At 35.1% G+C, this 102,500-nt stretch overlaps 1 protein-coding gene across 3 annotated transcripts; it reads right to left on the reverse strand.

Moving 5' to 3' along the window:
- Positions 1–47,110: 47,110 nt before the first annotated feature.
- Positions 47,111–97,415, reverse strand: LOC145283823 (protein phosphatase 1 regulatory subunit 3C-B-like). Of its 3 annotated transcripts, none has more exons than XM_080132917.1 (3): positions 97,148–97,415; positions 58,329–58,389; positions 47,111–49,785 (listed from the first exon to the last, which is right to left on the reverse strand). In XM_080132917.1, the coding sequence occupies exon 3, from the start codon at positions 49,764–49,766 to the stop codon at positions 48,819–48,821; it is 948 nt and encodes a 315-aa protein (XP_079989043.1). In that variant the 5' UTR covers positions 49,767–49,785; positions 58,329–58,389; positions 97,148–97,415; the 3' UTR covers positions 47,111–48,818. The 3 variants fall into 3 exon arrangements, with proteins under 3 accessions (XP_079989043.1, XP_079989042.1, XP_079989044.1); XM_080132916.1 differs by lacking the exon at positions 97,148–97,415 and adding an exon at positions 69,147–69,243; XM_080132918.1 differs by lacking the exon at positions 97,148–97,415 and adding an exon at positions 61,121–61,277.
- Positions 97,416–102,500: the final 5,085 nt, after the last annotated feature.

Here is a 102,500-nt window from a genome sequence, read left to right on the forward strand (position 1 = left end):
CGGACTTAATGACCCACATTTGCCTTCGCTCAAATTATCCTCCCTCTCTTTATCGTGAAGAAAATCTCTAAAAATAGCTGCGATTTCCCACAACAAACGTTACTTGATATACTTACTGTTGGCATTGACACACTTTTTCTGTTTATTTCATACCCAGATTGTTAGTGTCGCAAGGAAAGTTGTTGCTTATTCGAAAGGGTAAATCGCTTTGAGAATCGACTTGCATGTTAGTAACACGTTTTATGTTTGAGGAGTTTTCCTTTTATCTATATCGCTGTGAGAAAACCTTCGAAACTTTGATTCGTCTCATAGAATCTAACACTTAATAGATTTTTTTTAATTTAAAAATTTCCTTTTGGGAATTTTTAAAGTTATAATCATTTTAGAGGCATGATGCCAATTGGTCATTCTAAAAATGATAAAAACAAACCGTTTAAAATGATTAAAAAAATGACATGCCATAATAAATGATTGAAAGAAGAAAAATAAAATTAAAGAATTTAAATGTTTTTTTAGTTTGGATTTTTAGCCCATTTATACATCTTTTTTAGCGGCATCTTAAAAAGTGCACTGTGAATGTATTAAGTTGTCCGTTAGTCCTCGCATTCTGTGGACGATATTTCTAATAAAAGGGAGAGGGGGCAGATTAGGGGTTTCTCTGGTCAGTTATTGTTTAACATTAATGGTGTATAGACATGCTTTGAATGTTTCTTTTTCTTTAGCCACAACTCTAATGAGGATGTTGAGAGCAATAGTTTCACATGGGTTGACTTTACCGCAATTCAATGACCCCCCCTTTTTTTTCATTCAACTTTCACCTCAAACACAACACGGTGCCACTTTGAAGTAGGGGACTATTATCGGGGACATAAGTTGCAGGGACATTATGAAGGGCGATGAGCAGCAAGATGTCTGTTCACATTACACTTGAACTTCTGCATGTCAGTACAGTTGTGAAAGCAGAATCCCAGAAGGGAGTTCCAAAGTCTAGCAGTTCTGGGGAAGAAACTATTGGAGTAGAAGGCTTTCTTACACCTAGGGATCTCTACTGTGTAGGGGTGGGATTTAGCTGCTTGTCGGATTTGACGGAAGTATTTACATCGAGGGGGTACCAGTGCGTGTAGTTCGTCAGCGCATTCACCATTAAAATACTTGTAGAACAGGCAGAGGGATGCAACATTTCGTCGATGGGACAGAGGTTAATGATTAGATGACAGTTCAGGACCTATCAGGTTGGCGATTATCTTTTGAGTAGCAGATGAACCAGCCCAAATGTGACAACAATACTCCATACATGAATGAATGGGGGCCTTATAGAGGTACAGGGTACTTTCAAGCGTAAGTAGCTTTCTAGCACGGTAGAGAGAGCCCACCTTCTTTGCAGCGTCCTTAGTAATGCTCTCAATGTATCTGTTCCAACTCATGTTCCCTATGGCCGAGGAGTTTAAAAGAAGTACATTCAGGTAATGTGTTTTTAGTCATTGCTATTGGTGGTAGAGACGGTTTCTTGTAATTATAAAAAAAAGAAGTAAAATTAACATATACACGCATGTGCGTTGAATTCGAAAGATGAATTTATCTTCTATAAATAGTTACAATCATGTATAATATCCGGTCAAAGAAATCACTCTAACCCTCCACCAAATATGGTTATCCGTGGTGCTGCAATTGCCGTGGTGCTCGTAGCAATAAATGTTATCCTAATCCATCCTCATCCTAAAAAATGCTAACTTTGTTATTTCTTCTTTTTTAAATTTCTTATTTCATTTTGTAATTTGTAATTATTTGTATTTTAATAATTTATATATGTATTTATTGTTTTTATTTTTGTTCCCTTGGCTTTTTAAATTCTCCCACCTCCTAAAAACCTAGCAAAACACCAACCACGTTCTCTCCCAGCTTAAATAAATGATTAATTCCACGCTCTGAACTAAGGAAGGATAGATATAAAAATAGCTTAGGCAGGATAAATTTTCCGAAATTAGCACAAACATGGATTTATTTTTTCTACCGTAGAAGTCAGAAGAACTTTATTTAAGTAATATACTTAATATCTACAATTACCATATGCTTGCTTGTATTAATAAAGATACCTCGTTAATATCTATACTAAACCACTGGATATAGCTTATAATTAACTTTTACTATATTTGTAACTGAAATGTATCTTAGCTGCGTCACTAGGACTATTTTCTGAATAGATACAATGTTTTGTCCCTGACCTTAATGACTGCCTATAAATACGAATTCCGAATTACCATGTAATAATTGTTTCTGTTTACATCCAAGACAGCTGCCTTTGTCTAACCTGCATGCTAAATAGGGAAAAAGAAGGAAAAAGAAAATTTTTTTTGTTCTGTTTCCCAAGCTAAAACATTACTTGAAACTCTAAATCCTAATTAAACTCTACTGTATTCTGTAAGTTAATAACCCCGTCCCTTGAAAGCTAACAATCTGCTCCTCCAAGCTTCCACTAAAACTCTACATTACACACGCCTTAGTAGTGGAATCCTTAGCTTCCAGCTCCTAACCTTCACATGCTAACCGCCTAACAGTCATCACTAAACATCTATAGATTTCTACCTCTAAGATATTCATTAGAGTTCATTCTTATCCAGTTTGGTACTTACCAGCCAAAGTATGTACTCAGATGCAAAGCAATCTTCATTACATAACAATGCCTCTTCCTACATAGTTTTGCAACGATTAATACAAAACTAAATCCGATACTCTTTGTTATACAAAACGCTCCATGACTCTTAAATGAAAACTGAAATTATCTTCCTTCAATAATAGAAACACACTTAACACCTACAACTTCTATCTATTCGCATCTACTGAAAACTTGCCCAAATATCTATTTACTTAATTATACAGAATACGCCATGACTTAAAATTTATCTCTAGTTATACTCGTACTGTACTGCACTTACATCTTAACCCTCCTGTAATCTAAAATATACAGTGACTGGGCAAAATTCTTAGCTCAATTCCTAATACCTACTCATACTGTAACGTTATCCTGTACCTAAGCTAACATATAAATAAAATAAAAAAATTAAAAATCTAAAAGTAAAAGTCTTAATCCACACTAACGCCTTTCTAACAAGCCTGCTCACATAGTTGCTTCCACTGCATGAGCTTTTTTTTCTTTTTTTTAGTAACAATGAAATAGCAATGCTCCTAAATCACTTTGAGAAGTGTAACTATTCAGTAGCTATATAACCTCTACAAACTAACGCTGTAACATTAACTAACCATGCGGGGTCGCAGAAATACCTGGATTAGGACCCAGGCGCGGAGCAAACCCTCTCGGGGCTGATGGACCCAGTAGATCTTCCCAGGTCATCCGTCTAGGAGAAGGAAAATTCTGAACTAAACCTAAGGGGAGGGAGGCCTCTTCAGTATTGGATGACAACCTTCCTAGAGCTGGTGACTCAAACAAATTACCGGTCTGCAAACCTAAACTGCTTAAGGAGTAGATAGGCTCTGTCTATCGCCCGGCTTCCATACTCCTCCTTTGCCTATTTAGTCAGGCGCAGAGACGCTATCATAGAGTTTTGGCGAAACACTCAGTGGTAGATCTTGTTTCTTGTCTAGGGCAATGAACGCCGTTTTCCCACCCCGACACATCTCACCCTTCAAAACTGGTCACTTGGGAGTGCTTGAGCACCACATATGCAATTAGATTGGGTTGACCCTCTTCTGATGGGTTGAGGGTACCGGATTAACCGTTCCTGGCTGCTGTTTCCGACTGATAGTACAGGGGGCCATAACTCTTTGGTAGGGCTTAGAGCGGCTGTTCCATCAACAGTTGCTGTTATACAGTTGTATAATATCGGGATGTTTGTAGTGCCATGTCGCGCATGGGAAGGGACCCTGCACTCATCCCCGATGGGCTTTCCTGAGGCCACAGTCCTAGTTGAAGAAAGGTCAACTGATGGTCTACTTTTGTTGCATGTTTGATACTCTGCATAACCACTTGTTCAGCACCCCTTACCTAACTGAAACTCTTTAAAAACATGATGACAGTACAATAAAAAATAAGCTTAAACCAGGCTTAGGGTCAAACAAATCCAACTTGCCTCCTCTCTTGAGGCTCGCATTCACGAACATCCGTGGGCTTAGAACTAATTTAGCTGATGTTGAAGCATTTCTCCTAAAAAATACACCGCATATCTTAGCACTAAGTGAGACTAACCTACACTGCTCCATCCCCTCTAACTACTTTAACATGCCTGGCTATCTTCCACTCTGCCGTAAGGACTCTGACAGACATATGCACGGACTTGGAGTCTACATTCGTAACACCCTCCCCCTTGACTAGAGAAACAACCCTAGAATCGGACGATCAAGCCTTTATGTGCTTTAGACTAAACATGCAACATAACATTAGCTACTTTTATTTTCTCTACCGCTCTCCCTCAACACAGAACTGCACCATAATAAACAAAGTCTCTGGCAGCATAGACATAGCACTCTCCCAAGACATTAGCGCACAAGTACATGTATTTGGTGACTTTAATGCCCACCACAGCAACTGGCTGGGACACTCTACTTACACAGATGCAGTGGGCAGCACAACACATAGCTTCTCTATATCTCATTCCCTATCACAAATGGTTACGTTTCCAATCCGTTTCCCTGACCAGCAAGAACAACACGCATCGCTTCTAGATCTGTTTCTGACCACAGTTCCCGATGATTGTATAACAAATGTTGACAGCCCACTCGGGAACGCTGATCACGCAGTGATAATGGTAGAAATCGCCCTAAACTCTAGACCCAAAACTGAAGAGTCAGTGTTCAAAACAACGAAATATTATAAAAAGGCTGATTGGGAAGCCATCAGAGATCTTATCAGAGATGCCCATGCGGAAATATTTTTTCTCTTCCTGCCGAACAGTGCGCAAATGAGACCACTGAATGATTCAAAACGGCAATTGAAGCACATGTTCCCATGCGGAAATTTTATAGCAAGCCCCACTCTCCCCAGTAGTTTACTTCTACTTGCGCAACTGCCATTGCTCAAAGGCAGCATGCATACCGCAGATTTAACCGACATAAGTCCAGTTGAAACAGACAGAAGTATATATATATATATAGAAGCTAGAAGTAACGTTAAGAAAGAAATAGCGACAGCTAAGAGAGAATTTACTGAAACCACTAAAAAACGCATCGAAGCACAAAAATTAGGAACTCGAGAACTGGAAAATCTACAGCAGTGTAATAAATAATGGGCAATCAACAATTCCCCCACTAGCCAACAATCACGAGGTTGTTTGCTCAGCAACCGATAAGGCATTTATTGTAAAGTTTGGAGAGAACCTCAGTGGAGCATTTTTTTAATAGTACAGTCGGGATTAGATCGGGTCCACATGCTTTCAGTGTGTCTATGTTTATTATGATACCCTACACCTGAGAAGGGGTGACTTTCAGATCATCTAGCGTGGCGTCTGTCCTCAAAGGAAAGTCAAGGAGGAGGTGATTTTCTGGGTCCAATGTGGAGTTTGAGGCAAAGCGACTGGCAAGCACGTTAGCCTTCTCGGTTGCCGTGCCAACAACCTCATGATTGTTTGATAGGGGGGAATCGTAGATTGCCCATTGTTTACTACACTGTTTTAGATTTTCCAAAAATCACGAGTTCCTAATTTCTGTGCATCGATGCGTTTACCAGTGGCTTAAGTATATTCTCTCTTAGCTGTAGATATTTCTCTCTTACAATTACTTCTAGCTTCTATAAACTTCTGTGTGTTTGAACTGGAGTTATGTCGGTTAAATCTGCGGTACGCATGCTGCCTTTGAACAATGGCAGCTGCACAAGTAGAAGTAAAATATTGCGGAGAGTTGGGGTGGCTATAGAATTTCCCCGTGGGAGCATGTGCTTCAATTACCGTTTTGAACCATTCAGTGATCTCATTTGTACACGGTTTAGCGGGAAGAGAAAAGATATTTCCACATGGGGCATCTCTGATGAGCTCCCTGGTGGGGGGCAGTCAAGCTTTTTATAGTACCTCGTTGTTTTGAGCACTGACTCTTTAGTTTTGGGCCGAGAATTTAGGGGGATTTCTACCATTATCACAGCGTGATCAGCATTACTGAGTGGGCTGTGGAGATTCGTTACACAATCGTCGAGAACCGTGGTCAGAAATAGATCTAGAAGTGAGGCAAGTTGATCTTGCTGGTCTGGGAAACGTGTCAGAAATGTAACCGTTTGTGATAGGGAATGAGATACAAATGTGTTGTGCCCGTGTGAATAGAGAATCTAAACCAGTTACTATAAAGTCACGAAATAGACTACTTGTACTTGTGCGCTAGTATCGAGTGAAAGTGCTGTATCTATGCTGTCAGAGACTTTGTTTATTATTGTACAGTCCTGGGTCGAGGGAGAGCGGTAGAGAAAGTATAAGTAGCTAATGTTATGTTGCATGTTAAGTCTGAAGCAATTTGGACTAACAACCCAAATAAACTGTTGTATTACCACTTCAATACCTCCGTTCAGTCTCGGAAGACAAGGGATACCCCCTGTAGGGGTAACTGCGTATGTAATTGTGTGGCAAGGGTTGCGTAAGCCCAACCGCTCATCTGAATCGGAACTGCTTGAGTCCAGTGGAAGTAGAAGTCCAGGACGACTAGAAACAATGCCGAGATAAGCAGAGATCACATACAGCACCTGGAAGTCCCAAATGGTCACCCATCTGGTACTGATCAGGCTCATTGATGGGAACCAGTGTGCCAAACGTGATTATAGCGGATAACTATTACTACTTAGAGTCTGGATAATGCAGAAGTTTCCGATGAGAGGCATCTTGATGGGAGTTTAAAACAACAGCTACGGGTTTTCCTTCTTCGATGCTTTATACAAGGAATCTATTTACTAATTCGGTGTTCTGCTTCCAATTTTTATACTGACTTCTACATATTTTCCATTTTCCACCGTGAAATGATCTCCCCCCTAATAAATGTAAATACAGTAACAAAATCCCATAATATGTATCCCTACGACCGGGTTCCCTTTTTCAACATTACAAGAGTTCGTTCTAACCTTTCGGAGTTTGAAATCCATCTGCGGGAAACCAATCGGGCATGTTGCTTGTGTATGAAACTGGTATTCAATCTTCAAACACTATATTAATATATTCTAAGCGGCAGGATACCAAGTTATTACAACATGACTACTAAATATTAGTGTTGGGACGCTTAATTGGGATCGAAAAAATCGGAGATTTTTGGGGTATCGGAATCAGGAAAATTTGAGCTTATTTTCCGATGCCAAAACCGATTCATTTAATTATCTATTTTATTTGATTTTGTTTTTATAACACATCTTTCACTGCTTGTAGTAATAATAAAATAATAAATATTTATTGATTTAAACTACCAGTAAGACTAAAATCTCTAGATCACTTCCTCAAAAGTGTGTTTTTACGTTTGAGAAAATACATGCACATTTAAGATGTGTTTTTACAGTATAATCGGGACAAAATAATTTTGTAGTAAAATATTTAGAGATTTATATAGAATCAGAATCGGAATCAGTAATTGTATCGAAATCGGGAAAAATATTGGAATTGTCCTATCACTACTAAACATGGCATTCAAAATCGCAATGAATATAAATTTAGTGCTTACATATGAACCGGTTCTCCGTGTGACATGAACATCTACAATTAAAACCCTGACTTGCTGTTTATGCGTTTCTGTGTTCCTCTTGCTCGCAGTAGCGCTTCCATCTTTGCCTTTTATCGTCCACACAATGACTTAGCGAATCTATTAAGAATGACCTTGTCTATGTACATCCTTCTTTTTAATTTTAATATTCACAATGCAGAATAGCTAATAAGGGAAGGTTGCCTTGCATATAAGCTGACAGACTCACCCGCGTACCTAATTCTATCGGTAATTTTGTAAGCATTCTTGATCTTTTGCTGACAACTTTCCTTGAGACGTGCATATCTACTCTTCTATCTCCTCTGATATTCTCTTATCGCCCTTTGCCTCCATTATGATCAAATATTTATACTTTATAGTAATCTATACTCCTATGAATTTGTTGGTTTTTATGTATTGATATTCATATTAAAAACCCTTTTTCTATTTAGTTATTTATTTGCTTCCCCATTAAGTAAATTAGGCACAAGGCCGTTTTTTAATGTGGAGAGTGAGGGGAGGGGGACTAGTTCCCCCGAGAGGCAATTGGTATGAATTGGCAATTGCTATATCGACCAAAACTGATTGCCCAAGAGCAATCGTCTGATATGTGAGGTTGTCCCCCACATATTACTTTCATTGCAGCATCTACCGGAACAGATACTACACTTTGATAACAGAAAAAAATCTTGGCTCGCAGGCTAAGAAGAAAAAAGACGAACATTTTTTCTGTTTATTTAAAAAGAAAATACAACTTTGTTATATACTAGCATGTCTGCCCGGTGTTACCCGGGTGTTTGGAGGTGTATGCTAAACAAAAAATAAAAAAAAGGTCAATTTTTAAAATTTGACCCCTACTATAACCCCTTAACATTTATTGTTTGGGGCTCTAATCAAGTTATTAAGTTAGATCCATGCCCGAGGAATTGTCGGAGGAGTTTGGTAGAGTTCTCAAAGGTCAAATTATTGAATTTTACTCCTTAACAGCCAAATTTCCGTCCGAAAACCGATCACATAGATTTTCCCAAATCTCAGTACCCTCTATATCAAATTTCGAGTCTGTAGACTAAAAATTGACAGAGTTATTGCGTAGGGAAATGTACACACACAGATAGACAGACAGACACCAGACACACAGACACGTTCACTTTCATAGATATATAGACTAGTATTTCAGCCCGGCGTTGCCCGGGTGTTTGGATGTGTATGTTGAGCAAAAAAAAAAGTGGTAGTAGGGAGGCAGGCTCGAACCCGTACCGAGAAGGAAGAAAAAAACGGGGGGAGGGGGAAACTGACATCTTTGCGGTTACGACCACCGCCAAACCTGAAGGAAGTTGCGTTTAAATTAAGGCTAGACAATCTAAAGTATCGGCGAAAAAGCGACCCCTCCTTGTAAAAAAGTGCCTAGTTGAAGGTGAGGATATTATTGTCCGAGTAATTTGGTAGAGACCGCAGAGGTCATTTTTTTAACTTTGACCCCTATTATGACCGCTTAAAATGTATTATCTTGGGCTCAAATTAAGTTATTAAGTTAGAGCGATGTCCAAGGAACCTATATCTAAAGTTCTAAGTGTTTAGACCGAAAACTGTCGGAAGAATTTAGTAGAGTTCTCAAAAGTCAAACCGCTGAACTTTTTCCCCTTAACATCCAAACTTCTGGCCGAAAACGGATCACAAAAATCTTCCCAAATCTCAGTACACTGTATATCAAATTTCGAGTCTGTAGACTTAAAATTGACAAAGTTATTGCATAGGGAAATGTACACACACACACACACACACACACACACACACACACACACACACACACAGATACAGAGACACGTTCACTTTTATAGATATACTTGCATGGGTGCCCGGCGTTACCCGAGTGTTTGGAGGTATATGCTGGGCAAAAAAAAAAAAGGTCAATTTTTTTAATTTGACCACAATTATGACTCCTTAAAATTTATTGTTTTGTGGCTCAAATAAAGTTATTCAGTTAGATCCATGTCCAATGAAACTATATCTAAAATTTCAAGTGTTTAGACCCAAAACTTTCGGAGGAGTTTTGTAGAGTTCTCAAAGGTCAAATCGTTGAAATTTTACCCCTTACCAGCTAAATTTCTGGCCGAAAACCGATCACATAGATTTTCCCAAATCTCAGTACCCTCTATATCAAATTTCGAGTCTGTAGGCAAAAAATTGACAGAGTTATTGCGTAGGGAAATGTACACACACAGATAGACACACAGACACGTTCACTTTCGTAGATATATAGACTAGCATTTCAGCCCGGCGTTGCCCGGATGTTTGGATGTGTATGTTGAGCAAAAAAAAAAGTGGTACTAGGGAGGCAGGCTCGAACCCGTACCGAGAAGGAGGAAAAAACGGGGGTGGGGAAACTGACATCTTTGCGGTTACGACCACCACTCAGTACACTGTATATCAAATTTCGAGTCTGTAGACTTAAAATTGACAAAGTTATTGCATAGGGAAATGCAGACACACACACACAGATACACAGACACGTTCACTTGTATAGATATACTTGCATGGGTGCCCGGCGTTGCCCAGGTGTTTGGAGGTATATGCTGGACAAAAAACAAAAAACAAACAAAAGAAACGGTCAATTTTTAAACTTTGACTCCTTAACATTTATTGTTTTGTGGCTCAAATAAAGTTATTCAGTTAGATCCATGTCCAATGAACCTATATCTAAAATTTCAAGTGTTTAGTCCCCGAAATTTTCGGAGGAGTTTGGTAGAGTTCTCAAAGATCAAATCGTTGAACTCGAACTCTTAACAGCTAAATTTCTGGCCGAAAACCGATCACCCGGGTATTTGGATGTGTCTGTTAAGCAAAAAAAAAAAAAAAAGTGGTTGTAGGAAGGCAGGCTCGAACCCGTATCGCGAAGGAGGAAAAGAACGGGGAATCAACCTGGTGTCTATGCTGTTATGACCACCGCCAAACCGGAAGTGACATCTTTTAAAATTAAGGCTAGACAATCGAAAGTAGAGGATGACTTTTAAAAATATCGGCGAAAAAACGACCCCTCCTTTAGAAAAGTTCCCAGTTGAAGGTGAGGATATTAATGTCTTTAGCCAATTTTTCGATATTTGTCGTCTGAAAAGTCGCACTTTTAAACGATACTGATCTTGGAAAAATCTGTCGCTTCTGTCAAAAGTTTTAGGCAGACATGCAAACATACATACATACATACATGCATTTATATATTGGTAACATAAAATTTCCGACCCAAACCGATTAAAAAACTTGCCCTATCTCTGAATACCCTTTATATAAAATTTCAAATGTTTAGACCAGAAATTGTCTGAGTAATTTGGTAGAGACCGCAGAAGTCATATTTTTAAACTTTGACCCCTATTATGACCCCTTAACATTATGACCCCTATTGTTTTGGGCTCAAAGCAAGTTATGAACTTAGAGACATGTCCAAGGAACCTACATCTAAAATTTACACTGTTTAGACCCGAAATTGTCAGAAGAGTTTAGTAAAGTTCTTAAAAGTCAAATCGTTGTGACCCCTTAACAGCCAAATTTTTGGCCGAAAACGGATGACAAAGATTTTCCCAAAACCTCAGTACCCTATGTATCAAATTTCGAGTCTGTAGACTAAAAATTGTTTAGAGTTATTGCGGAGGGAATGTAGACAGACAGGCACACAGACAGACACACAGACACGTTCACTTTTATAGATATATAGATAGATAGGGCGTTGAATTGCATTCATCTGCAAAAGATCTAGCTAATTTGCATATTCTTTAATATCCATTTTAATTATTTCCCTATTAGTTTTTTCGGGTTTCTTATGCGTGTATATATTTGTTAAAAATATTGCCTACCAAACTCCTCTGTCAGTTTTTGTCTACATACATGAATCTTAATAAATAGGGTATCCGAATCCATCTAGAATTAGGATTTTAGCAGGAGTCGATTATATTAAACGTTAATATTTTAAATCATTATTATATATTGGATCCAATCTAATCTATCTATCTATCTATCTGTCTATCTATCTATCTGTCTATCTATACTCCTATGAATTCGATTTTCTTTTGTGTGCATTGATATTCATATTAAAACCCCGCTTTTCTATTTATTTAAAAAGAAAATATAATTTTCTTTTATATGGTTTCTGGAATAGCATCCACTAGCAAACGATCTAGCTAATTTGTATATTCTTTTAAACATTCATTTTAATTAATTCCCTATAAGTTTTTTCAGTTTTCTTATGGGATGATCATCTTTAGTTAAGTATTACGTGTAGTTATATTTATGCAGATATTCTACATGATTTATACTTGCATAATATTTGCGTTGAAAGTTTACAGTAAACAAAAAATTGTTTCCATATATGTTAATGTATACGTATATATTTTTGTTTAATCTATATATCAATCTATCTATATATTTATCTATTATATCTATAGGCATTTTCACATTTATAAGTGAAAATGCCTTTCTGTCAGTGTGTGTATCTGTGTATCTGTTTGTCTCTGTGTGTACATTTTCCTACGCAATGATTCTGTCAATTTTTAGTCTACATACTCGAAATTTGATATACAGGGTACTGAGATTTGGGAAAATCGATGTGATCGGTTTTCGGCCAGAAATTTGGCGATTAAAAGCTCAAAGTTCAACGATTTGACCTTTGAGAACTCTACACAACTCCTCCGACAATTTTCGGTCCAAACACTTGAAATTTAAGATATAGGTTCATTGGACATGGATCTAACTTAATAACTTAATTCAAGCCCAAAACAATAAATTTTAAGGGGTCATAATAATGGTCAAAGTTAAAAAAATTGAACACTTTTTTTTTTGCTCAATATACATCTTTAAATACCGGGCACCCATGTTAGTATATCTGTAAAAATGAACGTGTCTGTGTGTCTGTCTGTGTACATTTCCCTACGCAATAACTCTGTCAATTTCAAGTCTACAGATTTTTCTTTTTGCTCAGTATATACCTCCAGACACCCGGGCCAAGCCGGGCACCCATACTAGTATATTTATAAAAGTGAACGTGCCTGTGTATCTGTGTGTGTGTGTGTGTGTGTATATATATATATATATAGTCTTATTTTTTGAAAAAAAAATAAAGAATTCTAGCAGAGTGCTCTATTATGAGAAAAATCCGGAAATAAGAGCGTGTTATTTATGTTTTATTTACAGAAAGTTTAGATGAGATAAGTCATCAGTACCGTCGGTTTCGAATCTGATAAATGGGGGACCGTTTTAGATACCCATATCAAGCTCTCTTCAGCCGATACTCATCTGATCTTCATATATATATATATATATGATGGAATATGAGATCTGACACACACAGACACACACACAGAAACACACACTCATACATACATATATATATATGTATATATGTATGTATATATATATATATATATATATATATATATATATATATATATGTATATAACAGCTATTATGGATAAGCAGATCTAATTTTATACATGGAGTTGCAGCAGCGGAAGATATTTTAAAAGAAAAGACGTAGATGGAATGAGATTCTTTACAGAATTCCAGGACGTTGCCAGCACCATTTCAGTTTGAAATAGACGATTCTCCGTTTAATTCCTGCATTTAGCAGTAGTTAACCTTTTTTATTATTTGTTTTTATCTCTGTGTCTAAATATCTACAGTTTATATTTATAGACCAATAATACAAATTTGCATAGTTCTTGCCGGAGCATTGTTTGAACGCGTTTTATTTAAGTCAATGTAAAAGCTTCAATCTGATTATTTTATAGAATTAGCATCTTTTATTTATCTATTTGCATAGATTACTATTAATGTTATTTAAACAGAAATAAGTATTACTTTTAGTATATTTGAATATGGTAAAAGGTTAACGTGTGTTGCTTATAAGTGCACTACTCAGAACGGCGTTTATTAAATTGTCGGCAAATGTGTCTTTTTTCTAGTTCGGGTCGCCATTAAAAGCTAGTTTTAAAGAGTTGACATTTTACGAAAAGTTCTACCAGTTCGAGCAATGGTTGTAGCTCACAGAGGAATGTCGAACGGACAGAATATAGCAGCGCTTCGGTCGAGTCGATATGGTGTAGAGAGTAGCGTGTCATGAATGCGAGTAATTAGTTTGAAGTTGGCTCAGACAGTAACTGCGTGGTTCTTGCTTGCTTGCGCGAACTTCCTGGTTTTCGAGAACGGATTGATCTGATAATGCAGAGGAATTACCATTCTTTGTTCCGAAGATATTTATTCAGTTTTGCATGGATTTTGAAGAATTGTAGTTTCAATATTTACACTGCTTTTCTACGAACTATTAGCATCATCAGTATCGATGCATATATTTCTACTACATTTCAGCCGATGCACACTTCGGCCTTCTTCACGTGTAAGGTTCATGTGCGGTGATGGTTTTCTCCTATTTAGATATGTTTGTTGTTAATTGTCTTTATACGTTGATACTTCTAACGCGCTTAATTTCGATGAAATAAAGATTTTGATGTTTATTTTATAATTAATACTATCGTATGAGCACACATTTTCCTCTTAAAATACGAAGAAATTACAATTTTTTACGCAAAATAATAATTAATAAATATTATATCATGAAAATATTCATTAATATAATTTAATATTATGATAGTATAATAATACTTGAAATATATAAATGCCCACAGCCCACTCGGGAATGCTGATCACGCTGTGATAATGGTAGAAATCAGCCTAAATTCTCGCCCTAAAACTGAAGACCCACTACTCAAAACAACGAGGCATTACAAAAAGGCTGATTGGGAAGCCACCGGGGAGCTCATCAGAGATGCCCCATGGCAAAATATCTTTACTCTTCCAGCGGAACAGTGTGCAAATGAGACAACTGAATGGTTCAAAACTGCTATTGAAGCACATGTTCCCGCACGGAAATTCTATAGCAAGCCCCACTCTCCCCAATGGTTTACTGCTGCTTGTGCAGCTGCCATTTGTCAAAGGCAGCATGCGTTCCGCAGATTCAACCGACATAAGTTCAGCTCAAATAAACAGAAGTTTATAGAAGCTAGAAATAATTGTAAGAGAGTGATAGAGACAGCTAAGACAGATTACTCTGAAACCACCAGAAAACGCATCGAAGCACAGAAATTAGGAACCCGGGATTTTTGGAAAATCTACAACAGCGTAGTAAATAATGGACAGTCAACTATTCCCCCACTATCAAACAATCATGAGGTTGCTTGCACGGCAACTGACAAGCCTAATCTGCTTGCCAGTCGGTTTGCCTCAAACTCCACACTGAACTCGGTACACCACTCACTCCCTGATTTTCCTCTGCGAACAGACGCCACACTAGACGATTTGAAAATCACCCCTTCTCAGGTACATGCTATTATAAAAAACCTAGACACCTCAAAAGCATGTGGACCAGATCTCATCCAGGCTGTGCTATTAAAAAAAAATTCTCTGCCGAGGTTGCTCCAGTTCTGTCCAAACTTTACAATAAATGCCTTAACGAATCTTGTTTTCCCGACTGCTGGAAAACCGCCTCTGTGGTACCAGTCTTCAAGAATTCTGGTGAAAGAACTGACCCACTAAATTATCGCCCCATTGCCTCCTCCTGCTTTTCGCCAAAATATTTGAGTCCTTAGTTAATCAAGCCCTAGTCCAGCACCCAGCAGCTGCTAAACTCCTGACTGACAAACAATATGGATTCAGGCAAGCCCGTTCAACAGCAGATATCTTAACTGTAGTTTCTGAACGTATATACCGTTCATTGGACAAAACAGGGGAGGGTAGAGCGGTGGCCCTTGATATATCTAAGGCTTTTGACAGGGTATGGCACGATGGTCTTCTAAGGAAAATTAGATCATATGGAATCACTGGAAGAATTCATAATGTAATTAAATCCTTCTTACGTAATAGAAAAATCAAAGTTGTCCTCGACGGTCGTACATCCAAACAATATGACATAAATGCGGGAGTACCTCAGGGGTCTATCCTTGGACCTCTATTATTCCTGATATTCATAAATGACCTCCCTGATAAAATTGTTTCGGAGATGGGTATATTTGCCGATGACACCACTCTCTATAAGAGATATGAGGGGAAAACAAATGAACACATATCCAAGGAAATGGCAGAAACACTAGAGGATGTGATATTGACTAAAGAAAAAAAAATATTTTTAAATGTTTTATAAGTACTTTTATCTTATGGTATACTGATAGAACAAAAACCTTTATTGTCTTCCTTAGATCATTCTGTTTACTGAAAAATTTTTTTTTTACTTTTTATTTTGTTTACAATAAATTTATTTTCTTTTAATTCCATTCTCTGTTTTCTTTTTACTCTTTTTTGTATTTATAATATATGGGTTGCAGTGAATATCTCTAGACATCACAATAACGTACGCAGTGTGACATAGTCCATGTGAAATAAAACATCACTAATTAATAGAGACACACTGAAGAATACAACTTTTGAAACAGTCCGTCCATATTCTGGGTTGTTCAAACATTATTGGTCAAACAAAAATACATCTTTTGTTGAGGTGTTTCAGTACTGGGTATCACTGGATTCTTTTCTTAGACTTCATCCGAAAATGGTTAGAGTGTAAATAGATATTTACCTCACTGCATGCATCCAACAAACATTCAACAGAATTAAGATTATCTGAGTTTTAAAAATATTCGTAACTTGATAGTAAAGTAGAGAACTGGCACCGTTCGTGTGTAGAAACGATTATCTTGAATGTTTTGTATGGTATTACGCTTATTTTGTAACATTCATTTGATTTTATTTCCACCTATTATTCGTTCTGATTATAGATATGCTTGCATCTTTAATGCAGAATAACCCTATATCGATATATATGAACTCGATATTGGAAGCTTGCTTAATAATCTAAATGCAACGCATTATAACATATACACAGTCCGTTTTACGCGATCGAATATGTCGAGAAGCACAGAATTATTAATTCCTGCAAAATGAGCACAATCATTATTTCACCATATTTCTTGATTCCCTGCCGATATAGCGATGTTTAGAGAAATCGATTGAACACATTTACTTATGGTTATATTAAAAATGAAAATATTCCCCACAAAAAGTAATGGGATACACACATTAAAGCCTCAATAAATCCAATGTCATGAGCTTTGTGAACCAATGAAAAGATAAAAGATGAATCAAAATCAAAGAGAGTGACTAGATGAAAAAAAATCTGAATTAAGATAGATGAAAACACTAATGATAACGCCTATCGCTAGATGCACTATGTTAATAAGGAGTGCCCACTTTCCATAAAAATGAATGAAAATACTCCCCGCCAGTGTTCGCACTAATATAAAATATATATAAATATAATATATATATATATATATATATATATATATAAATATAAAATATATATAAATATAAAATACTGTCTGAATTGGTGAAGCTAAGAAAAGGAAACAAGAAGAAAAAAAAGCGGAAAGTTGAAATAAAAGTAAACTTATCGATATTTATAGAAAAAAAGAAAGAGAAAACTAGAAAAAATATTATCGAAATAGGATTAAGTATTTTTTCAAATTCATTCTAACCTACTAGTTGGTTTCCCCATTTCTACTAAATACTTAGCATGGTTTTGTAAAGCAGTTTTTACTCGCAAAATTTTGCGTGACAAAATGAGTATTTATATTGGAAATAAATACACATTAGTCTTTATTACAGAGTTGGAGATGAGAAACAGAAAAAAATGGAATTGTAAAATTCACCCAAACCATCTCTAAAAGAAGAAAATATAAAAAAACAAATAATAAAACAAGAGAATACTGTACATTATTTATTGTGGACGATTATTCTCATCTTTGTTAGTTGTTGTTTCACAGAAATATGGAACGTTTCACGAATTTGCGGATGACACGCAAATTTGTGAAGCGTTCCATATTTTTGCGAAACAAAAACTAAGAAAGATGAGAATAACAGTCCGCAATAAGTAAATTAATAAATTATACTCATCTCAATAATGAATTCCAATTAAATAATATATAATACAATACATATTCTTAAGCTGTATCAGCGTCAACCAGTACTGAAGTGCATAAAAAATATAAAACTCCTGCCTTAGTCAATTACAGACAAGAAATTTATACCAAGCGTCTTGTTACATACTACTGCACAGAATTTATATAAAAAAACACAACTTCATCGCACAAAGAGGACAAAAAGAACACATACATTTCCTATTGAAGAACACGTAAAACAACAACCAACCTTTTAATAAAGGATTTTAAAAAACCCTGTTCAAAACTTAAACACGTAAAACAACAACCAACCTTTTAATAAAGGATTTAAAAAAACCCTGTTCAAAACTTAAACACGTAAAACAACAACCAACCTTTTAATAAAGGATTTAAAAAAACCCTGTTCAAAACTTAAAACACTCGAAAAATCGTATCGTCTGAAAACAATTCACTAAAGTTATCTCTTAAATTTGTCCTAGAAATATACAATAATATAAAGCTCAGCGGTAATACATGGAAGATTCAGAGATTCTGAAAAGACATACAATACGTCAAAAAGATAATACTTTAGAGGTTTAAAATCCCTTGAACATAAAAAAATGATTAAAAACAATTATTAAAAAAAATATTAGCCATTAGCACACATACTTGATTAAGTTTGGAAGACAATAGAGAAAACAAAAAGCAAAAGGCTAACGTGGTATTTCGAATCAGATGGAATTATCAGTTCCAGAAGTAAAAATCTTGATATTGTGAAAGAAGCTTTAGCTGTAGCTATCCGATGTTCCCATGGAGTTGTTTTGCGCCCATTTTTATTTCGCTTATTTCTTTTAGAATCGTATAAATACTTTTTACTTTTTCATCTCTTAAATTTATAAATAGCAAAGGTAACCGGAAGTAGTGGTATTAGTAATAATACAACCATAACCATAGTGTCACTGGTGATAGCAGTAGACGGTGATGCTTTGTTTGTGTACGAATGACAAGAAATAATACGTAATTGTTGTTTAGCGTTGAACGAAATCTAAAGTGAAGAAAATGTAGGTTTTTATCCTTACGGGGCTCCGTAGCTATAAAAGACCTAATGAGGAAGGGGGATAATTGTATTAATATAGAAAAAGATTTAACATCTGTATTTTTCGATTAGAAAAAATACGAAATTATAAACGATATAAGTCACCGTCCAACTTTACCCAAGATTTCTGAAATAAAATCGAAATGTCAAAGTACGAGTGGGAACAATACTTTCGCAGGTAAAAGACAAGAAAATAGAGTGGCCAAAGAATGTATGTTAAAGATATCAAAATTAAAATGTATGACAGAAATATAAACCGAGTTCAAAATCAAGTAGAAGGTGACCAGTTTAACACAAAAGACGTTAGAAATGAAGATATATTACTTTTTAATTCTTATATTTAGAATGAATAGCAGAGGTAGTCGCTGTGGTCATACGTTCTATTAGGTTGATGCAAAAATAATGTCGTTTTTTATATATAGTTGAACGTCAAAAAACATTATTTTTGCACAAACCTAAAATTGCCTCTTCTAAGGAGGTTATATTTTCGAACAAGTTTTTCTTTTTTTAGTGTATAGCCTAGCGTCTATATAGCTTAGCCAATCGTCTACAAACTCGGTCAAAATATTGCTTATGGTCTAACTCAGGATTAATTTAATTCTTGGACAAGGTCACGGAAAGTGAAATCTACATTTTTCGTGATAACGTCCATTCTGTGCATCGTAGAGCCAGATTACTTGACCCATTTTCTAGAAATAGAAATCCTTCATCTTGACCTTCAAAAAATAGTTATGGTCAATAATTTTACAGAATTTAAACTGCTAATATTTTCAAATTTGGTGCTCTTTGATTAATAGTAAACACCATGCAAAACTTCAGTTTGATAAATTTAATATTTTTTGAGTTATCAACGTTTCCATGGCATGAATTCGAGAATATTTCATACAACATGGAAAAATAGGCCACAAGTAAGACTTTAGTCGATACTTAGGTTGTTAGACGGAGGTATACAGTCTTACGAATGGCTTGTGTTCTTGCTTTTTTATATAGCAAAATCTTTTTATCTATAAAAGTGAAATTGTCTGTCTGTGTGCATGTCTGTGTGTGCATTTCCCTACCAAACTACTCTGTCAATTTTCAGTCTACAGACTCGAGATTGCACATAAGTGGTATTGAGATTGGGGAACATCTTTTTGATCGGTTTTTGGTCAGAAGTTTGGCTATCAAGGAGTCAAAGTTCCACGATTTGACCTTTGAAAACTCCTCCGACAATTTTGGGTCTAAACACTTAAAATTTTAGACATAGATCAAACTTTTTAATTGGATTTGAGTCCCAAAAAATAAATGTTAAGGAGTCAGAATTGGAGTCAAAGTTAAAAAGAATTACCTCTACGGTTTCTACCAAATTACTCAGCCAATTTCTGGTCGAAACATTTTACATAAAGGGTATTCAGAGATAGTGCAAGCTTTTTAATCGGATTGGGGCAAATTTTGAGCTGCCAAGGGGTCAAAGTTCAAAAAATTTTACCTTTATGATATCTGGCAAACTACTTAGCCAATTTCGGGTATAAACACTTGAAATTTTAAATGTAGATTACCTGGACACGAGTAAAACTTTCTAATATATATATATATATATATATATATATATATATATATATATATATATATATATATATGATGATTGCAACGTCTTGTCAGACGAGTAACACTCCCTCAGACATTTAAAATCCATGAGCCCAAATACCTGAGGGAATATCTATACAAATATGATGTTACAGAGTCTTAGCTTTGTACGACAGCTAAGTCTCTCTTATATATATATATATATATATATATATATATATATATATATATATATATGTATATACATAAATTATGAACAGTACATAGGGCCCGAGCAAAGTTGGGCTGAACTGCTAGTCTATCTATATATCTAAAAAAGTGAAAATGTCTGTGTGTTTGTGTTTCTGTCTGTGTATATTTCCTTACACCATAACTCTGTCAATTATCAGTCTACAGACTTGAAATTTGACAGAAGGAGTATTGAGATTTGGGGAAATCTTTTTGATCGGTTTTTAACCAGAAATTTGTCTGTCAAGGGGTCAAAGTTCCACGATTTGACATTTGAAAACTATCAAACACCTCCGACAATTTTGTGTCTAAACACTTGGAATTTTAGATGTATGTTACTTCTAGGAGAGCTGGGGGCTTCTACATTAATGGACCTTGTGCCTAACTTTATCTGTACTTATGCAGTGCAAGTGTGTTAAACAGGTGTTTGTGATTTTGAAAATGTTGTGCTATAACTCAAGCCAAGAATGACAGTTTGTTTATAATATTTAACCAAAGCAAAATGATATAAGACCTTAAAAATTGAAAGTTCAAAGCCGGATATACGCTTCATCGAGGCATTCGAAAACAAAACAATGTTTAACCTGTATGAATATATATTCTCTCTCTCGTTCTCCTTTCTCTCTCGTTCAATGAAGAAAGAGAGAATTGAAATATGATTGTATTGTAAAAACAGTTGATGCTCGCACCGCATACGCGGAGGACATAGTAGTTGGTGGGCACAAAATGTGTCGACTAAATATGCTTCCTACTTGTTAACTCTTAAATAAATTATATTTTTTTTATAAAAATGCATTTGTTCGCTATTTTTGTACAAGTGTTCGATTTCGGCCGCGGTTCCTCCCATGAATGCGACGACAGCTGCCTGTAACGACGGAATGACCACACAAGATGCGACCCATGCCAGACAATTATAGCCGACGACATATCGACCCGTTTTTGTTGATGTTTATAACATGTATCTATCGTTAGATATCGTTGGATATCGTTTATTCCCCGGGGAGCTGGTTGCGTCCCCAATATGTTGCTCAACCAAGTAACCCTCCAAGGGAAGCAATAGTACCATAACTTGGACATTGATCAAACTTTTTAATTGGAATTGAGCCCAAAACAATAACTGTTTAGGGCCCAAAATTGGAATCAAAGTTTAAAAAAATTACCTTTGCGAATTCTACCAAATTATTTAGTCAATTACTGGTCTAAACATTTCACATTTTACATAAAGGGCATTCAGAGATAGGGCAAGCTTTTTAATCAGTTTGGTCGAAAATTTGAGCAACCAAGGGCTCAAAGTTTAAAAGATTTTACCTTTGCGATGTCTAACAAACTACTCAGCCAATTTTGGGTCTAAACATTTGAATTTTGACAGAAATGGTATTCAGACATGCAGAAAGCTTTTTAATCAGTTTTTGGGCAGATGTTTCGCTGTCAGGAGATCAAAGTTGAGAGAGTTGACTATTGCAGATTCTACAAAAATCCTGCGTCAATTTTGGGTCTAAAAACTTGAAATTTTAGATATATGTTCTTTGGACATGGATCCAACGTTTTAACTTGATTTGAGCCCAAAACAATAAATGTTAAGGGGTCAAAATTGGGGTCAAAATTAAAAAAAAAATTCGACCTCTGTGGTCATTACCAACTTTTCTCTATGGTAGTTCATGAAGCCTATTATATAGAATGGCATTACCGTACATATTCGCACCTTTTAATATATACATATGCACATAAAGTTATAAACAGGACATAGAACCCGAGCAAAGCCGGGATAGAACTGCTATGAAAGTGAAAATGTCTGTCTGAGTACATTTCCCTACACAATAACTCTGTCGATTTTCGGCCTAGAGATTCGAGATTTGGCATAATGAGTATTGAGATTTGGGAAAATCTTTTTGATCGGGCTTCGGCCAGAAATTTGGCTGTCAAGGGGTGAAAGTTCCACGATTTGACCTTTGAAAACTCTACCAAACTCCTCCGTCAATTTTGTGTCTAAACACTTAAAATTTTAGATGTAGGTTACTTGGACATGGATCAAACTTTATAATTCAATTTGATCCCAAAACAATAAATGTTAAGGGCTCAAAATTGGAGTCAAAGTTTTTTAAAAAATTACCTCTGCGTTTTCTACCAAATTATTCAGCCAATTTCTAGTCTGAACATTTGACATTTTACATAAAGGGTATTCAATGATAGTGCAAGCTTTTTAATCGGTTTGGTCGAAAATTTGAGTTTCCAAGGGGTTAATGTTCAAAAGATGTTATCTTTGCGATGTCTAACAAACTACTCAGCCAATTTTGGGTCTAAACATTTAAAATTTATACATAACGGATATTAAAACTGGCGGCAAGCATTTTAATCAGTTTTGGGGCGAAAATTTGACTGCCAAAAGGTCAAAGTTGGAAGAGTTTATCTTTGCAGATTCTACCAAATTCCTCTACCAATTTTGGGTCTAAAGACTTGAAATTTTAGATGTAGGTAACTTGGACATGGGTAAAACTTTGTATTTTGATTTGAGACCATATTAATAAATATTAAAAGGCCACAACTGGGGTCAAAGTTAAAAAAAAATTGACCTCTGCGATCTCTATGAAATTACTCAGACAATATTTGGTCTAAACATTTGAAATCTTAAATAAAGTGTATTCATACGTAGGGCAAGTTATAAACCGTACATAATGCACGAGCAAAGCCGGACTGAACTGCTCGTATATCTGTAAAAGTTAAATTGTGCGTGTGTGTGTGTGTGTGTACATTTCCCTACCAAACTACTCTGTCAATTTTCTACCAACTCGAGATTTCACATAAAGGGTATTGAGATTTGGGAAAATCGTTTTAATTGGGTTTCAGCCAGAAATTTGGTTGTCAAGGGGTCAATCTTCAACGATTTTACCTTTGAAAACTCTATCAGACTATTCCGCCAATTTAGGGTTTAAACACTTTAAATTTTAGATGTAGGTTACCTGGACATGAGTCAAACTTTTTAATATATATATTTACATATGCACATAAAGTTATGAACAGTACATAGGGCCCGACCAAAGCCGGGCTGAACTGCTGGTAAATAATACAGTCGAATTGCTAACTCCTGTTGAGATAGCTTACCGTGTGAATGCTTTTCAAAATTGTTATTGGTCTGAATAAATGCTATTAACGTAAATCCCAGTTATGCATAAATAAAACGTGGACAAAAGAAACTGGTTTTCTGTTTTCTAAACCTAAAACCAAATGCGTTTTTCCCATAACATTTGCATAATGCATAATGAACTAAAAAGCAAATGAGATAATAACGAAAATAGCAATATTGGAACAAAACACAAGTTGTTGCGCATCATTTTAGACAAAGACTGTGCTTCATCATAACATAACGCTCTAGAAATGCAACGACAACAAAGTAATCCGTCTACTTAGCGTAATTGCGCATTCAGTTTGAAAAATAGATACACTGTATCGATCACAAGGACCAAATAGCTAGAAAATCGTATCTGAAAAACCGAAATGTGAAACCATCAATTTTTATGTTTCAGATTCGCTCTCGAAAGCTATTGGCTTGAAATTGTTTGTACTAAATGGAACCCGGATGACTTTAAGAAGGCAACTGACACTACAATACCACATCAAATTATACTTACACCTATGAAATTGTACAAATAATCAGGTATTCAACATTTATATATATAAAAGCGAAAATGTGTGTGTTAGTTTTTTGTGTATGTCCGAGAAAGGCTTTTTTCCGAGAAGCGATCGGTCGACTCACTTCTTCTTAAAACTTTTAATATCACGTCTTAATGATAATACCTACGAGTTAACAACGGGGGTCACCTGTCTATTCAATTTGCTCGACTTTGAAAAGATAAATATTCAACATTTTTCGATCGCCGCATGTGCATTAAGCTTTTTCGTATAATAAAAGTGAAACTAATTCTGGCGGCATTTTTCCGCCGGAAACGCCCGAAAGCAATCAGCTTTTATCAATGTGGAGTTTCTCCTTATATAAGACAATTGTTATTCAATTTGGACAATCCCCTTTTTATGGGGAGCTGGTTTTCCCCACAACAATAAAATAAAATACTGCCCCGTAGTCAAAGTTGATCTCATTAAGTACGGGCACCTGCCAAGTTTTAATAGTAAAATAAATTCAAACATGCTTCCGTTACTATTTCGCGGTGGCCCGGTGGTTAACGTCGTACGTTTTTTTTCACACTTTAATTTTCAACTTCGACTCAAGGGTTCGGGTTCGATCCATTATGCTTACCTACCAAAACTTTTTTATTTTACCCCCCCCCCGACACAAACACCCGGGTGTTTTGATTTACCTAAAACCACACACACCTGCAAACTCCTGAGCAACGTCGGGTACCCCCCCCCCGCCAGTTAAATATAAAGATCAAATGTGTCCAAAGATGAAATTCTGCTGCTAAATCTTCAACCCGTACAGCCGCACTCTTTCCTGCCGAAATCTAATATACTTTAGATATTTACCTGGCATTGCTCGGGCGTGAAGATATATTGCCTGTTGAAAGGTTTCGTAGGAGAAACATTTGCCTTATTTCCAATATTAACTAATAATAATGATATAAAAAACTGCAATCGCGATGATGATATAAGAGATATTTTAAATCTAAAATATACAAATTAATAAAATGTTGTAACTTAAAAAGTTTACCGAAATATTATTTGTGTACTTTATTTATTGTCATTATATGAAATGAAGAAAATATATTTCAAAATGAATTTTGGTTTCTTGCAATATATTTCAATTATTTTATGAACTTAACTGATGATGACCGCATATGAAACCGAAAGAAAATTCCAATAATGTCTTTCAATTCATTGAGATATTGAATCATTAATTTATTTAAATGTCATGTTAAGATATCGATTTATACAAGACATTAATTTAATCATTTTTAATTTTCTATTATTACTTTCGTTTTTTTTTCGCAGAACACACTTCCCTAACCAATGATTAAAAAAAAATAAATAAATAAAAAATAAAAAAGCAAAAAAAAAACAACAAAAACCCCCCAATTAATTAATAAAACTAATGAAACAACCGTCCACACAATAAATTGTAAACTATCCAACCAATTATTAGTGAATGTCTGCCAGATTATCGAAAGATATCTGAATGATGATGTGACATTAAGGAAACTTCGTATAGCCATCAGTATTCTTTCTAAAAAAATCTCTAACACGAACCCTAACCTCTCAATGTGTATAGCCTGTCTAGAACGATAAAAAAATTAAAAAAAGATTCAGCAAATAATCTGAAGGTGCCATTTGAAAATAAAGAAAATAATAAAAAACAAACAAATATTTTTTAAAATTTATTATAGAGATTATCCACCTCTCCCTTTTTTCTCTCTCTCACATATATACACGCATTCTTTCTCTTTCACTCATCTCTCTCCCTCTCTACACACACACACACACACACACACACACACACACACACACACACACACACACACACACACACACACACACACACACATATATATATATCAATATAAAATTGTCTGTGTGTGTGTCTGCGTGTTTATTTCCCTACCAAAGTATTCTGTCAATTTTCAGTGAATTTACAGACTTGATAGAGAGAGAGAGAGAGAGAAAGAGAGAGAGAGAGAGAGAGAGAGAGAGGGAGAGAGAGAGATTGATAGATATATGGATAACATTTTACTATAAATTGATACTTTTCAATAAATCAATAAATAGTTATAATATTAAAACTTTCGTTATATATTGCCCATCTATAATTATAGCAAAGCTCGATATATCAAAAGATTATTTCCTATACATTTTACGCTCAAAGAACAAAAGTTAAATTATTCTTCAGTTTTAGAAGTGAGTTACGTTTGTAAAAACTTTATAATTGTTCAAATTTGCCGTCATTTTCACCTTAGCATGGCACCATCTCTTACTAGATTTTTATATATCACTTTAAGAGTAGTTTCATTGTATGTTGTTTCGTTGTATGTTGTTTCGTTGTGTGTTGTTTTGTTGTGTGTTGTTTCGTTGTATGTTGTTTCGTTGTGTGTTGTTTTGTTGTGTGTTTTGTTGTGTGTTGTTTCGTTGTATGTTGTTTCGTAGCATATTGTTCCGTTGTATATTGTTTCGTTGTGTGTTTTGTAGTGTGTTGTTTTGTTGTGTGTTGCTTTATTGTATGTTGCTTTACTGTATTTTATTTCATTGTATGTTGTTTTATTGTATGGTGGTTTTTTTTTACACAGTGATCACCACTTATCAAGGCCCGGAAGCCACTCAGGGATAAGGGTTATTGCAAGTACATTACGTTAGTGTGGAGATTTGATGAAGTGTTTAATTAAGGGGGCGGTTCATTAGGAATTTGTTAACATTGGACTTGAAGACATCCAAGTTGTAGTCCGGAGGGAAGCAGGCAGACGGAACAGTTCCACAGGCGTGCAGTTCTAAGAAAGAAGCTTTGTTCATGGAATCCGCGTTTTGATTTAGGCACAGATATAGAGTGGGGGAAATTTTTCACAGTGGATTCAGCTAGACGGGTGTTTTTCGCGAAAGATTGGGAGGTTTCGTTAACTTTGGTTTCTTTGTATGTTGTTTTTTGCATGTTGTTTTATTGCATGTTTTCTGTTGTTTGTTGTTTCGTTGTATGTTGTTTATTGCATGTTACTTGTATGTTCTTTCGTTGTATGTTTATTCGTTGTATGCTATTATTTTATGCGCCCCCTGTATTCCTTTGTTTTTTGTTTATTAACAATTGAAGTAATAAAAAAAGAAAAGAATCAGATGGAAACAAAAAAGTATTATTATTGAAACCGTAGTCGTAGAAGTGAGATATATAGAGAGAGATAGAGAGAGAGAGAGAGAGGGGGGGTAGAAACAGAAAGAAAGAGAAAGAGAGAGCGAGAAAGATAGAGAAATAGAGAGAGAGGGAGGGAGAGGGAGAGCGAGATTAAGGGAGAGAAAGATAGGATAGAAATAGACTAATTTTTGTTGTTTCTCATTTTATATGTTTTATATGCTTTGCAAACTTATTTGCTTATTCAAACCATTTAACCTAATTTCAATGAGCGACCCATTTTAGTTTAGTATATTTTAAAATGTTAAATTATTTAAAAACTAAATAATGTCTGATTTAATCGATTAAGGTTGATATGCTGTAAAATCCACCTTTTAGTGTTCATTAATTGACAACTATTTTTAGATTCCCGGAAAAGTTTATAAAAACGCAACCGTTATAAAACACCCGTTTCTTTTAACAAAGTTTGTTTAACCGAATATTTGCTATTAGATTCCTTAGTTATAATTACAGTAACGGTTTATCATCGACCAGGATCTAAGACGTATTTCCAGAATGAAAACTCAGCATTCATTTCGTTGTTGTAATTACTGTTCAGAGGTTGTCACCTTGAATCGTGTGTTTATTGTATTCTGTCTCTGACGTAATACCAATGATGAATTGCATTCCATCGTATTTGCTGTTAAAAGAATGATTACAGGAGAATATTTAAAATTGTGTAAATCAACTCGCGTCAATCGTAATGGCCGATTTGACTCTTGCAAGCAATTTACGAATCGACTCCATGTAATAAATTCTGGCACAATTACCAAAGTTTTAACTATGCTGACAGTTTAATTTACTTTAGTAATATTAATATGCATATAATTTCCTAAAGAAAAGCGATTTAATAACGTTATGTGCTTTATTAAAAAAAAACTAGCCCGAGTGCCCGGCGTTGCCTGAGTATTTGGAGGTGTGTGTTGAGAAAAAAAAGTGGTAGTAGGCAGGCTCGAACTCGTACCGCGAAGAAGAAAAAGAACGTGACCCCCCCCCCCAAAAAAAAACGTGATATTTGCCGTAGCGTCCATTGATAAACCGAAAGTGGCGAAGGTTTCAATTAAGGCTAGTCAACCTAAAGGAGGATTACTTTTGAAAATATCGGCGCGAAAAAAGCGAACACTCCTTGTAGAAAAGTGTCCAGTTGAGGGTGAAGGAATTACTGTTTTTAGCCAATTTTTCGATATTTGTCGTCCGAAGTGTCGAGCTTCAAAACGATACCAATCTTGTGAAAATCCGTCGCGTCTGTCGGAATTTTTAGGCAGACATACATACATTTAAACAGAAACGTGAGATTTATATAATAGACTAGCCTGGGTGCCCGGCGTTGCCCGAGTAGGTGTGCGTTGAGCAAAAAAAAAAAAAAAGGTGGTAATAAACAGGCAGGCTTGAACCCGTACCGCGAAGGAGGGAAAGAAAGTTGAAAAAAAAAAAAAGAAAACGTTATGCGTTGCAAAACCGGAATGGACGCAGGTTTAAATTAAGGCTAGTCAATCGAAAAGAGGGGATGACTTTCAAAACAATCGGCGAAAAAAGCGACCCCTTCCTGTAGAAAAGTGCCCAGTTGAGGATGAGGATGAAGGAATTAATGTGTTTAGCCAATTTTTTGATATTTGTCGTCCGAAGGGTCGAGCTTAAAAAAGATACCGATCTCGTGAAAATCCGTCACCTCTGTCGAAAGTTTAAGGCATACACACATATATACATATATACATACATACATACATACATACATTTTTAAGGCTTCCTTCAGTCTTGGCAGACAATGGATACCCACTATAAGGGTGCCTGCGAGTGAAATTTTTGTGGCAAGAGTTGCGTTATACCCAACCACACCTCCCCTAAGTCGACATTGTTGGATACCAGTGGCAAGTGGGGGGTTAAGACGACTGATAACAATGCTGAGATAAGCGGAAAGCACATACAGCGCCTAGAATTCCCAAATGGTCACTCATCTGATACTAGCCATACTCAACGTTGCTTAACTTCGGTGATCTGACGAGAACCGGTGTGTGAACTCGATTATGCCATACATACATACATACATACATACATACATGTGAGATTTATATTATAGATGAAAATTATTGTACTGTGCCAAATATATTATTTTCTGTAATTTTTTGTCTAATTTTTGTGAGAAAATGGTTTTCATGGCCTTTTCTATACTTGAACGAAATGGTCTTTAATGATGTGTAAATTGTCACATTTTCGTAATTTGGAAGAAAAGTAAAATTATATGGTCGTTTCAGATATTTAAAATACAAAAGTGAATACGAAAAAAAAAACTTCAATTTTATATGAAATGATAAAAATGTTAATTGCTTGCATCAAAATTGTACTGAAGTGGAAGAGAAAAAAGATCTATTAACTGCTTATCACTTTTATAATCAATGTAAACCATTGCTGATATAGATCAAAACAAAGAAAAAGAAAAAAAAGTGAGTAAAATATTCATAACATTGCACGATGATTTTTTTCATGGCAGTTTGTTTGATTTAAGCCAGGGTTTTATTTTTCACTTTTCAGACTTTGAAAAGTCGTAGCAAAATAGCAGCACCTTCTTTTGAGCAATAAAAAGAGGCCAGCCTTTAAAGTCTCTTATTTTTCTGTTTTGTTGTTGTTCCTATTTACTTTGCCTCCCCACGAGAGCAGAGTTAGACACCAGGGTCATTTATTAATGTGGGGAAGGAACAAAAATAAAAATTGTATCAGTCGCGTAGAATTTCTCCTCCATTAACCGAGAAAAAATTAAAGTGAAGGATCAGAACAGATACTACACCTTGATCAAATCTTTTATTCACATGAAAACTATATAAAATACAACAACAAATGAACAAAAAATTTAGGCACAAGGCCAACTCAAAAAAGGGGGCTGGTGAGGTTGGTTGGTCAATCTCGTCTCGTTGGAACTTAAAAAATATTTCTTTTAGCATCTTTTAACGTGTTTACTCTTTCGTAATGCGGAGGAAGGTCGTTCCTACTTAAACCTAATTTTTAAAACATTTTTTTATTTACATGAAAATAACAAAAAAGGTAACAATAATAATAAAATTTCATTTGTGTCGCGGGTGTGGGGAAGAAAAAAAAATAAAGGTGTGGTTTGTAAGACTCTTCCTACTCCATCTAAATTGATAGACCGCCCGTTTAACTCTTGTTTGCAAAGGAACCAGGGTGTCGCAGGCAACCTCTAAGTGGGGGGGGGTCCTCTACATGGGAAGGAAATGGCAGTGGAGAAAAGAAAAAATTGTTGGGTGAGTGGGTGGGGAATGTTAGTGTTTAATTTCTCCACCAAGATGGGTGGAATTTCAAGGTGGGAAAAAGAAAAGATTGTGGTTGGGGGGGGGGGTATCGGAGGCTTTCTAATCGGGGGGGGGGGAGATTTACTCGGCTAGCTAAAAGTCTAGAAAAAGGTAGACTTGAAGATGGACCCCGGAGTCACGTGCTCCACACCTAGGCGGCAACACGTATTCAAATTTGGCTCCTCTTCGTACACACAGACTTGCTACATGTATACATCTTTTAAAAACCGCGCAATGCAGCCTATTTCTATCACATCTTATCTTAACTCGTAGTTGGTCTTTAAAGGAAGCGATCAGATTCTGACCAGAAAAAAGACAGCACCCCCCGGCCATCTTGCAGTCGCAACGTCCAAATCACCATTCTTGCCACGACCAGGACCATTGTAGACCAGCCTCGCGTTGTCCACGACGTTGGATACGGTAATCAGGCAAGGATGCTCGAGGTCGCGGTCTCACGTTGTTCACGAACCTGGGTACGGTAATCAGGCGAGGATGCTCGGGGTCGATGTGAGCGTCACCTCGCAGACATACGACCAGTACCGGCGGAGTTCGCGGCAATCGAAGAAACCGTGATCAGTCGTTTCTATGGCCATTGTTCTGCAACGGGGACAAGCAGACGACTCCAAAAAACAAAAAACAAAACAAAACAAAAAAAAACTGAACTGCATAGTATGTTGTTGAGGGAAAGTGCATTTCCGGCCAGTCGCCAGGTCAGAAAGAACTCTGAATTATTCAGATGACTTGAACCTAGCGCCCAACTCTATGCGAAGTGGATCCCACTCTGCTGCCAACCCAAATGCGTGCATAGCAGTTGTCGGTGGCCCACCTCACTAGATCCTTGTGGAGTTCCCAACGGTTAGAACTCACATGGTCGCTGGACCTTGGTAGTCGTTTTAGCGCGGTTCAGCACTCTTTTAGGAAGACAGATTCTGCGATGAATCTTGACACAGGGGTCGAGGATGAGGTCGGGAAAGGCGGCAGTAATCGCAAGGTGCCATGGTTGATCTTGATGTAGTGGCTTAGGAAAGCCAGCCTCTCGGCGTCTCAATTACACTTCGTCTGGCATTCCCTCACACGGACGTTGAATACAGACCTGTCTGCTCACCCAGTGTTTTCCTTTGACCCAAAGAAGCGAGAACAAGAGCTGTTAGGTGTTGTGTAGGCAGGGGAAGTATGGTCAGTCAGTAAAGGATGAGAGAAAGAGTGTGGTTCATGCCTCGGCTCTACCCTTTAAGGAAAGTTTCCTAGGAAGCCACGAGTTGACCGCAGCCTCCACGTTTGACTGTACCTCCGACCAATTTTTGTTGAGCTTGAGACCCGGTCCAAACTACATGCTGAGGATTCGAACCGGGTCATCCGTCCAGCGGAAGGGCGCCGGGAGGTTTGCGTTGCCACTCCAGGCGCCAACTGCTGTCTGACTGAGTTGCTATGGTTTATCTTCGTGATTCTTTCGTACCACGCGAGCACCTCTGACACGATTTCGATGTCTCTGAAGCTCGACACAAAGACCGTGACATCATCACTAAACACGGGTATCTTGGCGACCAAGACACTCCGTGCAGAGCCTAATTTGCCTCCTTACGTCTCATCTTGCGGAGCAGCGGCTCCAAAGCCAAGGTATAAAGCAGGAGCGACAGCGGACAACCCTGACGAACCGACCAAGAGATAATAAAGGGTTTGAGCGCTTTTCATTGACTTGCACAACAGCCGTGGGCTGTCGATACATCACAGAGATCAAGATGCAGAAGTCTGGTTTAAAACTGGATGGTCGACCCTATCAAATGATTTAGACTGATCTAAATTAATCAACGCAGCTTTCGTGTCGTCTTCTATCTCTCCCTCTAGGATTGTGCGGATCAGGTGTAAGTTGTTCTGAATCCATGTCCCCTTAACAGCGTCGTTTTATTCCGGTTAAACCAATTCGCCAATAATAACCTGCAGCCGATTGGACAGGATCTTGGCCAAAATTTTCAACTCTGAGTTTAGCAGAGTTATGAACCTTTAGTCATCTAATTCTTCCCTGCCATGCCCGTCACCTTACCTCAGAAATGTGATCACTCCCTTGGTGATTTGACTCGGGATGGATCCCTGAACAAAGCAATTGATGAACACAACCATCAGAAGAGGCAGAAACATGGGCGACATACTCAAATACAATTCGTATGGCAGACCATCGAGTCCCAGCGATCTGTCACAGCTGACCTGTTTCAGCGTAGTAAAGACCTCCCGCTCCGTCACCCGGCCCTCGCAACTAGCCACTCTAGCTGCGTCAAGGTGGGGAGAGTCGGCCAAATAGTCGCTAAACTCGTGAACCAGAAAACGGGCTGCTGTGTAAAACGCTCCTCGAAATGTTCCCGAAATCTCTCGCAGATCTCCCGAGTCAATTCCAGGGTGCATCCATCTGGATGTCTAACTTTCGCAATGAATTTGTCCGAACTACGCCTTGAAATCTCGCGACGCGCGTCAGTGTCAGAGTTGACTGCTTTGTTGCCCATCTTTCCCAGCCTCGCTCTGACTACTTGACCTTCGTAACGCTCGCTACTCCTACACGGAAGGTCCTGCTTAGCTAGTTCTTAACGAACCCTATAGCCCTCTCTGATACCCCGGGCTAGTTTCTGCTCTGCTGCTTCTCCGTCTTGCCCTTATCTAATGCGACACGCTGGGTATACTTGATGGAGAACCTTCTAATCTTAGCTTTAAGACCTAACCACTACTTACTCCAGGAAACCGCCCCCACTAGTGCCTTTTTTTAATTAATTCTATTAACATCTCGGAAGTCTTCTAGGTGTTTAACTCCCAGTACCCACTACCTTGGGCCTATTTCTTAGCTTCAGCCGGGTCATAACTAGTTTATGGTCCGTCTGGTCTAACCAAGTGAATGTGGGACAAGAATTCTACTTCGCCTCTTCTAACTAGCATACTGTCCAAATAGGTATTCGGAATGGAGGAAACGCTATTGGTACACGTCCACATTTCCCGCCCCGGATGCTCGACCCGAAACCTGTCAACCAGACCGTATCTAGCCATCATATCAGCCAAACTGAGCTCGCACCTCTCCGACACTTTAGCTTCGCCTCCTACCTTATCTATCTCGAGGTCTAAGATGGTGTTCCAATCCCCCATTAGCACTACCCGCTTCCGACAATCTACAAATGCGTCAAGCTGACCGAAGAAGGAGACCCTCTCACGAGCGGTGCTTGGCGCATGAACCGCGACCACCAGAAATACAGAATCTTTTATGGCAGCATCGGCCACAACCAGCATGTCCATCACCTCCTTATGAATAATGTCGACCGTCGTGGACAGGATACAGCACCCGACAGCCCACAGGAGATATGAAATGCGTCTCCTAGATCGCAACAACATCCACACCCAGGGACAAGAGGTCGTGCCGGAGGCGAGCCACCCGGTCCGATAATCTCAAGCCCGTCACATTCAAACTGGCCACATTTAAAGATATAGTACTTGAAGGTGTGTCTCACTCGGCCCCAAAGTCGGTCAACGTAAGGATGCCGACATTGTATGCAATGTGCAAGGAGGTCAGGTTTTTCAAGTCCTGGCCTTCTCTCACAATGCCGTCGACGTCCAAGGGAAAAGTCAATTTCAGCGGCCTATAAAGAGACGGATGGACCAAACACTGGAACTCTTTCCTAACACTGTTTTGAAAGTTCTTCTAAAGAAGGATTATTTCTCTTTACAAGTTCCATTCCCGGAACGGTCCCTTCAACAGCCTCCAGAACTGTCCACAAGTTACTCTTGCAGTCCCCTGGGGTTCTTACAAAAGCTATTAGCAGTGAGGCGCCCAGGAAATTAAAAAGGACATTAACATCTTTTCCCTCTATCTGTTGGAAAACCAGCAGAGGTTTTTTTTCTCTGCCGGTGTGATAGATCTGTTGCCAGAGATTGCGGGTGTACACAACACAGTTCCTCAGGGGAGGGGGGAGGGTTTTTATGTTGATCAGCCCGCGAGAGGCAAAGGGATCTCTCCTATCGGGTTCATTCAATTCTTTTTCTTTTTCTTTTTGGGGTAGTGGTTCGATTTGCATTGGTGTGGGAGTGGGTGCTGGTGCGATGTCAGGTGTTGATGTGGTGTCAGATGTTAGTGCAGTGTTTCATGTAGGTGCGGTGTTTAGTGTTGGTGCGGTGGTTGATGTGGTATTTGGTGTCGGTGCAGTGTCTGGTTTGGGGGTGGGGATGGGATTCGTTGTTGTTGTTGGGGATGATGTATGCTTACATGGGGTGGGGTCACTTTTTCTTCCCCTTCCATCTTTTTAATTTTTTTCTCGAATGAACCGGGAAGCAAGAGGATTGGGGGTTCCCTCCCTCTCGCTGGTAGATCCATCTTCAGAGGAGCAGTCCTTCCTTTTCTTGGTTCCCGACTCAGTTCGTGCGGAGACCATTGGTTGTTTTTGTTGTTGTTATTTTGCCTGCTTCTCTTTTGTTGTTGCTTTGTGAGGCTGCGGCTGCGGTGGCTGTTGTTGCTACTGCGGCGCTTCTTTCCCGTCGGTTGGCTGGCCGGAATTGGGGGTCTTTGCTTTTCCCTTTCGAGTTACTGTACCCATCCAATGTTGGGGGATGGGTCCACTGGCTTGGCTGTTTCCTCTGTGTCGCAAGGCTTGTCGGTAGCTGCAACGGCTTTGGTCGGGTTTCTTTTGATGTAATCCTTGGTCATGTGCCCCTGCTACTGACAGTGCCAGCAGTGCGGTCTCCGTCCTTCGAACTATGACCGGAGCGTCCCCTTTTCGTACCTCAACGTTGCCAGTATTTGGTTGAAACCAACTCTGTTAAGGCGCGTCTGGAGTCTGTACTCCCCGGTCAAGACGTCCTTCGTTTTGCACACTGGTGCCACCGACACCTAGTCCCCGTACTGACTGGAGACCGCTCCTAGTTTTCTAGCTCCCAGAAGACAGGGGACGTTCAGAACGGAGACATTGGTTATTTTTTGGCTCAGATATTCTGGCTGGAGTTTGATATTCCTCCAGCGCAAATTAGTTTTCTTTGCTACTTACTTCTTCCGCCTCTTTCTGGTTGGGGAGCAGGACGTCCCACATGGCGTAGCTCCTCCTGCAAATGTATTTAGCGGAGATCTTCAGATCCAGGAGGAGGTCTAACATGCCGTCCTTGTCAATTCCAGTGAGGCCTCTTTTCTTAGTCCGAAGTGACGAAGGACACTATCCACTTTTTGAGGTCCTCCACGGCGCTTGGGAGGAGTTTTATTACGTTCCCCTCCGTGAGGTCCTTATACGTTGACGCGAACAGGTCCTGGTACTACTGTGGGGACAATTGGGTTTGTGGTCCCCATACTGTGTCTTCCTCACTGGTATTGGGAGTCTAGGACACTGTCATCTGGCTTGGCTATGTTGCTGGTAACCGGGGGTTAATGGTCTGCCCAGGGGCGCGAGGGCTGGCCAATCAGTGTGAGGTGTTGCCAATTTGCCGGTCCCTTCTCCTGGGTCATTCCCTTCTTCTTCTTCTTCTTCTTCTTCTTCTTCTTCTTCTTCTTCTTCCTGGGAGAGGAATTTAAGATTCCTGGGTGCCACCTTTTTTGGACCCCTCCTGAACCGTCCGTGCCTCCCCTTTTGGGGAGGTTGTGTTGCTGTTGGTTGGGAATGCGTCCTTTGTTTAAGTGTTCTCTTGGGGAGTGCGCGCTGTTTGATATTTTTCGACTCAAAGAATACCTTGATGGACTCGACAGTGGCACTAATAAGTTATTTGATTCTCTTGGAGGCGCCGCCATCTTCTTCCTTTTCCTCTGTTTGGGAACTGTCCTCCTAGGAGCCAATGAGGAATTCTTCGTGGGCAGGGAGAGTGCTACGATCTGCAGCTCGCCTTCTCCATTCGGGGCTTTCACCTCCCTTTTTGGTCTTACTCCCTCTTTTGGGGAGCTCTCCTTGTTGGGCCCAGGGGTGTCACGGGCTGTGATACACCTCCACCGTTCGCAGGCTTTCCGTTCTTTCTGTGCGTCTCCTCTTGTTTGGTGGGTATAGCTTCCCTTTTGGGGAGTATCCTTACAGGGGAACGGGTGTTGGTGCGCTCATTTTTGCCGGCGTGCTTGTTCTGGTATGCTGTATAAAGCGTGCCACTGACCTGGCGACGTCGATAAAAGTATAGCGGGGGTGGGGAGAAAAAGAAAAGTAGAGTAGAAGGAGGGGGGCAATAAAGTGTGACCGATCTTCCCTTATGGGAAAGCCGAGGTTAGCAGCTCGGATCCCTCGTGAGGGTGAGAGCAGAGAAAGAAGACGCAGTGGGTGATAGTTGGTCAGAGAGCTTCTGAGCAATTAAGTTAAGGGATTAGACATTTCTGTCCCGAGAGTGGAGCGGAAATGCAAGTTAATAATAAAAGTCCCCCTAAACCCCAAAAATGAAGAGAGAAAGATTCCCGTGTTATCAGCTCGATCCCTTGCGAGGGAGAGAGCAGCAAAGGAAGACTTAGTGTGTGCTAGCAGATCAGAGTGCTACTAGGCCAATTAAGTGGGGGGGGGGAGATTAGATGATCTCTGCTTCTAGAGGGGGGGGAGCAGAGACGGAGAAAAAACATGCAAAACTAAAAGGTCCTGACTTCCAAGAAGTAGTGTCGGTCCTTTAAGCCCAGACTCTCAAAGAATCGGGTCGGTCTTTAGGTCCTGACTCCTACAGAATTGGGTCGGTCCTGAGGCCCTGACTCCCCAAGAAGGGGTTTGGTCCGAGGTAATAAAAGTTAGTAAACGTAAAAAGGCCTTAAACTTGGTACGGGACCAAATGGCTAATCACTTGGAAAATCAAAGATATGTATACTGAGGGAACAGATACTACACTTTGAGGTATTCAATCTTTTATTCACATGAAAAATAAAATACCAAAAACAAATGGAGAAAAAATTTTGGCACAAGGCCAACACTTTAATCTTGGCCCGAAAGCTAAGAAGAAACCTTTGTTGCTATAAATGATAAAGATAGGAGCTAGCACCTTTTAGATACAGGTCTGATGGCTAATCCTGGAGTACCACTTCCAAGAAGAGGAAAGCTTATACAAGGGTTTATCTCTTCACACCTACTGTATAAACCGGTTGAGGGTTCCTTTTTATACTGAGCGTCAGCATTTCAGTATGTATTTTTGTTTTTATCCACATTTTGTTATGAATTCCTCATTGTCTACGGTTTTTATTAAAATTTCAAATGTTTATGCAAACAACACTTACCGTATTGATTTTATGATTAGTATCAAATATTGAACTCCAAGAAAAGATCATCGAAGTATATTGTGGAAATATAAAAAGATATTCGAATTTATTAAGGACAACAAAATGCGCATTTTGGATTTTAATGTTTTCTCCAAAATTATCTGGAATCTGTGTTTGGTAGAATGGATACAATCGCAGACAACGGGATTGGATAAGTTGAATTTGATCTCAGTCTGATCTATTATCATTAAATTACACATTGATATTGCTTGGAAAGGCATGAATCTACATTTCCTCCCTTTTTATGTATAAAATAGAAACACGATTTCAATTAATCGTATACAATAAAATGTCTAAAAGATGTGCTGTATAACAGAATTAAATTTATTGGTTTATCGTAAAATGAAACGAATAACATTTTCTAAAAATAAAATCCTTCAATGACGTAATTGAGTCAACAATTTCCACAATCTTGCTGCCTTTTGTTTTAGGTTTAGTTAACTTTCTTAGAGACAGCTTTGCTTCCATAGATGTTTTTAGAAAAGGCACCAGTTGATTTGCTAAAAATCGTCAGTAATTTGTAGACAAGGAAAAAACGCAAAGCTCCAATCCTCCTTATATCGATTTCATCATGGTTGTAAACACACACAATGGGTCGCATAGTCGCAATGCACGGGAATAGCAGACTTGCTGCAATACTTATCAGAGAAGAGAAAACACTCAGGATATTGGAAATATGTCTAATCTTAAAGTTTGGGCTATCCGGAATTTCGTTTGTCTACATGAGAGAATGATGTTTCTCAGATAATAAGTTCCCTGCTATAGTGATGAACCAGTTGTGTTTTTGCCAGGAAAAATGGCCTCGGCCGCTTGGACTTTGGGTCATTGATGTTCATAGATTGATAGTAGATTAGCCTGTTTCAGAACAGATTGCTGGCTGACCAGTGTTTCAAGTGGTTCATTTCCGGGTTATCGAATTGGAATGATTGAGATTTCCGTTCGAATGTACATATATCCTAGATGGCAGCGAGAGCTGACCCTTTTGAGGTAACTGAGTCAGGTTGGTTTTCTGAGGTCTGACGACAGTTGGATCTATGCATCTTTCAGAGTGGAATGAGCTTTAAACCAGGATGCTATGTAATCGCCGGGCAACGCCGGCTAGAAAGCACCATTCAGCTATCTATCGTATATACATACATATATATATGTTCCCTATCTTGAGTTGAGCATATTTGGAAGTGATATACAAACTGCCATTAGCATATTAAGCGATGTTCTTTGTGTAAATAAATCGAGCTTAGGCATTTGGACGATGTCAAAACGTCGTTAATTCACTATCCGCACAGCAGCAACCGTATAGCGTAATGATTATAAGCTTTGATTGTCGTTCAGGTTTCGATCCTGGCTTGAAGTAGTTGCTTGTCTAGCCGCACCGATGAGCTGTGATACAGCGAAACAGCACTGTATGTGGATGACTATATATATATATATATATATATATATATATATATAGCGGAATAACAAAGTTGAATCGAGCGAGCATTGCAGTGTTAAAGGATCATGCTGTGCAAACTTTGTGACCGATCAAGTTGCACCGAGGGGAGTGTGAATGGGGACCGGATCTGACGTGTGAGGGATTCTGGTTTTGAGTAACTTAGTTAATTTTAGTTGAGTTGGAAAAGACAAGATGTGTTAAACCAAATCTCCCCACTGGCCAAAGATCGCCGTGTGACGAAAAACCTGGGAGTGAATGAAAATAAACATATACACAACAATCATCGTCTTTGATTATAACAGAACCAGCTCCCTTAGATGGTCGGTGAATCTTACCAGAAGAAGGTACCAGCAGAAGACAGGTATGTCGTCATGTATATTCGTATTATATGATTCTGACACACCCACCCACAGACTACTGACACACCCAGAGACTAGACGAGCACGCCGTTAAAATAGACATTAACTATATATCAATAGACATTAAGTATATATGTATTCCTCTCGATCGCTCTGTGTATATTGATTCAACAACCCTGTAATATTTTAATGTCTTTGTAGTTCTAGCATTGATTCTCAGTTACTTAATTTTGCTGCCTGATTTATATAGTGTGTTTGTACAAAACCATAAGTACGTATTGAACTTAAAGATCCAAATATTAAGTCACACATACACATAGAAAATAAAATAAAATTGTATTATTCTAATTAATATTATGCAACTTAAATGCTGATAGTTTTCACGAATACCACATGTAAATTAGAGGATAAAATTAATTATACTTTTCTTTGTATAGAGGAAATGATATTGATTTTATCTATGATAGAAGAATGTTATAACAAATATGTCAGATTTTATGTATTTTGAAGAAAATGAAATTGTAATAAATACTATCAGTAGTTATCATCACAGGTAATTTGATAGCAAATTATTTCCCGACGATTTATTAATATTCTTTATATAAAGAACTTCTGATAATTCATGGGAGTAAGTCATGATGTTGTTTGTTCTCCGTAAAATATTAGAGAAGAAGTATTTAAATAAGTGAGAAAAAAAACAAAACAAAAAACAAAACAAAACAAAACAAGCAGTTTTTATGTAGGAATTGCTGTAAAAACTCTGAAGCTAATAAATGTTTATAATATGAAGTAAAAATATTTAAAAATGTGACACTAATGTTAATGTTCTTAATAGGAAAAACTCTCACTGAATATATAATTTGAGTATTCTGCAATTACATAAGTATTTATTTTGAAAGATATAGGTAATGTCATTCAGTGCATTAGAGTAACCTTGTGCGGTAGTGACAAAAATGAGATCCATCTATAATTGATTCAAGCTGTAGAAATTATGTATGAACAGAAGTAAAATTTGCAAGGGAAGTTTAATAAGAAAACGCAAAATATGACAATACAATCAATTTCAATACTTGGTCTAGCTTTGCATTAAATCACACACACAGGTACCAATAGATACAAGTTCTTGGATATCATTTGTATGCTAATCTACATGTGCAACCAAAATATAGATAACTTATTCTACACTTCACTTTTTTTTGTTTTAATTGCCAAAGACTGCTTTTAGATTATCGATTAAAAATAATATTAGATTGATACAAAAAAAAAAACGATATCATTTTCTCACATATGTTAATTTTATATATGATTTCTGAATTAATTCATTAATATATATAGCCATGTTAGAAATAATTTTGAAGCGCGTTTTTCGCTCTATCGAGTCTTGTTTTTGGTTATCGTTTTTAATCTTTTCATTCATTTTTTGCAGGCTTTTCGACAGCATGGACAAAATTCAAATCCGTACGATTTTCTTGTTCCAGTTGAAACTTTACCAAAATACTGTCGAGACAGCTCATGATATCAATGATGCGTTTGGCCCAGGAACCACCAATGAACGTGTGGCACAACGGTGGTTCAAGAAATTTCGCAATGGTGATGAGAGCATCGAATATGAAAGCAGTTGCGGCTGGCCAACTGCGGTAGATAACAAACATTTGAAAGCGTAACTGAAGCCGATCCTGGCAAGACCAGACGAGAAGTTGCTGTTTAACTCGAGGTCGACCATTCAGCAGTCGTTCACCATTTAAAGCAAATAAGTAACAGTTTTTTCTAAATTGACGATTTAATATTTTCAATTTTCTTTCAGTTTCGTAACAATTATTTGCTTAAGTGTTTCTAACTACAAATATAAAACCACAAAATGTATTTGTGGATTTTACTGACAAGAAGGATTTTGAAATTTAGGTGACTTTCTGTCTAAAAAATATGCAAATAAAATTTAAAATCCTCAATAATTATGCATTTATTAATAATTAACAACTCTTTTTTTCTCTACTTTAACAGAAATAATAGTGTCAATACTATACAATCAACAAAGTACTCTCGTTACTACTCCTGCACATAGTACATATATAATCAGTCCTCATGATATGAAGAAAAAAAGATAACTAATAATAAGACAAATAAAAAGAACATGTATATAAAACCAAGCTTCTATCTTTACATCCTGAATGCTCTGATCCCCGTCCGGCATCAATTGAAATGGATGGCGCTCGTCTTGGAGAGGCTCCATGTTTTGACAAGCTTCTGGGCTTGATCTTTACTCCTGATCTGAAATAGAACACGTACATCAAATCTGTTGCCAAGGTCGCTGGAAAAATGGTGAAAAAACACTTCCCGAAGCTGAAATTGCACCACCCCAAAAGGTATGACTGTTTGGTGGTTTGCGGCCGGCCTCATCTATCACAGCTTCTTGAATCTGGGCGAAACGATTACGGCGGAGAAGTACTGCTTACAAATTAACGAAATGCACCAGAAACCCTAACGCATGTGTTCGAGATTGGTCAATATGAAGGGACCAATTCTCCACGACAACGCTCGCTCGCATGTTGCTCAACTGACTCTGCAGAAGCTGAACGAATTAGGCTACGAGACTGCCTCATCCACCATATTCACTGAGCATCTCGCCCACCGATTATCACTTTTTCAAGTATCTCGCCAACTTCCTGCGCGAAAAATGTTTCAAAAGCAGAGATGATGTCGAATGAGCATTCAATGACTTCATCGCTTCCAGAACTCCGGATTTGTATGCTAATGGGATAAATAAACTGGTTTCTCGTTGGCAAAAATGTGTCAATTCTAATGTTTCTTATTTTGATTTATAAAGTTTATTATATAAGGAGTTATGATCTTTTGAAGTTGAATGTCAAAAAAACTTTTGTACCAACCTAATAGCAGATCCGCAGAATGGTCTGATAAATTGTTTCAGTGATTTTCCTTATTCTTATTTTCTTTTTCATATTTATTTTATTTTGATATATTTTGGATTTATGTTTTTCAAACCATAAGGTCTTTGTTAAAAATAGTCCCGGATCACGCCGGATTTATTAAATGATAAAATTAACTTTCATTTTTCATGTTACAGTAGCAATCTTCAAAGACTCAAAAATACCTTGGTTAAAAGGTGGTACTTTCCAAACGAATAACTTCCATTCTGTGAATAAACCAAACAGTAAGAAACAATCGCAGTCAAACACTTATTTAGAAAATATTAGCTTGCATTTTTTTTCATAAATAAAACTGTAATTATTTTTTATTTATTTTAATTCTAATAAATAATTCCGCAAAATATAAATGGCAAAGGACACATTCTCAAAATAGGCTAAACACATTGAATGTACCATGCATTTTTTAAAAATAATGTACTTAAAAATAGCGGCATTAATCATAAGAAACCTATCCAGGCATTAATATTTAATTTTGGATTAAGAGTAGACAAGTTTATTTTTCGCCTGACTAGTGTCCATAGTTCTGAGAGACATTTTCGGCCAAAATCAAGTTACCGGTTATCAAGACTATAAAATGACTACACGATTTTGTTACGCCCACTGCGCATGAGATATTTGTTTGTTTTATTTTTGTTCATACTGTCAACTGGACAAGGGGTAAGGATACAAGCAAACAACACATGTGTGATTTTGAATTCATCACAATGTTCAAAGGTAACGGACTCCCTCCTGCGAGAGGGACTCTTTCTAATTTGTGGCACTCATCCAGGAGACTGTGCCGTCGAGGTCGATCAAGAATATTTTAGGCGAAATCGACTTTTATTTTCCTTATAAACTATAAATTGAATTTAAACGGATGCTCTTTCATGGTTATGAATACAGACGTTTAAAGTGTTCATAATTATTTGTATAGTCAATACTTACAGATTACAAATTAAAAAATGAAATCGAACAAAAATACTTATACTCTAACCTCTGAATTTCTGGGAGGGGTATATTAATTTGTCTAGGTCAACGTATGTGCACGGTCCAGCTAGTATAATTATTTCTCTCGTGTAATACATAGCACAAAGAATTTGATGTAAACTTTGTCATTTAGAAGATGCATCCACTAAATTCTCAACGCCTAAAAGCCAACTTCTATAATATAAATCTCACCTGTCTGTTTAAATGCATGTATGTATGTTTGTATGTCTGCCTAAAACTTTCGACAGACGCGACGGATTTTCACGAAATTGATATCGTTTTAAAGCTCGACCCTTCGGACGACAAATATCGAAAAACTGGCTAAAAACATTAGTTCCTTCACCCTCAACTGGGCACTTTCCTACGAGGAGGGCCGCTTTTTTCGCCGAAATTTTTGAAAGTCATCCCTGTTTTTCGATTGACTAGCCTTAATTTAAACCTTCGCCACTTTCGGTTTGATGATGGGCGTAACAACAAAGACGTCACCTTTTTTTCCTCCTTCGCGATACGGGTTCGAGCCTACCTGCTTACTAACATTTTTTTTTTTTGCTCAACACCACCTTCAAACACCCGGGCAACGCCGAGCACCCAGGCTAGTTTGAAATAAGTTAGATACATAAAATAATAAGTAATAATCGCTCTATATTGCAAATCTTGAGCTCTATCTAGTAGTACATATTTAAAAGGACCAGTGCACACACGTGAGTATCAATAATATATTCTTGATAACGTCTTAATCTATTGAACTTTTTGTGAATGATGGAATATGTATTCTAGGCAACAAGATGAGCAATGTGTGCACATTATTTTATATATATAAACTTTACCATAAAGGGAGATACGACCGAAATCATACCAAAACACCTAAAGAAGAAAAAGAGCAATAAAAATAAAAACTTTCTATATTTAATTCTTATAGCCGCTATAGTACATTAGTCTACTAGTTATATATGTAATGTTTACTCATTAAATGCTGCTGAAACATTATAGCACTGGGGGGAGAGTTGAGGTACATAATTCGTTTTCAAAATTATTTTTTCGAACTACTTACCATCATTTTTTTTTTTTTTTTTACTAGCAGTTCAGCCCGGCTTTGTTCGGGACCTATGTACTGTTACTAACTTTATGTGCATATGTATATAATAAAAAGTGTGCATATGTATATATTAAAAAGTGTGCATGTGTATGGTAATACCTTTCTATATAACAGCTTCCTTAACTACCATAGAGAAAAGTTGGGGAGGACCGCAGAGGTCAAATTTTACGTTAAAATGCTTGACCCATGTCCAAGTAACCTACAATTAAAATTTCAAGTGCTTAGACCGAAAATTGTCGGAGAAGTTTGGTAGAGTTCTCAAAGGTCAAATTGTTGAACTTTGACCCCTTAACAGCCAAATTTCTGGCCGAAAACCGATCCAAAAGAGTTTATCAAATCTCAATACCCCTTATGCCATATTTCAAGTTATTGTATAGGGAAATGTACACAGAGACAGACAGACACACACACTTTTATAGATAGATAGATAAATTTGCTTGCAGATCTCAATTCGCCATTTACGGTTGCCATCAGATGATTTATGGAAACTTTTTCCAAGCGTTCAAACATGGCGATGAACAGTTGTATGTTTTGAGAAAATGTTTATTACCAATTATTCAACTGCTAACTTGGAGGTTTTGTTGAATAGTTCGTTGCGGCATAACTTAGTCAAACTCAGCTCCACATCCGAATTGGTCTTCATCTTCAAGAAAATTTCGATCTTCTGTAACTTTCTTTCATTCAGAATTTTCTCCACAAGTTGAGCATTCTAGAATCACTTCGGCTGGATGAATATTTTATTTGATTTTTTTTTTTAAACTCCTGAAACATTGTAAGCCTGAAATGCTTTTTGTATGTTAGTGTGCTTTAAAAGCATTGCACAGTGGATTTCATTTATTTTTTCCGTAAAATAGAATTTGTCCAAATGCACGTCAAACAAAGTTACCTAGTCAGATTTTCAAAGTCCGGCTCAAATAGCATTTAAGCTGACAAATCAGACTTCGCTGCAGACTAACTGATTTTTATTTGTTATTGTTGTATTGTGTTATTGGCAATATAATAATGTAAATAAAAATTTACAATTTTATTTGTAGCTTTAACCAATACAGATGACTAATGCAAAACATAAAAAGGAGGACGACTCAGTTGAAATTAAAGAATATAATAGACGTTGTTTATCTTAAGTTTAAAAAGGTGCAAGTAGACATTAAAAACAAAAAATTTGTCATGCATAGGGGGCAACCACAAGTGGGTGCAGTTAGCCCGACATATTTAGTGGCATTAGGCATTCTTACATACCATTCAATTATAGAGAAATAAAATCTGAACAACTTACGGGATCACCTAATACTTTTGGAAGTCAATTAAGCTACCATAGACTGTAAAGTACTATCAAGTTGTATAAACGCAGGGTTCCTCTTAACCTTTGTAAAGCAGGAATCGTAAATGGTATATAGTTGAGGTAGAAACGTCAGTTCACAGGAAAAGAAAAAAAAACATTAGAGGACGTCAAACTGACGTGGAATAACATTATAGAACATTTTCATAGCTGATTATTCGTTTGTGTAACATGAGAACTTTTGTGGTTGATACAATTAGTATCAGGGATTAGTTAGACGTTATGTAAAGGTCCTTCCTCTCGTTTGAAGATCAGGTAATCTGAAGATATTGGCTTCCCAACTTAAATGCAAACATTGATGTTATTGTAGAGTTTCCTATTGCAAAACGCAATCATGTTCTACAAAAAAATAACAATTTTCTTCTACAAAAACCAAATTCCATGAATAAATATTTGATGATATAAGGAACGTTAAGTATAAACTTTTCAAAATAACCTGAAAAGGGTTAATCTATAATATGAATGTCACCCGTCTGTTAAAATTTATGTATGACTTTCAACAGAGGCGACGGATTTTCACGAGATCGATATCGTTTTGAAACTCGATCCTTCGGACGACAAATATCGAAAAATTGGCTTATATTTTTTTTCACCCTTAACTGGGCACTTTTCTACAAGGAGGGGGCCGCTTTTTTCGCCGATATTTTCGAAAGTCATCCCCTCTTTTCGATCGACTAGCCTTAATTTAAACCTTCGCCACGCCAGATTTGGCGATGGACGTATCGGCAAAGACGTCACATTTTTTTTTACGTTCTTTTCTTCCTTCGCGGTACGGGTTAGAGCCTGTGTGCCTACTACTTTTCTTTTGCTCAATACACCCCCCCCAAACACCCGAGCAACGCCGGGTACCCAGGTTAGTATGACATAAAACTAAACAACCAAACCAAATCCCACTTGAAAGAAGCAACTTGATTAGATAAGTAAATATTTTAAATGAAAATCATCTCTTGAATATATCAACTGTCAGAGGCAAAAAAACAAACAAAAAAAAAACTCGCGCTGACGCACGAAAAATGCAATATGAATCAGACTGAAATGACATACACCGGGTATAAACTTACATTGTTCATCAAGATAGTAATTAAGAAAAGCAATAACACTTATGCGAAATTTAGAATACAATATCATTTAAAAATGCATACATTTTTATTCAAAATTCTCTACATAACAAAACGTGGTCTGTTGGATGTACAAGTGGATCTTCTTTTTCATCAAAAATTGGTTCCTACTGGATCATGTAGAGCTTTGAGTACTGACTGCGCTGAAATCAGATTAGCTGTTTGAAGCGTCAGTACACCTGGAGCCAAAGATTTGAAATTATCTTCGACAACCGTGGCAGAAAGTCTCTGTAGTTTTTTTTTTTTTACCTTTAACGAGTCCTTGAGTTCTTTAGGTAGTGAAATCTCGAAAAAAATATAAGAATAAGTTTGAAAGGGATAGCTGTGGGCATAGGCTGGTGGAGGGTGTTTTATTTTTGAGGATTTATCCAGTTAAGACAGATCAGACATTCACTTTAAGTATAATTTACAGTCACGATTGTGAAATCTATCCAACTGAATTGTCATGGGTTTAATTCGAGTAAATCACTTACTTTCTCGTGCCAGGTAAGAGGTATTTGACACTTGAGGATTAAAATTGTCGCTTTTGCCTTCCATAGAGTCTCCGTTTGTTTGTTTTTTTTTTATACATGTTTGACATTATCGAAATGACATGAAGAATACACACAGGTGAACATATTCATCATAGACGTCTTCATCAGGTTATTTGATTACTGAACACTTGAATAAATTTTCTTCCCTTCTCAAATAAAAAAAAAAAAAATTAACAAATGATTGCGAGAAGGGTCCGAAAGAATTGAGTGTATCGTTCATATAGAGCTTTCATTTTTTCTGTTGTAAAAAAATAATTCCAATTGGAGGAGCTTTGGTTTAGATGCAGACGTCAATACATTGCATTTAAAATTGTCTTTAGCAAGAGACCAGTGGTTAGCGATTTTAAATGTTCGTCCACTTTAACGGAAAATAAAATCTCTGTCATGGTATTCGAATCTTAAGTTCGATCCATTATAGTTCATCCTCGTGAATAACTGTATACTTTTGTGTGATGAAAGATTAAAACAAAAGAAAACCCGTTGCGTTTGTGGTAAAGTGTAAAAAGCAAGGGAGATAACTCATTTTATTTATCGTCTCTTCCGGCGTTTAGGTATTACGTATATTTTTATTCACCAAATCTGCTTAAATTATGTAAACTTTAGAATATAAAGTATTTGTCTAAAAATACTTAAGGAAAAAAGGCATTTTCATTTAATGCTTTCTTTTTTATGGTTAATGAAAAAGAAAACCACGTGAAGGACGATAAATATACTTATGTTTGATGAGATATCGAACAGTTCAGAAAGACTTTGGTAAAATGCTATTTTTAATTGGTGATATTAAATTTTTCCAATATTAAAATTATATATAGCCGTCATTCAAAAGTTATTTTAGTATATTTATTAAGCAGTCCAGGATTAAAAAATGTAAATTATTTGTCAAGACAGTTTAAAATAAAATTATTTTATATCACAAATATGCTATGTTTAACCATCTACTTGCCATGTAAGGATAGCGACTCATTTTCAACTTCCAACATTTTGCATTTTTTTTTGTCCATAGCAGAGACAACTTGAGGAGAAGCACCGTAAATGTTCAGATGCTGTCTCGGTTTAACATCCACGATCGGTTACAAATTCTATTTCTCCATTTCTCTGTTAGACTAATCGGAAATGTATTTCCTAACTCACAGAAGAAAACTCCTATAGAAAAAACTCCAATTGCTATAAGTAGAAAAAGGCATTCACCAGTACGGAACAGAACTATCAATATGTCTCCAGCAGGCGAATGCCGAATCTACCTCTAAGTTACTGAATTTATCCGTTAAAACAGATATTTCCTTATCGCTTTGTTTGGACGAAATAATGGTGTAGTTTTTCTGATAATTATTGTCCCAGTACTCCGACATTCCACTGGGTCGATAACACACTGCAAACTGTATTTGTTTGTTCTCATTAAAGTCTGTCGGAACGTTCAAAACAAACATGAATGTGTCGTAATTACTGCAACGGTTGTGACTCTGCGAATATGTAGCTTCTATCTCATTTGTCGTCTGCCATGAATCGGAGGTGTATCGAACGATAACCTGTTTTTCAAAAGCAAGATTCTTCACTTTTATTGTCCCCTTCACTTCATAGTCCTTTAGAATGACATTTTCCAGAGAGACACAGTTTTTCTCTAGTCGGTCTCTGAAAGCAATATAATCAGCAGCCGGTTGCGTGAACCCAAGACTCAGTGGGGGAACACTTGTCACAGATGCTGAAGCCCCTTTGGTGAGGTTTGACAGAATCTCTGGTCGCACCATGGGTGGGATCTCTGATGGTTCCGTCATAAACCGTACAGTAGCCAGTTCATAGCCATAGGAATCCGCGAATGAAACTCTTTTTTTTAGTTTCGACGTTGATGTTGGGCTGCAAGGTGATTCACACACAGGGCTCGTTGGTTCAGACGAGCTGCGTGAACTGACGGGCGAAATGATAATAGGCCTTGGAAGGTCCGTCGCTAGTTTTGCTTTGCGTTGTTCTATGTAGGCGGGTGCATGTGAAACAAAGCTTCGCTCAGCGCTGGTTAAATGCTCAAAGATGCTGCTACTTAGAAACTCGAGCCCCGTTCCTGGTGGGCTGGAGGAAAGAAGGTATGTGGTGTAATCGACAGGCATGACTGTGGGCCGGATTAGAGCAGTTTTAATCATTGGAGAGAGGTAATAAGATCTGAAAAAGAGAGAAAAGACGTTACAAACTTATTCATTATTTGGGGATATGTTAAGTCAATGGCAATTATTTTAAGCCTCATTTTCGTATCTGTTCGAGCAATAGTTAATTAACCTTAATTATGTATAGTCCTTATTGAATATGAGGTTTATTTTATTAGATATATATGTGTGTGTGTATATGTTTGTTCAGGATTCACCCTTAAACTAATTAAGAGGTTATAAATTTTGGAATAAAGCTACTAGGCGTATGGGTGGTTAATGTGGGTTATATTTACTTTAATATATTTTATGCAAAAGGGAACAAGAGGGATTGAAATCCTTTGTGAAAATTCAGATTTTTGTGAAATTTTAATAAATATATTAGACGTTAATAATCCCCAAATTTCAGTTTCGTTGAAGTAATTTAAAAGACTTTAAAGACATTATGGGCACAACCTACCATTTTTAAATCTAAACATTCCAGATTGCCATTGAATTTAACCCATAATAATTAAACAATTAAGTACGATTCGTTGAATTTCATTTTTTATGAAAGAGTATTCTTCTAGTGTGTGCATGCGCGTGTTATATCATTACTATTTGGTCAGTTAAAATATCAAAATGATGGAATTGGAGATTATTATAAATAATTTCTGTGACTGAAATAAGATGTTCTCAAAATAAACTTTATTAGAATATCGATAATCATAGAAATAAAACTTCTATTGTATTAAGTATCGGACATCTTTAAAATATAGGAATTAATACAATTATTATCTTCCATAGCCCTGGGAAACACCTGTGTTTATCAGTAAGTTTCTCTTGAGGAGAGTTTGGCTGGATATATTATAGAATCAATGCAATCTATTTTCATTATGGAAATGACAAATTGAAACATTCCTAACTTCATTAGACAGGCAGAATCCAATATCCACCTGAAAGATTTGATTCTATTTAGGTCTGTTAGAAAGAAGGTCACAAGATAACCTTCTGGTCTTGAGTACGTGGTACAAGGGGCGTGCAATAAGTAATACCCCTGGCCCACTTCCAGTTGTCTGATCTAGCTGAAATTTTGCATGTGCAATTATTTATATCTCTACGGGTTATGTGGCAATTACAGCTCTGAACTAATTGTGGTTTCTGTTTTACAGGTGTTTGAACTGAGTCAGGTGTGAAATGGAGCCTGTTGAATGTTGAGCAGTGATCCAATTTTTGTATTTGAAAGGACGCACACCACAGGAGACTTTTGATGAAATGAAAGAAACTTATGGTGATAATGCCCCATCATATGACCTTGTAAAACGCTGGCATCGGGAATTCAAACATGGCCGGAAGTCTGTGGAAACAGCTCCCAGACCTGGTAACCCCCTTTCTGCCATTAATGAGGCATCTGTCCGTCAAGTTGAGGCTACCATTTTGGAAGATTGGCGCATTACTATTCGCCAAATAGTCCAAGATGTCAAGATTAGTACAAGGTCTGTGGAAACTATCATTCATGGCCATTTGCATATGCATAAGGTGTCTGCCAGATGGATTCCCAGGTTGCTCACACCATTCCAGAAGCGAGAACGCGTCGAGTGCTCGAGGATGAATTTGGAGATGTGCCAAGAAGATGAGTCAAAGTTTTTCAAAAGATTGATTACACAGGATGAAACCTGGGTCCATCACTATGATCCAGAGATCAAAGCCCAGTCAATGCAGTGGAAGCACTTGGACTCACCACCTCCAAAGAAGGCAAGGGTGCAGCCCTCCGCTAGCAAGGTCATGCTCACAGTCTTCTGGAACCAGGACGGAGTAGTGATAACAGATTTCCTGGCAAAGGGTACCACAATTACAGGAGCCTATTATGCTTCACTTTTGAGGAAATTAAGGGAAGCTATCAAAATCAAGAGGCGGAGCAAGATCAGCAAAGATACCCTCCTCTTGCAGGACAACGCTCCAGTCCACAACTCGCATGTCGCCAGATCAGAAGCACGAGCGTGTGGTTATGAAATCCTTCTCCATCCTCCCTACTCTCTTGACCTTGCACCCTCTGACTTTCACCTCTTTCCAGCCATGAAGTTGTTTTTGAAAGGAAAGCGTTTCCCAGATGATGCAGCCTTGATTTCTGAAGTCACATCGTGGTTGAAGGACCAACCTGGGGTGTTCTACAAAAACGGTCTCCAGAGCTGCATCAACGATGGGAGAAATGCATAACTCTTGGTGGTTCCTATGTAGAGAAAGACTAATAACTGTGCCAAGTTTTGTTGCTCTACTGCTATGGGAAGTGGGTCGGGGCATTAATTATTGCACGTCCCTCGTACAACGGGGAAAAGGGTAGCTGGTTACTTTTAATGCATCTAAAACCAAGCTTCTATCTTTACATCATCAACGTTCTGCTCCCCATCTGGCATCAATTAAAATAAATGGCTCTCATCTTGGGCAGGCGTCATGTTTTTACAAGCTTCTGGCCTTGACCTTTACTCCTAATCTTAAATGGAACACGTACATCGAATCTGTTGCCAAGGCCACTGGAAAAATGGTGGGATCCTTCTATCGATACAGTAGATATCTCACTGCTGATGAAATTCTCTATCTATATAAGAGCCAGGTACGTCCAAAGATGGAGTACTGTTGCCACATCTGGGCAGGAGCTGCTAGAAAGGACTTGTCCTGCCTTGATAGGGTTCGAAATAGACTTCGTAGCCTCGTAGGAGATGTCCTTTTCTTTTTCCTGCAACCTCTATCTCACAGAAGAGATGTTGTAAGTTTGCTTTATCGTTATTTTTATGGCAAGTGCTCGACTGAGCTTCAATCTATGCTCCACTCGCCAAACTTTCACAATAAACACTCGTCTAGCTAAAAACACTATCAATAATTCCCCCACTCTTTATCTGTGCCTAAATCTAAACGTAGATTCCATGAACAAAGCTCCTTTCTTAGAACTGCACGCCTGTGAAATTGTCTTCAGTTTTCCTGCTTTCCAGCTGATTACAATATGGTTGTCTTCAAGTCCAACGTAAACAAGTTCTTGAACCGTTCCACTTAAGTTAACAAATTTACCGAATTTCCATTACTAACAATTGTCCAATTGACTACTGTACACTTTTAACCCTTATCATCGAGTGGTCTCTAGCCTTGATAAGTGGTTATGGCTATGTAATTATATATATATATATATATATATATATATATATATATATAAGAGATGACCGTATAAAGTAACATTTCTTACTTGGATAAAAATATTGTAAGTAAACGGTTAACTCACATCCATAAAAGCCGTTGACATAAAGCACATTAATCATCCGATACTACTACACTGATTATAAAGATTCGGCATCTCCACTACGTCTAAACATCTTAAAACAAACACCGAAAGTTTTAACAAGAAATTCAGTCGTTTAGTACTATGTACAGGATGGTTGGGAAGTCTTACTCTCGCCAAAATGTAACAACTACAGAGGAACAATGATCTTAACAACTCCATTGGCGACACGAAAACGGTGTTCAGATAGACTTTGATACGAGACAGTGTCATAAACAAACTGAATTCATTACATGTTATTTTCTACTAGCGGCTGCGCCTCGTCGCCACACACAACGCCGAGTCAAACAAAATCGAGTACACTCAACACCAAGTACACTAAACATCGTCTTACCATCAACGCTTACCTTGTGAACTCGGAGTATGGGAAATTCCCATATGCATAAAATAAAATGACTGAAAAAAAAAACAAAAATACCCTAAGGGTAAGGATAACGAGTAGACGTTGGATAAAATAATGGTTAAAATTATTACGAACTTGCCAGGATTTGAACCTGAAATCTTCTGATCCGTAGTCATACGCGTTATCCATTGCGCCACAAGTCCTGTCCGTATGCAGAAAGATATAACCGCGACTGTATACAGACAGTGCTAAATTCCGTTTACATGGGCAGATAACTTTTTCGACTTGCACGAAGCAACCAAAAAAAAAAAAAAACCCTTATTTCAGGCTTTTTGTGTGACTCGTTTCGAACTATATATAGTAAGGACAATCTAGGGTTTCACACCTTTCAGAGAAAGAAAAAGAATTTTTCAATTTGGTGCACCCGTTCGAAAGTTTTATTGGTATACATACACAAATAAATATTTAGAATTCTATTAAGAGTATAGATGACTGTGTCTTAAGGTTATACTAGAATAAACTACGTTTTCTAAACAAAATGTTATTTATGACATTTTAGATGAAGATTGATGATCTTCTATATATTAATACAATAGCGCGTGCGTTATTTATTTTCTGCGTCACGCTTACATCCGGGTCGTTTAATTGCTATATACTTCCATTTCTTGTCATAAATAATTTTACCAAGAATTCTTCATAAGTTTCGGTTTCGGTTATAGCTGAAGGAACTCAAGTTATATATATATAATATATATAACAAAATATACATATTTTTCCATAAGTTTTTATTTTGATTCATATTCAAGCTAATGCACCCAAGTCATATTAATAATATTTTTTTTTATTTTTGAAATCACAATTTTATAATATATGGATAGAACATTAACTCTGTAATAATATATACAAAATCTGCAAGAATTAAAATATCATATTTAAGCGTACTTTACAACCGGGCTTTGCCAGGCGTTCGTACTAGCTTAGATAAATACTTTTGCAGTTTTAACAAAAACGCTACAATAAAATGAGAGCATCTCCATTTACACTGAACATCTACAGAATGCCAACATCAATATATTACATATGAATGAGTTTACTGTGGAATTTCCACAGGCCCTGCTAGTATGCATTATTTACATTGTTCGGATTATTGCTCTTATTTTAGTTGTAACCTCCGACCTTCGTCAAGCATATCTTGACAATAGCTCTTTCCACCATCCACAAAAAAAAAAAAAAATAATTGTAAAGATATACCAAAAGGACATAGGTTATATCAGCTTAAACGTTCTATGCATGATCAAACTGAGAACTGTAATCCGAACGATAGAAAATATAAAATACACATCATAAATATTAAAAAAAAAAAAAACACATAAAAATTTCGGAAACAATTTGTTTAGAAAACGTAGTTTCCTGTAGTGTAACATTAAGCAAAAAAAAAAAACAAAAACAAACAAAAAAAAAACTTAATTTTCTTTTTACATAAAACACTATCTGGGAAGTTGTCATAACTGCAACAAAACGTACTACACTAACCTCCCGAAGGATAAAGAAGACAGGGTGATCTCATAGCAAAGCACACTTTGCTATCATCGTACCCTGAATTGGGCATTAAAAGATTTTACAATTCATAGAAGTGGTAAAAGCTTCAGACACGGATATCAAATTTTCAGGAGTAATTGATTATAAAAAGAATTTTTCAATTGAGATTTTTTTTATGCAACTGTTGTCCCGATTTAATACCCGTGGAACTCATTTTTTAAAAAGAAAATGCTGCTAAATAAGACTATATTTGCAGTTAATATTTTATTAGGAAGAAAAGGAGGAAAAAGTGCGTTGCCGAAACTTTTCTAGGACAACCGGAAGACAAATATTCATGAATATCCAATCGGTAGTTATTTGGGGTTTCTAACACTAATTTTTCGCTTTAATAATTTCTTTTAATAGTTTTTATCACTAATACACACAATGTGGAATGAACTCTTATCATAAAAATCGATTGTAAATTATTCAAATTTTTACTTTTAAAGAAAAACATTTTATTTATTAAGGTAATTAATCTTCCGATTAAAACAAATCCTCAAAATTGTGGCTGTCCTAAGAAAAGAGCGAATTCATGGGAAACCTGGTGAAATTATTAAATGCCATTGCGCAAAACTAAAATCTAAATATTGGCTGCTTTGCTCGAAGATGAAAGCTTATGAGGAGTAATTATCACGCCATAGAAAGGCGTAGAAGATTAAATAGATCCAGTGACGCAACGAAGATCGACATAGGATTTACTTTGAAGTCAACTGATTGTCACTTTGCGTTAAACAATCTTTAAAATCAATCCTATTCAGATTCTTCAGTTCTTTTGCTGCAGCAGCTGACAGAGCTGCTAGCATTTCAGGATTACTGCGCAGATAATTTCACGGCTTTAACTGTTACAAGTATGTCGGTTTGAAGGGAGGACGCGAAGAGATTCTTTTGGTAGCAAAGCTATTGTTGAGTAACCAATAGCAAGTGAAATACGAGCTACATTGGAAAGAAAAGAAAAATGTACTGCTTTCCCAATGTCATCATCAGCTATGTCTAAAAGAGGAAAAGGAGGAGGACGAAGGGTGTCGGAGTAAAACACTTTTTGCTCAATCGCAAAACCATGGAAAAAAGTTGAAATGCAACTTCTGAAAGTTTAACTTTGTTTTCTACCCTGATAAGACGGAAGGCGTTCAAGATTTCAATCATAGACCTGGAGGTGTTTGCTGGGGTAGATTAGGTCTGGTAGAAAAAAGTATTCTCAATACTTAATACAATATGGGCATTGCAGAGGAAATAGCTTTATCACGGGAAGGAGTTTTCAATTTTATCTGTTATTTCAACCTTTTCACTCAAACGTAAATGACAAACCTTGAAAGAAAAGGAATAAAACAAAAACACATACAAAATAAAAAGCCGTGGAGATAAAATAAACAACCTTACATAGGATGCATTATTACAAAACCCAATATACCACTAGTGTATAACACCCACCTTCATATATCCCCACCATATATAAATAAGAGTAGAAGAGATTGTGAGCTAGCATAACGAAGACGACAGTTTAGAATTTCTAAAAATGGTAGAAATAAATAAAAATAAATTTTCTTAACACATCAGCCATCTCTCTCTCAACTATCTATGTATTCATATCTCTTTATGTCGAGTCAACCACTTTAATATTTCTGAGAGTATTTAAAGTGTTCGTGCACATGTAAATAGAGTGAAATATATCAGATAAAATAGGAAAACATTAATATACACTTATTTGTGATGACAAAGAGTTAGGCAGATAAATAATTTTAGAAGTAAGACTATATATATAAAGATTCAATATGTGAATCTGTATTGGATAGACACCATTGTTATTCTCTATTTTAAAAGAGTTACCAGGAGGAGACAACCATTATCATTACATAATACAAGGTGTCCAAAAAATCACTGAAGGATTGTAAACTTAAATAGATTCTTTATTTTTGAGAATTTCTTTCTGTATAATTTTCACACAACCCGACTAAGAAATTTGGGAATCGAAAAATAATGCAAAATTCAAACAATATTTTCGAAAAATAATGTCTTTTAAATGTTGCCCATTTTCAGCTTTGCGTATTTGTGCTCTTTCCAAAACTTTATTCATGACAGATTGCAGAATCTCTGGATTGCGATTAAACTCCCTTATTTCGTTCCCGATATTTTCCTTCACTTCTTGCAGGGTTTGGGGGGGGGTTGTTAACAGACTCTTTCTTTAAGTTATCCCCACAATGTTTCGAATTGTATTGTGACTTGGGTTATCTCTTACCTGAAAATGCCGGTGATAGCTCGTTGTGTCAAAACAATTGATCCCTGATTTTGGTAAAACAATTTCACAAATTGTGTACGTTGTTCGATGCAATACTTATCCATAATTAATCAAAAATATTAAAATGTAAATTTTTTTTATATATAGAAAAAATATTATTAATAGTAAAATGACAAAGCACTTCAGTGACTTTTTGGACAGTGTGCTTTTAAAGAGATGGTTTTCTCTTTTCCTCCGAAAATGTACAGTAATGATTTAAATTGAGGATTTTTTTTCTTTTTAGAGATATGAACATCATTTCGAAAATGACTAAATTCAGTTTTTATTGAAAGAAGTACCTCTTTATTAAACATAATTTAAACAAAATCCTAAATCCATTAATACGAAATGAGTTTATCAACGTTTGCTCTCCTAAAACTTTTCATTTACGCTAACAAAATATATACTGAAATATACTTTAGTCTGGGATGAAGTTATGTTTGATATTATACACGACAATACAAAAAAGGCATCTTATAGTTTAAGGGTGTAAAATTATTAAAAAGGTAGGATTTTTTAAACAATTTGAAACATTCTACGACGTTAAACTAGTAATGCCTTATTTTATTCTGACGAAACAGAAACGCTAGACATGATTACATTTGAAATATTGATCAAAGTATAGATTTGAGATATTATAGAAACTGACGTAAAATGCAGAACAGTTCAGTGGAAAACTCTGTAGCATACACGACTTAAACGCTTTAGAAATAAAATCTATCAATTCCGCCTAATTTTAATGTGCGAAAACGATTTGTAAGATCTTTTTAAAACGGTAAAAGTACAAAAACTAAATAAAAATAAAATAAGTTTAGTCATTTATTTTATTTTCGTTCTTGAGAGTTAACTATTATGTACTTGTATCGTTTACAAAGCATTTTATAAATCATTTACACGAGTTTAAACTGATCGGGTCGGTAGAGAATTTCATTCGAATACGTTTTTATATAAATTACATAATTTCTTAGTTAACACTCGAACACGTAAACTATTGTAATTTTATTGGAATTTAAATTTGATGTAACACCGTTAAACGATAGAAATGAAAAATGTACTTACCCACCGACTGAAAGCGATGGATATGCTGGTAGCAACCTAGGAAACGCAAACCAGTAATAACCTGCGAATAGAAAACAATATTAAAAGAAAATGTTTTATTTTTTTCAGAAACGTCAATAACTTTTTCCCCACGCAAAATAAGCGGATGTTGTTAAAAAGCTTAATTGTCATGTCGTTCACAACGTGTTACAAGTGAGAATGACGTCGTTCACGTTAATCCATTCGCTACACAATCATTTTGCTTATTACAATAAACACATTAAGTTGACTTAAAACAATATATAATCGCACTTACAATGATCGCATAGTTGACTTTCGCATTCAGTCAAATACTGAATGCTTTTTTCTTCTTTTTTTACAAAAAGTTTTTACAAATAGTTTACGTTAAGTAGTTGTTTTTACACAACGGAAATTAATAGACACGCTTAAAAATTGTCAAAGGTGAACTGTCTCTCCAGCTACGGATGAAACAGACCATTGTTCAAATACAATTAATGGTATTGTTGGGTTAATGAGGTGCATTATGGATGCACGCCCGATACTTTTGGTGATGCAAAAGTGTTTTTAAAATAAATATGCAATTTTATTTAAAAAAAAAGGAAAGAAATTAAACATGTTTTCGTTTAATTATTTTATTAATGCTTGAATTAATAAATTAAGATAACAAAGTAGAATTATTCTGAAACAAAAATATTGCGGCGCACTTTTCCTTTTAAAATTAAATCTATGCTTTTAACAGTATCAGCTCCAAATGAACTCTTAATGCCTAACATTATTTCGAAGTCAAATATATGAAGTGCTCGATAGTCACGTTATACTCAAACACTTAGCTTAATCATGCTTACAAAACGACAGCTTAAGTCTAGTTTAGATTTATACTAAAATAATTTAAGCGGATCTTTTCTTTTATAGAGATGAAAGCCATTAAAATTTGAATTCTGGATTTCAGCGATAAATTTTAATGTTAAAAAACAATTCACGGTAACATTCGACGAGACTGTTTCACTACAAACAACAAGGTCCTATCAAATCCAATATAAACAAATACTTGTCATAAATCTTCCATGAGAGTTCAAATTTTATTCACTCAATCCTCTTAATATAACTAACAGTCCAACTATCCCATTAACCCTTATTATCGAATGGCTTTTAGCCTTGATGAATGATCATTTGTAAAACTAAAATTGAATATTATTAACGGGACGGGTTACCCGGCTTTGCCCGGTCGTAAAACACGTTTAAATATATTCTAATTTGTCCAGATTTCGTATATATATTACTATAGAGTCGTGATTTCGAAAAAAAAAAAACAACAAAACACCAAAAAATGACAGTGTTTGGATGCCATCAGCTAGAATCGAAACCGGAAGCAAAACTGTAGCATTCAAAGCTGGTGATGTTGCAATTGTACAAATGTAACACGCATATGAGCTGATTAAAAATAAACTGGTGAATGTACAAAATGTGTAACGATTTTTTTCAATTTTGAACCCTTCTCATAATAAGAACGGTCCATAAAAAATCCAATCATGAAACCCCTAGAGTCGCTTTGACTTTTAATTTCGGTAGAGACAGACAGACAAAGTAGGTTTTATAAATTAGATTTCGGTATTTCTTATTTGTATACTGTTCTGGATAGTTTTAATCATCTTGCTTCTTTTCACGGTCACACCATTTCGGCCGTTGTACTTTTCAGTCTACTCCAGATCCATTTTACACCTCTGGTAATTTCAAATTTAACTATTTCACCCACTGCTCTCATTTCACCTCTCATGCCATCTTAAGACATGTAGTCTCAGTAAAGTTTTAGCATAAGGGATTAAACTGACAACTTTTAGGCAGAATTAACAAGAGTATATCTGAACCAACGCATATGTCCACATGGCCATGTACCCAATAGTGCATCCAGAAGAAGGTCGAAGAGTACACAACGACCTAAAAATTGTAAAAATGTCAAAATAAGAAAAACAGCTCGATACATGTAAATAATGAAAAATCACAATTTCTATAATTGTGTGACCAGTTTTCGGGTGTACGTGTTTCTCGTGACTACGAGACTTACATCTTTTGCGTACTATTAATTGCTTATTTATTGAAATAAAAAATGCAATTGTGTAAAATACTAAAAATCATTTCTTGTAAACCAGATAAATTCATAGCCAGATACCCCTCGCACACGCTCTGCATCCGTCACTTAATCAGCATCACTCTCAGGAAATCTGTTGATTTTGGACTTATCGCTCGGTTTATTTCATGTCTGTATGTTTCTAACCTCTACCTGACTTACATTTTCTAATTTAGATTTATTAGAATCAGAATCGCAATAGTGTAAAGTATTAAAACAAACTTTAAAAATCCCATTAAAATGCAAAGTTTATTTTAAAATCCATATGCATTTCATTGTAAGCAACTCTGATCTTTCAATGAATTACTCCATGACCATTCGAAAGCAATTTGGAAAGATTTGTTTCTGGCGCAAATTTTTATGTATTTAAAAAAAAAAAAAAAGAACATGTTGGTATCTATTTACAGAAACTAAACCAATATTAATTTAAAATTTATAGTTTTATAAGAATTTGGTGCAATCAATAATAATTTGCAAATCGAATGATTAGCTAATAATATAAATTTCAAATATTAATATATTTACTTAAGAGAAAACGCAAAATAAAATGAAAAAAAAAAAAAAAAGAAAACTCATACAACGCTAGGTAAATAGAAAAATAATATTTGGAATAGTCGAGAAAAAAATAAATTACTGTAAACTTTTCTAATCGAAATCTTGAACTTACCCGAAATCGATATCCTAACCACATTTTGATTGAACAGATTGTTGGATTCGTATCGCAGTTACTACTGCTGCTGCTGCGCTTGCAACAGGTGACCTTTAAGCAAGTGGCAATCAAACAAGCCCGCATTGGTTTTCTCTATCGGCCAAGCCTTTTCTACGCAGCGATATGAAACGATGTATCGATTCCACTTGTCTTCTTTCGATGCGAAAAGAATGCAGTCATAAAAAAGCAGTTTTAAAAAACAGCTGAACTACATCCGTTTTTAGATTCACACGTCCGCTAACACATCTGACGTCATACAACAGTATGGAGGTGTCCAGTAGTTTAAATGCCTATTAAAATATTTAACAAGACTATGGAGAATGATTGTACTAATAAACCCTCAGTTAGTGGCGCCACGCGTTTATGAAATCACCACGCAGACTTTTTGGAAAAATTAAAACAGTTCTCGTTAGTATTGTTTAATGTAGAGTGAATTTAAAAAAAAAATCTGGAAATCTACCCCTGAGATTTCTACAATCTGGCAAATAAAACAAAACTAAGTGAAATAATATTAAGTTCGTTTTAGGAAGAACTTACTGTACCTACATGTTATTGATAGTTTTTTTTTTAACAAATATATTTTAAGTTTTATTACTATAGTATCGTTTCGCCATTACTAACACTTTATGCCAACCGGTAAAAAAACCCATAAAAAAAAAACGACAAATTTATCTAGTGACAACCACTATAAATAAATTTACTGCCTCTCTACTTACTAAACGGGACTTTCGCGAGCAAGAGGACTTAAAAAGTATATGGAACGCAATAAAACAGGACTACTTCCTAGCGGACTACAATATCCTAGTCAGCAAGTCCAATGTAAACAAGTTCTTATTGGGCAGTCCTATTAAATAATTCTACTCAGTCTCGACCATCGTTACCAATCCCCAGCATTCTTTCTCACGGTCCACCTGATAAACTCATTAGTGCTTATCCTCGCGTAATCTTTAGGTCTTTATAAGCGGTACTGCATTAGTACATTAAAATTATTGGACCAGATTGTTAGTATAAGTTTTATAATTTTATCCTTATTCATAAAATGAATGCAAATAGTTTTCCAAACTTTCTTTTAATACATAAATAGTTTACAGAGAATAAAGTAAAATGGGTCTTTCTATTCGACAGTTTAAATGCTTCTAAGCTATTTTTCAATTTCGAAGTGTCACGAGGTATTCGTTCTTTTTTTTAAATATTTTAATTATATGAATATATATATATATATATATATATATATATATATATATATATATATAATAATAATTTTAATTATTTAATTATTAAATAATTTTAGATGTTCAACTTGTTTACGAATAAACCGAAACGTATTTCGTAATATTTTAAAAAATTTTTTAAAAATAAAATTTTGAAGTCCAGGATTATTTCACAATTATATAATTGATTTCAAGTCCATGTGCAATTATGAAAGTTACATCGATGCGAAAATACGCACACATGAAGAAGTCTTAATTTCATTAATATAGAAACCATTATAGTCAAATTGGAAATGATTATTTCCTTAATTTTACAGTTATTTTTTTATGGAAAATAGTATTCAACCGTTAAATAGAGCTAAACTTCTAACCTATTGATCCCACATTAGATATAGGCAAAAGTGGTCAGAAAACAAAAACACGCTCATGCTTCTTAAGAGACTTATAATTATTTTACGTTTAAATTTTGATTTTTAGAAAAACTAAAGTTATTCTCTAAAAAAACAAAAACATCTTTACATGTTAAAAGATTGAGACGTATCGAGAAAAAAAATCATTCGAAGTTCATGTTCGAATTATCAGCTTTCTGAAACTATTTCAATAATTAGTAAATCAAAATCTTAAGATACAGAATTAAAGAGTGTATATACATCTTAAACTAATATGGCTTAATTATAATAAAAAAGCGGGTTCAAATAGCGCAAAGGAGTCTTAAATTCGAGCCTCGTTTTTAATTTGGGAAAAGTTTAATCACATAGTACTCATGCGACGGTGCCACAGCGAACAGCCTCATCTCTTGATCCATGCTGGCTTTCAGTCCCCCCCCCCTAAAAGTTTAATATTCTCCACCTAATTTCGTCCCGTCTTTTTTTTAAATTTTTTATTTACGACTTTCTAAGCGATTCTTAGGACTCTAAAGAGAACAGTATGACGCAATTTTTGTACCCCCCCTCCATAAAGATAAATAAATGCCACCAAAGGCAAAATAAGTTAATCTTCTCCATATCTGGATAAGTTTTTAGAGTGCTTATGTTACAGGGAAATTTTTTAAATGGTATTTTCAAGTTAAATTCAATTTTTACGATATATTTGTTTATTAAATTGTTAGATGAAAGTACAGAATAGTTACAAAACACTCACCATATTTTAAGAATGGGTTTCTAAATAACATTATTTTAGTGCAGTAACAGATGCACAAGTACCGTGTTTAGTGTTTTTACTTGTTTTAAGGATTTAAAAAAAAATTTGAAACAACTAGTGCCGAGTTGTTAACTTAGAACAAGATGGCGGAAATTCTTTGGAATTTCGGGTGCATAGAATTTCGACAAAGTAACTTATGTTGGCTATACTAATAAATGGTCAAAAAAAGAGGGGGGCCATGGTGTAATATCCATGTTTATTGTTATACCGTCGACTGAGTACTGCGTAACCTAACTTTTCCCAAACTGATAACGAGGTTTGAATTTCAGACCCCTCTGCGCTATTTCCACCAAAGAGCGATTTACGTTAAAAAATATCTTCAAGTAATGTAAACACAAACCACTGTTGATTTTCATAAACATACGATCATGAAAATTGCAATTTTGTAATAAGAAAATGCTTACTCAATTGGAACATTTTTTGAATGTACATAATTTATTTTTCTTTTCCAGATTTAACTTGGTATAAGTTTGTTTTTTATTCAGAAATACTCTAAAATTATTGATGTCTGTATACCAATGTTTTTTCCGTAGAATTTGAAATAAAACTTTTGTAAAATGTTGTACAAAGTTAATTTTAGCAATCGCATTACTCTATTCTTAAATTTTGTTATTCATTAAAAAGTAAAAATAATTTATTAATAATTAAATTAATTCAAGTTTGAGAGAAAATGATTTACAAATGAGATTTATAAATTTACATTTTATTGTTTTCGATATTCTGCCCACCCATATTTCGAATTAATCATTAGAAATTACCCCATGTTTTAAGTTTTTTTTAACTTTCGGGACCTCAATTTGTTCAATTTTCAAGTTATAAAAAATTCTTACCGTGATGTTTACACGTTTATGCGAACAAAGGAATTATTACATTTTAAATATTACATCTCTCCACAATATATAGTAAAATGATTGCAGAAATTCCCCTCTGGATCAAAGTATCGTAGGTTTGCAACAACAGATATCACATACAAATTAAATAAAGCTAAGCTAATAGCCACTATCTTATGTAACTTTCGAACACCTTTGCAGACACATTCAATCGTGATAATAAAATACTACATTACATCCTAGGAGCAACACCATCACAATATCTTCTGAGGCACGGGAACCCTCTAAATATTCAGTTTTACCACCGCCACCAGAGAAAATCTACGTTCCTCATATTCTAGGCTTACACCGCCCATAACTGGCTCATACGAACAGAGATACCATTAACTTTCCTGTATAAGAATAAAAAAATAATTATAAAGTCTCCCTCGGGGGAAATCCACTGCCTCTGTTTGGCTAACCGCTAATTCTTATTCCAGAATTAAATCATTCTAAACTAACACTTCAAAACATTACATTACGGCGTCGCTAAGACAAATATTGAATCGCACGGCATCAATAACAGTTAATAGACAATTATTTTCCAATATAACAGCGACTGATTGTTCCATCACCTTTACGTAACTAATGACTGTTTACCTTCTCTGCTAAAACTAAAACATACGTATCGTATTTATAAATTTTTTTTGTTTCTTTGAGTTAGCGACCACATATCTGGTTTTGTTTGTGTATGAACAGTTAGTTTGCTTTTTACGCCGTAATCCAGCATCGTTTAACCCCCTAACAACAAATGATACTTTTTTTTTTTTTTACCTAACACGTCTAAACAGCCATTGCAAAGTATTTTTATGGCATAACCCAGCGTAGAATAAACACCCCCAATCTCCCCATGTTAAGAACGGCTTTCGGAATGAACACTCAACATCCATATGTTAATAACAGCTTCCAAGGTTGGTTGTGTTTATTCCGAAAGCCAGGGAGGTTGGGGTGTTGATATTGCGCTGGGTTAAGTCGTAACAAAATACCCTCTTTACTTTTTTTTCTTCCAATTTTTGCTCGTCTGCTCGCTCGCATCTTTTTTTATTTTTGCTTACTCGGCGGTTTTCGTCGTTCGCCGGGCGTTGCTGAACGAGACTCAAGGAAAAAACAGGATTTAAATTGTAGAAGTACCCATTAAATAATTAATTAGGATATAAAACTTTCTTTTTTCATTTTGTTCATCTACAAGCGGAGGCCTATGTTTGCACAAAATATGCCGCGGTTTGATGAATAATGTTCGCTTATTTTTTATTTATATATATTCATACTTTTCCTCTTTGGACATTATATTTTTGGACTTATGCAGTTACTGAAGCGCAATGAATTAATCATGTGATGATTTAGAAACCCATTACAAACATGAGGGGATAGTGCTTTGCAACTATTGCATACTTCCGCCTAACAAATTAATGACAGATGCTGTAAAAAATTCAAAAAGCAAACAAACAAAAAACACTTCTCTACAGGACACAAAAGTACAAATAAATAAACGAATAAAATAAATAAATAAATGAATAAAATAAATAAATAAATGTACATAACATCTTGAATACACTCGATAACCGCACAAACATAGATTACATCAACTTCTACACATGATGTAATTCTGCTAAAAACATATACAGCCTCTTAAAGTCTTGATAATCGCTCACAATTTAAACGTTACATACTGGAATTCTATAATTTTGCTACGGCGAGCTCTAACAAAAGGTTTCAGATTTATTGGCATTATAATACGCATTGCTATCTCTTTCCTTGCGCACACGGGACTAACAAAATGTAATCAAACACATATTGCCATTTTCTTGCTCGGACGGAACACTTTCAAAATGTAAACACAGCATTGGTTTGAGGATGTAAATAAGCACAAAATACCGACACGCCACTACCCATACCCTAAAACGGCGCTAAAAGAGTTTTTTTTACGGGTACCAATATTTAATTTTAAAGTATTGAGTGATTATCAAGATTTTAATGATGCTATATTTTTTTTTTTTTTTTTTTGACATTCTTTATTCTTATAGACGATTAAATTTAATTTTATATTCTTGACCGATTACCTAGGTTACAAAGCTGCGACTTATGTCGACACTTTCCTTTTTAGAACTGATTAAACACTTTCAAATAAGTCAGAACACAAAAATATGATGCAAGTAGGTTTGGTACTCATGCACTTATTGATCCGTGCTAAAATAACGTTATTATTCAAAAAGCCATTCTTAACATGGGGAGGGGAGGGTGTTTTATACCTATTCTGTACTTTAACTTTACAATTGAAAAAAAAAACATCATAAAACTTTAATTAAACTTGGAAATACGATTTCAAAAATAGTGCGGATCAGTAAGTGCATTAGCGCCATAGGTTTTAACGCATATTTTATTGGCTACGGAAACACTTAGTTATATAAGTGTTTTCTTACTACTATTACTTCCTGTGGAGTATTTTATTGATTAGAAAATGTGCTAGAGCTACTTATAGAAACAATGCGTGCATCATACCGAAGAAAACAACGCTGGCTAACTTGAAATATACTATCATCAGTAGAAGGTAGTTATCTACCTGTTTTCGCTCAATCTAAAGAGTTAATAAGTGCTTTCTTTATAATCAGCTAATACCTACAGGTTATCGCCCCAAACCAACACTAATCGTCAGTAACCAACTGTGCAGAAAATCACAGACAGTGGTCTCCACTATCTGCCACTGGAAAAAATGTCCGAAAGTGGAAGTCAGATTACTTCATGTGGGCCACGGCTGCCAGTGTCCACTATTTTCCAGGGACGACAGTAGCCACTAACAACAACAACAACAACAACAACAACCGTAGTATAATTTGTTTTCGAGGTGGAGGGGTCCTTTAATAATTCTGTTCTGGATCTGTTATGCTTCCACCGGGAAACGTCAGTTAACGGGTCCTGCTAGTTTAAAATATTATAATATTACATTTAAAATAAGAAAACCTTCCTCTACTCAAACAAGTTTTAAAAACAAAAAGAGTAAACATTAACATCGCTAGGTGTGTAGTGTTAATGTGATGTCTGCCATTTTAATTGAAAACGAAGAATTTCCCTAATAAATTTGTAACAGAAGCGTGACGAATAAGGCGCGGAAACGCACTGAGTGACGCCATCAATTATGAAACTAACATTTTTGACACAGTTTCAGTTGCAAGTGTCAAATTTTGTTGCCGCTGCTACAACAAAATTTAAAAGTTTCATTGCATTTTATTTATCATAGAAACAAAACTAGTTGCGTAGTTATCATGATTCATATTGTATTTTTTTTTTAATGTAAAAACGATCTTTCAAGAGAGCCACCTGGAAGTGCAGGCCTAATTTGAAAATTGTTAATTCTACAAAAGCTGAAAATCGATACGCAATGTTTTGTGCAGTATACTCTCCCCAGACAAACTGGTTAAGGATCCCAGGCTTCACATTAGCTAAAATCAAATTAAGTTCATGTGAAAGTGAATAATTTCACTGCCTCTTACAAAGTATAAGTATGAATATTTAATTTCCATCTTTATATTTAGATTGTTATGTCTTGGGAAGAACGAGTCAACCAATATCTTTCCTGTATCGATAAATGCAACATCCGTATCAGAAAGAATGAGAATAAGGAAGCAGTTGCTTAACATTTAGGTTTATTTACAGTTTATCGATGAACGAACATTAACAAAGATTAAAACATACCGTGTGAAGATACAAAGTAATTAACAAAGAGAAAGAAATCTGAAATATTTATATCGTACAAAATAATGCACGAGTGAGAGGTAATAAAAGACTTCGAATGCACGGAAATGCAAAGGTACAGGCCCTCAACAGCGTCAACGTGCCACTCAGAGACAAGTATATAAAATTGTCAGGTTCCTTGACAATTATTTGTCGAGTCGGTTGAAAGATAACAGGAAAACCCATTGAGGTTTTAAAATCATGGTCAAAAGCAGAGCAGCAGGTAGACGTCCGTGAGGTTTGAAAGTCTCGCCATTATGACTGGTTTTTAAATTGATATTTCACATAAATTTAGATCAACGTTAAACCATTTTGGAGTAGTTCTAAAATTATTTAATTTCAAATGCTATTCTTATATCAACATTTTAACATCTATACTATGTGACATATTAGAAGATGCAATTGAAAACAAAGCCCTACACCAAGATTAAACAAGTTTTGAGTAAAATTTTACGAAGAACAAAACGGTGGTATTCATTTTGTGTATCGTTTTACAATAAGTTGCATACGTTCAAACCATACATCCATAAAGAGAAAAACAAACCAAAGGACGTTTTACTTCATAATAAAACAATGTTAATATAATGCACAGAGTCGAGAACAAGATTACAATGAGGTTTTCATGTTAGCTAATAAAGTGGGGTCATTTTTATTTTAGTAAATTGTCTCGCATCTTTTAAAAACTATTAATTAGAATGTAAACGCAAAAACACGAACACAGACGATATTGATTACCCCTCCCCCCTAAAAAAAAACTTAAACTCATACGTCCATTGTCGAGAAACCATCACCGTACATGTCATTAACTAGTTTCAACCCGGCGTTTTACTTCATAATAAAACAATGTTAATATAATCTAATAATAATATAATCGAGAACAAGATTGCAATGGTGGTAGCCAAACTGTGCAACATCTAAAGCGATAGTCTACCATTTCACATGTTAAAAACACGACTAAGAATAATAAAAGATTACCTTTCATTCGCCCACCTGACCAATTCACCATACAATTCTTTTCTTTTATCGTGACGAAATGTAATGATGTCAGAAGACTCATTCGATTAGCGAACAAAGAAATAACGCATTTAGACGATTGTTTAACGTCATATCGACCAGCTTTAGATGATTTCACGTCAAATCACACAATGCAACCATAAGATGAACACTATTAGTCGAAAGTATTTTTACCCATAGCTGGTGTGAGGAGGAGGAGAGAGAAAACTGACTTCACCCTTTCCCAACGGGATATCATGTATTTGAACGCAATAGATTCACACAGAAGAGTCAATTGTAAAGTTCGTAACGGTATCCACGAGGCGAATCACGCACGCTCAGATAGAAAATAATGATAAACTATAATTACATTAGAATTTTACCTGTTTTAATCTATTGTGTCTCGCTGTACTATGAATAATTTGCTTTGAACATTTAGAAAATAATAGTACTGCATAATTACTTTGAATGTATCTTCAACTTATCTTATAGTTTTTGGAATCCGCTAAAAAATTTGTGAAATTTGTTAAAATTTCATATTTGTTTGATGATGTATGAACTTATACATCTTGCGATAGTAAACCACCAAGTTATTGCCAAAAGGGTACTTCTTTGTGTGAACTGCTTTTCACAATTACCATAATGTGTAACATGTATCTTGAATGCATCTAGCCTCTTGATTTCTAAAATGCATCACATATACCCAGTGTTCTATTTATAGGGAAGTCAATATTTAGCTTTCTAAATAAAATAGTATCTCCCATTCAATTTTTGTATTTTAACATTTTAACCTATTTTCATTCATCACAGTTTAAATTCTAGTTTATACTAAATAAAAAAATAGATATCATAGGACTGAAAAGTCCGAAACTTAATATGAAAAGTCCGAAACTTAATATGAAGTCCGAAACTGTAAAAACAAGTTTATGCGTATTAAATAAATTAATCTACAAAAAAGTCTTGATTCTTATGTAGCTCCTGTTACGTTTCGTTGATACACCGGTTCGCGTAAGATGAAATTTAAGTGATGCTGAGCCTGGCTAGTGAGTGACTATAAATGAAGACCAGACGTTGTATGTAACGAAAATAGGTTCCAATTCAAATTCTGAAAAATGTTCTCCTTTGGTTGCTTTTTCTTGCTAGTACATATAACGATATGGATTATACTGCCTCTCAAAGGAATGAGTAATGTATTGGAAGATGATCTAATGACAACAAACCAAATACTACACTAACCCTCCGCACGAGTTGAGCATTGAAATACAGTAAAGATATAACTTTGGTTTAAGTCATATCAATCTCCATTTTTTTTTTATAAATACGTATAATTTACAGTCTTTATCTTAAGAGAACTCATGCGTTTCTCAATGGTCTATGAATTCAACTTTGTAATGAAAATGAATCTAAATTCAATCAAAAAATGGCTATAGAGTTAAATCCAAGGCTCAACTTAGATTCTTAAGGTAGCCATTCGCCATCCCTTGATGCAATGAATTTGTTCAGACTCCAAAAAACCAGCTCCACCTAGTGGCCAAATACATTTTATGACGTGTTATTAAAGTTTTTTCTCGAGATGACAGTGCTGGCCAGAATTCAATTTTAATAAAATGATTAGTTCAACTAAACGTAGCATTTAATGGGGAAGGATTTTATGCAATGGTTAATCGATAACAGCAAGGCTAGAGAACAACGGTCAAAATGTGATCGAAAACAAAATCGATATTAGAAAAGGAGAGAACAAATACCATAATTGTTTGCAGTCGTCTATCATTTTTATAAGTACTCGACTGAGCTTCAATTCATGCCCCCTTCAAAACATTCATACAAACACCCGTCTAGCTACCGTCAATAATTTCTATTACGCTATATGTGCCTAAAAGTAAGCACAAATTCCATGAACAAAGTTTCTTTTCCAGAACTGACCGCCTGATAACTCTACACCTTTTCCAACTAGTCCTTGGACATCCAGTATAGGGCATTAAAACTAATAAATGAAGAATAGATCAGTGACGAACTGAACAATGTCGGAATACGTAACTAAAATGCGACGTGACTGCTTTCCAGCTGACAACATCCAATGTAAACAAGTTCTTGTTGGGTCGTACTCTTAAATCATCAAATTCCACCCAATTTTAACCACTACCCATCATCATGGTATTGTCTTACAGACATCCTGACACTCGTCTTGAGTGGCCTTTGGGTTGGATAAGCAGTGACTCCTTTGGAAAAAAAAGAAAATACATGTTTTGTCAATTGAGATTTTAGGTTTATCTCTCCATCATATCTAAAAAATTTGGTGGCAGTAAGTAGCTTTAATTAAAAAAACAAAATCTGAAATATGATATCGTCAGTGATAAATGATCGTTTGGGTAGATGTTTACATGGTTTGAAGCAAACCAGACTTGCTGTTGGTTGCGCCCAATCAAAAGCAGGCATTTTATTTGTGTTTAGTTAATCGATAAGGAAACTTGCCAACCATTACGTAGTAAGATATTTCCGAATACTGATTTTTTCATCGGGAAATTTCTTACCAATTATTATAAATAGGATTTAATATATTCATTTTGTATGTACGATTAAATCATGCAACTAAATTACCCACAGGATAAGACATATTTTAAACTTCAAAAAAAAATTTAAGGTGAAAAAGAAATGTTTATAAAAACTAAAATATTTTGGAAAATAACAATGGATGGATTCTGACAAAACTGTGCCTCAAATCTTTGTGGCTAAATTCCAGTTTTTATGGCAATCAAAACAGACTTTCGAATCAATACAAATTAAGGTTTACACCGACTAAAACTACATCGCATATCTCTCAATCAGCCAGGACAGTTGAGAGACACATCCAAGCTCCAGGGCATACCACCCTCAATCTCAGGGGGCGTTAGAACGATTTCATGCTAAGGGTACATTGTATAGAACACAGCAATGAATGGGATCGAAGGATTCCTTTCTTGCTTTGCGCAGCTCGCGAAGCAGTTCAAGAATAATTAGGATTCAACCCTTTCGAACTAGTCTTTGGACATCCAGTATAAGAACATTAAAACTGATAAAGGAGCAATAGGTCAGTGACGAACTGAACAAGGTCGGAATACGTAGCTAAAATGCGACGAACCTTATCTGGAGCGCAGGAGTCAGCCAGAATCCATTTAGAAAATAGCTAGAGAACTATAGATAACCGTATATATAAGAAAGCTGTAGAAAGAGAATTTATGGAAGGAACGGAAGTTTTGATACCCCCACCCTTTGAACAGACGTTCATAGCAAAATATCAGGTTGCGAAAATACCTAGTCCTCTTAATTACCTTATAAATATCCCTAAGCGTAGAAAGGCGCAGATATGTCACATCAATTATAAAAATACTTTAGACGGACGAAGGAGAAATTAGTGCTAGCAGCACCGTACCAAAGTTAAAAAACAAAAGCAAGTAATAAAAACTGATGTAAAAAAAATTTATGATGCCCAAACCAATCTTTAAATCAGCATTTAAAGTGTTACAAACTTGTAAAATAATAGATTACCAGAAAGTTGGAGAGAAAAAAAAATCTTATATGGAAATTAAAATTGTTTTATATTTACTGAAATCAAAGAATTTTGTAATTACAAACTTAGAAATGTAAACAAGTGTGATGACGTCACCATTAATCTGTCAAAATTGAAATTTGCTTAAATGTGAACTTTATTGGTTCTAGCAGTTTCTCATTTCACGAGTAATATGAAAGACTTGGATTAGAAACGTTTCATAATAGTTGCACACTAAACCGGCAGTCTCCCTTTCTGGAAGAGTTGCATTGCTCGCAATTATCTGTGCCTTAAATTGCCTTTGTGTGAGGCAGGTAAATATAAACTACCACACCCATTATAAAGACCAGTGTCGCATTAAAACGAATGCATTAACTTAACTCAGCAGTGGCGTGACGTTAACACGTAATAGTCACATTCCTTGTTCACCCAACAGTGTTTATATATAAACGATGATTAAAAAAAAAAAAAAAAAAATTAACAGATGGAAATTAATTTCGTACGAAGTAAGTTATGGTATCACGTTGTTTTCAACTTGGGAATATGATTTCCGTCAGCATTCAATAGTTATGGTTTGGCAAATGTTTAATATGTCAGGCTTCTGCCTAAATATGTATGCTCATATGTAGGCAGCAACGTTTGTATGGATACATTTTTTTTATAACGTTTTCTCTACAAATCTATGATTATCATTTATAAACCCACCTTTGTTTCGTTATATAAACTTTCCGTGCTACTGAGATTGCTCTTTCTTCAATTATTGAATATCGTATAATTGTAAAAATATTAAATCCATCGCTTTTTGCGAGTCACATTTTATTAATTACAATAATACATTTTGTAAGAAATATAAGCGATCAACAAAAAGTACTCCCACCGCCATTACTAGAATACATTCTGGCTCGGAACATTTTGTCATCAAATGCAACTATCGCTTCCTACGTAGTTTTAGCAGCAATAATACAATGCTGTTCATGAACATCAATCTAGTTTTAAACAATAAAATATTCAATTATTTAATTTTTACAAACAAATGTCGTTTTTTTTTGTTTTTTTTAAAATAAAATTACCTTTACAGTTTACTGACAATTTGGTTCAGTTAATAGCTTAATGACCAGACCATACACTAATGTTTAAATTTCCAAATTCTATTAAAAAGAAAATTGGTTAAAACACATAAAATGCCATATTTAAAAAATGAACAAAAATAAAATTAAAGCTCATTCCCGGACAACACCGAGTATGTTCGGCTGGTAGACATAATTAATAAACTTTCAATTGTTTTAAATTCAATCGATATTATTTTATATTTTTAACACTAGAGACTATATAAATAAATAAGTTAGATCCCAATTAATGATATTTTAAAACATTCAAAGGCTTGACGAGCCGTTTTGTTTACACATGAAATCGTAAAATCGTGTCAAGAAACACTAGAAAAGAAAACAAAGCCAATAACATTCACATCGTAAGAGGACACACACACACACACACACACATATATATACTATTCTTTCTCGTACGCGTATTTCTGGTTTATGTATAACTGCGACATGACACTAAAAAATTACTAATAATCAAATATTTGGCATAAAAATAAGGAAAAATCGAAATAATTAAAAAAAAAAAAATATTTAAAAAAACAAATATAAAGAGTCTCATATTATGCAGTATTTAATACACACAGTTATTTAATTGCTGCCCGACGAGAGCAATATGTGACAGCAGGTCGATTTTAACGTGAGGAAAACCATCTTCCCAAAAAAGGACACTTTGGCCATAGGCACGAATAAAAATCGCCTTAGTATAAAAGGGGTTCTCCATCCATTGATCAAGTGTAGCATCAGGACCGATACTACACTCGGATCCCAGCCCGAAGATTTCGGCTTGGTTGTTGGACAAGACTCAAGAAACGTTTCATGATATTTATATTAATAAAACTGCCAAACAAGATGTCGTGCGTTTTTTCTCGTTCACATGTAACTTCGATAAGTATATTTGCGATTAATCGAATTACGTTTCTCTAAGTGCCCAGCTAGCAATATGTTTTTTACCCAGGCAACGCCGACTCTATAAAGTTTATTTACAAACAAGTTATATATAAAAAAGAATTTATTCGTAAAAATTACCCAATTTTTACGAAATTTAAATTTGATTTCTATAAAAAAAAAAAGTGTTTAATCGATAAGTAAGAGTCAGAAAAATAAAAGCTTCAATCAGAGATTGATTTTGTACGTTTTAAATCCCGACAAGCAATCATTTAAATACAAAGCATCATATATAAATATTATAAGCATCATAAAATTGACCTTTTTTTACCTTACTTTCTGAGTATTTCTAAAGTATAAGTAGGCAGGGGGGAGGTCGTTAAAGAATGTAACGAATCGATGCCCCCCCCTTATTTGCTGTTTTGGAGAATGGCTTGTGGCGTAGTTTCCAACAGATCTAATTTTGGAGTGTTGCCAACATACTCGGAAGATGGCTATAATAGCTCATCCTGAAAAAATGCATTCTATTCTTAAACCGAATTAACAGCTCCGAACTAGTTAGCGTTACATTATTTAGTTTCGACATTTAAGAGATGCGTGGTGTTAATTTGTAAAGAATCTTATTTCTACATTTATTAGGTTTATTTTCTAACCTATATAAAGTCCAGTCTGCCACATGGAAAGAATATAAAAGATAAGGTTTTAAGTGAGAGATAAGCTTTACAAAACTTAAACATGGACATTTAGCTGCTTCAACACATTGTCTATGTTTTTAGCTCTAGATTAGCTGTAAAAGCTAATTGACCCTATAATCATTTACTAATGAAAATCAGACTTACATAACCTATAGTTTTTCTCCATCTCTACAAATCAATAGACCAGTCTCCAAACATTAGACCAGCAATGACAACTGCCTAAACGTTTCTCCACTTAGTTGCCGGGGGGGGGGGGATGAAACCAAGAAATTTTTGCTCTCACTCTTGAATACCATATTTTTTTATTCATTCTTAAAAACGTTCTATGAATATAATTCTTCAAATTAATAAGTAAAAATAAAACGTCTTCTCTACGAATACCCGGCGCGAATACAGACAACACGATAATGCTGTGAAACCTAAGACAAAAAAACGCATTTTCTAAATTCAGTTGATACTTTTGCTTTTGTACATTGTGAGAAACCTCTAACGGATTTGCTTTGCGTTTAAAAAAAATATTTGTGGCGTTTGCAACCATTAACGAATTAAGGTCTTATTTTATGAATGAAACGAAATGTATTTTCGGTGGAATTGAATTTCGTAATTAGTTTCGTAATTTCATAAGCTTTAAAAATATTGTGGTGGAGGGGATACTCATTGATTTTTTTGCTTTATCGGCGTGTGCTTTCTTGGGGGTGGAGCTCTATTTTTTAGATGTACATTTTTGAACCGTATGGTAACTTGCTGGAAATTAGGTCACTCCTAATGAAGTGAATTGACAGAAAAAAAAAAAAAATAAAACAAAAAATAAAACGTTTTAAAAAAAAATTCAGCACCTACGAATATCCACAACTTATATCAAAATAACGAAATCAATCATTAAACAAAGCGACTAGTTAACTAATGAAGTGTAATTTTGCAAAGCAACAGGCAAATTAGTTAACCTTGTAACTTCAATCACATGACAAAAGAAATGCAGTTTTGCAGGGTTTTTTTTTACATGAACTTTTGTCGTTTTAATCTCACAGTGCGAGAAATGGTTCAACTTTATAAAAATGCTGATTTATTGGTATAACAAGCCCAGGCTAATTCTGAAGTCAAAAGAAGTATGTTATTTGAACCATCCTCAACCACAAATTTTGATTTTTCACAAATGTTTGTCGGGATAGCAATTTTAAATATCAAACGATAAATCAAGCGAACAATTGTTTCACGATAAAAACAAATTATCAAGATTTGCTTGGTAACTGATCTTACCTATTACTTGGCGACTAAAACAAATGCCGTTCAAAAAAGCGTATAGATTTGAAATAGGTTTAAATAGGGCCTGGCCAGCTCTTACACCTACCCCCCTCGTCCAGTGTCCTAATTTCAATCTTCGAAGTAAGAAAATTTTTTACAGTAGACAAAACGAAAAAGTGGTAAAAGTTTAATAACAAATAAATGTTACCAAAGGCAAGATAATTACTTTTCTACCTACTTTAATAATTTTTGGGTTTTCAACTTATTTTAAAACGTTTATCAAGTTCAAAAATAAAAATACTAGTCATCCAACAAATATCAGTGATATTTATTGAGTGGATTTTTTATCAGTATAAGGTTTTATTTTTAAGTTTTGAGTAATTATAGAGATTTCAAATGGAGTCAGCTTCATATAGTCATTTTTGTTTTAGTTTTAACTAGGCTTGGCCAAAAAATGGATTTTTTTAACGACTTAAAATCCATTAAAATTCAATATTCTTGAGCAACCTTTTTCAGAAAGATAAACGCCTGAATTTTATCAGATGAAAATATAAAACTTTTCTATTTTTAATAGAATTTTAAATTTTCTAAAAGAGGAAAAAAAAACACATACACACACCATTCACTGCGATTTTTGTCTAGATGGGTTAAATATGTTTGTTAAAAAGTTTTTAAATCAGATTTTTTTTGTCCACATAAGATTTAGGATGATTTGCTATAAGAATATGCACAAAAATATTATAACATAAGTGAATTTCAAATAATTCCATCTTTTATCTCAATATATAGATGTTGCGTGGCGAAATTTATAATCCAAAATTTAACGTTACATTAAAAGAAACTACGGTAGCGTTTACAAGATAAAATAAATTCATTTAGTCCTAACGTTTGTTTGGACGATCAAGTGAAGAATAAGGGTTTAGTTTTTTCATAAACCACACACACACAACCCCGAAGTTTAGCAACACACACACATAACCCCAAGAGTTTAGCAACGATGAGACTGGCCAGTATCAAATGAGTAACCATTTTAGGAATGCTAGGTGCCGTATGTGTGTGAGACAACACCTGTATCTAGTATCATGTTTGGTCGTCTTGACCCTGTCTTGCCATCAGGACGATAGAGTGTGGTAGATGCGATTCCCCACACTTTAAACTAAGTCAAGTGCAAGTCACATCATCATCAGATAATTGCCAAACCAGTGATGTTCCTATTCACTTGCCTCCCCAGGAGGGCATAGTTAGACACAAGATTGGTTTTTAAATATGGAGAAAATCAGTCCCCCCAAAATGGGGCACTCTGGATAAGAACAAACATAAAAATTGCCCCAGTCTAGAAAGATTTTTCATTGAACGAGGAAAAGACAGGTTAAGTGTAACATCAGAACAGATAGTACACTCTGATTTTAGCCCCCAAATCAGTGATGCTTGTGGTCTTCATCGACAACGATGAATGACATAACCCCCCTTACTTCATTTGTAGTCACTTCTACCGTTAAAATATTTTTTTTTATGTAACTAAACTTGCAAATATATATTTTTTAAATAATTGAATTAAATAATTCCAAACGCCTTCAATATCATGTTACTTTCTCTTTATATTTTTTCATTCACACTAATTGTTATCAAGCTTTAAATTTTTCATAGTAAATAAAAATAAATTAAAACTGATTTTTTTTCTGTTATTTTTGTTTCATTAGAATTTGTTGGCCCTTAAAATTGTGGTATCGCATGGCGGCAGACTTAGACGTGATTTTGGAAAAGAGGGAGACAACAACTGTTTGTAATTACAGAAAAACTGTTTTTTTTGGGGGCCGCATGGTCTTCCGTAGATGAAGTAATATCACATTGTCGAAAGAAATTATCGTATTTTTAGAAAAATGCGCAGTTATTTATCATTTTTTTGGTATCTATTTCCTATATAATAGTATATTAGCAATATTGAGCTTTTAATATAAAAGAAAATTATTAATTTTTCAAAGATTTAAAAGTAGTGTTTTTCCGCAAAAATAATGAACAAATATCTTTTTGAAAGATAATAATTTATACATTCAACGAATTTCCCACTCCAAAAGATGAAAAATAAAGTACATTCAAAATTCCGATTTTCAATCTTAAACTCTGATACGTGCACGGTGTTTTGTTTGTTTTATGTACAATCCTCACTCTCCCCACAATGCGACATACTTTGTTCAGTTTCAGCTGATTATTTTAAGCATGCTTGTATGCAATATATATGTATATATATATATATATATATATATATATATATATATAATATCGATTATGAAAATGTACACTATTATAAAGTTCATTCTTCACTCAATAACTGGTGAAAATTGAGTATTGATTGCATAATTACTTGATTTCTGGTATATTTTTAAAGAGAGACCATCAAAAACTACTATCTCTGTTTTGGCCGTGCCTAGTTTTAACTTACGTCCCCGGCACTATTTGCGTTTCAAAGTAAATAAACGCTTTAAAATAAGTTAAAACACCAATAACTTATCCAGATAGGTAGGTAGAAGATTAACTTATCTTGCCTTTGGTAACATTTATCCATTCTGTTGCCTGTTGTAAAACATACCAGAAAATCGGTACTAATAAATTGATAAAATCAGTTCATTCGCTGGTATTCCTTTAAAATGTGTAGCTTGTTAACTTTTTATGTCACACCGGATGTGCAATTAATGAATGACGTCATTACACGTCACATCGCCTTCAAAATGTACTAATATTTGTAGTGAATAAGTCGGTTAATTTTCAAATTGATTTTTGATAATCTATTAACGATCATTAGATCTACAACAGCACCTTTAAAAGTAAAAAAAGAACTTTATTACGTTTTCTTATTTGGCCATATTGATAGTTATGTTTACCAGCCCCCCCCCCCAATGGCTACCATATGTTAGTTCAGGTTCTTTTTCTTTCTATTAAATATTTCATATGATAAAGATGAAATTTAAATTTTACCAAAAATAAAAAAAATAACATTTTTACATTTCTGTTCATACAAAAAAAAAATAATAACGAAGTGACGTGCGAACATGTAAATGTTATTGCATAGAACATACTGTATTCATGAAAAAGTAAACGGTGCCACTTGGACGTAAGCGACTACTATTTGCGACGATGCCTAAGAAAGATTAACAAGGTGTTGGTTTACGTTACATTTGAACTTCTGCATGTCAGTACAGCCAGGAAAGCAGGTAGTATGAAGGGCATTGCAAAGTCTAGCTGTTCGAGTATATTAGAGTATAAAGCTTCCTGGCATTTAGGGACATCAACAATGAAGGAGCGAATTTTTATTTATTTTTTTTTTGCTAAGCGGGTTTATCGGGGATATGTACGTCAAGGGGGTCACAAATGCAATGAGTTCATTGCACATTCCATTAAAATACTCATCAAGCAGGCACAGAGATGCAACATTGTGGAGATGGGACAGTAGTTGTAGCTTAGTTAACAAAGTGGCACCTATTAGATTACAAAATTATTTTGACCCTATCCAAGATGGAGAAACTAATAGTAGATGCACCGGACCAGATATGGCAACAATACTTCATGCATGGGCGAATGGTGGTCTTGTGGAAGTATAGGATACCTTTGGGTGTGAGTAGTCTGCTAAGACAATAGAAGGAACCCACCTTCTTTGCAGCAGCCTTCGCAATGTCCTCAATGTAATTGTTCCAGTTCATATTGCCTGTGAATGTTTATTCAGTAGTTTCAGAAATATTTATTTTTTTTTACAAAGTGAAAAAATTCGATACTTAAAGCGATTTGATATAACTGCTAATAATGGAAATCTACAGAGACTTTAATCAGTCCCCCCCCCTAAAAAAATAAAAAAAAACATCAGCGCTTATTATCAGCAAGTAATCACTGATGTCACTTATGCCCTAGCGAATACAACTAAACTAAATAAATGATGTCGGTCAGATTTTTAAAGTTAAACATAAATAGAATTTAAGCTGACTCAAACTAATCCTGACTATTTGTTTCCTCCTTTGTTTTCGTTGTAACAAACTAAGGATCAACATCGATGCGATTTATTTATCCAGTTAAGTTTTTAGAAAGTTAAGCAAGTGTTCATTTGTGATTTCAACATTACTGGATTATTGAAATATTCATTTTTTTTTTTACTTACATCAGTTAAGTTAGTTAAATTCACACTTTTAGCTTAGATACTAAACGAAAAAGTGTAGTTATAGAATATAGAAATATATAATGCATTTCAACGTAGTCTACATATATTTGTATGGATCCAAACAAATTAATCGATCATTCTGACTTTTAGAACATCTGCCTGTCGTAAGGGATCATAAAGAGGACTGTATTTAGTTTAATTTATGCAAAGGATTAAAAACTGATAAAATCATCCGTGGAAATTCAGATACCTCTGATTTTTTTTGAAATTTAAACTACAGGAATTAGACATTAATAAATATTCCAAATTAAGTTTATTTGGCGTATTTTCAATGTTTTAGAATGTACACCTTCCATTTGAAAATTCAAACATTTCAGATTTGCATTGAATTTAAGCAAGATTCCCTGAATTTCAATTTCTTAAGCTCCCTTAAGTTTAAACCTTACATTTCATACGTTTACTAACTTCATAACCCGTTTACTTCATAATAGATTTGGATCAAAATTGATATAAGGATTCTAGACAAAATTTAGTATCATAGCTTTATTTAAATCTTAAATATAAAAGTATCCGTTCATATATATATGACTGTAGTGGAGAGATTGGTATTATCTAACTTGGACAATTGCATTACAGAGTTGCTCTGCGTCTCTTGCTACCTAAAAGATCTTTTATAGACATCGTCGTAGACATTTCTAGATTTGACGTATTTCATCCCATACACACGTTTGCTCAATACTGTACATAGGTAGCTATTTGACTTCTCGGTTTGAGAACAAATCAAGTAGTCAGTTATATTGAGCGTAAAAACTAAGTGAATAGCAATCGGGGAATTACTTTCTGATCCACTTTTGACAAGGAAAAAACCATAACCGAAATACATTGTTAATGTTTTATTATGTTTATTCAAGAGTGAAAAACGTTGTTTGAAACTTGCTAAAAGGTTTTTATATTTTATTAATTCGTGCAGTCTGCTATTATTAAAGCCAGTCACGCGTTAATTCAACGAAAATAATTTATTCTTAATCAGAAAATGTTTTTCTGGGTGCAGTCATGTGGCCATTAAGTACATTATCGTGACAGAATAGTAAAAGAGGTGCTAGGGTTAATAAGAAAAACAAAACTAAGCGCAGAGAAATTATATACTACTTATGTCTACTTCAGGGTATTGTTGGGTACACGAGTCGATCACTTGTGTTTCCAAACATCTATAATATAAATCTCACATATCTGTTTAAATGTATGTATGCCTGTCTGCCTAAAACTGTTGATAGAGGTGACGGATTTTCGCAATATCAGTATCGTTTTGAAGCTCGACCCTTCGGACGACAAATATCGAAAAATTGGCTCAAAACAGTAATTCCTTCACCCTCAACTGGGCACTTTTCTACAGTAGGGGGTCGTTTTTTTTCGCAGATCTCTTTTCCATTGACTAGCCTTAATTTAAACATTTGTCACTTCCAGTTTGACGATGGGCGCAACAGCAGAGGCGTCACGTTTTTTTTTTCACGTTCTTTTTCTCCTTCACGTTCGAGCCTGCCTGCCTACTACCACTTTTATTTTTTGCTCAACACACACCTCCAAACACCCGAGCTAGTTTTGATATATTGTAAAGATAACCTCTTAATTCATTGTATTAGTTCATAAGTTTCTTCTGGCGTTTAAACGAAGATATTCGCGAGATCAGATATTGTAGATATGTGACACAAAGTGAAATTCGAAATTTATATAAAAAAAAAACTTAATATACGGTATAAGTTTTATTGATCTAATTTGCATACTATTTTTGCATTTATATACTGACGCCATTTTTTTTCATGAATTCAGAAGTACGATTTGATTCTTTAACACAACAAAGGCGCGTTAGAAAATGGGTTACCCCTGGTTTTAGAAAATACGGACAGTTAAGACCAGCTTTGCTCGGGCACTATATACTGTTCAAAACTTTATGTGCATATGTATATATATATATATATACTCCTAATTTTAGGAAATATAAATTAGATATTAGATAATACATTGCTGTTAAAATTTAAATGCGGATTTGATAAGAATTTTAAGGCCAGAAATGCTTTTCTATTGGATAAGTTAAACGCTTTCAAAGTGAAACGAAGTCGAAAGAAAAAAAAAGATTAAAATAGTGAACTTGCAAAAATGCATTCTATCAAATGATTTAATTTTGTCTTTTTCTTCAAAACAAAGTTTTAAACTATTTTGGGTAGTTTATACTATTGCAGTTTTTATTTGAATACGCGATAAATAAGAAATAATGCACAAGTCACGTAAAGGCGAGAAACACACGAAGTAGTCATAAAATTATATTAATAGAGATATTAATACGCTAAAGCTAAACCCAAATAGACTACAATAATTACAAAACGTAATTATTTACATCTGTTAAAGAAATAAATAGGCAGAATTAAATACAATTGCCCCACCTCTTCATCCTGAAATCTTTTTCTTATTCAGTTTGTTTTGATGTTTTTGTTGCTACCCCCCTCCCGTAGTATTTCGAAACTAATGTCCCATTATTAAGTGCTCGTAATTTAGCGCCGAAATAGAATTATTACATGAAATAAATAGGATAAGGAAATGCATGGCGTTATATTTAGAGTTCAATATTAGCGCCAACATTCATCACCAACATTTATCAATACCGTTTGAAAACCGTATTAAGTGATTCCACACGGAATAGAGGACACCCTAGTAACTTTCGTTTATCCGAAAAATTGCTGTTTACTTGGTAAGCTGCTCTTTTGGGTAGAGGGTGAGTGGTATGTGGAGATTTTCAAGCACCTCGTCATTCAATTGTCAATCTACCCCTTTTCTGTGCAATTGTAATAAAATGACACTTGCCTTTTTGACCAGTGTTTAGCTCAAATAATACCGTTTACGATGCTGTTTTGAAATTTCAGGAGGGTTAGTTGACATTAAACATACTGAAGAAGCTGAATTCCAGTGTAAAAATCGAACAAGTTGATAAAAAAAAAAAAAATTAAAAATAAGAGAATTTGATGCAATTCTGAATTTTTGAGATGAGGAGATGTAAATGCTTGTGTTTAAAAAAAAGGAAAAATACGCATGGGTATCGATCCTCTGTTTCGTAAGACATTTTTCACTAATATTAACAATTAGTATATATATATCCTTTAAAGATATCTTAGTAAGCAATGAAGATTGAACCTCCTTTATGATCCACGGACCCACCTCAAACCCACGGTTCGATTTCTTGTAATGCAAAGCTAACCCTCTTTTCTTAGTAGAGAAAAAGAAGCATGTTTTCAACACCCGAAGAAGGACGCAGGCTGCAGCGATTGAAACGTTGTGTCAATAACACCCAAGATGAGAATAATATTCCGATTAATCAACATAACACAAGCAAGAAAATTGGATGTTTAATAACATTTCCGGTATGAAGTTTCGTTATTTACAATTAAAAGATTTCGGACTATTGTCCTTGCTTTCATTTAATAACATTTGTTTGTTTCTTCGTCCTTCCTTTGGTAACTTTTTCTCATTTGTAGTCAGTAATCGCTTTAAATAGAACCAGTTACAGTAGAACCCCAGGATAGAGCATTAAAAATTAACAAAATACAATACATGTATATAATAAAATAACATTATAAATAACAATGTAAGACGAGGCAAATACCGTAACCAGGGGCCAGAAAAAAAAAAACATTCCACACCGTAAGTTGGAAAAAAAAAAAAAAAAAAAAGAAGCGTATCCTAGGGCCACCGTATCCCGAAGTTCTACTATATTTAATCCACTAGGATAGACAGATTATTTTAAATATATTATCAGTTATATCTTAAGTTCCAACAATAGGGATTGAACCAACAAACTCTGTAGGGATTTCATTCGAGAATCTTAACCGCTGCTTATATAACGAAAATTAAAAAAAGATCCGAAACATAACCTTAAAAAGATTTAAAAAAAAGCCCCCTTTTGATTTCGAATTGCTGTCATGTAATGGCGCAGACATATTGAAACGCTTAGCTCCCAAATGTTACTAACTATTTTTGCTAGTTTTTCACAGCGATCTTAACTGTTTGTCTGATTTGTGGATTTCTTTTTATTTTTAATTTTGCAAATATTCATCTCGCGCCGTCGTAGAAAAGACAATATAATCGATACTATTAGATACATCATTTTTATTTTTTTTATTTTTTTTAGAGAATTGCTCCTGCAAGACATGAAGCCACTTTATATAAGTAGCTAAAAAGAACGAAAGATGATTATCACGAAGACAGGAAATGCCTATTAGCCTTGGTCTGAAAAGACCAAACTATAGATAGGAGGAAGACAGTCAGCAGAAAAGAACTTTACAAGTTTGCCATTATTGGAAAAAAAGTTGGAAATACGTTTAGATTTTTTTGAATAAACATTGATTTTATTAGTTTTTTTTAAAAAGAAATTTTTTTAAAAAGAAATAAAAAAGAACTCGCTTTACGACTATGTTCGGATAGAAACAAAATAAAATAAAACAAAATAAAATAAAACAAAATAAAATAAAATAAAAAATCAGAAAATAAGTTTTTTGCATGATGTCTTGATTTCTCCTTTGTGGGGAAAAGACAAAATAAATTGCTAAAATTTAACAGCTATTTTGGGAACTAATCTCTTCAGTATACCAAACACCGCGCCCCCACTAAATGACACAATAGGCAATATGTTAACCCAGTTCTAATTGCTTTTGTACAGCCAGCATCGAACAGATTACTGGTTCTGTACTGGAAAGAAAAGGTTAAAATGTCTAAATCTTTTTGAGTTTCTATAAATTTGGAACTTCTTTAATTAGATCAAGATTAACAGATAAAATATTTAATTTTTAGAAACCTTTAGACATTTTTGCGACATGAAAGATACACGAAGAGAATATGAGTTTTTTGGCCGGCATCTCCATTTTCACGAGAAGAGTTATCGTCGCGCACCTTTTTGACAACATCAGTTGACGATGTGGTTCGAAAGAATAAGAGGCGATAAGATAACGTAGCTGCATTTATCAGACATTAGCCATAAAGATATACGATACAAAAAGTATTAAATTGTTTTTCGGATACTTATAAATGGACACTCAGCAAATTTTGATACTCTGATGGAGTGTCCCAGAAATGTCTGAAGTTGTTCCTCTTTATTATTGGGGTTTTATTTCGCTTTTATTTTAAGGACTACAATTTTTTAAACTCTAGCCTTTCACATGTATAGTGTCGTCTACCGTTTTGCATTTTTCACATCATGAACGGCTTCGGTCATTTCCGGGAATAACTATAGATTCTGTCAAAGTACTGAAATCCTGAGTACCCATTCTTTACAAGCTTTTGTTCAGTCAGTACCGGATTGTCTGGGGAGAACCTAAAAATTAAAAATAAACTTATACAATTATGACCATCACGCTTCGCAAGTTATGTGTGGGGTCTTACACAGGAAGATTCTATTCGAGTTTTGGTATCTTATTTCAATGTTGAAGATAAAGTAATGCAGTAAGAGAAATAATAGCTTTTCGTAGTCTTGTTATTAAATCCATTAAACATTTGAAATTTTTGACAATCGCGAGATTTGACATGAAGCATCTTCGAGATGCTGAGTGTGTCATAAAGGAGGAGGGACTGTTAGTACTAATAACAATAAATATAAACTCCAAGTTATTGGGCGGAATTGCATTCTTGCCATGTCGGGGGAGGGGAGGGGTATAATTGTGGTATTACTGATGATAAACATGTTTTGACGTTAAAAATGAATGGACAAAACTCCGATTAGTAAAGTGCTAGCTAAAAGCTTTCAAGCGTGACTTTTTAGCAAAAAAGTCATATTTCAGTTTTTGAAAATCAACTGAAGACATTTGCAAGACATTTATAAGACAGCTGAGAACCTCATTTAGTGCTACTCTAGCACTTAATGTGATAACAGAAAAAAGATCAAAGGAAGAGGAATGTATCGTTTATTGTCAAGGGTGTTGCACAAAGATTTATATTATAAAACCGTTTCGAATTGCTCTACTACTAGTGATATGCAAACATTGTTTAATGGGTTGAGTAAAATGCACGAAGCAATGAAAAAGTATTAAGTTAGTTAATAGTACTGTTATGCCATTAAAAATATCACATACACACAGAACCAGCGCGAAACATTTACCGTACTATGTCGTGCCTTAATTTGTCGTACATAAACAGGAAAACATTTTTGTTAAGCCACCACGGCAGAAGAAACAAAAAAAAAAAACGAGTATTTTGATTCTTCGAACTACAGTTCTCATCTTTAGTGTTATTTGCACAACGTTTCGGTCGTTATAACAGACCTTTTTGAGGTGTATCTTTTCTAACTCGAGAATCTGCACAGAATTGAGAATGAAATCCTTTAATCCACGGACGTCGCATACTCTTGTCCCATCAGTCTTAAATAATTCTTCTGGAGGTCGAATATTTAAGCCTCGGTGCGAGCAATACTCATAATACAATTGCGACACACTGAGATCATGCTACCACGTGCATTAAAGGATCCGTACGACATTCTGTTTAGATTCTACAGTTCGACAAGCCACACCCGAAGAAGATCGGAGATTACATCGTCCGAAATGTTGTGAAAGATAACAGCTCGAGTAATCCAAATACCAATTATCTAAAAAAAAATCAGAAAAACAAGAAATTAATTAATATCTGTTACCTAGAGCAGTAACTTTTTCCTCTATTGTGTAATTTATTCTTCCTAAACGAATGTAGCTACCGTCGCCCTCTTACAATGGCATAAACTAATTAGTCGAGTTTATAGTGGGAATGTAGCTGTCTTGTTCAGCTGCAAGAATAGTCTGGCGGGTTCTGTCGACATTCCCTTATAAATGAGAGCGCCTTGAACTCATCGCTTCATAAGAAAGAAGAAAATAATGCCTGAGAGAATGATTGTCCCTCGCAAATACATTTTGATCTTCGTTCAAAGCCGGAAGTAAAAACTTATTTCAGAATCCAAAATAATGTTCAGCCTAGTCTTTACCTCAGTTTAGTCTTTAAGAAAATGAAACTCCCTTCAAATTCATGTTTCACAATTAGTTTCATTGCGTGTGTGAAGTGTCAAATTCACAAAGACTTTGCCCTTTTGTTTTTCAATTCAAAAGATTGAGTTGAATAATGTGCAATACACAAGTGGACATAAAAAGCTGGTTCTATTGCAGGTTTTTACGCCACCAGTTAATTATGGGTTATTAATACTAAAAGCTCAATGTTTTCATAAACATTGGTTTCATTTTAAACAAGTGAAGTATGCATGGTGCCCCGTGAGTGCACAGTGAACGAGGCATTAAAAAAAAAGAGTTCTGCACCATGCAAAAAAAAAAAAAAATGACAGTGTAAAAAAACGTGGTCAAAAGACCATAAATTACTAGCTGAGGTAGAAATTAATAGATACTGCCTCGAGAATTTTTAAGTGGATTTTCAAGATAGAGAAAGTTTCATCCGTGTACCTTCCAATGCAAATCTGGCACTGCAATAAATGTTCGCCGATAGCTGACTGTAAACGCCCGGATGTTAGCCATTTTTTGGGGTTTACGTATCGAAGGAGGTAGACATGTTGGGAAATTCTTTTGTCTAATTTGTGTTTTTAAAACATTAAATCAGAGCGAAGGAGAAATATTTTAGAAGTGTATTTTAGTTTTTGTTCATTATCGCACTTTTTTAACCCCCCGTACACAATTAATAATAATGGCACTGCGCCCAGTGTTATATATATATATATATATATATATATATATAAGCGAGATAAGACACTGATAGAATTCAGATGAAAGATCCTGAAAATAACCCCTTCTGTATATTCTTTTGTCAAACAATAAATTCTTAAATCGAATATATGTCTCTATATGTTGTTTTTTCAGAATTTAAAATTGAACCACAAAACTTATTACTAGCAGGCCGCCCGACGTTGCCGGGTCGTAAAAATACGCTTTAATATAATATTTTAAATTACGTAGATTTCATACGATGAAAGGCAAATTATTTGATTTTTATATTGTATGCAATATATAGTAATGATTTCAGTAGTAAAAAATAAATTCCACTCAAGTGCTATCAGCTAAAACCGAACCCAAAGCATTTCGCCCTCTAACCCTTATCAGTTACCATTCGAGCTAACAGATCGATAGCAAAACTGACATAAACGTATATTTGCGCATGCATAAAAAACGCTTTAAGTCGACGTAGGCCTGACAAGCTTTGATTTTTCTTTAATTTTCAACGATTAACAGCTATTTTTTACTGACTACAATCCAAATCGAATTTGTTCCACATGTCCGAATTTCCTATATATCAAGTTTAAAGTCTTTAGACCAAAAACTGACTGAGTAGTTTGACAGAGATTGGTCCTCATAAACAAGGTTATTTTATATGCATATATATCAAATACCATATGTATGTATATTTGTTTCGGCATTTATTCAATACTAATTAATACATTAGTAGAATTTAAAGTAAAATGCTTGTAGCAAAAAATATTCATGACTAGCAGGGAGACCCGACGTTGCTCAGGATTGAATAATGACCAACAAATGATTCACACTCCCATATTTTTATTGTCATCGAAATTTGTGAAATCGCCTATTTTTTTTTTTTAATCAAATCGATTGATTGCCTTCTCTAGTTAGGGATCCGTTGCGGTATACAGGGAGTAAGCTTCACATGCATCCCTGCAGTGAGTTAGTCTACAATACATTGTAGTCTACATTGCACTGTAGAGAAATATTTTTTTATATATAATGGCTTGAATTTAAGTTTAAAACGAAAAAAGTCAAGTATCATAGTTCAATTGTGCTTTAAACAGTAACATTCATTTCGAACGCGCTCTGTCATAAAAGAGCTTACTGTTATTTTTTTTTGGTCTTTTTTTGCTCGTGTGATAATAAAGCTTCTCAAATGCATTTGTAATGTTAGGTGTTAATTTTGGTCAAAATTGCTGTTCCTTCTTTCATCGGATTATTTCGATTATCGATTTTTATCGAAGATATTCCGATACAAAACCCATCTAAGAACGCTGCTTAACACAAAGTACTTTTATGGGAAATTTCATAAAAATCGACCCATATAAACGAACTTTCACACAAAGTTCCTTTTATATAATATAGTACAGATATATGGTACTTCTGGGGTTTCTGGACTATTTATATTCGGTCATTTTTATTTGAACTGATAAAGAAGGAACTTTTAAATGAGGTTTTCGTGACAAGTTATTGCATTCTTTTAAAGAAATTTTCTTTTAACTGTCTTTACAAAAATTGATCGGTGAAAAGATATTTAATTAAAAAAAAAATTATCTCTAAAACTGAAATTATACTTAACATCACAATCTGGTTCGAAAGAGTTTTGAGCATAATACCCGGCAGCTCCGCTGATCAGATCCAGAGAAATGCTGATCATGTTTTTGAGCTAGGAGCTAGAGAGAGTAACAAGTAAATTATTCCTTCAGGCTCGCACAGATCTGTTATTTCTAAGTTTTCCCTCTCTTAAACCTTTACCCGACAAAGGTATCGGCGTCTTGTCTATTTCAATCTGTAACTGAAGGAAACAGATGGATTTATAGTATAACTATTATTCGCCAGATGAAGGTCTTCAAAATTACTTTCAAATAACATAGGGCCACTAAGTTAAAATGTCGACCACTATTTTAAAAATTAAATTGGATTAAGTTTTTTCGACAAATCAACCCTTCTGAGATTATTTGATGTCGAAAGGGATTGCGATTGATAATATTCAGTTAAAAGTGCGTAGAAATGTTACTCTGATAGCAGAGAATGTCAGTTCAAAGGTTTTTCACTGCGAATTACAAAGAAGATCAGAAATGGTCGAGCTGTTGCCAAACAATCACTTAGTACAGACTTTAAAGCAAGATTTTCGCTTAATCCCTTACTCGATGTTAAGAGACTTTTCAAATAATTTTTCAAATCAGCAAGTGAACCAACTTTTTTTTTTAGGGAAGTATTTTTAACTTTGTTTTTTGAGGCGGGGGCTAAATTTGTTTTTAACGTTAACCCAACACGCTTACATTCGTATGCTTTAGCGAAGTCTTTTTTTTTTTTTTTTTGTACATGGCTTTGAAACTTCGATCATTTCCGGTGTGTTCCGTATATTTGAAACAGCGCTAATATGATTACCCATCTATATTACGCCGCAATAAAATAAATAAAACACACACACACACACTATGTGCATATTAGTGGCCTGGAAAGACCATAGGGAAGAAAACCGAAGCAGCAAAACAATCTCATTATATATATATATATATATATATATATATATATATATATATATATATATATATATATATAGGCAAATTTGGCCATAATTTATTGGTTTAAAAATATAGTTTTTTTTCTACGAATTGTCAGAATTTTAACCATAGAATAGTATTATAATCTTCCAAAATCCTGCAAATTTTCATCTAGTTTCGTCCAATAGAACCAAAGATATGAACATTTCAATATTCAATTTGGCTACCAGTACACACACACACACATTTTTTGGCAATTTTATAAGTTCCAAATCTCAGCGACTATTAATCAGAATTTAACAAATGAGAGCTCGGTGGAAAGGTAATGACCTGAATTGTGTAGTGCGCTATGTGGCATCTGTCCTTAAGGTCACATATTAAGGTAATCATCCAGAGCCTATGTTGGACACATTTTTACAGCCATAAAATGTTTCAATCATAGTCATTTGTTTTTCTAGTTTTGCATATGAATTACAAAATATCTAATATTTTCCCTACAACCTCTGGCCTTGATGGAGGAAAGACTAGAACTTGCTATGATTTCAAATGATCTGAAATAACAGCAAGGGGAGACTTGATTCCAAATATTTCTCATATTTATATTTCTCCTTTATTTGGTTTTCATACATTAAGTAAATTCAGTGCATAAGGATTATTTGATACTGGAGGTATTTATAATCGTAAGGTTTTGGGCGAATATATATATATATATATATATATATATATATATATATATATAACACATACGGTCCTGGATATGACCTTAAACTATATCCGATGGTGAGGCCCCAGTTTGCGGGCTTTGGGGAGTGTGGAGCCACTCCTTAATTTCTATTGCTCCCAGGTCCACTCTAATTCGGTGTGATAGTAACTGTTAGGATCCCAACTATGGGTTAAATAGAAACCGACTGGAAAAAAATATACATATTCTATCAAAAACCTTTTCTTCACAGTCACTGGATTCGGCATTAAATGACCTAAAAAGGGTTGATATGCCGTAAAACAAAAACAACCAACACACACACACACACACACACTATGTATACTTATGTTCGTTTTTCTTTTTAATTTTTTAGTAAAGTCTTATTTGAGAATTTACTAAAGAAAAAGTAGATTCTGTTTGCTAATATTTTTTTTGAGTCTGATTAAGTTCTTAAACAATGTTTTACATTTTGCCATTTAATACATATCGCGGACTCTTCACCTTTCGATAGACATCTGTGCGGCCTATATGCAAGCGAGTCAGTACCAAGTTATTTTCGGCTTTTGGTGGTTTCAGTCAATGGTACGTTTAACATTCTGCTTGCATGAATGTAGCATTTTTTAAAAATCTTATTTGAATCTGTTCTTCGACGCCGTTTAAGTAAAAATTTGGTATATTTGCTTCATTTATTTGCTGCGACGTTTGTTTTTATCAACTAACTTCAAAGCCAACAATGGATTAAAATGGCCGATTGTGCAGATACCTTTGAAATTTATTTCGTAGCATTTACAGTGTCGAATAGAAAGTGACTTTGGACATGAAAATTTAAAAGCAACAGTAAAATAATGGCGTCGTCGTGCCTCTAAATTAAAATGAAAACATTTTTGTACCTGCACCTGATGTAGTAAAGAAAAAAATCCCAGATATTTTCTTATCAATGCAAGTAATTCAGACTTAGTAGAAAGAAATCGATCAAGGAAATATGCTGAACAGAGTTTTTACATGAAGAATGGTTAAACACGAAAGAAAATCTAAATTACCCCCACCCCTGTCACCCGTATAAAAAAGATGTAACTGCATTGCTATCCACGCTAACAGGTAAAAAAAATGTACTTCGGATGATGGCTAAATATAATCGCAATCAACAAGCTGTAAGAAGGTTTAAAAATAGAAAAGCTTAGGCAGTTATTAATAACACAACCGGCCTTAAGTATAAAGTTAAAGGAAGTATTATGGCAACACACGCTTTGCAAGAATCAGTTTGAACTTTCAATATATATATATATATATATATATATACACACACACACACTAGCACTTAAACCCGGCTTTGCTCGGGACCTATGTTCTGTTTATAACTTTATGTGCATATATATATATATAAGTTTGACTCATGTCCAGGTAATCTACATCTAAAATTTCAAGTGTTTAGACCCAAAATTGGCGGAGGAGTTTTAGAGTTTTCAAAGGTCAAATCGTTGAACTTTGACAGCCAAATTTCTGTCTGAAACCAATTAAGATTTTCCCAAATCTCAATATCCCTTATAGACCGAAAATTGACAGTAGTTTAGTAGGGAACACACAGATGCACACAAAATGTCATTTTTCTAGATATACATATAGATATATATAATGTTAATACTACAGATTAGGACTCATATTGACCTGAATGATTGTCATTTACATAATAGAGCGGAAATGGCCCAGCTGAAGTACAGACATTAGATTCAACAAATGTGATTTTTCCCCGACTTAAGGTTAGGGTCAATTACCCCTCCCCGTGTTAATTGGTTTTATTATTTTCGGTACTTGTGCAGAATACAGACCATGCTGTTTTTGGATAGGACTTAAGTTAAATTTTTAGGGTATCTTTCGTTTATTGTTAGGTGAAAGTACAAAATAGTTACCCCCCCCCCCACATCATAAGATTGGGTTTCTAAATAAAGTACTTCTACACTTTATCGCCGAAACTGGAGGCACCATTTTATTTCGTGCACCTGCCGTTAAAATCCGAGGGAGAAATCAGTATTTTAAACTATGGCAGAAGCATAAAATAAAAAAATTCAACTGGAAAACGATTGCTTCCGGAAAGAATAAATTAACCTAAAATTAAATGAAAAACTTTCCCGTTTTCATTTATTAAATCGAAACATTTCAAATTAAACAATTATCGATATATGTTCTCTTTCACGTTATTTACTTTTTTTTTCATAGTTCTTTCCAGAAGTAATTAATATCTAGTTTAATTTTTTTGTTATTTCTAACTTCAACCATAGTTTAAAATACTGATTTCTCCCTGATTCTAATCGGCAGGTGCTCGAAATAAAATAGCGTCTCCAGTTTCGGTGATAAAGTGTAGAAGCACCCTAAATAACGTTAGCATTGCAACACGGTCCATATTCTGCATAGGTACATAATTTTCGTCACAGATCAACAAATGAATCCATTTATATTTTAAGGACTTCTTTTCAACTTTACTTTTTTGCGTATGTGATGGGGGGGGGGGCAGTTTTTAAAACCATAACAACCAATCACCTACTTTTGTATTCGTATGCTGGTAATGTCCAAGATCAGTGCTCGGAAAAAAAAAATCAAGCTACCGGAAGTGGATACGGAACTCAACGGAGTCAAGATACGAAAAAAAAAAAAAATTGCTTTAATTTTAATACCGCTTGTGTTATAACCCCCCCCTAAAAAAAAAACATAATATCAAATAAAACAAATATTTGGTGCTTTTACACTATTGGAACGAAATTTTGTAGTGGATAAAGAGTTTTCAGATAAAACAATAATTACTACTGTTTTTGGTCAATTCTAATAATTTACAATGGTAACTTCCAAATTATGTAGTCGGAATTACCTGAATATTACCGAATTATTACCCCCCCCAAAAAAAACCCAACTTTAATCAGGTGAAAAATTTCGGCAATCTTGTTGAAATCGAAAATTACCTCCCTTTTCAACCGTATCTTACGATCGTTTTCATCAAATTCATTTTCTTTCATAAATTTTCTACCTTATCGATTTTCGTAATTTTTGGATATAATCATCTTAAAACGAGGAATACGTAGATACCATTATCATGTGAAATTCAGTATTACGATTTCCGAAATTTAATTTTAACACCCCCCCCCCCCGAAACAAAAAATATTAAGAGACTTTAATACATATATAATTAAATAAAATTTTATGTAATTTATATTAAATAATTTGTTTCGTCGTAAAGCGTTAAAATTATTTTTTTTTGAATAAAATTTTTTTTAATACAAGAAGCGTTTTTTTTATGCTAATGCACTTACTAATCCGCGCTATTTTTTAAAAATCGTATTTCCAAGTTTAAGTTTTTTTTTTTATTATTCAATTGTAAGGTTAAAGTACAGAGTAGGTACAAAACACCCCCCCTCCCCATGTTAAGAATGGCTTTTTAAATAACGTTATTATTTCAACACGGATCAATAAGTGCACGAGTACCTTTTGTTTAAAAGTAATTTCTTTGTTTCGTAATACAAGTGTAAAAAAAAAAAAAAAAAAAAAATTTTTCGTGTCTTGATTCCATGACTCCGTTCTATAACCAACCGTATCCACTTCAGGTAGCTTGAATTTTCCGAGTACTGATCTTGGACATTACCCATATGCTTTAGTGTAATCTGTCCCCACCCCCTCCATTTCAGTTCCGTAAAATAGTCATATTAATATGAATCCTGTTGTATAGACGGCTAAAAACGATTATACAGTCATCAAGTTGACGATGAAGTTGGAGATGAGTTTTCTTCCAATCAGTTGGTTGTCAGAAAAAAAAAAAAAAAATCCCAAGTAGTTATTACTCTGACTTGAACTATTACTGAATTCAGATCGCAGAACCATCGACGCACGACGCATGGATAACGCTATCCCCCACCCCCTCGACAGGTCACCTTAGAACCCATATGTTTACATTTTCCTAGGAATGGTAACACTCGATATGCCTCGCCAATAAATTATAAGTTTTAACTTGAATCAAAGGATTTTTTCTTGACTTGAATAATAATTTTTTGTTGCTTTTTATTAGTTACACTGCGCAAAAGCAATCTTCACAAAATCGATGTCAGAGTTTGTGTTAAGTAAGCAGTACAAGTAGTGAGTGCGTTCCAGATGTTTTTCCCCACCATGTGTCAGCATCATCGATAATTTAACAAATTAAAGTAAAGATGGAATCCCTTTTGAAATATCAGTTGAGACTCTGGGATTGGATAAACTGACGAAGAAATTATTCATTTTGAAATTGTAGTAAGAGGTTAATGAAGGCGTAGAAATTGTAAAGATTGTTTTGAAATTTAAAACATTTCGTGTCACATGTAAATAATGTTGACGAAAAAAAAGTTTATTGGATTGGGTTATTACTAGGGATAGGACAACAGCATATTCTTTTCATTGTTTTGACTCTCGAGTGTGTATGCGTTGATATCTTATATGCTTTTATATAAAGTGATGTATGTGGTTCTCGGTTGATTAACTGTGTCGGATATATACTCGAGAGTCAAAACAGTAAACACTGATAAGAATATTCTGTTGTCATAGCCCTAATTATTACATTTTTTTTTGTGCTAATGAATGCAGAGTGTGACCCACGCTATTTTTTTAAAAATCGTATTTCCACGTTTAATTAAACTTTTTTTTATTCAATTGTAAGATTAAAGTACAGAATAGGTACACCCTCCCCATGTTAAGAATGGCTTTTTAAATAAAAACGTTATTTCAGCACGGATCACTCTCTGCATGAGTACAAAAAAAAAATAAAAAATAAAAATATAATAAATAAAATCGAGTCAATAAATACAAGGCAAAATTTTAAAATGTTCAAGACAAAACTTTAACCCAATATATTTGACAAGTATTAAAATGCCGAAAATGTGCTCGTAAACAAAGAGGGAGGCGAACTGTCTACGCAGTATTTGAACCGAAATGTATTTTACATTTTTATCTTGGGGGGGGGGGGGGGGGGAAATCTCAGAAAATTACTGAAATAGTATGTGTAAAAATTATCTACACTGTAAAACAAGTATATGAGCTTTAAAAAAAAAAAAAAAAATTAAAAAACATGTTTTAGGACCTAAACAAGAATGAACAGATTTAAAACATTGTGTCACAACATAAAACCCGCAATGAATGAATGGGGGGGGGGGGAGAGTGAAAGGGACAACGCATTCGCATTCCTATTAAAATATTTTACTTTGACAATGTAACAGTTGATGACAAAAAATGATGCAAGACAAACGAACTTTCAGTTTCGTCTTGATTGGAAGAATGTTTAGCAAAACGTCCGCCGATTATTGGTTAAGACAAAAAAAAAAAATAATAATATTTAAACTTTATCAAAAAAAATAGAGAAAGTCTTTTTGTACCGAATAAATCTTTTTTTTTTTTTTTTTTTATAAAAAAAAAGGGATAAAAACTTACCTTGGACAAGTATTGTCGCATATATAATTTAGTCCTTACCGGCGAACACGTTATAAAAAAAAACAAAAAAAAAAACAAAAACAAAAATCAAAACAAAACGAACACCATCATCCACCGTTATCCCACAGCTGTGCCTTCCTACTCTCTCACTAAACTGTGCTCAACTGACAATGTAAGGCTTGCTGAATGTTGGCTTGCTGGAATCTGTTCACGTGCTTTATCCCTTCCATCCAATCAGAAACCAAAAGGCACATGATAATACAAGTGGGGCGCATGTAACGAGTGAAAACGCTGCCAGATCTGGCGACCGACCGGCTGATAAACCGGTTGAATTGTGAGCAACAGGCAGAGAAAGAGTGTGAGAGGGGGGAATCTTTTGTGTGTGTGTGTGTGTGTGTATATATATATAAAATAAAAATTATATATATATATATATATATATATATATATATATATATATATATATATATATTATTAGTTCTCTTATTCTTTTAGTTACCAAGGCTTGTTTATATATATAACTTGGTACTCATGCATGCACGTATTGATCCGTGCTGAAATAATAACGTTATTATTTAAAAAGCCATTCTTAACACGGGGAGGAGAAGGTGTTTTGTACCTACTCTGTACTTTAACCTTACAATTGAATAAAAAAGCATATACAACTTTAATTAAACTTGGAAATACGATTTAAAAAATAGCGCATTAGCACCAAAAACTTAAAGATCACCCTATGGTAAAAAAAAAAAAAAATTCTTTTCGAACTCGAAGGCATTTTTGCTGTTACCTATGCCGTATAGTAAGTTAGGTTATTGTAATAACAACTATCACACACGCACAACATGAAATAGGGTTGACCAAACATGTTGACGAAGATGAAATGAAGATTCTACAATAGACATATCGGTATGAAGAATACGGACCGTGCTATTTTTTTTTTTTTATTTAATAGGATTTTAAAGTTAAATTCAATATTCACTGTATATTTTGTTTATTTAATTGTCAAGTTAAAGTATAGAATAGTTACAACACGTCTTCCCTTCCCCAGGTTAAGAATGACGTTCCGTACGGTTTGTATTCTACCGTAATTTCTTATACCCAAAACAAAAGTTTTTATTAGTTATTTGAGAGAAAAAAAAAATTACCAGTAGAACCAGCCTGCCTCGTTAGTTTATAAAGAAAGAATAATGGGCTCCGGAGAATTACATTCTTCTTCAGGAGGTAGGATGGATTGGTTTATTGCCTGAGGCGTCCCGACAGGAGAATGCCGACGGGTCCAATCACAGCAAATTTTTCACTCGTACAGAATATTCAATATCCGCCTTTTAGGTTGGGGTAATGGATTCCCCGCTATAAACAAATCTCATATCCAACTTTGCTGAGGGTGGTGGTAAACCATACTTCCAAACACTACCTGAACGAGAGTCGTAGCAATATTATATTTTCGTAATCATTAGAAAACTATTAATAGTAGCCATTAACCGGGGAGGAGAGGATGTTTAGCAAATGTAAAAAGAAATAAATAAAATAAAAATAGAAAAAACTGAAAGTATCAACGCTGACATCTAGAAATTACTTTCTATTCGACAGTTTAAATGCTTGCAAATTACTTTTGCATTTCGAAGAATCACGAAGTAATTCTTTTTCAATTATTAGCAAAAATTTAGACGTGTTTACAAAGAAATCGAAATGTATGATAAATTTTATAGATTATTTTTTGATAGGATTAAAAAACGTTTAAGTACTCCACACTATTGCATCTTCATTTCAATAAATAATCGATCACTAGTAAATAAAAATGTAAGTCACTTAGAGCCGAGAAACACATACACACGAGAACAGGTCACAGAATCTTATAAGTATGAATGTATATTAACACCCCCTCTCGCTTTTACTATTCATGCATTCAAAATTAAGGAGAGACAAATAACTTTCTGATTTTCTATTCGTGTGATATTTAGGCACGACAAATTAAGGCACGACAAATGGCTCATACTAATTTAAAAAGTTTATTTTCAGACTTTGGGAGAATATTAAAAAAAATTAAGTCAATAATAAAAAAGGTTCCCTTAAGTTTAAATGTATTTGTTTACTTTTTTTTTAAAATCGTAAATATATTTTTATAGTGTTTATTTGATTTAATAGTAAAATAATTGGAAAAAATATTGCGATGAAAAGTAAAAATATCAACAAATTATTTATTTTCCCAAAATTTATACACGTCAGACCCGAAAAAAGATTTTTAGTGAAAAAAAAAAAAAAAAACAATAAAAGAAAAACACCACTAACAACAAAAACTAAAAAAAACCCAGCAAAACAAAAAACAAAAAAAAACAAAAAAACAAAACAAAAAACAATCAATGAAAAACATCAACACAACAAAAACTAAAACGCTAAAACGTCTAATTTAAAATCGTTTGCCTCTTGTGGCTCAAATGAGGTGCCTAAATATCACACAGAATAAGCTGGAGCAATTTATCGTACCATAATTTGACGTTTCTGAATTTTTGAGATAAGGATTGGCCATTCGTATTATTTAGATTCATCGGACTACTGTTCTCATCTGAGTGCGATTTTCACAACGTTTTGGTCGATGTACCCTTCGACCTTCTTGAGGTGTACCTTGTCGAACTCTGGAATCTTTCTGTCAAACTCGGGAAGCTATACAGAATTGCAAACGGATCTTTTTATTTAATCCACGGGGTAGCATGCTCTTGTTTTGTCAGCCATGACTGGGTAGAAGTCATAAGTAATTAGCGATTGTATTTTTGGGTTGCCCGCACTGAGGACTGAACCTTCAACCTCTAGAAATGTAACTTTTGCAATTAAATTTCACTAGTACTTTATCCACTGTGCTAATCCCCAGTGCGGGCGACCGAAAAATCCAATTACGAATTACAATCATGGCTGCCGGAATGAAAGCATGCTATCTCTAGGGATTAAATAGTTTCGTTCAAAATTTCGTGCAGATTCCCGGGTTCTACATAAGGCTTCTCGTGTTCGACAGAAAGATATACCTGAAAAAGTCGGAAGTTACATTGGCCGAAACAACACAGTAGTTCAAAGAATCCAAATAAGAATAATCAAATCCTCATAATAAAAATTCAGAACCAGAAAAAAAAAATCAACATTTTGGCATCCATGCAGTAGAAATTGAAAGCAAAGAAGATATACAACAAATAACTTGTACCAAATGCAAGAAAATTGTATTTTTTTTACTGACCTGTATAATTTTTTTAAAGCGTGGAATCTGATTGTAAAATTTAGTATTTTTGAATTTGTTATCGTAACTTTCACTTAGCCAAACACGAGTACATAAAAATGGCGATAGATTATGTCTGGAGATGGTCGATATTTTCAAGCATCATCATCATCATCATGCAGTCCGTCAGTCTTGACGATGACTAGTCGGATCCTCAGTGCTTTATCCTTCGGTGTTGGTATAGTCCTCTTTCTGTGTGAAGCATCGGGTCACAGGCACTGCATATGTGGGTGTCAGGGTTGTGTCGTCTATAGTGTATCAGCTCTAAGGCTTCTCCAATCTTTCTCTCCATTTCTTTCTTTCCCTTGTGGAGACTATTCCGCCAACCACTCCTTTCTTTAGCTTGTTCCTCCCAACTGTCGACATGAATCTTCATTGTCTTCAGGTGCCGCTTTGTTACATTTTTGTAGCGAAGTTTCTGACCTCCTACCTTGCGGGTTCCATTTTCCAGTTCCCCGTAGAAGATCATCTTTAGAATTCGGTTGTCTTCCATTCTAGCAATGTGTCCGGTCCATCGTAGTTGCATAGTAGCAAGGATAGCTTCCACGCTATCTAGGTTTTCTCTGCTGAGAACTTCCGTGTTTAGTATGTAGTCACTCCATTTGATCTTCATGATCCTTCTCAGGTGTTTCTGTTGGACGGCTTCCAATCTCTTTATGTGTTCTCTATACAGAGTGTAGGTCTCTGCTGAGTACAGCAGGGCTGACAGGACGATGGTTTTGTAGACTCTGCACTTCGTCTCTAGTCGGATACCGGCCCTTGTCCAGAGCCTCTTTTCTAGCTTGCCAAAGGAGGCACATGCGCTTTGAATTCGGCAGCTTATTTCTTTGTCAGTCCAAAAACACAAAACAGTCCGGGTGTTTCCAGTCAGCAGACTTAGGGTGAGTGATGGAGCAAGTCTTTTTAAAAAGTATTTTAAGGAATGACACCAAACACCAAATAGATTGGCTATAATGTGAACATCACGAAAAAGATCACCCTCCCCACAATCATTTTAAAAATCATAGTTTCGCATGTAAATTTAACGGCCATTCTAGCGTCTTATGGTGCTTAGCCAATTTTTCGTTTTTGGTTTTGTTATGAGAGATAAATTATGTGCATTTTTTAGGGAGGCAGTTACGTGTAACTCTATTAGTATTTTTAGGAACGGGCAAAAAACAAATTGATCCCTCACTAGGAACTTTTTTGTTAACTTCCTTAAGAACTCGGAAATAGAGGAACATTTTACGCTAAATTTATTGGCAAAACGGATTCCGACTCTAAATTTAAAAAATTTCCATTTCTTCGTTTTACCAAGTTTTTCAGGATCTTCATACTTAATCGTCTACAAAATTAGAATTTCATTTTTTGGAAAGAGTGATTTAGCAAAGAATGTATCATTGTATTTAAAAAAAAAAGAAGTTTTTTCGCCGGCCCCTCTTATAAAATTAAACAATGAAATTGATTAGTCCATGAGTGTTTGCCAGTTTGTTTTTTAATTTTGTTTTATTTTACAAATTTATCTCGATATTATTCTTCTGCTTACAATAATAAAAAACAAAATGAGTTTTCACTTTTTTTATATAATTTACAAATTATTGCTAATGCACAACTGATAATCCTCCCCATTATGTCATTATATTGCTGTAAAGAAGCGTTTAAAATCCGAAAACCAATCCTCACGCGAATAACATTTCTATCCGTTGATAGTAGGGTATTTCAGCTAGTGTAATACCATGGTTATTTTTTGTGCGGATGTCTTTAAAAGTAGAAGCATTCATCAATAGACCAGGTAAAAAAATGTCTGGCGAAGGCAGAGTCAGATTTGATGAAAGCATGTTCACGGGAAAACAGGAAGTAAAGGAAACGTCAAGCACGTAGAGAATGGCACCATGAAACATTGTTTCTAAGATAAATGAGTCAAAGTAGCCGTAACAAAATGTGGTCTTATTGCCGCTTTTTTTCTCTCACCATGCCGACTTATGATATAAAAACCCGAATAAACGAACCAGCTATCAATTTGAATGTCATCTGAGATTTATGAAATTAAGTTGAATTAAAACAATTGAATTTTGTTCAACAAGAAGAATCTTCATTTGTTATGCCAGGGCT

This window comes from Euprymna scolopes, chromosome 8 (genome assembly GCF_053919585.1).
Source record: "Euprymna scolopes isolate OS-2025 chromosome 8, ASM5391958v1, whole genome shotgun sequence".
Classification (NCBI taxonomy): Eukaryota; Metazoa; Mollusca; class Cephalopoda; order Sepiida; family Sepiolidae; genus Euprymna; species Euprymna scolopes.

Bases quoted from the DNA above. Each gene is read 5' to 3' on its own strand.
- LOC145283823 (XM_080132916.1), bottom strand. From the start codon at position 69,228: ATGAGTCTTCTGACATCATTACATTTCGTCACGATAAAAGAAAAGAAT. The intron at 58,390-69,146 runs GTAATCTTTTAT...TTCTATTCGCAG, and splicing joins GTCAGGTGGGCGAATGAAAG to GTTATTACTGGTTTGCGTTT. The intron at 49,786-58,328 runs GTAAGTACATTT...TCTCTTTTTCAG, and splicing joins CCATCGCTTTCAGTCGGTGG to ATCTTATTACCTCTCTCCAA.